At 36.8% G+C, this 141,789-nt stretch overlaps 14 protein-coding genes and 2 non-coding genes across 22 annotated transcripts in view; 8 read left to right on the forward strand and 8 right to left on the reverse strand.

Moving 5' to 3' along the window:
- Window positions 1-6,265: 6,265 nt before the first annotated feature.
- Window positions 6,266-7,859, forward strand: LOC125210843 (uncharacterized). Its single transcript, XM_048110446.2, has one exon. The coding sequence runs from the start codon at window positions 6,400-6,402 to the stop codon at window positions 7,741-7,743; it is 1,344 nt and encodes a 447-aa protein (XP_047966403.2). The 5' UTR covers window positions 6,266-6,399; the 3' UTR covers window positions 7,744-7,859.
- Window positions 7,860-24,951: 17,092 nt separating this feature from the next.
- LOC125208901 (uncharacterized) lies at window positions 24,952-27,013 on the forward strand. Its single transcript, XM_048108421.2, has 5 exons — window positions 24,952-25,112; window positions 25,192-25,265; window positions 25,900-26,035; window positions 26,141-26,449; window positions 26,543-27,013. Exons 1-5 carry the CDS (start codon window positions 24,996-24,998, stop codon window positions 26,813-26,815), a joined length of 909 nt encoding a protein of 302 aa, XP_047964378.2. The 5' UTR covers window positions 24,952-24,995; the 3' UTR covers window positions 26,816-27,013.
- A 316-nt stretch (window positions 27,014-27,329) lies between these two features.
- Window positions 27,330-27,402, reverse strand: TRNAR-ACG (transfer RNA arginine (anticodon ACG)). Its single transcript has one exon. It is a non-coding gene; the product is annotated as a tRNA-Arg (tRNA).
- Window positions 27,403-29,681: 2,279 nt separating this feature from the next.
- On the forward strand, window positions 29,682-33,938 carry LOC125215469 (TLD-domain containing nucleolar protein). 2 transcript variants are annotated; one of them, XM_048116892.2, is made up of 8 exons: window positions 29,682-30,049; window positions 30,586-31,103; window positions 31,194-31,266; window positions 32,847-32,924; window positions 33,007-33,070; window positions 33,147-33,234; window positions 33,333-33,417; window positions 33,665-33,938. In XM_048116892.2, the coding sequence occupies exons 1-8, from the start codon at window positions 29,897-29,899 to the stop codon at window positions 33,746-33,748; spliced, it is 1,143 nt and encodes a 380-aa protein (XP_047972849.2). In that variant the 5' UTR covers window positions 29,682-29,896; the 3' UTR covers window positions 33,749-33,938. The 2 variants fall into 2 exon arrangements, with proteins under 2 accessions (XP_047972849.2, XP_047972850.2); XM_048116893.2 differs by lacking the exon at window positions 29,682-30,049 and adding an exon at window positions 30,064-30,192.
- A 1,461-nt stretch (window positions 33,939-35,399) lies between these two features.
- Window positions 35,400-36,892, forward strand: LOC125215472 (ras-related protein RABH1e-like). The gene is made up of 6 exons (XM_089068490.1): window positions 35,400-35,630; window positions 35,835-35,905; window positions 36,030-36,118; window positions 36,188-36,299; window positions 36,360-36,450; window positions 36,539-36,892. Exons 1-6 carry the CDS (start codon window positions 35,511-35,513, stop codon window positions 36,680-36,682), a joined length of 627 nt encoding a protein of 208 aa, XP_088924616.1. The 5' UTR covers window positions 35,400-35,510; the 3' UTR covers window positions 36,683-36,892.
- On the reverse strand, window positions 36,866-41,741 carry LOC125215322 (cyclin-dependent kinase C-1-like). The gene is made up of 12 exons (XM_089068489.1): window positions 41,495-41,741; window positions 40,259-40,340; window positions 40,033-40,123; window positions 39,921-39,950; window positions 39,722-39,837; window positions 39,556-39,628; window positions 39,358-39,478; window positions 39,144-39,261; window positions 38,407-38,546; window positions 38,255-38,312; window positions 37,897-37,967; window positions 36,866-37,689 (listed from the first exon to the last, which is right to left on the reverse strand). The coding sequence occupies exons 1-12, from the start codon at window positions 41,596-41,598 to the stop codon at window positions 37,146-37,148; spliced, it is 1,548 nt and encodes a 515-aa protein (XP_088924615.1). The 5' UTR covers window positions 41,599-41,741; the 3' UTR covers window positions 36,866-37,145.
- Window positions 41,742-52,207: 10,466 nt separating this feature from the next.
- Window positions 52,208-54,373, forward strand: LOC125212108 (Haloacid dehalogenase-like hydrolase (HAD) superfamily protein). Of its 2 annotated transcripts, none has more exons than XM_048112163.2 (10): window positions 52,208-52,565; window positions 52,628-52,721; window positions 53,012-53,056; window positions 53,143-53,193; window positions 53,302-53,376; window positions 53,448-53,511; window positions 53,609-53,664; window positions 53,740-53,799; window positions 53,883-53,942; window positions 54,035-54,373. In XM_048112163.2, exons 1-10 carry the CDS (start codon window positions 52,234-52,236, stop codon window positions 54,128-54,130), a joined length of 933 nt encoding a protein of 310 aa, XP_047968120.2. In that variant the 5' UTR covers window positions 52,208-52,233; the 3' UTR covers window positions 54,131-54,373. The 2 variants fall into 2 exon arrangements, with proteins under 2 accessions (XP_047968120.2, XP_047968121.2); XM_048112164.2 differs by having other exon boundaries at window positions 53,478-53,511.
- Window positions 54,374-55,288: 915 nt separating this feature from the next.
- Window positions 55,289-55,373, forward strand: TRNAM-CAU (transfer RNA methionine (anticodon CAU)). The gene is given in 2 exon segments: window positions 55,289-55,326; window positions 55,338-55,373. It is a non-coding gene; the product is annotated as a tRNA-Met (tRNA).
- A 169-nt stretch (window positions 55,374-55,542) lies between these two features.
- On the reverse strand, window positions 55,543-57,535 carry LOC125212605 (alpha/beta-Hydrolases superfamily protein). Its single transcript, XM_089067588.1, has 4 exons — window positions 56,735-57,535; window positions 56,040-56,132; window positions 55,891-55,958; window positions 55,543-55,795 (listed from the first exon to the last, which is right to left on the reverse strand). The coding sequence occupies exons 1-4, from the start codon at window positions 57,359-57,361 to the stop codon at window positions 55,648-55,650; spliced, it is 936 nt and encodes a 311-aa protein (XP_088923714.1). The 5' UTR covers window positions 57,362-57,535; the 3' UTR covers window positions 55,543-55,647.
- Window positions 57,536-68,580: 11,045 nt separating this feature from the next.
- Window positions 68,581-70,719, forward strand: LOC125214140 (F-box protein FBW2-like). Of its 2 annotated transcripts, none has more exons than XM_048115039.2 (3): window positions 68,581-68,735; window positions 69,523-69,849; window positions 69,923-70,719. In XM_048115039.2, exons 2-3 carry the CDS (start codon window positions 69,542-69,544, stop codon window positions 70,587-70,589), a joined length of 975 nt encoding a protein of 324 aa, XP_047970996.1. In that variant the 5' UTR covers window positions 68,581-68,735; window positions 69,523-69,541; the 3' UTR covers window positions 70,590-70,719. The 2 variants fall into 2 exon arrangements, with proteins under 2 accessions (XP_047970996.1, XP_047970998.1); XM_048115041.2 differs by lacking the exon at window positions 68,581-68,735 and adding an exon at window positions 68,750-68,944.
- A 40-nt stretch (window positions 70,720-70,759) lies between these two features.
- LOC125214139 (ATP synthase subunit B) lies at window positions 70,760-74,595 on the reverse strand. Of its 3 annotated transcripts, none has more exons than XM_048115037.2 (14): window positions 74,433-74,595; window positions 74,221-74,286; window positions 74,091-74,136; window positions 73,756-73,871; window positions 73,484-73,585; window positions 73,204-73,272; window positions 73,016-73,119; window positions 72,815-72,896; window positions 72,491-72,583; window positions 72,065-72,129; window positions 71,899-71,911; window positions 71,698-71,778; window positions 71,444-71,552; window positions 70,760-71,230 (listed from the first exon to the last, which is right to left on the reverse strand). In XM_048115037.2, exons 1-14 carry the CDS (start codon window positions 74,550-74,552, stop codon window positions 71,127-71,129), a joined length of 1,170 nt encoding a protein of 389 aa, XP_047970994.1. In that variant the 5' UTR covers window positions 74,553-74,595; the 3' UTR covers window positions 70,760-71,126. The 3 variants fall into 3 exon arrangements, with proteins under 3 accessions (XP_047970994.1, XP_047970995.1, XP_088924795.1); XM_048115038.2 differs by having other exon boundaries at window positions 74,221-74,353; window positions 74,433-74,550; XM_089068669.1 differs by lacking the exon at window positions 74,433-74,595 and having other exon boundaries at window positions 74,091-74,161; window positions 74,221-74,328.
- Window positions 74,596-83,125: 8,530 nt separating this feature from the next.
- On the reverse strand, window positions 83,126-86,019 carry LOC125211294 (uncharacterized). The gene is made up of 3 exons (XM_048111025.2): window positions 85,291-86,019; window positions 84,337-84,447; window positions 83,126-83,684 (listed from the first exon to the last, which is right to left on the reverse strand). The coding sequence occupies exons 1-3, from the start codon at window positions 85,873-85,875 to the stop codon at window positions 83,517-83,519; spliced, it is 864 nt and encodes a 287-aa protein (XP_047966982.1). The 5' UTR covers window positions 85,876-86,019; the 3' UTR covers window positions 83,126-83,516.
- A 16,627-nt stretch (window positions 86,020-102,646) lies between these two features.
- LOC125216693 (ras-related protein Rab11D) lies at window positions 102,647-104,735 on the forward strand. The gene is made up of 2 exons (XM_048118452.2): window positions 102,647-102,956; window positions 104,102-104,735. The coding sequence occupies exons 1-2, from the start codon at window positions 102,730-102,732 to the stop codon at window positions 104,538-104,540; spliced, it is 666 nt and encodes a 221-aa protein (XP_047974409.1). The 5' UTR covers window positions 102,647-102,729; the 3' UTR covers window positions 104,541-104,735.
- Window positions 104,736-107,246: 2,511 nt separating this feature from the next.
- Window positions 107,247-113,135, reverse strand: LOC125214806 (uncharacterized). The gene is made up of 15 exons (XM_048115970.1): window positions 112,867-113,135; window positions 112,646-112,734; window positions 112,011-112,077; window positions 111,807-111,922; window positions 111,005-111,071; window positions 110,843-110,891; window positions 110,606-110,691; window positions 110,183-110,430; window positions 110,022-110,077; window positions 109,623-109,708; window positions 109,283-109,375; window positions 108,828-109,158; window positions 108,052-108,641; window positions 107,731-107,965; window positions 107,247-107,639 (listed from the first exon to the last, which is right to left on the reverse strand). The coding sequence occupies exons 1-15, from the start codon at window positions 113,053-113,055 to the stop codon at window positions 107,383-107,385; spliced, it is 2,559 nt and encodes an 852-aa protein (XP_047971927.1). The 5' UTR covers window positions 113,056-113,135; the 3' UTR covers window positions 107,247-107,382.
- Window positions 113,136-114,807: 1,672 nt separating this feature from the next.
- Window positions 114,808-116,943, reverse strand: SNRK2.7 (SNF1-related protein kinase 2.7). Its single transcript, XM_048111282.2, has 9 exons — window positions 116,695-116,943; window positions 116,522-116,596; window positions 116,303-116,404; window positions 116,135-116,188; window positions 115,959-116,051; window positions 115,777-115,869; window positions 115,576-115,680; window positions 115,408-115,506; window positions 114,808-115,208 (listed from the first exon to the last, which is right to left on the reverse strand). Exons 1-9 carry the CDS (start codon window positions 116,818-116,820, stop codon window positions 114,924-114,926), a joined length of 1,032 nt encoding a protein of 343 aa, XP_047967239.1. The 5' UTR covers window positions 116,821-116,943; the 3' UTR covers window positions 114,808-114,923.
- A 23,364-nt stretch (window positions 116,944-140,307) lies between these two features.
- The window catches only part of GCL1 (GCR2-like 1), a 2,204-nt gene continuing 722 nt past the window's right edge, over window positions 140,308-141,789 (reverse strand). The window contains exons 3-5 of one of the 2 annotated variants that reach the window (XM_048117499.2): window positions 141,497-141,608; window positions 140,906-141,415; window positions 140,308-140,786 (exon numbers count right to left, since the gene is read on the reverse strand). In XM_048117499.2, the coding sequence (XP_047973456.1) occupies window positions 140,457-140,786; window positions 140,906-141,415; window positions 141,497-141,608 (952 nt within the window). In that variant the 3' untranslated portion in view covers window positions 140,308-140,456. The remainder of the gene's footprint in view (window positions 140,787-140,905; window positions 141,416-141,496; window positions 141,609-141,789) is intronic. The other variant, XM_048117500.2, reaches the window with a different exon arrangement.

Below are 141,789 nucleotides of genomic sequence, written 5' to 3' on the forward strand. Positions count from 1 at the left end.
AAAGATGAAAAATTTGGCTAAATCAAAAGCACGTACTCCCTCCTCCATTTGACTATAAGTGAACAGATTCTATTTTTGCTGTTGTGTTTGCGAAAATGATAATAAATGGTCGACGTTGAATAAAAATAAAGTAAGATAGAGAATAATTTAGAAGAGACTATAATTTATATTAGAGTGAACTAAAAAAATAGTCCCTGGAGTATGAGTTTATCTCGCCAATAGTCCCTAGACTTTAAAAATATCTTTAGTAGTCCCTGGACTAAGGATTTATTTCAAAATTAGTCCTTTTGCACTCTTTTCTTCGAAAATGCCCTTTTGGGCTGCTGGGCAATTTCGTCATTTCACATTTTTACTGTTTCAATATGATGTACTAAATCTGATATTATTTAAAAATTATCTTCTTCTTTCCTTTGTCATCCTTTATTTTGTTATTTTTTATTTCAGTATTAAATTTAATTTTATAAAATTAAATTTAAAATTTAAATTTTTAAATATTAATAAATTATTTTAATTATAACTATTAATTTATGTATTCTTTCTAGTCTCACAGCTATACATATAGAAATAAAACTATGCAGCCAACTCACACAAAACTCTTTTACATAAATACATAAATTAATAATTTTAATTAAAAATAATTTATTAGAATTTAAAAATCCAAATTTAAATTTAATTTTATAAAATTAAATTTAATATTAAAATAAAAAAATAAAGTGAAGGATGGTAAAGGGAAGAAGAAGATAATTTTAAAATAATATTAGATTCAGTACATCATTGAAATAATAACATATTGAAACAGTTAAAATGTGAAAGACGAAATTGCCCAACAGCCCAAAAGAGCATTTTCAGAAGAAAACAGTGCAACAGAACCAATTTTGAAATATACCCCTAGTCTAGGGACTACTAGAGATATTTTTATAGTCCAGGGACTATTGGCGAGATAAACCCATAGTTCACGGACTATTTTTGTAGTTCACTCTTTATACTATTCTCCCTCTTACTTTACATTCCCTTCATTTTAACTATTTATGGAGTAGTATTTTTTGAGTATATTAATTCTATTTTTAATACACATTTAATTATTTAGAATTACTCCCATTTTTCCTTGTTAAATTGTGTGAAAAATGTAAGGGCATCATCCACAGTAGTGGACAAAATATCCACAACCCCATCAGCATTTAACATTTCAGCCTCAACGCCTGTCACAATTTTTTTCACCATTTTTCAAAGTTTTTTTAATATTTAAAGTTAGTGAAAATAATAGAATAGTAAAATAACATAGATTTGAACCTACATGATATTAAATGCATAAAAAAGTATAACGAAAAAAATAGAAAAAAATGGAGAAACAAACATCAACAGGAGACAAAATTTCTTCAATCATATCTTGTTAGAGCTGAGTATGAGCTTATTCCTCGCGTATTTTAGCATGTTGATGAATAAACTCTTAAATTGGGCTAAGGCACCCTGATGTTGGGGCTTGTGTGCTGCACCGAAGCTAGGTCCAACGCCCTCATCACCCCAATTGGTTAGTCCTTCACCTTCATCAGCGACTATCATGTTAAGCACGATGATGCATGAATACATGATATCAGAGATAAATAATTTGTACCAAAAACACGTCGGACCTTTCGCTATTACCCAATGCGATTATAGCACACTAAATGTCAGCTCACATCCTTCCATGCATCCTCTTGCTTTGGGCAAATAAAAATGTCTTCTTATTAGTTGGGCATGTAATCGACTTCACAACTATAGGTCACCTTGAGTATGTGACATCTGCTAAGTAATACCCCTATATGATACTGTCGGTCGTTGGTTGGGGCTCTGCCGCGACATTGTTCGTTGAAAAGAAGCGATTGGTTCAAGAAATTGATCACGTTGTTAGACCCAGTCACTCCAATATAAGCAAGCCATATCCAAAGCTGCTTGTCAGGAACGAGAATCATCGTCGGGTGCATTTTTTTGTACCCACTCGTCAATTGGCTTCTCCATAGGCAGACAGTTTTTCCAAGCCCAATGAATGCGATCAATGCTTCCCAATATGCGATCACGTTTTCACATATTTTGTTTTAGAATTTCTTCAAATTCTACCTTGGGCAAATTGCTAATATACATAGTAATAAAATATAATAATATATCCTTCGTCCTAATCAAGATGTCCACATTCTTGAATGACACGAAATTTCAGGAGGACTTGTTAGGTGGAGTAAGTGGGAAGAAAAATGTAATTTAATATTTTAACGAGGAGAGAGGAGAGTGAGATTTATTTTTAAATATAGAAAGTGGACATTTTGAGTGAAACAAACTAAAAAGAAAAGACGAACATCTTAAGTGGGATGTAGTGAGTTGAGTACTAGTATTTTTTTAATACGCAAAATGCTCGAGCCAAGAGAAGTGATCTATGGAGTACAAACATAAACAAGAAAACACCGAAACAACAAGAAAGGGAGCATCAAACTCCACCCCAATCAAAGCTAGAAAAGAAAACCATGACAAGCGAAAGGAGCCATAAAACCACAATCAAGAAGGCCACGAAAAGCTTACCACCTAGCCTCAAGTTGACAAAAACCTGCCCACTTTCTGACTTCCTCCAAATTATCAAGAATTTGTCCGGGCGAGAAGAGAAAATCGTGTCACCAACCCCGAGTCCACATGCCGAGGCGCCAAAACAACATTTTTTTCTCAAACTCCCATATCGGGTTGAGGCCTTGGAAAACAACCTTATTCTTAATATCCCAAACAGTCCAAGTAATAATGTAAAACATTGACAACCAAAATTTCATATCAAACTTTGTGAACGGCGTACCACGCCATGAGAGTAGATTTGTCATTTCATGGTTTGGAATGCAGTGAGAGATACTCCATTGAGATCAACAAAAATACCATAAGCTGGAGGAGAACTTGCAGCTAAAAAAGAGACGCTCAATGGTCTCTTGTTTCTCCTTGCAAAGGGCACACCTATCATCATCAACTCCTTGGATTCCATGTCTAAAAAGACAATCTTTGGGATGACTTTGAAATTATTGCACAATTGGTATAATAAGAGAAAGCATAAAAAAACAAAAATTGGATATTGTTAGTGGATAATTGCATTCATTTCATTAATTAGAGAGAAAGAAGTTAAAAAAAATAAAAAGAGATACTTTTATAGGGTGGGCTAAAATGGAACGTGTTCATATATTTGTGAAACGGTTATGAAACGGGGGAGTATAAATATTCTCAGTTTCTGTATATACCAATAATATGGGATAACTAAATATAGAGAGGCTTTGGGTGAGTCAATTTTTAGGTTTTAATTAACCAGTACAACTACTTTTTCAATAAAAAAGATTTTGTGCCTGCTTCATTTTGTGAGCTGGTCCATTATTATATTATAACATCATAAAAATAGCTTCTTCATCAAATTTGAAAACGTCAGATTTAAATTACACTAACTAACACGTACTATTAATAATGATACTATAATTTTAAAATGACAAAGCCCATAATTAAAGCTTCACTTTGATTGGGCCGATTCAAACGACTGATAAAAATTTGCCCACATATATTTCGATGCCGGCTAATCTTAGTTAGACTATTGATAGTAATGCACTGTTTACGCTGAATGGATTCATCGTGAGATAATTCTTCTTGCAAATTATTAGTAGTATAATATACTCTAAATCTCAGTGATTATTATTTTCTTTATGCTTTTGTATACATGTGATATTGACGTACGATATTAATTATACACTACTTTAAATTATTAAAAACATAAATATATCATCATCTAAGAAAATTCTAATAGCATAGAATAGTATTTTTTGACAGACAAATTAATTTGATTGTAATAAAAATGAATACTCTATTGAACTTATAGTAAATTAGAGCTCACTTTGAATAAGTATAAGCCCAACACGAAGGCCCGATGGAAATTTCCTTGAACCTCACCTTCCAATTTTTATTTCTTCATAAGACATGCTATTTAATTAGTTGCATGAATTAATACAAATGTTGATCGGGTTTTAATTTTTTCGGGCTAGAAATTTTTAGCCCCTAACCCTATAAATTTGGCGGACTATTTGGGTCAGTTCACGGGTTGTGGACTATACTGGCATCCCTACATGTGACACATTTTTTTGAGCACAGATTTTTAAATAGTGAGTGATATTTATTGAATAAATGAAGAAAGGATAAAGTAGGACTGAGAAAAAAATAGAGAGAAAAAATAGAAGAGAAGATAAAGTAAGAGAGAGACAAGGTTTTTTTTTTTTTGTGCTATTCTTTTACTGTACTCTTCTTTACTTTATTCTCCTCGTCTTTCTATCTTTTTCATTTCCTAATTATTATTCATTTACTTAACTCACTTAACACAACTTTTTTTAAATTATGTGTCGAAAAAAATCGCTTATACTATAAAGGTACATACGGAGTATATCAGAACTTTGAGACCTAAAATAATTATTACAATTGTTTAGGAGAAAAATAAATTATGGATACATATATGACGGGACATACTTTCGACGCATAAATGTTGGAGAAAACATAGCATGTGGCGCACAAATGACTTGACTTGAGCCCACCTACCACACAAAAATAGACTACTGTCTAAAGAAAACATGAATAATTTAGAAAAATTTAAATGTTGAAGAGGGTATTCTATGCAATGTGAAATGTAATCAATCTTATACTGGGGACATCAACAATATGGATCTGTGTGAAGCAACTATGTTAACTATTTTTGTTAGAGCACATTAACTACTAAATAGATCTACCATTTACAAATTTCATAGTGACATTGATTAATAGATAAGTCTTATATTTAGTTTAGTTTAGTAGAAATTAAATTTGATAGTTGTGTACATTGATTAATTATACTTGATTTGTTGATCCAAATTATAAAGCTCTTCTTGGTACATGCATATAATAATATAAGGAAAACCAAAGTGATTCCAATTATAATTAATGAAAAAGGCATTGTTTTACCAAACTGTCTGTTTGTAAGATCCAAAATCATAAATTAATTGAAATTAAATGTCTTTAATATTTGAGTGGGGTCTTAGGGAACAAACTATACTATATATGTTTGTCATAAAAATTACAGTACAAAACTTACTCGAAGCATAATTTCGTGTGACACTATCTCAACATATATCTAGATCTAAATCTGAATTCATATTTAATAACATAATTATGAATATCAAAATATGGTTAATAATTGTGAATTAAGATTCAAATTTTGACACTAGCCTCTCTTAGTTCAAATTGACTCATATTTCTCTTGCTGATCCAAATAAGTGAAATAGCTGATGTTACCCCATCTTTAATACTCTCCATGTGCATTCTAAAGTCTTTTTCTCTTTGTTCTTAAAAGTCATTGAAATTCTCAAGCATTTTGAAACATTAAAGTAGATCTATCTTTCCTTGGGGCAAAAAAGATATTTTTGTGTATAATATTGATATCATTAACATAAAGCTTATTTTATGTAACTAAATAAATCGGATCATCAATGTGTTCATTATTATAATTCAATGTGAGAGTATGATATTGATATGGATTGACAAAGATGTAAAGAAGAATCTTGAAGAGGAAAATAATTTAAAACAAGAAAAAGAATAGGGTATCACAAGTGGGACAGAGATCCCATACATTATTAAATTTAAGATCATATTAATTTTATTAATATAAAATGACAATTTGAGAATTTGAGAATAATTATGAAATGGATTTGCTTTTGTCTAAATGTTATGTTTAAACTTAATTATCTCTTATTCAATTAATGTTTTATTTTGAAAGCTCAATTTATGGCAATATATCTTGAACTATCTTTAAATATCACGAATTAATGTTTCACTTTTTTTTCTTATTTTCGGTAGTGAGTCCCACTTTCCGAACTAATTACAGTATTCATATTCCATTATAAAAATTGAATTGAGTCAAAATGCGATTTTAAATTGTTGACAGATGGAATATAATAATAATTCCTCAAAAATAAATAATGCAAAATAAATCCTTACTTACCAATGAAAAGCAAGATTCCTATGTGATTTGACAATCCATGTTATCCAATGTTGATTTTATGAGAGGCCAAAGAGAGATTGTACAAATAGTATATGACTAATAATAGTAGTATCTAATTTATTGAATAATAATCCTCCTTTCTTATTATTGAGATCACTTATCATGTCATTTAGAGGTAGAGCCTAAATAAGTGTGGTTACAGTACTGTTGCACCATGTGAGGTGATCTCAACTGCTCTCTTCTTGCCATTAAAGTTGCTTTCTTTCCCACCACATTTATTTCACATACCATACCACTTCCCATATATCATTACTCTCTCTCTTTTTGATCTGCCCATTTATTCTCTCTCCTCGTTGTTAGATCTCACTCCCTAGTGGGAGAGAGAAAGAGAGAGTATGGCTCCAGTTCAAGAGAATTTCTGCCAAATGAAGAAGCTGCTAAATGCATGTCTATTCCTAGTTTTCATCACTTCAACATTGATTTCCACAGCTCAATCTCAAAATCACCACCTTTTTAGCAGATCAAGATTGCTCCTTGAGTTAGACGATGACAGCAGCAGCAATGATCAGCCAATCATCACCAAGAAAACCACCACCACCACCACCACCAAAAACCACTCAAAACTCATCAAACCATCTTCCTCAAATTCATCCAAGAACCAAACCAAACTCACCAAAACCTCAAACCTCTCTCCCAAAAACCAAACCAAACTCCCCAAAACCCCAAACCCTTCTCCCAAAAACCAAACCAAACTCTCCAAAAACCAAACCAAAGACTCAGCCTTTGAGGTGATCACCAAGAACCAAACAAAACTCATCAAATTACTCCCAAATCCCCCCAAAAACAAGACCACCAAACCCATCAAAACCACCCCTTCATCATCAATAACAACCCCCAAATCCCAGATCAAGAAACCCTCAGACCAATCCAAGATCAAAACTTTAACCAAAACCCAGATCAAGAAACCCTCAGACCAATCCAAGATCAAAACTTTATTTAAAACCCATCACCAGAAGCCTCTAGAAGAGCCAGAAGAAGAAGACCTAGTCTCAGAATTCACAGACCTTCCATCAAAATTCCAAGAAACATTCCTCCCAGACATGGAGAGAATCTCCAAGACCTCCAAAACCTACCTCAACAAATACAACTCCCAATTCACAACCAACTTCAAACCCTACGTCGGAAGCCGCTACGCCTCCACCGCCGCCTCCGCCATCTCCTTCGCATTCATCACAATCCCACTAATCCTAGTCTCCCTCCTCTTCACCAAGATCACAGCCTACTTCTCCCTCCAAAAACTCATCCTCTTTATCCAAATCTACCTCTCCATCTACTTCTCAATCCTCTCCATAGCCGCCCTGGCCACCAATTTGGAGCCCTTAAAACTATTCTACGCGGCAGCGCAGTCGGCCTACGTGGCGGTGCAGGTGCTGCAAACCCTAGGGTACGTGTTGTACCTGCTGCTGCTGATCATGTACCTCGTGCTGGTGTTCTCGACGGAGAGCGGAGCGGCGGCGAGGGCGCTGGGGCTGGGGCAGACGGCGGTGGGGTTCGCGGTGGGGCTGCATTACTACACCGCAGTGTTCCATCGGGCCGTGCTGCACCAGCCGCCGAGGGCCAGCTGGAAGGTGCATGCGGTGTACGCCACGTGTTTCGTTGTGATTTGTTTGCTGGGGAGGCTTGATAGGAGGAAGAAGGCTTATCTGGAAGAGGGTGGTGAGGAGGGGAAGAAGAGTTAAGGTTTTTTTTTTTTAATTGAGAATTTATAATTATATGAATCATATGCAAACAAGTGTAATTTATTTTTATTGTGGTTAATTGAAATATTTATATGAAAGAATTTCATTCTAGTTAATCTTTGTTTGTTGGTTTAAGAATTGGTTTGATCTTTGATGAGAGTTTTTGTGAACAATATTACTGAGGAATTTAATTATTGTATGATTTTCAAGTGGGAAGGATTCTCTTTGTCTAGATGTCTCTACTTAGGTGCGAAGTCACATTCAAAATTATGGACTATTGGAGTATAATGTTTTTCTACTAAAATTCAACAATCTATTCGTACTCCCCACTAATTTATACTCCTCCGTCCGCGAATAAGAGTCTCATTTCTTTTCGGCATGGGTTTTAAATGATATGTGAGTGGAATAAGTTGTAGAATATGAGACCTTGTACCACTTATAAAAATAATAAACCAGGATTTCTATTCGTGGATGAATCAAAATGGCAAAACCTAAATCCTATTCGGATGGAGGGAGTATATGCTCACTTTTTCGAAGCAACATCGACTAATTATAAATGTGTGAGGGCGTGTAGTTTTATTTGATTTTTCTAGTGAAAATATTAAGTATATCTAGCAAAATAAGTACTACTTCTTTCGCTTTCTATTATGTGTCTCCATTTATCCATTTAATTTGATTAATTCCCCAATAGTTGTTTCACATTATTTTTATTTTTTTTGGATTCTACATTGCACTAATTTATTTTATTGATATTTTATTACGATATTAATATATAAAAGTGAGATCGAGATTTTACTAATTCTTTTAAAAAAACTCACATCTTTTAATATTTTTTAAATTTGTGTTCGATAAAAGTTGGACAGATATTGAAGAACGCAAGGAGTATATAGTGAGCCAGATGATAAATTTTTATTTAAATTCTTGAAACGAAGACCTAAATTTAGGGATAAAAACTTATACTGCTGTACAGGTGCGTCGGTGCCGACAGCATTGGATCCATTTTTGTGTAACATTTAATAGTACTAATTTTAAAAATTAATGTACTGCTGCTTCACACTCCTCACACCTATTTTTGGTCTATCTATCATTATTTTAAGACTATTCTAACTTTCTTATTCAATTTTCTATCTTTGAGTTCACATTACACATCAAACACTACTTAATGCGTATGATGATTCACTAATATAATGGAAAATGTTATTTTACCATAATTTGTTCAATCATAACAAAGATTTGTTTGTACATAGTTTTAAAAAATAAGATAATAAAAATGTGATAAATCCACTAGATTGAAGATATGAAATTTTGCACTTAATTCTTTTTTTTTCGTCGACAAGATTGTGTATGTTTCCCTATTCCAAAATACTAGTATATGGCAAATGTTGATGTCGATCCCACGAGAAACGATAGTAATATTCCTTATGCATTGTTACACTTAAAAGGGGCGATGCCGCCACATTCTCAATCAGAGGTGAAGAAACTAAAATACGAGCATAAACAACACTAAGAACTAATGTGAGAGCTTAAAATGCAAATAAAAAAAAAATTATTATAAGCAAGTATGTGAAATAGACTATAGAATCAGCAACTTATTAGATTGGGCAGTTGGACTAAAACCATATCGGTGGCGAGAAAAATAGGACACTTGTGAATTAAAATAAGTAATTTCGAAAATAAAATAAATAAAAGAGAATGATACTATCTTTCCACAAAATTAAGCTGCAAATCTGAACTCATATGGAAATGCAAATAAGCTGAAGAACATATATCCAACAAGCTTAAAATAAAATTTAAACTGAAAAACTAAGTAATAACAAGCCAAAAAAAAAGCACGAAAATTTAAATTCTATTATTAAACTTTATTGTATGGAAAAAGAGTTTCATACAAATGGGCCGATAGCCCATGCATGAGATCTTAACCAAATTTAGACTTTACATTATGGCCTAATATATGAGTATGGTCTATGAGGAACAAAAAACACTAGAAAAAGAGTTACATACAAAATGGGCCGATAGCTCATGTATGAGATATTAAACACTAACTTTTTTATTATGGTTATGGAACGATGGAATGATTTAACTCTCCACATTGTTTTTGGGCCTGCAAGCTGCTGATTCTTTAAGGTCACCTTTAAAGGCTATTGGGCCTCTTTGTCCGGTTAGTTTCAAAATTTATCAATATCAGATTAGATTGAGTTTGAAAGTGACAAGTCTGAGAAGATAAAACGGTGGATGGACAAAATTGGTCATCTCAGTTTTGGGGTATTTTGATAGGGATGTCAATCGGATCAGCCCAGCGAGTTTCGGGCTAACCATTGTGAATTAATCGTGTTGAAATTTTATCCGATTTTAAATATTCAGCCCTAACCCTAAATGTTCAGATTTCGGGCTAGCCCATCGTACTAATCGGGTTGCTACGATAAATTTAACATATGGTCAATTCAATACATAATGATGAAAAGTAGTCATTTTTATAACATGTAAATAGTTTAATTATGATAATTTTAATATATATATTTAAAGTCAAACATAATTAAATATTAATTTAAAATTTATATAAAAAAACAAAAATTAAATATATTTTATAAAATTTTAAAGCATATTTAGAAATAGAATATTTTATATTGTTAATTTGATTTTTTAAATTTATATATATTATTATATTAATAAAAATCTACTATATATGTATATTAAATATAAAATTGAATGTTTTTTTTATAGTTATTTATAAAAATAATTAATGAAATATCGAATTATGTGTCAAACATGAAGAAATAATGGAGAATAGTAGTACCTAGGTCCAACCCAGCGGGCCAGCACATCGGGTTTCGAGTTTGACCCTATCGAGCTACGGGCTAATCGCGTTGCACTTTTATCGCGTTGAAGATTCCCAACCTAGCGTTCTAAATTTAGCAGGCTATTCGGACCAGTCCACGGGTTGCGGGCTGCATTGACTTTCCTAATTTTCGGACGAAATTGTCCTTGAAAAGTGCTAAAGGACCGCCGATGAAATAAATCCTTAATGCAAAGAATACTGGGGATATTTTAAAGTTCATGGACTACTAAGTTAAAAATACTCTTATTTCAGAAATTGTTTTTTTGGTTCACTCGAAACTTTATTGTATAGAAAAAGAGTTTCATACAAAATGGGCCGATAGCCCAGGTATGAGATCTTAACCAAATTTATATTTTAGATTATTTTGCCTAATATTTTAGTAGTATTCCCTCCCTTTTGTTTCTGCCATAACAATATGTGATTCTGGTAAGTATTAAATGAAGGGTTTTCAAAACACTACTCTCCATCGCGGAGAATTCTGAGAGTTAATCATTCCATCACTCCGTAACCATAATAAAAAGCTCCAACCAATGCATTTTATATTTTAGTTCATGTTTCTTTCCCATATCAACATTTCATCAAATCCATAACTATCCTGTGAAGTTTGCTTCAACATGGTCAATGTATCCATATATTTATAATGCCTACTTATTTAGAAAATATAATCATAATTCATAAATCTGCTAAACTACACAAAAGAGATCTTATTAATTTAAATGCTGAAAATGTACTCCAATACTATGTATAATAGATCCTATTATATCATATTTTTTTTAGAAACCAAATATTAGAATCTACTACTAATTAATGAAAAATTAATTCTGTTGCAAATAAAACCAACTTTTATCTATATCACGTATTCACATATATCCCCATCTAAGGTTGCAGGACACTTTATATAAAAGGGGGGAGGTTAAAAGGCTGGTAGAAGTGGGAATTTTACTCAATTGAGCCTACAAGCTTTAGATTCTTTAATGTCACCTTGAAAGGCTATATATTGGGCCTTTTCCTTAATTTAGTTAGTTTCAAATTTTATTTCGTAATTTTCGGATAACTGATTAACCGGCCCATTATAACTGGCCGGTTAATTGAAAATTCATTTTTTAAATCAGTTTGGTTCTGGTTATTAATTTTGGCTAAATTTATTTTTTATTAACCGGGTGTTTCGGTTTGGTTATAACGAACCAATTGAATAAGCAACCCTAGCTTCAGTCACCCCCACAAGGAGCATCTGCAGTGCAGGAAACAAGACGTTAGGTGCCTGACCAACTAGCATAAGATCATAGTAAGTCACAATTGTTGCTACATTTCACACTTAGTATCATCTTAATGAACAAAACAAAGAAAAATCAAGTATTCGAAAGTGCATGTAGTTTCTCTATGGTACTAAAATTAAACTCGGTTATAGTACTCGCTTCATTCCACAAAAATATGTACACTTCCAATTTCGTCTATCCTATAAAAATATGAACATTTTCATTTATAAGAAGTTGTCCCAACTCATTACCCATAGATTGTATCAACCTATTAGTACAACTTATACCATTATGGTCCACCCTTACAACTAGGCCAGTCAAATCGGGTACCCGCGGATATCCGATCTGAACTTTTCGGGTACTCGATCCCGAAATTCTAAAAATCCAATACCCGATATCCGACCCGAATTTTATTTCGAATACCCGGATACCCGACTCGGGTATCTAGTCCCGAAAAATCGGGTATCCAGTCCCAATTGTAATTTTGATTTTTTTTTTCAAAAATTAACTACAAACTTTTAGAATTTATTTCAATAGTACGTAGCCAACTCTCCATACAAGTGTACTGCCGTATATGAAAAGTATGTCACTACTTTATTTTAATATATGCTCGGCAGCTTTCAACAAAAAACAAATACAGTATATTTCAATGAACCATGCAACCAATTCTATATAGTGCATAAGTTAACAAATATTTTTTAATATTTCAATTCACTAAACAAAACATACACATATTTTATAATATTTCAAACGTACACATATTTTATAATATTTCAATTTAGTAAACAATAAAGTAATAACTTAAGATGGAGAGCGGCGGTAGATGGAATTGCAGCAAGGGAGCAGGAGAGGCGCTGTGAATTTTAGAAATTAAATTACATTTAATTATAATAAAAATATAATTTATTAATTTTAAAAAATAAATCAGGTATTCGGTTATACCCGATCGGGTATCAGGATACCCGATCATCCAAAATTCTTACTACCTGATCACGATCCGATACCCGAAAAATCGAATTTCGGGTATCAAATTATCCGACATTTTCGGGTTTAGATATCGGGTATTGGATACCCGATATCCATTTTGACACCCCTACTTACAACTCATTAAGCATTATAATAATGTTGGTCCCATTATCCACAAACATCACCTTAACTATTCTTTTTCTTCTCTCTTTTTACTTTACCAATTGTACCTTAGTTACCATGTCATTTCAAATATACATATTTTTATGGAATGGAGAAAGTAATAAACATATTACATCATTCTCATCAGAACCTTTCCACTATAGAGTAATAACAAAGATAAACCAGAAAGAAAGAGCTCTCAGTAGTAGTAGTAGTAGTAGTAGTGAATTTTCTCTCTCAAGGAAATTCTCTCTGCCTTCTCTCTAGGAAGTGGGGTTTGAGATTTCTCTCAGTAGGATTTTCTTTCAAAGAAACTCCTAGCACCTCATTCCTCTGTTCTTAACAATATTGCTGCTCTTCTATCCTCCCCCACCTAACTCCAGCGACCGGACGACTTTCCAAGCTGAAGGTTAGTTGGAGTGCGAGGCTTAGGGAGTCAGGGTTCTCGCATCAGGTCTGTCCAGCAAGAGCCAACTTCTACCGGTGCTACTCAACGACCAAGGAGTGAAGCTAGTTGAGTTCTGAGTCTCGCGTCAGGTCTGTCCGACGAGTTTCATACTCAAAATTGGGGTGGTTGAGCGTGACTGGTCTCTCCGGTGTTCAGTAACACCTTTGACAACTCGTGCCAGGTCTGTCTGGTGAGTTTAGCTTTTGTTTGGAGTGGTTACCGAACTCACAATAATCTCAACGTTACCCACCCTAGCACCTCCGGCAAACGGTACAGCTTTTCCTTTTGAATGTCGTTTTACCATTTGTGTTATGGTTGATTCGACTTTTATTAAGTTTGCTGCCTAATGATTGGAATTTACTACTAGCACCATTAATGCTCACCTACTGCACCCATTAATGCCTTTAAGTTGAATCGTTTGTGCTCCTTTACATGTCATATGAGTCTTTCTTTGCATTAAGGAGCATTTATTGATTCTACCAGTTCAAGGATCTCTTTTATTAGTGAGCATTTAATCTCTGTCATAGTAGTTCTGGTCGTTTAATGGTGAAGACAGGCCATCCAAACGGAGTGTATTAGTATCAAAATCCAGCTCTTGATTTGAGGAGCCTGAGCTCACGTGCAGCTCCGGCGAATCAGAGGACCTTGGCCAGAAACGGCTACTTCGAGGACTAAGCTTCCCACAGACGCATCCTTGTTTGAACGTGTGAAAGAGTTGCTGGCTCATACCACTTTGGGATAGGTAGTCAGCAATCTCTTGACCAACCCCTCATTTTGTCTTTTGCCTTATCTGGGTAAAAGCCAGAACTGAAACGGCTATCCTTGAGGGTCAGGCCTCGGTCAGGTGCAATCCTTGTTTGCATACCAATTTTGGGAAACGTTCCCTAAGTACTACTAAAAGGAGCTCTCGTGCAGTCAGAATATCCTTGACCAACCTACCCACCTACAGAGTTGGAAAGCAAACCTGTCTTTTACTATTTTGAAAAGAGCCAAGTCAACTCACGTGACTATAGTTGGCACCTTGGACGACACCATATTGGGCCAAGGATTACTGGATCCTTCCACACTAACTTTAAAGTGAGTTCCAATTGGGTCGATCCTTCACTGGACCTTATTTTTTAATGAAGAAGCAAAAGGCCAAAGCCACGGGGACCCAGCCCAGGGCAACCGGTAACAGACAACAACTCGATCTTCAAGAACCAGAGCAAAATCAAGTCCAGAGTGCTAGGCCCATCCAACAGAAAGAAGGGGAGACAAGCAATGTTGATGAACTTGGGGTCATTCTAGAGACTCTATAGCATGCCCCCGGACCAGAGATTGTAGCTCGGTATAAAGAGGTCAACTGATGGCTGAGAAGAACGGTAACAACTAACGGCGACCTGGAGTTCTCCGATGAGGACCTTATCTTGAAACACATTCCCAATCTTAACTCGGACACACCGATCTTATCCCTCGATTAAGCCGACCATGTGCCTATTCGGAAAACTTGGGGGATATGCTTACTTGGAATCTTTGAAGGGAGGTTCCCCGGAAAGAATGTGGTGTTCAACTTGATCCAAAGATGGTCACACAAGGCTAGAGTCTCATTCCATAGAAAAGGATGGATGGTATTTTAATTTCGTAACGAGGAGGAGATGGAACTGGCAAGAAAACAAGGACCACATGCAATCTTTGGCATTCCTTTGGTCCTGAAACCAATGTCTTCTCACTTCAATCCAAACATGGATACAAAGATCAACATTCCAGTGTGGATTCGACTTGTCGATCATAGACCAACTTTGTGGAATGGATCTTCCATCAGCAAAATCGCCTCGTGCATTGGAGAGCCGTTGGCCACTGATCTTCAGACTCTCAACAGGGAGAACATTAATGGACTACGACTACAAGTGATTGTCAGCACTGCAAAAAAGCTAAGGGAATCAGTGCAGATCAGGCTCCACACGGGCGAGCATTTCAACCAAAAATCGAGTATGAATTCATGCCCAAATTCCGTACAAAGTGTCGATTGTATGGCCATCTGGACACGGGGTGTATAGGGCCAAAAGACACAATCCGTCAGCCAAACAGATAAAGGTTCTCCCCATCAAAGAATCATTCCAACCAAGAAGCTACAAGACACAACATGGGTGGGAACCGAGCAAGACATGCCCAAGCTGTTCAACCGAAGGAAGTTGAAAAAGCCAACCACAAGAATCTCAACCAACAAGGACTGAGTATCAATACATTTACTTCTCCCAATAGATTTGCAGCCCTTGAGGATGAGGTGGAACCCGATGAACAAAACAAAGGATCTTCAACACACAAGACAGGGCCAAGTATGGAAGCAGGTCCATCGACAAAAGGATATCCACATAGGCATGGTAAACAACAGAACCAAGCTTGTGCGAACAGGGACGCCGAGGTGGATGCTATTGTGGACAAGGCTTGACAGACGGGACACCATATGTCAAATGAAGAACAAGGAGCACTAGCCGAGGTACAGAGGCTACACAAGCGGTAAACGGGGCATCAGAACCAAAGGAAGTAAACATTAATCCTAATGTAATCAAGTGGGAGTAACCGAGGCCCCTAAGCAAGGAACTATTTGGAAGGTAAAAGATCCTGAGACACAGCCAGACCGTGGCCGTACACTTGTGCCCTGTTAGGTCTCGAGGATGTTCCATACACAGGTTGCAAGCTAACATGGACCATCGTGACAAGGTTCAGCAAAATTGATCGAGTCCTTGTCAATGAAGCATGGCACAATAGTAACTACGTCGCTGCCACAATGTTCAAGTGAGCATGCTACCACTCGGATCACTCCCCAGCAGTCACCATTCTCTTTGGAGAACGGGTATCATTTCCGAAGCCATTTAAGTTCATCAACTTTTGGACTAATCATGTAGCCTATGATGCAATATGTCTTAGCCGAACGGGAAAGGAGTTGAATAAACATCTAAAGGAATTCAACTTCAAAGAAACAAGCCTTATCTCCCAAAGGGCCACCGAGGAAACAACCATGCTGGAAAGGCTTCAACTTCAAGTAGATGCTGACACGAGCAACGAACAACTTAAAGCTGATACGCTCGGATTTTGCACTGTTTTAAGGCCACTATTTGGTCCGTTTTTTATGTCAAAGTCACTCTACACGTCCATTATTTGCATATTTTTGTCTATTTTGGTATTTTGACGTGTTTTGTGAGAAATGTGCATAATTAAGCCGAAAAAGGGAGCCAAAACGCAAAGTCTGGAAATCTGGAGTCAGACGGCGACTGCCGCGAAGTTGTGCGGCGACCGCCGGCACCTGGCGGGCAGAGCAGTGCAGCGGTCCGCCTCGGAAAATTACACTTGGAAGAGAAGTCTCGCCCGGCGACCGCCGGAAGTCATGCGGCGGTCCGCCGCCGGAGAAACAGACTCTCTGGACTCCAGTGCGGCGGCCCGCCGGAGAAAGACGGTGAATCCGAGATGCCCTAGATTTGCTCCAAGATTTACCATATTTTGAAGATCTTTTCCTTCTACAACAAGGATTGGATTTCCCCTATAAATAAGACCTCAAGCTTCATCAAATTAGAGAGCTTCTACTTGCAAAATAATTCACAGAGATCAAAAGCTAGAGTACTTCACTTGTGCAAGGAGTTGGAGAAGGATTTCAAGAACATCAAGAACGACAAGGATTCAACCTACACGTTTTATTTGCTTTAGTTTTATGTTCAAATTGTTTTTCCTTCAATCTATGTGTTTAGCTTATTTCATTATGTGTAACTAAACTCATAGGATTCTAGGGATGTGTTAGTAACGACTTTGGTTATACAATTCCTTTTTTCTATTTAATATCCGTTTTGTTTTTACTTTGTTTCTTCCCTATGTAGTTTTGATGCTACATGATTGAGTGACACAATCTTGTATGATTTAATATAACTTGCTTCATAACTGTGAGAGAGTTCTAGCGAGTTAGATTCACTTAATAGACGCTACAGTTAGCTTCCCGTAAAACGGCACTGTTAATTGAGAGTGAGGACTTTTCAAGGGTCTTAGGAGCTTTATGGAGTTACGTGTTAGGAATGACAACCCTAATTTTGTAATCAACGTTTGCATCGCATGAGCATAAGGTAGGTAACTCGTCCTATCAAAGTAATAACTGTGCTAGGGTATTGTAGTTTGGAATTTGTACAACCATAACTGTGAACGCACATCCCTGGAATTCCCTTATCTCTATATTTTATCTCGTGATTTATTTGCATCTAGTTGTTATTTGCTTTCATTGTTTTCTGTTTTCAAAAAGTTTTCAAAACCTTGTGTTCTTCCAGATAGTAATTGAGTCTTAGTAGAAGATAGACAGTCCGTGTTTGTCTTCCCCGTATTCGATATCCCGGTACTGACCTTTAGCTATACTATATATACTCTGTATACTTGCAGGTTTATTTAGTGCTAATAAAATGTGCATCAAAAGCACAAGTCTAAGCTCTTAGGGTGGAGGCAGAAACTTTTTGCCGCTGGGAAACTCAATTCAATAGTCAGAAAGCAAAGAACAAGCATCTCATCTTTAGTGACCATAACACCTCCTTCTTCCATGGACTGGTCAAGAGGAACAACGCGAGGAATTATATTGTCTTCCTATGTAGCGAAGACGGATCAGTTATTAGAGACCAGATGGAGATCAACCGCGGGCTTGTGGACTATTACTCCAACCTTTTTGGTACCAGAATGGATGCTCAACCATCTGATGTGGACATCGTGCAAAATAGGTACACACTGAATACTGAGGAGAGTTGGGACATGATCAAGACTGTTACGGATGAAGGATTTAAGGAGGCCATGTTTAATATTGGCGGTGACAAGGCACCAGGTCCAAATGGGTACACGTCAACCTTCTATAAGAAATCTTGGGACATAGTGGGCGACGACCTTACAAAGGCAGTTAAAGAATTCTTCAGGACTCGTAAACTTTTGAGGCGTATCAATACCACAATAGTGTTCCTCATCCCTAAAACTTCGTCCAATCCGAAAGTGGGAGACTACAAGCCAACTTCTTGCTGCAATGTGGTATATAAAGTTATCACTAAGATCATATCTAAGAGGATTATGCCCTTGCTTCCGAAGTTGGTGAACCAAGCTCAATCGGCATTCATCCCCAGGTGCAACATTATGGATAATGTCTACCTTGCACAAGAACTTTTGAAGGGCTACATGGTTAAAAGATCAACTCCACGGTGTGCAGTGAAGATCGACCTTAGGAAAGCATACGACACAATCAATTGGGATTTTCTACGCTCGGTCATGATTGGGCTCAATTTCCACCCTATCTTTGTGGACTAGACAATGGAATGTGTCTCAACACCATCCTTTTCTATTGCTATTAATGGAAGTCCTCATGGTTTCTTCCAAGGCAAACGAGGACTTCTCCAAGGAGACTCCATGTCGCCATACCTTTTTATCTTGTGCATGGAATACCTCTCAAGGCTACTATCCACTCGCATTGCCGAGAGTGTAACTTCCATGCCAAGTGTGCTGAGTTACGCATAACGCACCTTGAATTCGCAGACGATTTGATGCTCTTTTGCATGGGCAACGAGGGATCTATGAGAATTCTAGCTGACACGATGGATGAATTCTCTGAATGCTCGGACCTCCAAATAAATGGTTAGAAATCTCAACTCTTTGATGGAGGAGTACACGGTCCTGAGCTTAACGAGACTGCGAGTATTTTTGGGTTTCCTTTGGGGGAACTGCCACCAAAATATCTAGGGGTGCCTCTCAACTCAACGAGACTAAAGGCTACTTACTACTCACCCCTAGTTGACAAGATTACGACCTTCACGAAGAAATGGACTGGCAAGAATCTTTCTTATGCGGGTCGTACTGAGCTGATTAAATTCATCCTTCAAGGAGTTGAATGCTACTGGCTCCAAGTATTTCCTATCCCTGGAACAGTCATTGACCGTATTGTCAGAGTGGCTCGTCAGTTCTTGTGGGGCCCCAAGCAGTCTCAGGTGGCATGGAAGATGCTTTGCCTCCCAAAAATGGAAGGTGGTCTAGGTCTGCGGAGCCTTAAATCATGGGACAAAGCTTTGCTATCAAGGGTCTTTTGGGACATCTTCTCAAAGAAGGACTCCTTGTGGATCAAATGGTTCCATAACATTTATATTGGATAACGTTCATTTTGGGACTGGAACGCCCGAGCTAGAGACCCACAACTCATCAAGAGTTTACTTGGCACCCACGATGAAATGTTGCAACACCATTCAAGGGACGAAGTGGAGAGACTATGAGGAACTTGGTTCTAAGCCCTAGGCTTTCTAGGGACAATTTCCTTGTTTGGTCTGTGATGTACACCGGCTTGATATAAGCCCTTAGGTATGCCCAAGTTCAGTTGTATTTTCTCCCCTTCCCAGCTCGCTAGCTTAGGCTAGTTGGATGTATCCCTCAGGCATCCCTGAGTAATGCTTGTAGTTTTCGTTATTTTAATTGATTCATTTAAACATAAAAAAAATCAAAGATAAACCAGATTCGCCATTCAAACTTGGGAGAACTATCGATTGACGTATACAAAATGAAAATTGTGAATTCACAATGGCACAAATATCAATTTATCGCTTTATTCATAATGACTAGCTAAATTTAGTTAATCTAATTCATAATCAAATAAAGCATATTCATTTTATGCTAAAGTTTGTAATAAATTACTTATTTAATTTGGTAGGTATTGTCTCATAAATGTATGTACAATATAAAAGTTAAGTACAATATAAAAGTTAATAACTTGAAATTTAAGATTGATTTATTATAAATTTTAAATTATGTTTTGAAGTTAATATTGTATCATCATAAAATAAATACGTATAATGGTTCTTTTATGCAATTTTGTAGGTGAGATGAGAGCCAAATAATGGATTTTTGTCCATAAAACTATGAACTTTGGCATTTACAAATTTTAAAATTGGTAAAAAAATATAACAAATTTTACCTTTCATGTGTTATCTTCTACGACGGGTCAATCAACATATCCAACTAATAAACGTGACTTTTTATCCAATTTGGCACAACAAAATCAACGTGTTACAACACCAGTGTCTTTTATTTCCTTAAAACTAGGAAGTATACAGACTGACACTAACCTTTTGTGATTAGGTAGTGACTCGCCTAAATTTGTGCAAGCAATATTCCGCAAGTGTGCGGACCTATTATAGTACTCCCTCCGTCCGCAAATAGAAGTCTCGTTTTTCCATTTTAGTCTGTCCGCGAATATGAGTGTCAGTTCATATATACCATAAATGGTAATAAGTTCTACATTCCACTGACTCATTCCACTCATATTTCATTTAAAATTAATAAATACAAGTGAGACTCATATACTACTAACTTTTTTTAACTCATTTTTCTTAGCATTTCTTAAAACCCGTACCGCAAAGAAATAGACTCCTAATCACGGACGGAGGACGGGAGGAGTATTAAGCAAGCTAGGATATCATATCCACATGGACTGGTAAGAACTTGAGTACCTCGAATTATAATTGTTCTCTATCTAGACGACAGAATAGGGTTTGTTTTCTAATTCTAAAACTGCTAATTAAGCAATAAAAGTAAATAAAGCAAAAGACAGTTTGGGTTTGGTTTGGTAAAATATGAAGAAAAAAAAAAAGCAAAATTTTTGGATCCAACATACAAGTCTCTGTCTTGATTCAATTAACTAAACCTATACCTATTTTGCATCTCCAGGGTTGATAGAAAAGTTGCGACCCTAGGGTAAGTCCTTTCTCTACGTACTTACCCAATACATTAGATTCTAACTATCAAAGTCTCTTTCTAATATGTTAGACTCTAAACCCCTTTAGCTCATAAGACCCATGCCCTCACAAAGGGTCCCCTCTCTCTAGTGCAGGTAAACCTTCGTGCGGTAGTCGTTCTCTTAACCACGTAAAACTAGCTATCTCTCGATTAATCTAGTGAAACGGACATAGTTCTCATGTTAATCAGACAAAAGAATAGTAAAAGTACTAGAACAAGAGCTAGGTAAAACGGTTTAATTGCATAAATCAAAACATAACCTCCTAATCTTTACCAAAAATCCTACTAAGATTTTTAGCTACTCATGTTCATAAGAATTCTAGCAAAATATTTTGTAGAAATCAATATAAGCATGAATAAGGAAAATGGATGTCATGCAGAAGATCTGGATGGGTGGAAGTCTTCAAACTGTTGATTAAAGTCTTTCGAATGTCTTCCTCTTTCCTCTTACTCTAGTACGAAGTTATGATGCTTGGGGCGTGAATGTGTGTGTTTGGAGTCATGTTTGAGGCCCTTAAATAGGTAGGAATCCGAAATCAACTCGAACTTGTCCGTTGCGAGTCAACGAGTTGCAACTCAACAACTCACTGGAACATTCCGATTTCTTGCATCATCCCAGCAAGTGGCTGACTTACGAGTCAACAAGTCAGAAAAAGTGTCGGTTTCGGCGAGTCGCTGACTTGCCAGCTAGTGAGTCGCCGAAACGTACATAGTCCCGATTAGATCTGTGCGCCCATTTTCACTTTGTGTTCTATTTTCAACTCTTTTTCTACACAACTTCACAAAACGGTAACATACCAAAATATAGAGAATAAGATATATTAATGTCCGTTTAACAGCAAACTGTATATAAATACCGATCAATTCTTATCACTAAACATAGACTCCGCATTACAAACTAAATGATATATATTGAATCCTATCGATATAGTTTTAGTCGATATATTTATCGCACGTGGATGCTTCGTCTTTGTTGGGAGGAAGTGGAACTCTAAGCACATGGATAAACAAACCTCCCATTTTGCAAGAATATGTTAAGAGCACAATATACTTGCACAATAATAGATGAATCAATAATATGATAATGAGAAGCTATCACAAAATATATCAAGACCAAGATTTTATGTGGAAAACTCTTTTCAACGTGAATAGATAAAAATAACGAATCCATCGATATACCAAATCCACTATTACCAAAGAGAGAATACAACAAAAAAATTTACAATGATATCTAGTTCTTAACTAGATAATCAACATAACTTCAAAACAGATGAAATAAACATCTCAATAAACTGCGATCACGTTTAAAAACTAATAACTGAAGATCTAACCTTTCAGATTAAATTTTCTTTAACTATAATTAAACTTAACGGGTCTTCTACCACTAGTTAAAATTCAAAACGATCTTACAAGCGTTTGAACTTCCTATCAAAATGAATGCGCAATGCAACTCTTTTTTCTCTTCTTTTCTTCTACTCATTTTTCTCTCTCTTTTTCTTAATATGGATGACTCTTAAAATGCTAAGGTAGTTATTTATATATTTTCTCTGGTTTGTGTTAAAATGACAACACCTCTTAAAGTGACATTGTTACACTACATATCCAGCAATATTATAAACGCTACACAACAATATTATAAACGCTGTATAGCGTGTTCGATATTGCTGGCCAAGAAAAAATTGTTGTATACAGTGTTGTATATTGCTGGCCGAGATTTTTACACTTGAGCATTTTTTTTTATTGCCACATGGCAGCTTATTATTCGTCCACGTGTACAAATGATTGGCTAGGAATAATGGTATAGTATTATTTTAAGGGGTGTTGTCATTTTAACGCAACCCTATTTTCCCTTGATCTATTTAAATGGTTAAATAAATCAATTCTATTTGGACTTTTTTTCAGAAGTTGGGAGCCTACCTCAATAGTCTAGATCATATAAATGTGGGTGGTGGAAACTTTAATTTCTATATGCGTAAAATAAATTCAATGGTCCCCAAAACCACAATGTTTAGATACAATCAAATGAAATAATTTAAGTCGATCAATTTCCATCAAACCAATTCATCATTTCAGCTATTTGATCAAATACAATCACATAATAATTATGTCACCTCATTTAAGGAAATGAGAAAATAACAGCACTCAAACTGTGGGGGTGCCTTGAACATTTATAATTATCTAAATACATATCATAATAATTTGTTTGTTTATAATTGATTTCTATTGAGTATTGACTCTTGCAATAACTCTATTTTTGAATTAAATGCACAAAGGGGAAACTTCCGACCAAGGATCATACACTGCTTCATGTTAATAAATTGATCCAAATGCCTGTAAAAATATTTTAGTTGGTGGAGGAGTAAATTATTTTTTTGAAGTTCTTCATGGAATTTAAAATTCGTAATAATATAACATAGTTACTGTTAAAATCACTTTAACACTTAAGCAAAAAGTCAACCTTAAAATAGTCAAACCGCAGTTTATGCTTTGCCCCATGATTAAATATCTTGCTAGAATCTATTTAGATATTTGGTACCTGCCACGTAGCGTTACATTATAAAAAACAAAAATAGTCGTTTTTCAAAATTTTCGATGAAGACAACATCTATATTCAAATTAGAGCTCACTGATAAATGAAGAAAGTCATAAAGATTGAAACAATTATAATGAGGAAATGTACATCTTAATTATGCAGCAAATACTTATTAGGTAACCTATATATAGCTAGTATATTGCAATAAAATATAGAGATGGCATTATTCGTATTTACAATTATTAATTTTTTTATTTAAAACGATCTTGAAATCGAAATCATGCTATATTTATTTGAATAATTTATGCTTGCATTTTAATTTTTATGTTGTGGACCACAAGAAATCCCAATCTACTTTATTATAAAAAGTAAGACATGGGGTGAAAAGTTGTGGTTGTCCACAAGGAATGTGCTGATGAAATTAATTGAGATTGGGATCATGTATTGAAAAAATATACTCCTGAAATTAATTGAGATTAGGATCATATATTGAAAAAAGATACTCCTGCGTAATATCTTATGAAATGAAGCTACTAAGATTATAGATGTTCTGCTTTAATATAAATATTGTATTTCATGCATGTATGTTGGCATTTGAAACTAAAAAATACTACTTATATCAATGTCAAAATAAAATTGAAATTGGTATATAAATTTCTTGGGTCACTCTATCTATCACAAATTAATTTTAGGATGGAACTCATAAATTTCTATTAATGTGATATATAAACATTTTATTCAAAAATGTTACCCGACCACCAAAATAGTTTGATTTTTGTATTGTGTCCCTTGAATTGTACTAGTATATCAAAAAAAAATCATGAGGGCATGGGAAAATTTCAAATTTCATGAGTGGGACGGAGGGAGTAATGTTTAGTGCTTTAAAGTGACTTCCAAGTGAACGTTAATGTTAGATAATATAAAATCGAATCTGAAAATTGTCTTAAGGTTATAGGTGCATAAGTTTATAATCAAATATAACAATTTCTTAATGATATTTTATAAAGCATATTTCCTGTAAGCAAATGCATCAATAATCAAGATTCAAACTCATACTCAATGACGTACACGTATTTATAGATTTATCATTTATGGCTATTTAAATCCAACATAATTCAATATCCATAAATGATAAATCTATCCATATTTTCCTTTCCTATTCAAGCGTCAGGGGTAAATATGTAAAGTCCGTTACCAACCAGAAATTACAAAACAGTACTCACTCTTTAGAGTTTCATCTTCAAAAACGAGAAAAGCTCTAGAGAGAGAGAGAGAGGAGAGAGAGAAATGTCGAGAGCTACACCTGTTCGGAAGCCTCACACTTCCACTTCAGATCTGCTCACTTGGTCAGAATCTCCGTCGCCCGCTGTTTCCTCCTCCGCCACCGCCGCTCGTGTTAACCAGGTACCACCCTAATTTACTTCATTTCCCCCCCAATCCCACTCCTCATTCATTTTCCTCTTCTTTTCAAATTTCACCCTAGCCTGCCGATGGAGTTGGTAAGGTGCTGTTTGGCGGCCAGATTACTGACGAGGAAGCTGAAAATCTTAACAAAAGGTAATTTCCCTACTTTTTTCTCTTTGTTTAAAAGAAGTAATTACTTAATTAGTTACTGGGATTCGATCTGCTGCCTTTCTGTTTTTGGCAATTTCTCCACTAAAGCTTTAATGTTTCCTTTTGAGTTGAAGAAGATGCATTGGTTGATTGAATTTAAAAGTTAATTATTGGTTGTTTGAATTTTATTAGATTGATGCTTGCATTGCAATCAAGCAGATTCTGACTCTGTTGAAAAAAAAGGATTGATCTTTTTCAAATTTTTTGGAAATGTTTGGGTAGGTTTGAGAAATGAGCATTTCAATTGTTTTTGTGCAAAAAGATTTTGTTAACCAGCTGCATCTAGTGAACACAATGAAATTCTGAGCTTCAACTATCTAGAACATCCATCATTTATGTATAATCTTGTCATCGTTTAATCGAGTTATCCATGTTGTGGTGTCTCGGATGCCTGGATGGGTTTGCAGAATAGCGATTCAAAGTCTTCTCGTCCAAGGATATTTTACTTATCGAGTTATCGTTTACATCTAGTCAACATAATTATCATCGAGTAGTTGTTCAGTTAGCATGTGCTTTTCCTTATTTCATTGTTGATGAGCTAACCTTACTTAGCTTACTATGATATTGTTGCTTTTAGGAAGCCTTGCTCGGGCTATAAACTGAAGGAGATGAATGGCAGCAAAATATTTGCAGGTGACAGTGAACATGGTTCAACAGAATCCGGAGCGTCTGATGGTAATTTCAATAACCGGACATCAGTCCGCATTGTTCAGGTATTCGAACTTTAAAGGCTCTTATGTTACCATTTTTTCCGGAGCATGCATCAGTAGTCTGACTTGGCTTGTTGTTCGTGATATGTTTTCTTGCTTAAATACTAGCAAGCTGCGATAGGTGTCAGTCAGATTTCCTTCAGCACAGAAGAGAGGATTTCACCTAAAAAGCCGACCACTGTTCCTGAGGTGGCAAAGCAACGTGAACTGAGTGGAACGATAGAAAGTGATTCAGAGAGCCGGATTAGGAAGCATCTCTCGAATGCTAAATCCAAGGAACTGAGTGGTACTGACATCTTTGGCCCCCCTTCCGAAGCTCCTGCTCGATCTTCTGCACGAGCTAGTGGAATAAAGGGGAACAATGATATGGGAGAACCTGCACCACGAGCTCTACGCACTTCTGTCAAAGTTTCTAATGTGAGTGTTCCTTCTTTAGCTTTAACATACTAACATCCCATCATCAAAATCTTCATATCTGCCCAAAAATCTCACTTCACTGCGTACTTGCAGCCTGCAGGAGGTCAGAGCAACATACTATTTGGAGATGAGCCAGTGGTGAAGACGTCCAAGAAAATTCACGACCAGAAGTTTGCAGAGCTGACGGGCAACAACATTTTCAAGGGAGACGTTCCTCCGGGATCAGCTGAAAAGCCGTTGAGCGTGGCCAAGTTGAAGGAAATGAGCGGGAATGATATCTTTTCAGACGGCAAGGCTGAGTCCAGAGACTACTTTGGTGGTGTCAGGAAACCACCTGGTGGTGAGAGCAGCATCGCGTTGGTTTGATATAACTCCTTGGTTTAGTTATCGTTTCTGGTGCCCTCCGCCTCCTTCGTCTGGGAGAGCTGATCTGATCTCAGTGTCAGGTAACTTGATGTTGTAGCAAGTGTTGTTGTCTTAGACTTAGAATTATGGTTGTTGTGGGATGATGTTGATGATCCGTGTACGTTGAAGCCGAATAGACTACTTTACTTTATTTCGTTATCGTCTGTCGAAATTTGTCGATTATTTGTTAAATAAACTGTGGCGACGGATTCTGACTTATACTAATCTTAGTGGTGCATACAAATGCCTTCACCAGAATAGTCGACGATACAATGATGTCTCACGACCATCGTCTGAACAACTCTCCTACGCCTCATAAAACTCATGAACCTTGAACAATCCTTCCAAAACCAAATTCTTAGAAACATCATCTTTCTAAGGCATTGCATTAAACAGAAGAAAAGATACTGAGTTTCAACAATTGATAGTAGTAGCAAAATACATGAAAACTTACTTGTGAAAACAAAGCTTAAATCGACTCTGCTGGGGATCGAACCCAGAATCTCTGGTTCCGTAGACCAGCGCCTTATCCATTGGGCCACAGAGTCTTGGTATTGTTGTTTTTTGAACTATATTAATACATATATCTAATGAAATAGTCATTATACCCTTTTGGATGTTCTATATTATAGACCATTTTCTACATTTAAATGATGTTAAAACCTTATTTTACTAATATTATATCATTGTTTAATGTTTGTAAACATAATATGTGAAGCAAAACAGAACAATTGCATATGCATTACAATTTCAAAATAACACTAAATCTAATTTAAATCATGAAGTTTGGTCAAATTTTGGTCTATCTATTAACTTTGAAATTGAAATGTTAGATCACGAAGTTTCAATTTTTTCCAATCATCTCATCCATGCACAAGATGCCGTCTTTTAACGATATTCAAAACGACGTGTTCATTTAAATAAGTATTTGTTTTTTTTATATTTCTTTAATTTTATCATTTTTTATTGAAACATTGTCATTTTAACATTATAAAAAGACGTTGATATGTACATGATTAAGATAATTGCAAAAAAAAAAATATTAAAACTTCATGAATTAATATTTCAAACTTTCATGTTTTAAATGGCGATTAACCTACTTTATGGAGGGTGTAACGAATAAGACCGAAGTTTCTAACAACCATGAAAATTGTTTCATTTAATCTTTTACTCCCTCCGTTCCTTCATAGTTGAGTCATATTTCCATTTTAGGAAGTTTCCTCATAGTTGAGTCATTTCTATATATAGTAACTTTTTCCTCTTTTTTTACTTTACTCTCTCTTACTTTATTCTATCTACTTTATTCACTTTTTACTTTATTCTCTCTACCTTTTTCTCTTTCTTACTTTTTTATCTATTTATTTAACACACTCAACATTCATTTCTTAAACTTCGTGCCGAAATGTTCCGCCTCAACTATGAGGGAACGGAGGGAGTAATTTAAATTATACGCATAGTTTATCTCACGCTAGACACTAGAAAATGACTTCATTACTATGATCGCTACAAAATTATATTACAACGTCCATTAATAATGTCATGAAATTATTTCATACTTTATTCGTCTCATTGAAGATGACTCACTTCTCTTTTTGGTTTGTCCCAACTAAGATAACTCATTATTATAAATAGAAACACATTTCTCTCTACTTTATTATCTCTCTCTCTTACTTTACTCTTTCCACTTACGCACAAAATAAAGTTGCATAAATTCCCGTAACACCCAAGAAATTTCATATTAGGGGTACGATAAATAATTACATTTACTTAAAATTTTTAAGTTTAATCAAGCTTTTTTCTTTGGTTATCTCCATTAATTTTTCTTTTGCAAAAGAGATTTTTTAGGCGTTATTAACAAAAAATATTTAAATATAAAAATAGAGATTCTTAAATATTTATATAACAAAGAGTTTATTTTAGTTTGGAGAAAGTTTTAATATTTAAACTAAAATAAAATACATCATATTTCTATATAATCTCAAATACTAGTATTATGAGTATAATTAGAAATCATAAATAATAAAAGTTATATTCAATAATACATGCTTTATTGTAGAGTATAAATCAAAATAATACTCCTCCAAAGGAGTAAATAGCCAAAAACGTTCATGCTGGGGTCGAACTGGGTAGCTGCTATGAAAGATGAGCACAATACCATTAGGTTACTTGCAGCTTTTGGGGGTATACTTGTACCCCCTGTTCTTACCTGTGTCCATCAATGGACGGAGGGAGTAGTTATCTATTTATAAACTAGTGTCTAAAGTTATTGGAATATTGATTCTTAAAATTTTCCATAAATTTTAAAATTGATCTAAAATATCATAAACTTTATTTTATTCGTTACTCCCTTTATTCGTCTATGGTGCAGTTTTAAAATTTGTAGGCAAATACTCCCTCCGTTCCATAGTAATGGAGGCAAAACTTTTCGGCACGGAGATTAAGAAAAATTGTATTAGGTGAAATAAGTAAAGAGAAAATAAAATGGAAAATGAAAAAGGTAGAGAGATGAAGATAGAAAAAAGTAAGAGAGAGTAAAGTAGATGTGGAAAAATATGTTGACTTTTACTAAAAAGAAAAATGACTCTATTACTATGGAACGGACGAAAATGGAAAAACGCCCCTATTAACAGAGGGAGTACTCTAGCAAAAACCAAATTCATGACGGGGGTAGCCAACAACTACTTTATTATCATGATAATCAAACAACTCGCATATTCAATTCGAAGTCCATTTTCTATATTCTTATTTCTTATCCATGAGGATTAGATTATTTCATATTACCAATTATAAATACCAAAAAATGAAAAAGAAAATTACGTTTTCCCTTTTCTTTTCAACAAGATGAAGATTAATTTACAAGATATGAATGTTATTCCCCAATTTCCAATTCCTGACCCACCTCTCCTCTCCAACACAGACAAACAGCATATTCTCTGAATTCTCCAAATTTCTAAGCCTGTTGATTCGATTTGATTGCATGCAGCTGAGGCTGAGCAGCATATGCCGCAGCGATAGTGGAATTCTGAAAATTTTATAAATTAAATGGGGAGAAAGCAGAAGCAAGACGACCTGCAAAAGCAGCCATCAAAGTCGTTGAGGACTAAAGCAGCGCACTTCGTATCTGATCTAACCACCGGTTTGCTCAACCCTCTCTCCGATAAACCATCCACGCCTCCTCCGCCACCATCTTCTTCTGTAAATTTCTTATCTCAATTCCTATTTTTTGGATAGGATTTTGGTGATCGGTTGTTTAGGTTCCTTTTTCGACCTAATCCGAGCTGAAGTAGTAGCTGCTTTATCAGAATTTGTTGATTCCGTTGTGGTTATTGTAACTCATGGTTAGGTTTTTCAACTGTTTTTTATTTGCCAATTCGTTGTTTATTAGGGGAACTAATTTATTGTGCATTTGAATTGGAACTAATTGGTTGCGCTACTTGTACAATTGGATTGGAATAGGTATTTGTGTGTATTAACGTGTTAGGAGTATTCAAAATTGCCTAAAGCTGCTTCACGACGCAGGATATAGAATTTCGAAGTCATTTTCTTGTGTGATTCCTAACAATGGAATGATCAACCTGTGTTGTGATTGAGGTTTAAACGAGTTACAGAAAGTAATGTACAAGTTAATAGGGGGTGATGAGGGAAAAGGAGTGGTGTCTCTTGAAGCAGCACCTTTCTTTCGGTTTTTATTTATTTGTTACGTTGCTTAGTCTTCGTCTGTTTTTTTATAGGATGATTTGAATAACTCTGAGAACAAACAGTCTGAGACGGAGGGTTTGAAGGACTCTGCTGATGGTCCCGACACGTCTTCATTTACTGCATTTCTGTATTCGTTTATAGCACCCCCGGAATCTCAAGTTCGGGATGAAAAAAGTAGTTCTCCTGAGGATGACTTTGCACCGTCATCTGAACCAATGACTACCAGAGAGAATGCTAAGAAGAAGAGTTTGTTTTCAAGGGGTAAACAATCTCTTGGAAAAGCTTTCTATCAAGCTGCTAGAATTGGTGGTTTTAGAAGTCAATCCATGAAGGGGAATCCGGATATGGCAGTTGGCGATGAAGGTGGTTCCAAGGGCTCTAGGGATGATGGAATAGCCCTGAAAATCTTGAATGAATCACAACCTTCAGTGGATCTAAATCTTCCTGAGATATCTGAACCATCTTTGCTTCTGTCTGAAAAGACTCGCAGTCTTCTTTATGGTGCTCTCCCAGTGATTATCCAGGGACGAAAATGGATGCTATTATACAGGTTGAGACTTGTGAATATACATTGAACTTATTATGTTACAGTTATGAGTGTGTGTGTATTAGTTTCACTAAAAGGTCTGTTATATTTCAGCACTTGGAGGCATGGAATTTCACTTTCAACATTATACAGAAGAAGTATGATCTGGCCTGGCCTCAGTCTGCTGGTAGTCATTTTACCTATGATGGTGCTTTATTGTTATTGACATTGTTATTTGTATTTGTTGTTTTTGTGTTTCTTGTACTTAATACCCTTTGGCCATGAAGACTCTAGGCTTGCTTGAGTTAGAATTCTAATTTTCCATGAATTAACATTACACAGCTTCTTATTTTATTTATTACCAATAATCTTGACATAGCCTAACTTGATTAGAAATAGCTTCTTCATTTTTCAACGGGGAGTAATATAGACTCATCCAGTAAGCTTAAGAGAATTCATAATGAACCACAGAGAGTTTGATTACACGGGATAGGGTGATGGAAGAAGACAAAGCAATTTTCACAAGGAAACACAAATCCTCCAGAGCTTAAGAGAATTCATTGATAACTCTAAGATGGTCAACAAGCATGATATGAAGAAACAAAGTACTATATTCTGTAGGGAGTGGTTCAGTTGAGAACTCTCTTAAAATGAGAACTTTGAGAACTAACAGTTGGAAGCACAAAACATATCATTTGTTTTGTGCTGCCAACTGATATATTTTGTCTACAAACTGATAGTTCTCAAAGTTCTCATTTTAAGATAGTTCTTAATCGATCCATCTCCCTATTCTATATATATAGGAAATAAATGTCTATAACAATCCTAATCATGTCTTAAGCTACTGAGGGAAAAAAAAATTGTTGGCTGATTAGGACTATCTCCCCTTTTTCTTACCATTTTTAATGCGGTCCAACATTCATCTGCATTCTGCAATATGTCCCACATCACAGAGAGTCCATTAAACTATATATTCTGAGATAGAGAACCTCTAGGGCTATCTGACAGTCCAGGTAACTGCTTTGGTAATGTGACATAATGCGAATTTAACTATTTATAGAAATTTACCAGATTCATATCCTCTTGAATTCACAAATTTAAGGAGGTCTGCTTCCTGAACTTGATTCAAGAAACCGAATGGGTTATATCTATTTAAAATTTCCAGTTTGTAGTCATGCCCTTTAATTGATTCTGAATTAAGAGTCTTTCTCAAACTATCTTATTTATACAGAAATGTGGGTCAATCATCATATATAATTTAACCCTGTAATTTTTTCGAATGAATTCTGTTTAAAACAGTTCAGAATTTTCTGCCTTAACACTAGTACTCATTGCTTCAAGTCATTCCACATAGACATAGCTCAAAAACACTACTGGACGATAATTCAGAACTCACATTTTCTTAATATCTCATGGACTGTCTAAACTCTTTACGAATGACTTGCCGTATTGTTGAAATTTATTAATGCTTTAGATATGACTTGTTTGGGCCTTAATTATTTGCACCTTTTGTTGGCATTTGTGCATGAACGAGTGCCCAATCGAAACTTTTGTTATAATGACGTAAAGAACAACCCTGTTGACTGTTAAGGTATTACTTGATCTTTGAATATCTTACCTAATCTCTTTCGGCTGTGTGCCCATCTCAACTACTTACTTCCGGCTATTCGTTACCAAGCAACCTGTTGCAGTTTCGTCTGCATTTGATGGCATTTGCTACTGTATGGAGTGTATGTACTTCTTATACTTAATATTCTGTACTTTTAGGTTGTCGGGGATCGCAAAGGTGCAACCTTTGGTGGTTTGGTTGAGGCACCTTTGAGACCAACAAATAAGAGGTACCAGGTAATGTTGGGTCCATACCTTTCTTCTTCAAGCTGGAGTATTGATCTTTCACTTGACTCGAATAAATGCGAGTTTGTTACAGGGGACCATAGACTCATTTGTGTTCTCAAATATCTCCGGAAATCCTCTAATTTTTCGCCCTACAGGTATCTACACTTGCTCTGTTTTCTTGCTAACATCAGTTTTTTCGTGTTGACTAAAATCTTAAAAATTGTATAACAGGAAAGAATCGCTATTTTACTTTGTGTTCTACTAATTATTTGGCCATGGGTGGAGGTGGCCATTTTGCACTTTATTTGGATGGAGATCTGTAAGCTTTTCCATTTGCTCAACTATTTTGTTACGCAATATAATGATATACACACACTCTGGCTCTTATAAGATGATTTTACGTTCCCCTCTGTTTAGATTAAGTGGATCAAGTTCGTCATCAGAAACCTACGACAATCCTTGTTTGGCACTCTCAGAAGAGTTCGATATCAAGGAAGTCGAGGTATGTATCAAGAAATTTATTCTGCCACCCGCGGGGGGAAAAAAAATTCTAAAGCATGCTCACTTTTTTAGAAATGTTTCACACTTCCGTTAACAATAGATTCACGGCCAATAAGTAGACTTTGTTTTGAAATTCAATTAGTTAGGTAGTAGTCTATCAACATTATCAGGTGTAAGATATTAATGAAAGAAAAGAGAGAAAAATGAGTAACTGAATGCCTAATCATCCATTTCTGGTGTTTTTGTAGCTATGGGGTTTTGTGTATGCTTCGAAATATGAAGAAATGGTCGCTTTATCGCGAATAGAGACGCCTGGGATTTGCCACTGGTAGGACAAGGATGAGGATTTCTCTGTTTTCTTTAGCTAACAAATTACAAACACACACAATGCTCTCTATATATCCATCGGCTGTTCTCTTCTTGCAACTTTTTTTGTTGTACAATGTTGCAAGCAAATTTGGCTGTGTATATAAAACATGTTTGTTTCTTCTAATTATAGAAAACATGTGTGGTTCTTACAAACTACATCTAATGCGAAAATTTGTGTATAAACTGCTATTTTCTTTGAAGAAATATGAATCAAAAGAAGCATGTATTACTACATATTAATGGTGAGAACCCCAGCTTCCTTTGAGTTTAGGATGAAGAAGTGCTATCTCAGAGAAACTATTGCTTCTGGCTACAAAGAAATTCTCTCAACTGCGTGAAGATTTCTGCCTTGACGACGAGGCGCATCTTCTTCGAGTTCTCCCACAGCAAACTCCCATACTCTTGTGCAACGTCACAGGCGGCTTCAAAGACGTCCTGGAAGACCTAGGAAGGTCGGTGTAATAATAAGGGTAGGATCGATATATGAGAATGTGTGTGTTTGTGTTCACGTTCAGGTTCATGTTAGCGTTCAGCAGAAAACTACTACCTTTGATCCCTCATAGCTGAGGCCTGAGTGACTTTTTTTTGCACTCGTTTTGACAAAATCATGGAGTAATAAATAGTTAATGTGTAGAAAAAGTAAAATAAGAAAGAGAACAATGAGTACAAAAAAGGACTAGGCTATGAGGGAACGGAGGGATTACTACATACCCTTGATGGGAATTCATCATAAAGATGTGCAGGCACAAGTGAATGACTAATACGAGTTACATTCAAGAAGAAATATGTTGATTTTCCAGCTTCAATTTCTTCAATACTACTTGTTGACGATACATACACGGCCTATCATCTTTCCTATAGTGTATGCGTAAACAAATTATTGAAGAATTTCTCGGATTCAACGTTTACTAAGCGGGAAGGATAGATCAACATATCTAAACATGACTAGATATCCTAGTAGAAGGTGAGGATGCTTGCCTGCTTGCTGTAATTCCACATGAGCTATTGCTATTAAGCTCGTGCCAGAAACTGGAAGCCACCCTCGTCAATCTTGAAGAATGTTTCACACTCTTTCTGTCCCAAATTACTCGAGTCATTTCTCTTTTTGGCTAAAAACAATTAAAACATCTAATCACATCTAATTTATTCTTTCGTTTACTTTAATCTATCTCTATCTCACTTTCATCTTTCTTCTATTTTCTTTAACTCACTAAACACAACTTTCTTAAATCTCACTTTCATCATCGACCTTTCCACCTCAGTAGAGTTTATTAGGTGCAGCAGCAGGTTTTCCACAATTTTGGAAGTTATCAGATGAATGGCCCAAAGATTTTTTCATAAGGAAACCCCACTGTCCCCCTTCCCCCAAAATTGTAGGAGTAGTAAAGAAAAAGAATTCCCAAAAATATTTGCATCCAAATTTGATTATTTTATCTATAATAATAATAATAATAATCTTATAAAATTTAATACTATTGAATAAAATTGAATGAAAAATGAAATATCGTTTATAAAAAGATAAATTTGGATTGTCAAGCCCAATATAATTTGACCACCAATACATATAATGTGTAAAACTCGTTTTACAAAGCTAAGACCATTCATCCAACGTTGTATCATTGTGATATTTCCATAAATTTCTCCACCTTGATCCAGATCTTGTATTCATCATCGTTCTCATCAAATAATACATGCATATTGGTAAATTGTGTAGAGAGAGAGAGAATGGCGGCGGTGGTGTCACCATTAGCAAAATACAAGCTGGTGTTTCTCGGCGATCAGTCGGTCGGAAAAACCAGCATCATCACCCGTTTCATGTACGATAAATTCGATACAACCTATCAGGTATACATACGTATATACAAAAAAATTTAATCTAATCTCATTCTTGGATTGAGATTTTATATTTTCAAAAATTTAAGGAATCATCATAAACTTTTTTATGGAAAAGGAAGCAAGAAACCATGCACTTAGATTTTAACATGATGGAGGAATAATAAAGTTTGCAATTTTTTTTATATTTTTTGTGTAATTTTTGTTTATATGCAGGCTACAATTGGAATAGATTTCTTGTCCAAAACAATGTACCTAGAAGATCGAACGGTTCGCTTGCAGCTTTGGTAACAATTTGTTTAATCTCTACAAATTTAGTGCCAAAAAAAATTTCATTCAACTAACAAACAAACAATATGTGAATATGATGATGGAGTGTGAAATTACTAAAACAACCCTTTGAAATCACAGGGATACTGCTGGGCAAGAAAGATTTAGAAGTCTCATTCCAAGCTACATTAGAGATTCTTCAGTGGCAGTGATTGCCTATGATGTTGCTAGTAAGCAACTTTTAATTTAAATTCCTGTGTGTTTTTGCACCAAAACATACTAAAAAAATTGATATGCAGATAGGCAGTCATTTTTGAACACTTCCAAGTGGATTGAGGAAGTAAGAACGGAACGTGGTGGTGATGTGATCATCGTCCTTGTCGGAAATAAAACCGATCTTGTCGAAAAACGGTAAGGAAACGAACATGATAAGTCATCCGAGACATAAAATGACTGATATGGTATATGCAGCCAAGTTTCGATTGAAGAAGGCGATATCAAGGCTCGTGAATACGAAGTGATGTTCGTAGAGACTAGTGCTAAAGCCGGTTTCAATATAAAGGTAAAGAGCATGTATATGTTATGTAGTTTGAATCTTTTAGTAGTTCATTTCATATTTGATGCTATAACAAACAACGTTGCGATGGCAGCCACTGTTTCGTAAGATAGCTGCTGCGCTTCCGGGCATGGAGGCCCTTTCCTCTGCAAAGCGCGATGATATGGTCGATGTGAACTTGAAGCCGACCGGAAACGGGGGCCAGAACGAGCAGCAAGGCGGAGGCTGCGCGTGCTAGAAAATGGACAAAGTTAGGAGTCTAAATATATATATATATATGGACTTGTGCAGATTTTTGGCACACAGATTGGCTTACAATGATGAAATATATATACATATATTGCTCATACATTTAAATGCATTGGAACTCTTCAATGTTTTGCCAACAGCAGCAGGAGCAATTCCTATTTAGGCCAACGAATAGATAAAGCTGTTCTTAATCTTAGAAGATTATAACAGATAACAGAATACCAATAAGGGTCATGAAAAGGTAGAAAAGCCTACATGGTTAAATATGTCAACTCAGTGACAATCAATCCACTCATTCTTGACAAAACTCTATACCAATTAATCAAGAAAAACAACTAGATATACAAAGCCTAGTAACAATTTGCAAAACTGCAACCCCTTGAAACAAATGGAGGCAACGGATCCTCCCCCTCGTATGTGACGCGTTTATGAAGTAACAGCTACTTGTCTTGCTATTGCTGCCAACCATACTGCTGGTTTCTGTTGCCACCCATCGGATTTGGACCCCTTCCGTTGTATTGGCCGCTTTGTGAGTAGTTAGGAGGAGCCCCGTATCCACCAGCTGCTCCTCGGGGGCCGTTTGAGGGGGCTGTGTTTCCAGGATATGGTGGGGGTCCTCGCCCCTGTGAGGGGAACGGGGCACTACTATAGCCTCCACTCTGGCCTCCGCGATCTTGATAGTAGCCACCACCACCACCACCACCTCCAGCCCCGCCTGGGGGATACCTACTGGGCCCTGCTGGTGGGCCACGTGGCTTTCCATATTGCTGATGACTGGGTGCACCAGACATGGCCATCTGAGAGTTGTTGTTCATCTGATGACCGGGGCCATTCCAGTGCTGTTGATGAGACTGTCCGGATTGTTGGATGGGGGGCAAGCGAGCATGTTGCTGTGGATGCTGCAACTTCTGCCGTTTTGCGATTTCTTCATTCTGACGTTGTTGCTGTCTCTTCTTCTTTGTCTGGAACTCGTGTGATGATTCGTATTTTGGCAAACTGTACAATCAAGAAATATACGCAGGGATCACTAGCCAGAGAACAACATTAGGAGTGTGGGAAAGCAATCAAGAAAAGTTTAATTGAGGTGTGCGTGTTTGGCCTAGTGGTAGTGTGGTTAATGCCCGAGGCAGTCCACCGTGACGCGACCTTTAAATTTATGTTCATTTATCAATAAAAAAAAAAAAAAAGTTTAACTGAGCACACCTTTTTGGATCACAAGGTAAGGGATCATTCCAGAAATATTCTGCATCTAAAGCGTCCTTTGCTGAGATTCTCTAGAGATATAAACAGAGGCAGAAAAAAAGAGAGGATAAGAAAAAGGAAATACTAAATGAAGAGTTTTTTTCAGGCAAAGAAATTTACATGTATGTAAGTAGTTATTTAAGAACTAGGGTAACGAATGACATGTAACAGTCGCAAAATTTTATTTTGGGTGAGCTTCGTTATTTCAATTACTTTTTCTTTCATATTACTTTTGGATGTGCTTTGAATCCTTCTCCTCTTATCACACAACGAGTTGTTAGTAGCAGAGGAAAACACCTCTACTAGATGAGAAAGATACCTGTGCAGGATCAAGAACTAGCATTTTCTCCAGTAAATCCAAAGCATGTCTGTCGAAACTGCATAGAAAATGATCGTTCAGCACACATAAAACAATAATAGAGCATTTGGAAATTACAGAACATATAAATAAAACTTGGATTCAGTACTTACTGTCTAAAGAGCTCCCGGATCCGCTTTTTCATTGGACGAGTTGGCTTAAATTTGTTATACCAAGGGATCTTGGAAACTCCGGGCCATATCAACTCATCAGGGGTTCCACAAAGCTCAAATATTTTATTCAACTGTTCAGGCTGCATTAGGAGTGGTTATAAGAAAGATAATAAGTTCAAAAACACATGTTCACTAAACCAATCAGCAAAACTATGATGAAACAACACCAAAGAATGTCGGTAAGCCATACTCAAGTCTTAACTCAACTCTATTCTGAACAGCAACGCCGATACATATTAGTTGACTTTTGATGATCACTCAAAGGTATGAATCACTTCCGAAAGAGAGATGGCATCTAAAGGTTGACACGCCCCTTCATATTTTCTTCCTCATGTTTCTTCTCCTATTTATCAACTTTCTTGGGAAAGGTGGACAGTGTCTCCAAATAACTTGGAAACGAGGTAGAAAATAACTGTCATACTATTCTTTTTCCATCCACACTAAAACAAAATATTCCTACGACGGGCTTCGACATTGCCATACTAGTTAATTAAGAAGCCTAGTTCAAATGGAAGCCGGGTTTATTACAGTTTTATAAATATATACGTATATTACGTGGGTATTGTGTACAACTGTGCAAGGTCATATACAAACAATCAACACAAAACAATTTCAAGGTCACAAAAAGTATAATGAGCATAAGAAACTTTGCCACAAGGTTCACAGATAACCCTAACCTCATTCTTTCCTGGTAAGATTGGTTTTCCGTACAATAGTTCAGCAAAGATACAACCCACAGACCACATGTCAACAGCTGGACCATACTTTGTAGCTCCAAGAAGTAACTCTGGAGGTCTACATATTAACAGCATAAAATTGAGGTCAAACAGAGTCATCAGTACAACCAGAATCTTAAACGGACTTATGCTTGACAAAGAAGAGAGGCTATACCTGTACCACAATGTTATAACCCGATTTGTAAGATTAGCATTAATGTCATTGGAAAAGGAACGTGCAAGTCCAAAATCTGCAAGTTTCAGGTTTCCCTCGTTGTCAATGAGAAGATTGGAGCCTGCAATGAGGTTGAATCAAATTTTGACCACTTACACAATTTTAGTTTTTTATAATACCAATAACACACATTCACACCTTTTATATCCCTATGAAGCACTTGATTAACATGACAGTAATGAAGACCTGTGAGCAGTTGCTTCATGTAACACTGCAAACACAATATACATTAGATTCTCCACTGGAAAAATTTTACTGAACATGGAAGAGCTAATAATATAAATCTCAGGAAAGCTTGCAGTACTTTTATTTGGGGAACAGTAAATCTAAGTCCAGGACGATCTGCTAGGCCAGTTAAGTCGTGATCCATGTATTCAAACACCATATAAATGCTTCCCTTGTACTTATTGTTCTCTGCGTCTGCAATTATTAAAAAAAGGTGCCATATTGGTGTTCAGTAAGAGGAGCTCTCATCATCGAAGAGCAGAGAGTTAGGTTATTACCTGGCTGCACCTGCTCGTTGGTTTCCCGACCTATATAAAGAAACCACAACAAGTTGGAAATGAGGATTGGTATATCAGGAGAAGTAAGAACTTAATTTTAAGAAAAAAGTACCAGGAGATGTCACTATCTCTTTCAACTGAATAACATTTTCATGTTGTAGCTTCTTTAGAATTTTTATTTCTCGGATAGCAGTGATGGGAAACTGCAATGGATTGCAAATATGTCACATATTTCATGAAAGAAAATGTTGAGAACCAGCCAGAAGCACCATTGGCATTTCTAATGTCAAGTTTAGAATAATTTAAACATAGGCAATGACTGAGGTCAAGAGCTATACCCCCTCTTTTTCATTATCCATCCGTATCTTTTTCAAAGCAACAATCTCTCCAGTTCTCTTTTCTCTTGCCATATATACTTGACTGGGGAAGGAAAAAAGAAACAGAACATACACAAACAAACACATTAGAAGATCACATTTGAGTTTATCTGAGTACTAAAATATTAAAAAAGATTATTTCCATTACTTGAACAATTTATAATGCTCCAGTCTATTCTAGGGACAATAACGTTAAACTATTAACTAACCATTATGTATTCACAATATTGTTCTGTGTGATGTGCATGTAATGTGTTATGGTTTCAGACCATCGAAGAACCAAAGGCTTTCATGAATGTGTGTATATACTCTTTTTAAATGCCGATAAAAGAGCAGGATAAGACCATAACCCATCTTAATAATACTCAAACCATATATAATTCTCCAAATAAAATGAGACAAGAAATCAAATTCTTGAGGCATGTAAATATACTTGCAAGAAGCCCTTTTTCATATCATGCAAATGAAAGCATGAGTGTAAAAAAATCCCTGATAGATCAATTCAAGGTTGTATTAAACGCATCAAATTCAACTAGGATGTACACCTATCCAATAGTATAACCTTTTCCAACCTTGCTTCAAAATCTAGAGGAAAATCCAATTCAATTAGGCTTCCCACAAGTACCAACAAGACCAAGAATACACAGCACCGAAACATTTATTCGTTGGACGACTACCTATTCTAACAACTTAGGCTTCTAAATAGAAGCTCTTACAGGTAGGTTTACTTTCTACCGAAGATTTATGTACGGAAATACAATAACCTAGAGGACACAAGATCAAAGAAAACACCATTTGTTTCTAAATCATCCTAATACCGCGATAAATGTCGTATTATAAGGAGGAGAAAATATCACCTTCACATCCAAAATAATTCCTTTGCAACAGCAAAAAACAAGTAGCAGTGATTCTACAACTCCCTATGGCCATACCAATATAGGGGAGAAAAAAAAAATTAAAAATCTTGAAATTGCTGTAGCTAATTGAGGGATAACAAAATTCTATAAATTGCTCTCCATCACAATTAAGGAGAGATGATAAATTGAATACCTAAACACAATTATACCAACCCTACAAAGAATCACGTATATTTCAAATAGCCGATGAATTAATTGATCACCGCAACTTTCAAAATCGAAAATTCATTCAATTAAACGAAAAAAGAAAGAGACAAAAAGGGAGAAGCTTTGGAATCACCCGTATGTGCCTTCCCCGATTTGCTCGAGTTTTTCGAAGCACTCGACGCTCCTCGACCCCCACGACGGCCGCTCCTCGACATTGAGCTGATTAGTAGCCGCCATAATCTCGACCGCCGAAGTTGGGGTCGCGGGATCAGCGAGGATTCCGGCGATGAAAATCTGAGAATTGGGGTTTAATACGGCGATGGCCACGCGGCGGCGTTAATTTAAACGCGATTAACAAGAACTACTTTTGCTTTATTTTTAACGCTTTATGCTAAAATTCACAATTTATTCTTGATTTAATCATATACAGTAGGTATTTTAAGTAATTTTAAATCCAGCGAAATTTTTAATTTAGGATTAAGTTTTTGCAATATGGTAATGGACTTTACAGTAATTGTAGATATGCTCCTTAGTTTTTGAGAAATTAAAATACATTTCATTTTCCAGTTGTACTTTTCAAAGGAATAATTGCTGAATATTCATGAAATATTGCCAAATTATAGTTTGTCTCGGAACTTACAAAATTCAAGATTTAGTTATTGTTATTGGCTTATTGTTGTTTTTCTTTCTAGCTTTAGAGGTTATTAGCTCATTCTGCTCTTATTTGAGGAGATTGAGTAGTTTGGTGCATTGACGTTGTTTGAAACTTTGAATACCCCCTCTGTCCATGAATAGGAGTCCCGTTTTTTCATTTTAGTTCGTCCATGAATAAGAGTCCCGATTCATAATTACCATAAATAGTAAAGAGACTCCACATCCCACCAACTCATTCCACTCACATATTATTTAAAACTAATATATACAAGTGGGACCCCTATTCCACTAACTTTCTTCCACCCACTTTTCTTATCATTTCTTAAAACCCGTGCCAGATAAAAATGGGACTCCTATTCGTAGACGGAGGGAGTATGTTGCAATTGCATGTTGCAAGATCGATATAGTATTTATTGCTAAAGGAGATAGATATGTCAAACTTGTTTTGTGCTTTTGTTTAAAGTTTGTTTTTTGTTAGCTTCTATATTACTGTGATTATTCTTATGTAAGTTGTACTATCTTTGATATTAAAAATAACAAGTCTTGAAATTATATGAATTTGTAATTTGCAATTAATAAAATAAGAGAGATTAAGAGAAAAGGTAAAAAAAATGGTGTTAGTTGATTTTTGAGGTCACATTATTAGTATAAGGTTTATTTATGTAGTATTGTTGGAATAATATTATTGAATAGTGAGATCCAAGAAATATGAAATTGTTAATTCTAATGGTATAACCTGCAAATCGTTTAAAACGATGTGGACGATTAGTAAATTATCTCCATCTCAGTGCTTATTTGGCGAATTTTTCCCTATTCTTTTACCTCATTTAAATTGATTCGTCTAGCAGCCAAGCCATTATATAAGTATCATAGTAGTGCTATGAAAGATGTAATTTGTCCCTAAAGAGTTCATTAACTAATCCACCATTTCGGGGGATGCTACTTAAAAATTCTATAACAATTGTAACATCAATTTCTTTCCTTTCTCATTTTTCTTCTTTTCCTTTTTGTATAAACAATGAAGAAATTGAAATTGCTTTTCCTCGGTCACTTTCCTAAGTTTCTTCCTTTCTCTTTGCTACCATCTATTTCATCTAACCACTTATGCAGTTTCTACTTACTAAATTTTCATTACTATTTTTTCATTTCTTTTTCTCAATCGCAAATATTTATTCACATCCACCTAAAATTTTCTAAACCTGCATAACTTTAAAACCAAAACCGTCGATTTTTTAACCGTGGTTCAGTTCAAGTTAAAAAATTATCGAACCGAAACCGTCCGGAACCGCCGGTTTCCGAGTGGTTCCAAACCGGCACCTCAAAAAATCACCGGAAAACTGTGAAACCAAGCCGGAACAGTGAAGAACCGTAAAAAATGCCGGAAAACTTCCGATTCGGAACCGAAACCGACGGTTTTGGAACCGGAACCGGAACCGCGAAACACCCTCGCTGTTCGGTTCCGGTTTGAAAAACCGGAACCGGACGGTTCTGAACCATAACCGGCGGTTTCGGAACTATGGGCACCTCTCCTACCGATCCCCAACAAAAGCCAAATAATATTAAAATTTAATAAATACACAATTAGCATGTGTCAAATGTATGTTACTATTTGAGAATTCAAGTACGTCCACCTTGCACTAGTTCAAGTTTAAATAAGTCGACCATTTAAATAGTAGTAGTAATTTATTTCGTATATTAGGTTTATAATGTTGATTATATTATTTTCAATTTCGAGTCAGTCATAATAAACCCCTCATTAAATCAAATTTTGGACCCATCGTTATTAAAATTGCTTAGCAATAATCACATGGGTGTCTATTGGGCACAACAATTTAAACTTTTTCTGCAAATATTATATAGTCTGTTAATTTTAGCCTATGAATATGTATTATCATTGATTGATACTCCACTTAAATAAGGATTCACGTAGTCTAATTCATTTCACAATTATTGAGTATTTGGGAAAAAAATGCATAATTAATCGTACCTAGTGGACTTTGGTACTGTTAAATATGTAAATAGGGACATGTTAGGGTGCCACTACCCCTTAAAATAACACCATACCACCATTTCTAGCCAATTATTTGTACATGTGGACGAATAATAAGCTGCCACGTGGCAAAAAAAATCTGAAAAAGACGACCAGCAATTTGTTGTACAGCAATCTGAAAAAATCTGAAAAAGACTGTCACTATACAACAATTTTTCTTGTCCAGCAATATCCAACACGCTATACAGCAAGCTATAGATTGTTGTGTAGCGTTTATAATATTGTTGTGTAGCGTTTATTATATTGCTGTATAAGTGGTGTCACGGTGTCACTTTAAGAGGTGTTGTCCTTTTAACACAAACCTGTAAATTTATTATCTAAATCAGTGGAATTAATTTTAAAATTCTGTCTCTTCATTTATTTGTAATGTATATTGAATTTCATCATCGTGCTATCTGATTAAAAAGCTCAAAAAAAATATGATAAGATTTCAAATTATGAATATTAGTTATGGATAGTTAGAAAAAGAAATATAGTAGTACTATACGAGGTGCGTTATATTGCTAACTATTTAAGTTGCCAACTCATCAATACAATGTATTAAAAATGTCAACACGGTGACATCAAAATGTCAACACATAATATCAGCATATTTTATTGAAGTTCAACAAAATTATGTGTTGACATTTTAATGTCATCGTGTTGACATTTTTAATACACTGCGTTGAATAGTTAGCAAGTTAGCAACTTAAGAAAGTTAGCAATTGATCACACTCCTACCCCTGAACTATATACTCCAGTTTATTTGGTGTTACGGTGTTTGATCATCAATAAAAAATGTTTTTCATAGTTATGACAGTGATACTACTGCTTCATAACATTGTTGGCTCTTTCAACGTCAACGTTTCTTTTAACAATAGTCATTCTATTGGACATCCCTTAATTATTTCTCTCTCATCATGCATCTTTCTCATAGCCCTCTACTACCCATGTCACAGATATTTCTAGTGACACTGATATCAAAAAATACCCGAAAATGGTTAAAAGAGGTTTGAGTCCCCGCGTCACTAACAAATGTTCATATATGTTTCAGTAAGGTTTTTAAATGACTAAGTCTATCTAACTTAATCTAGAAAAAGTAGTTCACATGAAGATTAAGGTAGGAAAAGGAAATTTGATGGCTTCATGTGATCACATTGAATTCATATCTGATATATTGAGCATGAGTTTATTTATTTATTATACTATGAAGTTTATAGTGTGTTTTAATCACAATGCAAATGCATTGCAGGTTGTTCTCGTGTGTTTTGCATATATTGCAGGCAAGTTTAGGGCTTTGGTCATAAAAAATTGATGTACACAAATCATGCACGTGCAATGCCTTGTACCTTTAATAGAAATATATATCTCCCTCAAATTAGGAGAGAAAAATCACGAGTTTATGCACTCATGCACGTGCAAAACAATGCTTTTATCTTTGGAAACCTAACCCAAATTAATGAAGGTAGGAATCTTCAATACTAGTACTACTATAAATAAGCCTCTTCTCTCACAATTATTAATAAATACATAATTGTTAGTATTTCTTCCAAAACAAACTATTTGAATTGATGTCTGTGGAAGCTTTGGCAATGGCTGGAGTTAGTTACATGGAAAGTGGCATCATTTTTGAGAAATTGGAGGTATGTTACACTACACCTCCATATCTTGTGGTAGTAGCTGAAGAAATACAGAGTTGCAGACTCAAAATTGGTGCTCATAGAAAACAAAATGAAGAGATGATGAAAGCGAACATCAAGGAATGGGCGAAAGCTGTCGCCTCCGCCCAGGGTTCCATTGGTGTTAGGGTTGGAAATTTGTAACCTACGTAGATAGTTTTTTTTATTTCATATTTTGTTTTACAGATGTACATCTCCTAATTACAAAAGAAATAAACCTGAAAGGGGAATTTCTATAGTAAGAATTGAAAGTTTGGAGTTTCCACCATTTAACAAGTATAAAAGTGCTAGTACATCTTATATCAAACATATTGACAACTTACATGGTCGAGCAGTACGCCATCGTCTTCTTCTTCCAAACTCGAGAAATCTGTAGCTCGTTGCCCCATGACGATCTCTAGAAGCACGATGCCATGTCCAAACACGTCACTCTTCTCCGATGATTTTCCGGTGGATAGATATTCGAGAGCTATATGGCCCATCGTCCCATGAACCCGTGTTGTCACATTAGTTTTCCTCACATCCACGAGCTTTGTCAGCCTGAAATCACCAACAACGGCTTCAAAATGTTTGTCGGGGCTTTGACATCTCGGTGGATAATTTTCGATTGCAATGCTCGTGCAAGTACTCTAGGCCCTGCATTTTTCCCAACGCCACCCTCTTTCTGCTTGGCCGGTCCAAGCGAGATCCTTGGGTTTAGAGATCTGAACCACCTAAATCAATGACATTGGTATCCGGAGAATTAGGGGGTTGCTGAACAATTCTGTGTCCATGATATATAGTCTTTCATTGTCCTGTTCTGTAAAAATGTTTTTGGATGCACCATCTGGCCATTTAGATATAATGGCTGGAATTATCAGAAAATGCATGCTCCCTCTGTCCCATAAAAATATGGGCAATGAGTATGGCACGGGAATTAAGACAAAATTGGTAAAGTAAAAGAGAGGAGGAGGATGATATGATAAAGTAAAAGAGAGACGGAGAATGATAGATAAAGTAGTGTTAGTAGATAGTTGAACCTACATTATTAAATTGATATGGAGTATAACTTTTCAAAAATATGATGCACATATTTTTATAGGACGGACGAAAATGGAAAGTGCACATGGGACGGAGGGAGTATATTCAAATAATCAAGCATACATAAGTACCATCCCCCATTTAATTACCTTATTAATCGTGAAGTCATTGATCACCCTTTTATTGATGCTTTGAATAGCTTTAGTTTCTACTGTCTCTGCATCTCTATTCTTGCTCTTTCTTTGTGCTGGTACTTGAGCAGCGAAAATATTCCAATTTTCCCATCAAACAATATATCACCATAATCTGCAAATAAGGGCCTTGCCAGGACAAACATAAACATAATTTTTTAAATGAAATTCTTATGTTGACAAGTCCTATGTTATTCCTATTCCTAAACTTGATTTGGTTGCATACCTAAGGCATCTAATGTGAATCTTAACCTTTGAAGATTATTCAGGACGGTTAAATCTGGCCTAATTGCTGATGTGTGTGCTCTGATCAGTCCGACATTAACCCATCTCCCTACAGTTGTCATGCTACACTGCAAACCCACTGCCAATGATCTGATTGTCCCTCTTTTTGTGTAGTGTACAGTAGAAAGCAAAGCTAAATCAAGAGTAACACGTTTGCACCTCGAACATTTTGTTATTTTGACGTTGTCTGAGTTAATTGTTTCCCCTTGTTCTTGTTGCTTCTTCACAGCTAGCCAATGCCGATATATGGATGTTCGAGACATGCTGAATTTCTCTTAAGCGGCCTTGAACATGCCCCTCGTTGGTTTGCCGTTGACGGATGCTCGAAGTAGGAACTGAACAACTGTAGTGGTGTTGATAAACTTTTTTTTCGCATAAACATTTACCGACCGTATGAAATGATTAAGTTCGCAATTTCTGTACGACAAATTTAACAACCAATATCAAATTAGATCAAGTCAACAAAATAAAGGATTAAATAATTCAAGTCAAAATATTTACTTATTCTCTCTCCTATATAATATCCACTAACATTTGCTCTCTCATACTTTTCTTTATTCCTTTAAAATATCCAACTACTTTTTCTCTCTTCTTTAATTATTCACCAAATGTATTCTCTATTTACTGAAATTCACTAAACCAGATTGCATAAAATCTTGTGTCCAGAAAGAAACGTTTTGCATATTTATCAGGATGGAAAGAGTAATTTATTGTGATTTAAAAAAATATATTTTCTCTGTCTCAGGGAAGATGACATCTTCCTTGAACGATACGAAATTTTATGCAGTTTTATTTTTTGTTAGGTGAAAAAAATAGGGAAAATTACACCAAACATATAAAAGATTTCATCAATATTTTAAATTAATACAAAAGGTTTTGAATTTGCATAAATCATATAAAAAGTTTTATTAGTATTTTATACATTCTGTTATATTTCTTTAACACCGTTTAAAAAACTCCAATTATGGTTTGTATTTTTATTTAAAAACCAAGTTTGATGCTCTTCTTTAAAAACAAAAAGTTCTAAATAAAGGTTTAGTTTTTTGCTACAGCGAAGACATTGTTTAAAAGTTCCCCATTGCATATAGTGATATAGTATTAGCAAAGATTTACTATTTAAAAATTTCCCAAATGACACAGAGAGTAAATACTATAGCAAAACACCTTTAAAAATCAATATTTTGAAGCCCCTTCTTTAGAAACAAATAGCATAAAAAGTCAAACTTTTAGCTATTCGAAAGGCATGTAGAGGTTCATCTTCCTAAATTTCCATTAAGAAATAAAAAAACCATCTTCCTAAATTTCCATCAAGAACTATAAATATCCTAAGTGAGTTAATTTTTCTAAATTTTCATATAACTAAAATAATTTGATTGAAAATACATGCAAAAGTGTCATAGATGGGAATTTTAAACAAAAATTCCTAAGATTCAACAGAGGTTTTCGATCTTTTTTCTCAAAGCCCATAAAAATTAGACAAAAATCTGAGTTTACCTGTTATTAGACCTGCCCAAGGTTTACCGAACCGGCGGTTAAAACCGAAATCGTAACTGCCGGTTACGGTTCCGAACCGAAAACCGTGAGAATTTACCCGAACCGAAACCGTCGATTTAGGTTCAAAAATTTTCGAACCGAAACCGTGCTGGAACCGCCGGTTCCAAATCGGAACCGTGAAAAATCGCCGAAAAATCGTGAAACCAAGCCGGAACCGCAAAAACCGGCGGTTCAGAACCGTGAAAAACCGTAAAAAAGAGTCGGAAAACCGCCGGTTCAGAACAGAAACCGAAATCGGTAGTTTTGGAACCGGAACCGGAACAGTAACCGAAGTTCAGTATCAACAAACTAGTCCAAGAAAACAAGCAACAAATAAACCTCAAAGCCAGAAAAAGCAAGCTAAGCAAATGAAATGCACCCCTGAAGCAGAACAAAAAGAACAAAACCTAAACAGACATCAACCAACTAACTAGGAGGCAGAGCGAGCTATAATGCACCTTTATGTTTATCAGAGTTGCTTCTGTGATTATGCTCCGTCCATCTTCTAGCTTTAAGTAAGTCCTCACACATTTGGCTCGGTGAGAAAGGAAATTCGGGGCACCATCCTTCCATCCTTTATTCCATGCTCAAAGCCTCCAAATAATGAGTCTCTTCTCAGTTTCCCAGTTCGGTTCCAGTTTTTGAAATATAACTTTATTTCTGAGCCACCAAATAGACCATGAGATCACATAGAATAAGGAGCTCCAAATTTCAAATCTCGTAAAAGGTGCATCCATCCATGTAAGGAAGCAAGCCATCGGATCTTTGGGGAGACAAAAAGCAAGGTTCCAGCATTTGCATCCGAAATACCACAAGCTACTAGACAACTTGCAACCAAAAATAATATGATAAACTGTTTTAGGTTCCTCCCCACAAAATACACAAAGCTCATCCTCAACTCCGGGGAATCGGAATCTGAAAAGTCTCTCCTTTGTATTTAGTCTGCCATGTAGGACAAACCAAACGAGGAGTTGTGCACGCGGCGGAGCCACATTCTTCCATGCGAGTTTCCCATGACAAAAGCGGTTGCTTCCTTGTCCTACAATGCGACAGACCTGCTGGTAAAAATTAGAAACAGAAAAAGAGCCAGACTTGTCAAAAGCCCATAGTCTGACATCCCTCGCACTCTTACTCATGGAGTCATGACCCACAGCTAGGTAGAGATCTTTCACCAAATCCTCCTCCCATACAAATAGTCTTCTTCTCCATTTAAGCTTCCACACCCATCTATTTTTTTCCCATTTGCCCATGCTCTCAATCAAGTTGTATTGTTGGGTAGAAATCATGAAAAGTGTAGGGAAGAGTGACTTTAGAGTAGCATTTCCAGTCCATTTATCAAGCCAGAATCTTGTGCTCGCTCCATTGCCCACTTTTATTTTTATTCCTTTCTCTGCCACTTCTTGCACTTCTTTGCTGAATTGTGAAAAGTTCAGAATTTGACACCACGTGCTTGATGAATTTCTGTTCTCCATCTTTTGGAACTCCCCGGTGTATCTAGTGTTATGCATAGAACTCACAACTTTCTTCCATGAGGGCATTGGTTTGCTGCAAATTTCCACCACCATTTAAATAACAGCGCTGCATTCCTTATGTGAATGTCTCCGACTCCTAGCCCCCCTTGATCAACAGGCTTCTGAATTAAATCCCAGGCAATCAAGTTTCCTCCCTTCGAGCCATTCTCTTTACCCAGAAGAATCGTCTTTGTAATTGGATAATGCGCTTGGCAACATTCTTCGGTATTCTAAAGAGACTGAGGTAGTACATTGGGAGGTTGTTGAGAACCGCTTTAATAAGAGTCAGCCTACCCACTTTGGAAAGAGTTGTCGTCTTCCACATTGCGAGTCTCTTCTCAACCTTTTCAATGATAGGCTTCCATGTAGAAGATTTTTTTGGATTAGCTCCTAGCGGAATGCCGAGGTAAGAAATTGGTAGCTTAGCCACTCCACACTTTAATGTTACCAAAATATCCTCAATCCATTCTTCCCCACAACCCATAGGAATGAGAACTGATTTCCCATAGTTAATTCTTAGCCCCGTCTTCAACGCAAAGCAATTTAGTAGCTTTTTGTAGTTCTTCAATATGGTTTTGTCTGCAGGGGCAAAGATAAGTGTGTCATCCGCGAGCGAACTGGAGGTGTGTGACTGGAACTCTGTCTCTTCCAATGTATATTCCATCAATTACTCCAATTTCTCGTCCTTTGATCACCAGCCCGTTAAACGTTTCTATCACCAGAAGAAAGAGAAAAGGTGAAAGTGGATCCCCTTGTCTCAATCCTCTTTGAAGCTTGAAAGGTGAGGTTGGTGAGCCATTGACAAGTATTGACATAGAGGCTGAGCTCACACACTCCATCACCCAATCTGTCCACTTGTCACCAAAACCCATTCCAAAAAGAATTTCTTTCAGGACATCCCATCTAATTGTATCATAAGCCTTTTGGAAAGTCAATCTTTAGAATGGCCATATTTTGCTTGTTTTTCTTCCCCCACCAGCCTACCTCGTTTGCTATGAGAGCCCCATCTAAGATTTGCCTATGTTTGACAAAGGCTGATTGTGAGTCCCCCACTAAGTCCGGCAACACAGTGGACAATCTTCTAGCCAAAATTTTTGAGATACTTATACATGCTCCCAATCATATACTAATCGATCTAAGCCTTTTCTTTCGTATAAAAAAAATCGTAACGTAACCGCGAAACACCCTTGCGGTTCGGTTCCGGTTCAACAATTTCCAAAATCGGAACCGCCGATTCCTGAACCGTGGGCACCTCTACCTGTTATTGAGAGAGATAGAAAAATACTCCAAATTTTTCGGGAGAGGTCGGTTATCGGAAAGTATTGCTAAGTTCATCTTCTTGAGTAAAATTCTATTTCCTCTAATATTCTACTACTGTCTCAATCCTTGAAAATTTGTCCCATTTTTTCATTTCCGCCCGTCCCTCAAAATTTGTCTTATTTGACTTTTACCAAAAATGGACCTCATATTCCACTAACCTATTCCTACTCACATTTTATTATAAAATTAATATATAAAAGTGGGACCCACAATCCACAACTTTTTTAACTTACTTTCCATTACATTTCTTAAAACTCATGCCGAGTTAAAGTGGGATAAATTTGGGGGGACGGAGATAGTAATATATTATAAAAAAAGTTAAAATACTAACGATGTTAAAGAATTTTAACAGACTGTATTAGTTTAAAACACAAATGTACTATTCAAGTTAACTAAAAACTTTTTATACCAATTTAAAATATTAATAAAATATTTTATATGTATAGTGCAATTTCTAAAAAAAAAAATACAAATAAATGAGTTTCTATTTCTTTTTTTAAAACGTCATCTTGGACAGGAGGAACTAAAAAATGGTTCATCGACACTGGGAGCAGTAACTAAATTTACATTAATTTGAGAAAACGCCAAACAAAACGGTAGTTATATTAGTTACCAACTGAAAATTCCCACAGCCACAAACCACACTATCCATGGCTTCTTTCCTCTCCGCCCCTCCCTCTCTCTCCTCCCGCACTCCTCTTTTCTCTCTCTTCAAACCTATCCCCTCCTTCTCCGTCGCAACTTCACGAAGCAGGCGCCTGGTCCTCACAGCCTCAGCCAGAGCTCTCCAAGCTCTGATTTTCGATTGCGACGGCGTCATTCTCGAGTCCGAGCATCTCCACCGCCAAGCCTACAACGACGCCTTCGCCCATTTCAACGTCCGCTGCCCGTCTTCTCCCTCACCCGCCCCCCTCGATTGGACCCCCGAATTTTACGACGAGTTGCAAAACCTCATCGGCGGCGGGAAACCCAAAATGAGATGGTGAAATTCTACTAATTCTTTTTTTTTTTAATTTTTTTTTTTTGAGAAATTTGTTGTTGAAGGTATTTCAAGAAGCACGGTTGGCCGACTTCCACAATTTCGGATTCGGTGCCAGAGAGTGATGAAGATAGAGCAAACTTGGTTGACATTCTTCAGGTCATGCTTCTCTTTTTTTTTTCTTTTTTTTTTATTTGGATACAATGTTTAATTTTGATCCAATATGATGTTTTAGGAATACTAGTGTTTAGTCACATGAGATTTTATTAATGATGAGCAACTCATTCAATTTCATAATGCATCTAAGTTGTTGAAAAATTGGCTAGTTTCAATTTGAGAAATGGAGAAAAGGCCTAATTAAATCACGGGTGCTTTTCTTATGTACGTGCACGACACATGAAGCGTTGTATCGATATATTTTAGTTGATTGTTTCGTGATGCTGCTGCAGGACTGGAAGACAGAGAGGTACAAAGAAATAATTAAATCTGGAACTGTAAGAACATCAATTTTTATACTATAAAGTGTTTTGCTTTTCCTAATTCTCCATGTCTAATGAGACTCCGCCAATTTTTCGAGTAGGTTGAGCCCAGACCAGGAGTTTTGAGATTGATGGATGAGGCAAAAGCTTCTGTAAGATAAATCATCATCTACATTATGTTGTAGGATGCCACAGTTGTCTGTTTTTACGTATCACTAATCGTTACTCTTATTTTTTCCCATTTCTCTTCTCCATTTTAGGGAAGAAAGCTAGCCGTCTGCTCTGCTGCAACTAAGAGTTCAGTAGTCTTGTGTTTAGAAAATCTAATTGGATTGGTAAATTTCTAACAAAATCACGATCCGTGTGAAGTTGATGTTTGCCTCGTCTAATCCATCTTCTGAATTAGAGAAGTCTTGTTTTTCTTGTATTGTTACAGGAGCGCTTCCAAGGCCTCGATTGCTTCCTAGCAGGTACTCTTGAAAAATGAGCGAAGTTCCTTGTTTTTCTCATCAAAAAAAGATTTGGATACAAACTCTTTTGCTTTTGTGTTGTTGCTTCGTTCGATAGGTGATGATGTGAAGGAAAAGAAGCCCGATCCGATGATCTATGTCACAGCCGCCAAGGTAAATAAGCTGTGCACTAACTGCAATGGCTAGTCTTATTCTTCCCATCAACTCAACTTTGTGTTGCTTTGATAGAAACTGGGCGTGTCGGAGAAGGATTGCTTGGTGGTAGAAGACAGTGTTATCGGATTACAGGTTCACAACCGTTAATAAACAATTTTATATTCTTGAATCAGTCTATGATAGAAAAGAAAACACCTCCAATTGTGTTGATGCAGGCTGCAACGGGAGCAGGAATGTCGTGTGTGATCTCATACACGTCGTCCACTGCTAACCAGGTGAGCGAGCACGTTGCTTATGTTATTCGACAAAGAAGTTATTTCAAGAAGTAAACATATTGAGAGTGGTGATTTGATGCATTTTATAATAGGATTTCACAGCAGCAGCAGCAATCTACCCTGACTTGAGTAATGTCAGATTGGCGGACTTGGAGGCGTTACTTGGAGACGTCGTGGCTGCAAAGTAAATCTCGAAGGTTTACGATTTCCGGACCGAATCTTGCCTTATGGTAGCATTTATACATCAATGAAAATATAGTTGGTTTAAGTGAGTTGATAAGAAGGTATTGAAAGCTTCAGCTTTGCATTCTTGCTATAATTCAATCTTTTTGCTGCAAATGGCTATGGTTGTAATTGTATTGAATGTATTAAGACTTTGCTCAAGTGGCTTGATAAGCTTTAACAAACTCATGAAGCAATACTTATTTTCATTATGGGTTCATGGAGTGGTATTTAAAATACATATAAATAAGCTAGAAAGGACTAAAAAGACTCGTAATAAGGGTAATATAATACTCCTAAACACTTGGAATAACTCTAGAACTCCGAAAATCCAATGAGTAAATAAAAAGTGACTGGTATTTATTTTGGGTTGCTCGTTTTCAAAAAATATAGCCTTTTATTCTTAATCTTAGGACTAATGTGATATGTAATCAGTCTATATTATAAGTCTAACTTGATTAAAATATACTCCCATCATTTCAAGGTAGTTGAGTCGTTTCTTTTCTTATTTGTAAAATTGAAATAAATAGTTAAATTGAAGAGAGTGTATGTAATTATATAAGAGAGAATATTATAGAGAAGAGTATTCTCTATATTATTTTCTCTCTTGCTTTACTCTCACCCCGCTATAACCATTTATTATTCTCTCCATCTCACAACAATATGCACGTTTTCCTTTTTAGTCCATCCCACAAGAATATGCACTTTCTAAATATGGAAAAAAAAAATTTCTTTAATGAGGTGGGACCAATTCTCTACTAACAATTCTTTAAATTACTGTTCTTTTTACTTCTCTCTTACTTTAGCAATTGTGCATTAAAACTTGTATCTAACCAAAAGTGCACATTCTTGTAGAACAGAGAGAGTATCATTTTGGAAAATGAGTGTTTAAAAGAAACGACCTAACTATATTACAACGGAGGGAGTATAATCTAATTAAAATTAAGCAATAATATATAGAATGAATTTGACATACTACTATCACAAGGTTTCCTACTAATCAAAATGAATCTGCTTTCATTTTTATGGACAAAAAAGCTGTCGGTGACAATATTTCACAGCAGAAACATGAAATCGATCTCTTCAATCAATCATATATCATCATCTATCAAAAATCAACAAAAGGGGTGGTGGCGCAGTTGGCTAGCGCGTAGGTCTCATAGCTACTGAGTGATCCTGAGGTCGAGAGTTCGAGCCTCTCTCACCCCATTACATTTTTTTTTGTTGTTCCCCTATTTGTTTTTGTGTTTGTATAGCTTTTTTCCTTCTTTTTTTTTTGTTTTCAGATCAATTCTTTATCTTATAGGACATAAATTTATGGGCTGCGTCACAATAGATTCGTGCCCAAGACTTGCGTTTGGCCCAATAACACACGAAAAAACAAAAATATGCTAATTTCATACCACATATTCTGCCTCTATACTCCTTAAATATGGATTTACCACAATGTAAAAAATGTTACAAATACACTTGCTCTCTCTTATTAGTCAACCTTGCTTCTCTTCCCATTGTTCTCATGCTTCGGGACGAGGAACGACTTTAAGTGCTTGTATAGCTCCTTTGTCTTCTCCATATTGATCGCATGTCCTGCATTTTTTAGTATCACGAGCTCTGCGTTGTTTCCCAAGTGCCTGTCATCAATCCCCATATACCATATTCAGACTTCAGACAGAGGATGAATTACTATTACATTTACCATTGATATAGTTGAGAGTTGAGACCTAACCTTACTAATCTATGAGCCAATTCTACCGGGAAAACCTGGTCGTGTTCTCCCCATATTATCAATGTAGGCTGCAAAAAGGTGGCATCTAATCTTAGCAACGTTCGCTAGGAATGATCATTTGGAAAAGCATGAATCGATGGAAGAAAAACCTGAGTGATTTTAGGCAGATTGGAGAGCTTTCTATCCTTATGCAACGCGTAGATCAACTCTTTTCGTTCTTGAAGATTCTCTGTACACATTACCTACAACCATAGGGACAAAAACAACATTATAATAGCACAGAATTTGGATGGGCTTGGAAACATACATATCCACGAGTTGAGTGAGAGATATTATATCAAAGCAATCAAAAACCAATCCCAAATCCAGCAACAAAACACCAAGAAAATTAACACTGCAATTAACACTGCCAAATATCCAAATCCAACAAGAAACACATGAATCAAAATGCAATCTTTACATGAATAAAATCAGCAAGAAAGCAACAGGGCACATTCTTTGTAACATCACCCCTATTTCTCATCAAAATTAGCATTCAATCTCTACCAAAATCCATCACAACATCATACATTGATCAAACCACACCCCACCACCAAATCAAACAACGCAATCAACACTGCTAAAACATCCGAATCCAACATCAAAATGCAATCTTTACATGAATAAAATCAGCAAGAAAGCAACAAAGCAAATTCTTTGTAACATCATCCCTATTTCTCATCAAAATTAGCACTCAATCTCTACCAAAATCCAACACAACATCACACATTGATCAAACCACACCCCTCCACCAAATCAAACAATGCAATCAACTTCCAAATCCAACATCAAAATGCAATCTTACATGAATAAAATCAGCAAGAAAGCAAGAAGGCACATTCTTCGCCGGCTTATAAAACGACAGCCGCATCAACTCCCTCAGCTTCTCCGGCGTCTGCGCCAGCAAAATCTCAATAGCCTCATCCACAGTCCTCACCTTAAACATCCCCTCCTCCATATCCCTCTCCTCCAAGCAAACACCAGCACACCCAATCACCACCCTCTCCACCGCCTCCGGGAACCGCGCCGCCATGCTGTAGGCCACAAACCCGCCGTAGCTGAGGCCCACCACGCTCATCCGCCCCCTCACCCCCGCCGCCACCAAAGCCCGGTACACGCACTCCGCCTGAAACCCCTCACCCCTCTCCGGCCTCGAAGTGTAGGAGTCGCCGAAGAACAACAAATCGGGAACGTAGACGTTGAATTTCGCCGAGAGGGGAGAGACGAAGTCGCCCCACTGCCACATTGCGTTGGCGCCGATTCCGTGGAGGAGGACGAGGGTCGGCTTGTTGGGCTTATGGGCCTTGGGCCCCCAGCTGTGGATGAAGGTGCCGTCGCCGAGGTTGGCCGTGAGGGAGCGGAGCCCGGCGGAGGAGAAGGACCACCGGTAGCACTTGTCCCTTGATGATGTGAAGCTGAAACACTTCCCCATTGATGATTTCCCCTCCAAAATTCAAACTTTTGGAGTCCCAGCAACGATTCTTTCAAATTTCTACTGGAAATTTGGGGCTGTTTCAGACTCGCCGTTGAGTTTCTTTTCTGTTGTTGAGAGTGTTAAGAGTTAAGAGAGTCTCCAATTAATCATGTACGGTCATATTTTTATTAATTGGATTTGGATTGGGGTTGGGTGGATTTTTTAATAAAAAACAATTAATTTTTGTTTTCCAATAATAGATAGGGAATCCCCACTTGCTATTTGACGATTGTCGCATGAGATTAATGAACGCCTGATTTAAAAGGCGCCACGTTAAATGCTTGATTTGATTTAGGTAGTTTGGAATACGTCAGAGTCAATTATTTTCAAAAAATTTAAGAGACATTATTGTATTATTTCTATCTTTAATAGGACATGGTAGCTCAACGACATAACATCTTGAATACTAGTCTCTCTGTATTTAAAAATTACTCCTTATTTTATGATTTTAGCCCGTTCATCCTAAATTAATTTATTTATAAAGTAAAATTTACCTATTGAGTATTGACAGATGTAATAAATCCCACTAGTAATTACACCACTAAAGTAGTACTTGGACCACGAGATATTGTACTAATTCGAGTAATTATAACACAACTGTTCAAAAGATATTTAAAATGTAGCAATATAATTATCAATATCCTTCTCAAGAAATTAGTAGAGAGTTAGTACATATCATCGCATTAATACGAGTAAAGTACTATTTGGTCCTAAACATAAGGCTGAAATACGAAGTTAGTTCAGAATATTCAATTTTAAAAAAATCAATTTCTAAACAAATGAAAACATCGCCGAATTGATCACGGTTCCGTCAAAAATTGACGGTCAACCGTAGATTGTTGGAATTTTGACCGAATTAGGCGATTTTGATTACTATAACTAATATTTCAAAAAAAATATTCCAAATTATGACTTTCTATCTCTTCTTCCTCCAAACTTCATTCTTCTGGCGACAGGTGGAAGACCAATTCCAAGTCGTTTATTGTTATTGAAGACATCCATTGCTCGATTAATCTCACTAATAGGAACAAGGGCGGCAGTCATATGTTCAGGAACAAAATAGTACTTTACTCTATTAATATAATGATAATTATTAGGATAAAATATACTCCTGTGTTCTCAAGGATCGGAGAACATCCGAACACTGAAATGGCAGCAATAATAATCTGGTGGTGTGTGCAGCAATAGGACACTATCAATTTTCATTTCGACCATTAAGGAAATAAAATTAAAAGTAACAATAATAAAATTTACTAAAAATATAACAATTTTTTAAATTTTGGTTACCAAAACTTGAGAAGAAATTAATCTCCACCACGTGACGATGGCGATAGTGTAATGAGATGATGAAAAATCAACAGATGATAGGATAGGACAGAAAAATCAAGAGAAGATGAGGGTAGGACACTAAATTTTTAATGAGGAGTAATTAAAATGGAAAAAGACAAGAATAAAAATATGTATAAAAATAATAATGTAATTAAGGGTTGTAAAAATGAGCATGTAATTGGACTAGCTGTTTCCGGCGTAGTCGAGGTGGGTGGGCACTCGTTGCATTTGTTGTGTCAGCTCGGCGGCCGTGACCGTGACCCCGCCCGCGTTTTCTCCCAATCGTGCAACTAATTAAACTTAAGAGTATCCGCATCGCGTTTCAATGCGGGCTCTATCTCGTCTCGGAGAGATGAGACCGCATCGAGACAGCTCGCCACGCACGTTGGCCACGTGGCGAGCTCCCGTTCGTCCGTGACGCCTACTCGCCGACCCGCGAGTGGGCGTCGTTTATATCCGCTGAAAAATAATTTTTTTTAATTTTTTTAATTCCAAGAAAAATTCACAAAAAATTACTAGCCTCTTATAGCCATTTTTTTCAGTTTTTTAATTTTTTTCTATTCTTTTAAGCCCTCAATCACTTCTATAAATATCAAATTATTCACCATAATATAACTCTCTATTCTCACCAATCATTCCAACAAATGATTATGCGGATTTCAATAAATTGTAATATTAGGATTTCAATTATATATTTTTCGTATTTTCGGATGTTGTAATTTTTGTGGTTTTTACTGATTTTATGAATTATTAGTATTAATTTAATATTACAATGAAATATTAATTGAATTTGTTGGAAATAAAAATAAAAAATGAAATTGAATGAATAGTTAATGGATGAGATGGTTAAGAAATGAAGAGATGCAAATGTTGTCTCTTAGTTAAGAGATGAGGTGGAAAGTACAGTTGATCCATAAATAGTGAAGAAATGAGACGGTTAAGAGACGAATAAAAGATAGGATTGTGGATGGCCTAAACCCTCCAAATTAATTAATTAATGTTTACAAACTCTAGACTAGAAGCATGCATTTGGGTGATTGTACCTTGGGTTGAGGAATCAGTAGTGAACGGGAAAACGATGCGAGGTGGAAAATGGATAGGAGTAGGATTAAGGGAGAATAATAAGTGATGGCACATGATTGCACTTTATTACTGCTCCATTTCATTGAGAGAGAAAGTAGCTAGAGGCACACAAATTACCGGCTGAAGTGATGCTGGTGTGGGGCTGACAACAACTTCACAAACAAAACAATAAATTGCTACGTAATAGAAATACTCCTACTATTATCATCACTCCCTTCGTCCCTTTATTCTACCCTGTAATTCGAATCACATTTCACTTTTATTATCAAATGGTAACTAGGTCTCACATTTCACTAGCTCATTTTACTCACATTCTGTTATAAAAAAATAGACTTCATATTTCATTAACTTTTTTAACTCATTATTCTTTACATTTTTTAAAATTCGTGCACACACTGAATGTGACTCCTTTGGTGAGATGAGGAAGTTTATTGGGGGGGGGGGGGGCGGGCAATGTTGTTGGTTCTTTTACGCTATTGTGGCTATGGCCATAAGTAGGTGTGTGGAAAGTGAAAGGTGTGGGTCACAAGGAGAAATTGTAAAATTTTGAATCCAATTATTTAGGTAGAGCTTTCTTGGAATTCGGAAAGATGGCCGCGCCAAGTTGCGACCTGGTCTGACGTTGCGGGGTACTCCTCTCGACCTTCTCAATGTCATGGCCCATGAAACTGAGACGCGCGAAAAGCAAGCCCACATTCGCCTCCAAGCGGATCTATGTGATGAAATTTGGATACGCACCAACATTTTTCCAGTATTGATGTTATATTTCATGTACTAATTTTAATCTCTATGTTTGTAATTTTCAATTTCTGAATGAAGAATGAATTTTCCGTGTTTTAATTGCTCAACGTTTTCAATTTACAAGTAAAATTGATTGAAGTTGGGAATAATGCAATTTAATAGTTGGGACTTGGATTGAGCCTATGGGGTTGTGGCTTTATGACATGAATGAGACTTGGGACTTGGATCCGGGACGGGGTTATGGTGCTCTAAGGCAACCTCAACAGAATCCGGTTCACTAGGGAGAAGAATAGCACATTGTACCAGGCATTACGCAAATCCCGTGGTCAAGCCCAGGTGAGGTCAAGTTGAATTAGCAATTTTCAATTTATTCATTTTTCAACAATAACCACATTCTAATAACTCATTCCACTCACATTTTATTAGGTTCCACACTCCACTAATTTTTTTCTCCATTATCTTTCATAAAGTCAAACATTTGCTTAAAACCTACGTCAATTAAAAGCGAAATATTTATTGGCGGACGAAGGAAATATACGTTTAATTTTTTTAGAAATTTGTAATGTCATTTTCAAGACTACTTTATGTTTATAATTAATGGGTATAATAGAAATCATAGAAATTATGTAAACAAAAATCCAATAATTGGGCCTACTTTATCCAGCCCAATTATTCCTATTAAATGAAGTCATTTGTCAAGCCCACAACTAATTCTTCCTTATTTTAATTCGCAGTTTCACCTCCCAACTTCACAACTTCAATTACTTTCCATGCGCAATCATTCCACAAATTTCACACGTTCAAAATTTGAGAGATAAACCATTTTCCAACGCAGTTTTATTCTTTTAAACAAAGGTAATTTCTTCTCAATTCACACCGCCGCTGCCCTTCTCGGCGGCGACGGAGAGACAGGCAGGGCAGCGGCGGTGGTGTGATGGGGATGCCGTGAACTCGGCGTAGATGGGCATCGGAGTATAGGAAGAATTTAGGAGAGAAGGAGAGTAAGAGAATGCGTTTCCTGATTTGATAAAGAGAGAAGGAGGGTACAGTGGGAATGCATTTTGGGGATGATGACTTGGGGCCGTGAGTATTACTTAGTTAAGAGTGAACTACAAAAATGGTATCCATAAAATACCACTTGCACCTTCTAAGAAACCCAACATTTCAAAAGTTACACTTTAGGTCACAAATTCAACCACGCTTTTAACCATCTTGCCATTGAGGCTACTAAGGGTGTAAATTTGGTATAGTGATAGTGGATGTGGATGGAAAATGGTTGCGCAACCAAACTTTATGATGAAATGTTTTTAATGTACAGTACTTGTTAAAATCCCAAGGTCACTCTATGATGGCCTAACAAACTTTTTATTTATGAAAATATATTTGGCATGTGTTCATTGAGTGCATTAAGTATTCAACCATGCATATTGTTTTAAAAATGTGCAGGTTGGTGGCGACGGACGTGGTGGGTGTTGAGTAGAGTCAATGAAGAAAATAAGTCTTGTTTAGTATATTCTGAACATGTCGTATCTTCATACTCGGCATCATTCCTTGTCTTGAACGATTTCGTTAAGAGTCTCTTTCTTTTAGATTGTTTCATTGTTGAGAGTCTAACTCTAAATTGTTTACCGTCGAGTATTTATTTCCTTGGAGTTTGTATTTTGTTAAGTTGTTATCAAGTTATTTCAGTTATTCATATATTTTTGGTCAAATATATATTGATATCCCCCTTTCTTTCCCGCTACTTTAACCCTTCCCTAGTTGCAATCAACCGTCTCTCCTTAGAAAGTGCGGTTGTGACATTTAGGATTTATAATTATGATAGATTTATTTATTTTGATGAGTATTTTGAATTTAAGTAAAAATTAATACTCCATTTATTTATTAATCTTTTATTATATTTAATTGTAAATATTAACTCAGTTTACAATGGGTTGTGCAGCACGCGAGGTTGATAGTAGTAATCTTAAACATCAAGTTTAAAGTTTGCGAAAAATACGAAATTTACCATAAATTTGTACTCCCTCTGTCTCATTCAAGATGACCACTTTTCCTTTTTTTATTTGTTCCATTCAAGATGACCATTTTTCAATTTTAGAAATAGCCTCTTGTATGCTCCTATCTCCTCATTAAAATATTCAACTATTTTTTTCCTCTCTACTTTATTATACTTAACAACACTTTCATAAAATATCATGCTACTCAAGAATATGGATTCTTGGAACGGAGGGAGTACTCTGTATTTCTAACCAAATGAATATGAGTTAAAAGTTGCAGGCATCCAAACTCAAAATCAAATTTGCTTACATGGTTGAATGTCGGCGCAATACACGTTATCGCTTTTACTTATTTGCTTCATCCTATACGTTTGCTTTGCTTTTTACATTGCTAGTTTTCCTAATCTACCTCTGCATTTCACTGGCACTAGCTTTAATTTTACTTTTACGGTTAAAAAATGAAAAATAAATGTCAACTCTTCCTTTGTCATTTTATGGGCCTATAAACATATTATCATATATACTGTATAAAATGATTATATATACCCTATTTTATTTGTATTAATTTGAATACATGTCTACAGTCATTTTATACACATAAATTCGTATAACTGAAATAAAGCTCCGTTACTTCACATCACTCTTACGTAAAATCGTGTCAGCTTGTGTTAGCTTCCTGGCTACTACATGTCTTGCTTAAATATATGGCGTAATAAAGATTGATTTGATATTTCCAAACTCAAATAGGAATTTGTCCATTTATCCCAATTCTGTGTAAGACACGTTTTAATTCGGTTCGAGCGAATTATTTGAAGAAACTGTTTTAACTTTATAAAGAAATTAATTAAAAAATTAGTGGAACTCAAGTCACATTTTTATATACTTCTTCCGTTCTATTTTAAGAGTCTTAGTTAGAATATTTCATAAATAATAATAGATCTCATACTTCGCTAACTTTTTTTTCGCTCATATTTTATTATAAATCTAGTACTCCTAATATATAAAACTATGACTCACGTTTCCACTATCTCTTTTCACCAAATTTTTTTATACAGTATTTCTTAAACACCGTGCCAAACTAAAAATGAGACTCTAAAGTGGGACGGAGGAAGTATTTATTTTATATTAGTAGAATATAAGTGTAATGTGTTTGTAGAGTGTTAAAGAGCATCCACAGTGGCTTTAGGCCAGCCATAGGTCAGCCACTCTCCCTCACTGCCACGTCAGCAGCACTAAAAATCCACCTGCCACATCAGATTTAGGCCAGCCCTAAGAGCATCCGCAATGGTACATAGGCCAGCAATAGGCTAGCCATTCTCTCCCCTGCCACGTCAGCAACACTAAAAAATCCACCTGCCACATCAGATTTAGGCCAGCCATAGGCCAGTCGCAATAAAAATAATTCAAAATATACTACATTTACGGAATTAAAATTACGATTAAAATACAGAATTAAATTTACGACACATATACGGGAAAATTAATCCATTCCATTAAAAAAAAGTACATGATTTTTTTTAAAAAAAAAAGGGCTTCAACACACGAGCCCCGCCACTCTCTACTCCTCATCGCCGTCGCCGTCGTCCTCGCTGTCGCCGTCGCCGCCGCCGCTGCCGCCGCCGCCCGTGGTATCTGAGCCCACGTCGGAACCCGCTAGCCGTGCCCTCGCGATTTCCAAATCAACCCGCATGCTCTCGAGCATCTCGTGAAGAAACATCTTCTCCGTGGGGTCAGTGGCGGCCCTCCACTCTTGGAAGACCTTGTACATCTGATCCCGCATATGGTTGCGCGAATGGAGAGTGTACTCGAGTGGGGCGGGTGGGAGGGCGGAGGACTGGACCTCGCGGGGCGATAGGTGGGATCCGCCCCTCGCAGCCCGCTGCGCCCGCTTCTGTCCAACCGGGCGGGGGCGACCAGTAAATGAAGGAGGGGATGGAAACTCCTCAGCATCCGGGGGGAGGTCATGGGATCCGCCGCTGCTGCCGCTGTAGTCGCCGCTATAGTTCAGTCGCTGCTTCTTCGGCCACCCAGCGTCGCACCCCGCGCGGAACTTCTCGGAGTCCTTCAGCAACAAGAAGTACTCCCAGAAGGTGAACTCCTTATACTTCCCCGCCAAGGGGAACTGACTCGCGGCGATCCTCCGGGCGTCGTCCTCATTCTGCCCACTACTGAGCTGACGGAGGGCGTTGGCGTACAAATTCGCAAAACGGCCCACCGCAGCCCTGGTGCGCTCCAACCCCTTCCGGACCTCCTCCGGGCTGAAGTCCTTCCCGTGCGGGCAGTGCCTCCTATAGGCAGCTCTGTTCTTCGCCCACATGTTGACGATCCGCTGGTTGTTCGCAACCAGCGGATCGTCGCACACCTCCAACCACCCCCTGGCCACCCCGGCGTACTCATCCTCCGTCCACTTCCTCCGGCCAGGGGTGTCGTCAACAGCGGGCTGCGATGACTCGCCGACCGCCTTGGCCTTCCCCCTCGTCTTCTTCTTCGGCGCGGCCCGCCTCGCTGGAACGGGAGTATCCGGATCCTCGAGATCAATCCCCATATCATGCAATGACAGAAGGTCATCGCCAGTGAACTGCGTCTCCACTGGGGTCGACGTGTGAGACGAAGCCGTCAAAAAATCAAGCGAGGGCCGATATACCGTGTCCCCTCCCGGTGACCCCTGCACCCCCCCTGCATCCCGCCCTGCCACATCATCCCCATCATCTGCTGCAGCATCATCTGCTGCTGCATCTGGGGCATACCCCCCCACCCGGGCGCTGACTGCCCGCCGCCCGGCATCCCCCACGGCATACCCCCCCCCCCCCCCCCGGCGCACCAGCCATCATCCCCATCATCTGATTCCAAGGGATGTTAAACCCCGGGCCCATCTGCCCCCTTCCAGATCCCACAGGTACCGTGGGAGTCTGAGATCCACTCGTCGCTGGACTGGACTCGTTGTTGTGATCCATCGCTCGATGATGCTCTTGTACAGAAAGTTAGAGAGAGAGAAAAAAACTCGTTAAAACAAGTGGTGCAAATGAAAATGAAACGAAAATCGCGTTTACATAGGTTTTTTTAAAATTAAAAAAAAAAAAAAATCGGCGCTGGCCGATCAGGCCGCCACAATGGCGGCTAGCCGATCGGCCAGCCCACGCCGAAGCGCTCGCCGATTTCACTCTCGCCGACTCCAATGGATCGGCCAGCGCGACGAATCGGCTAGCCGGTCGCTAGCCGACCATTGGAGATGCTCTAAGCCAGCCGCAGTAAAAATAATTCAAAAACAACTACATTTACGGAATAAAATTTACGATTAAATTACGAAATTAAATTTACGACACATATACGGGAAAAATTCGTTAATTTTATTTAATTAAAAAAGTACATTAACTAAAAATAAAAAAAATTACATAATAAAAAAAATCCGGACTTCCAAACACGAGCCACCGCCCCACTCTACTCCTCACTAATATTAAAAAAATACATTAAAAAATGTTAGTATGCCTTGAATCCGTTATAGTTTGCCGCTAGCCGAACGGGCCTAACCCGTTGTCTGTGTGCCTATTTAAAAAAAATGCAACCGGATAAAATGAAACTAAAATCGCATTTATATAGTTTTTCAAAAATAAAAAAAAATAAAAAAATAGCGCTGGACGATCGGCATGCCACAATGGCGGTCATCGCATCGGCCAACGCCCTCAAATCGGCTAGCCCACGCCGATTTCTTCGCCGATTTTGCGCTGGCCGATTCCAATAGTTCGGCTAGCCGACCGGCTCGGCTAGCCGGTGGGCTAGCCGCTATTGTGGATGCTCTAAGGCTAATTACTAAAGTGTAATCAATGAATGTAATTCTTATTTATAGACATTCCAAATAGAAAAATGTATTACAATATGTTTATTCGCGAACAGATGGAGTATTTATTTGCAAATATACTAATTATTTCTCTTAATTTAGTTGAGTCCTTTTGTTATCCCACTGTTATTTTCCTTTATGATAATTTAATCTTGTTTATTTTATGCTATTTTTCTCTCATTTTACTTATTTAATTTATGATTTTATGCTTTATTTTTTATTTATTTAATTTTCACTTAATTATTAAACACTCATTTTCTAAATTTCGCGTTCATAACAAACACCTTAACTATGTATTCTAAAGTGAAATGGAGGTAGTTCATTGATAAATGGATATTGAGTACTCTCATCGACTCAAACAATGTTCTTTTACCTATTTTTTTTAGAGAACGTGAGTCTTATCTTTTGAACTTTCACCAGAAAATTCAAATGATATTGGGTACAAAATTCAGACTCACCCTGGGTGACAATTATTATTTTCACCAAACTCTTCGACCTAATTTATTAGTCTCTCCGTCCCTGATTAAAAGTTACACTTTTCCATTTCAGTTCGTCCCCAACTAAAAGTCACGCTTCATTTTTATCATAAATAGTAAGTAGGTCTACATTCCACTAACTCAATTCACTCACATTTTATTATAAAATCAATATATAAAAATGGGTCTCACATTCCACTAACTTTTTCAACAACTTTTATTTACATTTCTAAAACTCGTGCCCGGTCAAAGTGTGACTGTTAATCGGAGACGGAGGGAATATTTTCAGTCTCCCATTTTTAGGACAATTGCTTATTACACAATGAAACGCAGTATAAAACACTCGGATACAAATTATTTTCACACTCTCATTTTCAGGAGAAATTATTATTGTAGGAGTATATCTGTTTTACAATATAATATATGATGTAACTATATCGTCTTTAATATTTTATTATATCTAAAAGTAATTAAATAGTAATTTAAATTTAACTGATGGGTACAAATTACTAGTTGAAGCACGTTTGAGAGCGTTGCTCAGCCATAAACTAAGATAAAAAAAGTACTTATGACATACTATTTCACTATATAGTATGAAAGTGTAGCTAAATATAATACTTGATTCATTCAATAATTATTGTTCATTTGAAAATTTATTTCTTTCAAGTGTCACTATTTGCATTTAAAAAGTGAGGGTAAAAAAGTTGTCAAATTTTCACTAATGATGTGAAATGTGAGTCGTGGTGGTGACTTTTGATCTGCTGGGCTACATTATTTTCCCAATGGGCCTACTTTTTATGTCTGTTTTTTTCAACTTAGAATCTTCTAAAGTTTATATTTTTGAAATTTACAAGCATACATAAAATTATTTTAATTTCTAATTTACTCCTTCCGTCCTAAAGAAATAGATCATATTTTCTTTTTCGTTTATTCTATAAAAATATTCCATATCTTATTAATGACAACTTTTTTCTCTTTTATTTTTACTTGATCATTTATGGATCTCGCCATCTATTATACAATTTTTACTATTTTTTCTCATATGTCTTACTTTACCAATTGCACATTAAAACTCGTGTCCATCTCAGATAACCTATTTAGCTATTTTTATAGGACAGGGGAGTAATTTAGAGAGTAGAGTCCGTGTTAATTTATTAGCAATAAAATTAAGTTTCTAAAATAAAAAAAAAATCATATTTTCTGGAAATAAACTCAAATGAAATAGTTTATATTTTCTAGAACAAGAGTGAATATTTATTAGTCGAATCAATTGAATTGGGTTTCAGCGTCCAATCTTGTTATGCAAGTCACATCTCAAATTTCAAGATTTTCGTGGCTTATATTCATTAAATAATTATTTAAAATCGAGCATTAAGAATTGGTTGAATGGATATACCTAAAGAATAGTACTCCTCCTTTCTTGTCACAATTTTAGGGATTACACAAATTTTAATAGTACATCATTTGTCACAATTTAGGTTAAAACGTATTTTTTTTTTTGGTACATTCTAACCTATTTTTTTTATGAGAAAAATAATTAAAACAAAGAGACTAAATTTATAATCAAGAAAAGTAATACTAAAATTATTTGAAGAAGATTATATATGAACAAAAGTTGCCGCAGCTCGAAAATAGTACTCCTATTTGACTGAACACTTTTGTTAAGAAAAATGGAAGAATCTTGATGTATATTTAGATGAATAAATACACAACACAAAGATACAAGAGTACGATATTGCTTTTGGTTCTCTTCTTGTTGTACACACTCACTTTCTCTCTCTGTCTCAGCAAGCTTATTGCTTTAGGTCCCTTCATTTCAGGCGGATAGCCGCTGTGTGTTTACAGATCCAAGACTACTACAAAAAGCTTTGGTAATTTTTTGCACCTCCTTTTCCCTCTCCTCTTTTTCCTTTCCTCTTTTTCTTTTTCTTTTGGGAGATGAGACACTCTCTAAAGTGTAAAGATCACATTTTTATCACTGCATTTCCATCTGTCGCCTTCTTTTTTTGCTCTTACAAGTTTCTTCTCTTCTCATGACCAACATTTCTCTCTCTCCCCCAAATTTTGGGTGGTCTTCTTGGTATTACATCTTTGCTTCTATTTTTTTGTGTGATAAGGTTGCCATGGTTTGTGGATTCTAGCTGTCTATTTTTCTTTCTACATGCTTTTTCTTGGGAATTTTTAGATGTATGAAGATGTGGGCTATTACATTCTGGTGCTTTTTTGTGTTGGGATTTTGCCATGAAGTAAAAAGTTTGTTTCTTTACATTTTTCTTTGTTTATGGGGGGAGGGATTACCCAAATATGAATTTTTGATGCTTAATTTTATGAAATTGAGTGTGGGGGAGAGTAGTCCAGATTGAATTGATTTGATTCTTGAAGGGTGAAAGAAATTTAGGCTTCCGAGTCTTGAATTGGATCCAAAGATAACTACTTTACACCTTATTTGAGTTGGGTTTCTTGGTTGAAGGAAACTTCCAAGTCCTGTAATTCACAACCAGCTTATAGCTTGATTTTAAAACACAATACAAAAATGGTGTCTTGATTCTAAAACCCAAGACAAAATGGAGACCAAATTCAAAAAAAAAATGGGGTCTTGATTCTGTAGTATTAGTTGTTTTGTACAACCTACCTTATATTTTATCCCCCAAATCACAGGAAAAGAATCTATATATAGATGGAGGAAGGTGAGGATTCAAGAAAATGGGATGAATTACTACCTGATGCATTAGGCCTAATATTCAAGAATCTTTCACTATATGAGGTTCTAACCGTTGTTCCAAGAGTTTGCAAATCGTGGGGACGAGCAGCCACGGGGCCTTACTGTTGGCAAGAGATCGACATTGAGGAATGGAGTCGAAACAGGAAGCCGGAGGTCGTGGATGGAATGCTCCGATTGCTGATAGCAAGAAGCTGTGGCTCTCTCCGAAAGCTCACCGTCTCTGGCCTCTCCTTGGACAAAACCCTCTTGTTCATAGCAGATCAGTGAGTGTTTTAAGTGTATTTCGTTTAGTTTTTCGACTCTTCATTGCTTAATTCGTGCGATTTTGGTTCCTAGTGGTCAATCTCTGCGGAGTTTGAGACTGCCGAGAAGCGAAATACACGACGCAGTAGTGGGGAAGGCTGCTGCAATGATGTGTGGTCTCACATTTGTGGATTTGAGCTACTGCATTAGTGTTGGAGCTGAAGGTCTTGAGGCATTAGGGAAGAACTGCAAGTCTCTGAGCAGCTTGAGGCGGATAATGCACCCATTGGAGGTGATCGAGAAGCTCTCCCAAGACGATGAGGCCCTGGCTATTGCTTCCACGATGCCCAAGCTCAAGAATCTCGAGATTGCATACTTGCTCGTGGACACAGCCAGTATCGTCGAAATTCTCAGCAACTGCAAGCACCTCGAGCTGCTGGACGTGCGCGGATGCTGGAACGTGAAGCTGGACGAGAAGTTTGTGAAGATGTTCCCCAAGTTGAAGGTGGTTGGGCCCCTCGTGGTAGACTGCTACGACATGAACGGATGGGACAACTGCTCGGACTACTCGGGCTCGTCCGGGTACCTGGCGTGGGACTTTGTGGCCGGCGATGACGACATTGATGACGATGACGAGGAGTATGGTGACATGCTTGATGACCTGTGGGGGGATGAGAACCTGATGGACGATGTCGAGATGTGGTTCTACGACGACGTGCACGCGGTGGATGCTGGCTACGATTGGCCACAGTCGCCTTGAGTGAGGTGTGTATGTGAATGTGATGGAGGTGTTTGTTGTGTGTGTGTGTGGTTGTGATAATACAAGTGAGGTTATAAATGTGTAATGAATTTGGGTTGTGTATGAATGGATGGTAATTGCAAGTTTCTAATGCCTACAGCATGAATCATTTGCAAAATGGTGTATATATATGATTGACTTGCTCAAAATGGTATTATAGGCAAATTCAATGCATATAATAATACTAATATATTACACTACACTAATATTTGTAATGAACAACTAATAAGAACAAATAAGCATATACCAAAATTTGGCAAAACCATGCTTCCAAATTCTTTTTCAAACAGAATCTGAAAGCCAATATATTTTGACACCAAAAATATGTGAAATCCAACATATTCGAACTATCTTCGTCTTAATCTCTCAACATTATCTTCGTCTTCCACAACATCACTAGCAAAGATAAATGTCTGTCTGCTGTGGCTAACGAACTTCGAATCCAGAGAGATGAAAGAAACCTGTTGTGCCACCATTTAGGAAAATCGAATCCACCATTTATGGAGCTTTAGATGAAACCACCCGTCTCCGGTATTCTGCTTCATTTCCAATAACTGGTGGAATGTGCCATGTTCCAAGAGAAGGGCCACATGTCTTCCCACCTGAACAATTTCAATTAACAATACATCTTTTGTATATATCCCAGAAAATAATGCACACTGTCATTTTGAAATGTCACACAAAATAATGCACACTTCTTCACTTTCAATTTTTTGGACAACTTTCCTTTATACTAACTTTCATTTAAACTTGTGTTGACCAAGGTGTGCACTATTTTGTGGGATGGAGAGTGTATATGTATCTCTGGACCTAACCTTCTCTTGTAGCTTCTTCACATCTTTCACGGTACTTCACTGACAGTTCTTCATCTAATGCTTTAAATAAGCGATCATACTTTTCTTCTGCTACAGATATGAATTTTGCCTGCACCAGCACATAAAAACAGGGAAATCAACATAACATTATGTTGATTTTCCTCTCTCTTCCTTTTTTGTGGGGGGGATGGGGGAGCGCAAGTGAAACTTAGTAAAAAAGGCTCTCAGTCGAAGAAATGTCAATATCGACTAACCAGCATGATTGGCGCTGCAGAAGCCCCGTAACAGTTTACAAACATGCGCAAAATGTTGAAACTATTCTCTGCAACGTCGTCCTACCAAATACAAAAAAAATTAAATGATAATATAACTAGTAGGGGAATACAATTTGTAGAAACTTATTTCCAAACACATAACCACCTAGCAAAAGTAAATAACAGCTAAAAGAGACTGACCTCATAATCAAACCTGTTGCAACATTTGGTTAACTCATGATGAGGTTTTATTGTTCCAACATGCACAAGAAATGGAAAAACTTTCATTAATCAATATATGGAACAGGCCATTTCTCCCACCGAGAGACGGACAAAACATAAGCATTTACAAAGAGATTTCACTTACAGATCATCAGCTATTTCAACAAGCAACTCTGAGATTGAGAGAAATTCCATATGCAGTTCGTTTACCTTCAAAACAGCTTTGAAGAAATTATGTCACTGAACTATAGCACACCTAGAGAACTCATTTTCTTTCTAATCAGAGAGAACGTATTTCTTCAATACATCGGACAAATAAAGAATCACTCAGTGATAAATACACAGCAAAGAGTATGATTGTTCGATAGCTCCTTAACAATCTGGTAACAGATGTCTAGGCTCATATAGCTTGCTTTGCTTCACTTTGATTCATGATGGATGACCAAAAATCAAAATGTGAGCCATGTGATTAATATGGAGTTTATATTAAAAGCCAATTGAAAAGACATTCCTACAAAAAAATGATAACAAAATATACCAAAGAAATGAGTGATGGCATCTAAGGGGATACCTTTTCTCCTCTTAGTTGATATAACAGAAGGTTCAGCACCCGATAATCGAAGGATTTCAGATGAATGGCCCTCGTCACATCCTCAATTGATATCTGTAAGTGCCGCATATCAGAAAAACCAATGTAAGGCAATGATCTCATATTGATAAACGAAAGATAAGCCATTATTGTTTTCTCAACTTGTTAAATACTAATAGTGAGCTGGACCACAATTTTCTCCAATAAGAAACAAAAGCATGGTGAGTGACGGTCATAAGAATCATTAGTGCTTCAAGTGCATTACGTAAGAAACCATTCGAATTCTCAATGATAGGATCAGTATACCTCCTTGTTTCTCGCCACTGCACAGCAAAGTTTTCTTTCCAGATGCCAATATTCTTCACCATATCTCAACTCTTCTTGAATCCTTATGTATATTGCAAATAAAAGTAATATTTCAACGACTTTCTCAACAGTCACATTTCCTGTAATAGAGAAGGAGAACTGAATATTTCATGAATTTGAGTGCCAACGGAAATGCTGAACCTTTCTGTCAGAAGCCCATGGCGTTCTAGTACACTAAAGAGTGGTTGAAATGGATTCCTTTTGAACGCATGTCCAGATTTTGCACATGGGTTTGGCTCATCGTCCTGAACTTCAGTCCAAAATTAAAACAGTCAAATAGATATTAATTTTGAAGTGATTAATCTTGGTAAGGATTTCTATTCTATCACCTCAAAGCCTGTAGGAGTTGGATCTTCACCCATTGGGATCTGTACGAGTTTCTCATTTAAGTCGTCCAACTAGACAAGAAACAAGTGAAATAGGAACAAAGGGATGAATTAGAATTAAGATTTGCATAGTTAAATTATTCATCTAAGCCCAAGCATGCATTTTAATAAAAAGAACGAGTTGAATAATAACTAGTAATGAAATAGTACATGTAAAAGCATTATGAAACTATTTACTTTTCACAGATTTAAAACTACAAAAGTTATAATATTCAACACTTACCTGATAAATATAACTTTCTGTGAACGAAAGCATAGGTAGATTCTTGAAAATAGATTGTGGCTGGTTTGCGTCCATTTTGTGAAACACAAAATATGATCGGCACTGTAGATTTCAATCAGAAATATATTGGCATTACTGATGATAAGATTCATATAAAAGTTGAAACAGAAATCTTGTGCAATGTCAGCTTTTAAGTGCCTGGCCGAAATTAAACAGCTTGATATAAAAAACTGGCTTCCATAATAATTTCAGTGAAGCAGAAGAATTCTTACAAAATCCTCAAGAGTTGAATTAGAACGTATCATTGCATCTACCCCAATTACAGGAACACCATAAGGGAGGCTCGGCACAGGATCCATATTTCTTTTATCATCATCACAATGAAGATCTGCAAAACCTCAGGCTCAGAATAACTATTTATACTGTAGAATTTATGTTCTGATACATATTACAAAAGCAAACCTCAGCATCAAATATTATACTAATCCTGATATATATTAATCCAATCAGCCAATAAGGCATAAGAGAGTAACATATGTTCTAATACATATTACATAATCAAACCTCAGCATCACATATTAGACAGCAACAGATGTTCTACAAGTACCTTTTTCATAGCGTTGCATTGCATCAGGGACGAGTAAATCCGTTATCTGGAGAGAGAGACGAGATGCATTTCTAGCATAATAGAGTTTAAAAAAAAAACAGAAAGCACAGTGAATAAACAATGTACAAACCTTTGAAATGTGATTAGAAATCAATTGGCACTTCAATGAGAGCTCAAGCTGACCACTTTGTTGCATCTTCAGCGCAATAGGAAATCAAATGACAGATGGAAACAATTACGAGAAAAATCGAAATCGAAACATGCTGTAAGCAATTGAAAAGACAAAATTAAGAAATTGAATAGCATCTGTAGACTGCAAATGAAATTGTGGAATTGGATTACGAGAAAAGAGGTGAAATCGGCGAGGAAGCGTTCAGCGTCGGGATTGGGATCGGAAACTCCAACAGAATGAAGCAAATGAATATTCGACTGAAGTTGTTCCAGCTTCTCTAACCCTTCCATTTTTACACTCTACACCACTCTCAACCACCTCAGCTCTCCTTCCTTTTTTATTCGCTCCTTTTTCATATTTTTAGAAATAGTAATCATTTTCCGAAAATTCCCAAAGCCTATGGCGTTTCCAATAATCCCTATATTGATTAGAGTTTTATAAGCTTAAATCAATTTTTTCAATTCTAGAGAAATTATATTGGAGTTATTTAAATAGTATCTTGGGTCTTTGAATCTTCCATTAGTCACTACTCACTAAAATCAGCTTAGAATAGTGCTAAGAGTGTCCATAATAGTTTGGCAAACTCCAAGGTAAGGCCACAATTTTTTGTCCACATGCATTAGAAAAACTTGTGCACCCCAAATCACATTATTTTATCATTGGTATATTTTAATTTAATTAAAATAAAAATTATTAGACTATAATAATTAGAAAAAAACACATATTTTAAAAAAATAAATTAAAACTAAATCGTCATTGCATTATAGATATGGGAAAATTATACAACGAAAATTATCGACATGCACACAAACAACACCGCGAGCGCGTATCACGATCTGCCCCCTCCCCTACGTGCCCAAATCTCTTCAACCAAATCGGTCTGGAGTGCCGTATGAGCTATTTCCCTCCGCATATTAGTGAACCGTTGAATCAAGTATTGCCTCCTGCTCCGCTTCCTCCTCAGCTTCCCGTTGCACCTCTTCAACCAGTGCATTAAACGCCCCATCAATCAATTGTTGATACTCCTCGTCGCTATCCATTTTTTGAAAGTGAAATAGAGAAAAATTTAGAAGAGTGGAGATTGGAATAGTGTGAAAATAATGAGATGAAGGGGTATATTTATAGAAAAAAATTTAAAATAAAATTGATTTCCGGCGCCGCAGGCAGCGCTACGACCCCACCCTCCACGCCGACTAGTCGGCCCACGCCCGTCCACACCCTAACATTTATGTTTCTTTTGGCCATGGAACACTATTTTGGATTCATAAGTATTCTTGCATTGAACTTGTCGTCACTTCTTTTTTTTTTGGATAATTAAATCAATTGTATTTCAAAACTAAGTATGTACAGAAACACACCTTGGGCATACCCAAGTGAGAAAGGGCCCCGAACAAGCCTCGGGAAACCCAACAAAGAAAACAAACGGGCAAGGCCCTTGATCCAAACTACAAAGAATCAACCATGGTACTATCTAAAGCAGTGGGCCTCGTTAAAACCTTTCGGGGCCAACAACCCCTAATGGGAAAAAAGACCTCGATAAGGAAAAAAGAGTACCCGTGATAGTACCATGTGGATCAAATCAAAATACCCTAGAGGGCAGGTGACATCTTGGCAACGGCTGGACGACAAGTCAAGTAAGATCAGGAACATGTTGGATAACTTGATCGTGAGGGAATTTAGCATAGAGGATGCTATAAACCGCTTTCTTGATCTGGAATAAAACTCGGACGCTATCAAACCTCTTTCCTATGATTGTGGCATTACATGCAAGCCAAATGATGTAAATAGTGGCCGCAAGCGCAATTCTCCCGGCCATGTGCACTATCCGTGATGGCCGTCTGTCCCTCATAAGCCATTTGATTGCGCTCTTGATAGTAGTGGGGCGTCTCCTAAGTCCAATCCATTCCCGAATATTGTCCCACACTTTCCAGCTTTCTCGGCATTTAAAGAACAAGTGGTTTGCACTTTCATCTTCCCTGGAGCAAAGACCACATGTAGCGTCAACATCTTCCCAAGTGATTCGGTCTCGGGTTGTCAGCCTGCCGCGCAAGGCAAGCCATCCAATGAACGAGTATTTAGGCGGTATGCTATCATGCCAGATATATTTTTCCCAGAAATGTTGTTCCTCCTTCGGCCGGAACCACTCATAAGCGGCCTTGGTGTCTGCCGTGGCACCCCATTGATTCAAGAGGGATTGCACCTCTTCTCTTGAGCTCCTCGCGATCATAGAATCTCTAATGGAAAAGACATGTTTGATAAGGGTTGAGTCTTCTTTAATTCTCGGTTGCCAATCCCAGAAATCCGCATCCTTGATTATTTCACTATGGATCCATTTGATCCATAGAGTATTCGCCTTGGCATGGATGTTCCATAAGATTTTCGCATGGAGGGTTGTATTCCAAGTACTAAGATCTCTGATTCCCAGGCCACCCTCATTCTTAGGTAAGCAGATGTCTTTCCAAGCGACCTTCGCATGCTTGGATCCCCACAAGAATTGTCGTGCGATCGTGACAATCCGTGATGTAACGTTATCAAGAATCGGGAACGCTTGGAGCCAGTAAGACTCGACCCCCTGCAAGCAAGATTTGATTAGTTCCAACCTACCCGCATAAGTGAGGGACTTACCATTCCACTTTTTCACTGTGGACGACATCTTCTCAATTAGGCTGGAATAATCCGCCGTTTTGAGCATTCGCGACGCCAGTGGGATACCAAGGTATTTGACTGGAAGATGCACGACCGTGTAGCCAAAGATGTTGATGATATGTGCCTTAGTTGCTTCCATCATCGTCCCTGCAAGGAAAAGATTAGATTTGCCCTGGTTGACCTCAAGCCCCGAGCACGCCGAGAACTCCCCAGGTGAGTCGGCCAACACCTGCATTGAGTAGTTATCCCCTCTTCCAAAAAGCATAAGGTCATTTGCAAAAGCGAGGTGAGTAATGCGAAGCCTAGCACAGCCCGGGTGGAAGTTAAACCCCACCCCCCTTGAGTGCGAAAGGAAAGTAAGCGGGAAAAGTATTCCATGCAGAGAATAAAGAGAGACGGGGACATAGGGTCACCTTGCCTTAGCCCCCGTTTACCTGGAATAAACCCATGCGGACTGCCATTGATCATTATCGAATAGGTTGGTGAAGTCACACATTCCATGACCCGTTCCACAAAAATGGGGTGGAAATTTGGGCCTAGAAGGACATCCTCTAGGAAGTCCCAGCAGATGGTGTCGTAGGCCTTCCTTAAGTCGATCTTCACTATGCATCGCGGGACAGTCCTAGCTCTATCATATCTCCTCATAAGTTCCGTGACTAGGTGGATGTTATCTATGATGTTGCGTCCCGGGACAAAAGCAGATTGTGCCTGATTCACAAGCTTAGGCAGCAAGGTTTCCATTCTCCTCGAAAGGATTTTGGTTATGATTTTATAAAACACATTACAACAGGCAATAGGACGGAAATCACTTACCTGAGGGTTACTTACCGTCTTCGGGATGAGGGCTATCGCCGTGGTGTTGAAGCTCTTTAGTAGGTGTCCAGATTCGAAGAATTCCGAGACAGCCTCAATGATATCCAAACCTAGCGTTGCCCAATTCTTTTTGAAGAAGGCAGAGGAGTAGCCATCCGACCCAGGCGCCTTATCATCCTTGATAGCAAAAAGAACACTCTTGATTTCCTCATTAGTGATCGGCAAGATTAGTCTGTTTGACTCTTCTTCATCAAGCACATAGCCGTTTCGGATTACATCCGGCAACAGTGGGGATGCGTGCTTAGGGACTCCAAAGAGGCCCTTGTAAAAGTGCACAAAACTACCGGCAATCTCGGCTTGGTCCTCCATAAGCGATCCATCCGGTTTACACAAAAACGAGATTGTGTTTCTAGTGTTGTTTGTGCGGACCATGGCATGGAAGAAGGCTGTGTTTCGGTCACATAAGAGTCGATGCTTTAGGCCCGCCTTTTGGCTGAAGAAGCTTTTCTCCGAGATGACTAAGAATTCGACCTTCTTCTTGAGAATCTTAATCTGGTCTTGGAGCACCAAATTTGTCGTCTCTGTGTCAGCTCGGATTTGAAGATCTTCAAGCTGTTTAGTAGCCTCTTGTGCTCTACTTGAGATGTTGCTGAACTCCCGAAAATTGAAGGCCTTTAGAACATGTTTAAACGCCTTACCCCTTTGAAAAAGGGCAAATTGTCTAGAGCCAACAACTTGGATCCTCCAATTCTCCTTAAGGGTCCTCTCAAATTCATCATGATCCATCCAATAATTGAAGAACTTGAAGGGTTTTGGTGAAGCCCGGATATCCGCATAGATTTTTGTTACAACAGGAGAATGGTCCGTCTGGAAGCCTGACGGAAGGAACTTTGTGTTCGCAATGTATCCCGCGTCAAGCCACTCCTGGTTCACCATAGCGCGGTCAATCTTGCTAAAGACATGACCATTCTTCCACGTGAAGGCGCAGCCCGTAGAGGCCACATCTTGCAAACCCAAAATGGCACAGGCTTGTATCGGCCCATCCATCTTGCGGTTTTCTGGTTTCTGAATTCCACGTCGCTCATCTACGTGTATCACTGCATTAAAGTCCCCACTCACCAGATATGGCAATCCCTGCAAAGCAAAATCTACTATCGAGTCCCAAAGGGATTGTCGTGTTTCGGGTGAGTGTAAACTATAAACAAGAGAAAAAAGAAAAGAGTTTCTAGAGCGAACACACCTGATTCGGGTATGAATGGCCTGTTGCTCCAGTGTGTTTACATCTAGAACCGTCGTTTGAGGATTCCAAAGTAGTAATAACCTGCAAGTTCCATTTCTATCCGCAAGAACAAAAGTGAACTTCCAAGAAGGAAAATACCTGGCCATGAAAGCTTCCACGTTGGGCCTTTGCATCTTTGTCTCAACAAGACCCATGACATCCACACGATTCCTCCTAATCTGCTCTGCAACAACTGGTTGGCGTTCCGGTGGCTGCATTCCCCTGACATTCCAGGTTGTGATGATCATTAAGGAGGCGGGATGAAGTCGGACACACTCAGCGGGCGGTTGTTACAAGAAAGGTTTCGCTTGTTTTTCCCAATCTTTTTCTTGACTGTGGATCCACTTGCTTCCTCCCTCCTCCGGCCTCGACTTTTCGACCGGTGCCGAACACTAGGCGGGCTGGGTGCATTCCCTCGGCTCCCTGCGTGGTCCCCTGGTTCGGTCACCGGCATATCAGCCTCCTGCTGCAACTCCGCATCCAGACTCTTAGCCACAACTTCGCCTTGGGGCTCGGTAGCAGTAACAGTTCCCCCCCATGTCTCGGCATCGATAGGGTCCTGTTTTTGACCCTGGACTCCACCTGATTTGTTCTTCTTTTTTCCAGAGCTAGCAGCTACGGCATCAGCAAGGAGAGGGTATTCAATGGGGTCGACCCCGGATCATGTTTCCCCTCTCACTGTAACATTCATCTCTGGGCCGTTTAGGCCTATAATGTGGTTAATTTCATCTATGCCTTCACATTCCGAATCTTCCACTCGTACATCATCCATGTTTTCATCAATAGCAGCAGGGCCCTTGTCCTTTTGCACTGCGTCCAACGTGGAAGCATTCTCTATCATGTTGTTGCTCGGCTCCGGGTTAGTGTCTTGAAGGGCCTGGAATCTATTTCCCAACAGAGGCTCTGTACTTGTTGAAGGGACATCTCCCTTGTAACCATTGGTTTAGTTCTTTCCTGATGGTTTCCATACGACATGGGTGGCTATCATGTTGTTCTGGGTGATTAGTCTGCTATTTGCTGATCCACACACCGTTGTATCTCTTCCGCGGCTTGGGTCCCTACTTTTCCCACTGGTGCGGGGTTTGGAGATCTCGCGCTTTCTGTTCTCCATTCTAAGTCTTTCTCTTTCTGCTGGGCTGGGACATCCCAATGTTGCGTGTCCGAACACATGGCACGTGTGGCATATCTTCGGCAGATGCTCGAATATTATCCTTTGGTGTAGAGAGGAACCGTCGGGTAGAACCAACTCGATGCTATCTCTGGGATCCTTCTGCATATCAAGGATGATTTGTACCCGAGGTCCGTCTAGAGATTGTCTTCGGATGGTGGTTTGGTCTACCGCCACAGGCATGCCGATGGAAGAAGCGATCTTCTCCACAACTGGTCTCAGCCATAGCGTTAGTGGTAGGTCTAGGATGCGGATCCAGACCGGTACTTGAAGCTTGACATTATCCTGGAGATTGAAATTTGCAGGTGTCGGTTCAAGGATAAGTGGCACTCCAAAGACAGCGTAAGGGCCCTTGTTTCGAACTTTTTCCAGATCCGCATACGTCTTGAAACCGAACAAAATCCATCCTTTGTTGTGATAGGCAACGTTAGTTGGTATCCCCCAACGTTGCACCAAATTATAAACCGCAGGCTTCCCGGGAATCTTTCTGCAAATTTTCCACACAACGACGGACCCCACCCTACCCGAATGGGTAGAATATCATTTTGAGTTAGTGAAATAGAAGAGGTGTCGGTGGATATACCTTCGACCGGGATCAGAGTGCATGCTGCAAGGCTTGAGTCCGGCTTCGTTGATTGAGTTTCAGCTAACCACGCACAATTACTCTTTAGTTGAAGCTGATCATCAACTTCACTCATTAGTTCCTCTTCCGTCTTGGGCCGGGCGACACCATTCTCCGTGGATTGAAGGGAGATCTTGAATAGCTCAACTAGAGAGGCTAAGTTGTATTGCGCTCCACCCACTTTGCAGAGATGGGTGAAGTATTTATGCTTCCTCGTCGAGGACGAAGGATCCATAATCAGAGAACACAAATCTGCTCAACTAAAACCAATATCCTATGTCCAATCTTTGATAAACAAAGTTGAAGGATACTAGGGAACAAATTAAAGAGCAGAAGAACAAAAAACACTACAAAAATAAAAGAAAGCAAAAAATGGGAAAGCTAGGGTTACCGTCCGTGTTGCCCTAGATAAACCGACCTCTCTTGATCTGGAAACGTCACCACCACCGGCGGCATACCTCTGAAGAGAGCGCTGAACTTAGGGTGTGAGGGGTTACCTTAGTTCTAACATACACAGGTCATCTCTTATTCGGTTATCCTGTCATTACTCTACCTCTTAGATATCTTTTCAAGAATGCTTAAGATTTAAATACTCAACGTCTTATCACTTTCATATAATAACCCTCAATTTCTCTATGCATAACATGCGAATAATAGAAATCTTTTGAATGTTGCAACTACATTCGTATAGCTTTGTTGTTTAATTGAACCTAAATTATGAGATTTACAATCATATGATGTGGGATATCACTATAATCCTCTTTAAATAACGGCTTTTCTTCATTCTTTGTACTAGTAGTACATTATGTATATATATGAAAGGATTATTTGCCTACAAATATATGAACTTTCAATTTTTCCTATTATTCATCTAAGATTTTTATTTTGAATTTAAATATATGAACTTTGGACTTTTCTGATTTTTTCCTAAAATATACCTTCTCCGTCCACCATTAAAAGTCCCCTTTTTTGGCGGCACAGATTTTAAGAAATGTTAAGAAAAGTGAGAGCAAAAATGTTAGTTGAATATAGGTTCCACTTGTATATAATAGTTTTAAATGAAATGTGAGTGGAATGAGTTAGTAGAATATGAGACCCTATTGCCATTTATAGTAAAGTGAATCGGGACTCTTATTCACAGACGGACTAAAATAGAAAAACGAGACTCCTATTCACGGACGGAGAGTGTAACTTTTCCCCAAATTAAAACTGATGTTTTCACCGAAAAGTGCTAAAATGGCAGAAACGCCGATAATCAAAACAACGTCGTTTATAGTGAAATGAGGTAATTTGCTTGTAAATACGCCCATTTGAGATATTCTACATTTTCTCCTTGAACTTTTGAAACTTTTTGATATTTCCCTAAATCGAATGAAACTTTCTAGTATTTCCCAAAACTTTTTAGCTAAATTCAATGTCTCTACGTTCCTTGCAATATATCATAAATTTTTTTTAAACATATTGATACCCAAAAGGATTGGCATGACAAATCATGCAAGTCGGTTTGTTGTCATGTCCATACAACCCGATAAGCCCAAACTCACACACAAACCAACCCACTTCATTCTAACACAAATACTGACAAATAAATTAGCAACACGATAACAATATGATAACAACCCCATACGATAGCCATAGAAAGTCTATATAATTTTTATGATAATAGACTACATAACCCAAAACGACACAATAAACAAACAAATGAGACTTAATACCACCCAGTGGCGGACCTGTGGGGGACCCATGGAACCACCCAGTATGCTTCTTTCTTAGCCTTTAGAGCAGAGAGTGGTGAGAGTTCGATTCCCAACTGGGGCAGTTTATTTGTTTTCCATTGAACTTTTTGATTAAGAATTTATTCACTCCTGTTTACTGATTCTTCTTATATCTATAAATGCCCTTATTTGACTTGAGTTTGATTCTTACAACAATTTTATTTTTTAATTAAAGATTTGAGAGTTCGATTATCACTATAAGAATAATTACTATATTTTCTTTCATTTTACAATAATTTATCTATTTTATATTTTGTCTTTCTATTTATATCACTTTTTCATTTTAATTGTTATATTGCTAATATTAAGAATTCAGTTTAAATCTTTCTCTTCTTCAATAATTTATGTTTTATTTTATGTATATTTTAAAAACTCTCTTTTCCAACATATGAAGTTGGGTTTTTTTTTACGTTGACGTTGCATTTATCAACAATCACTTTACATTGGTTTGCTTAGTCATCGGCGCTAATAAATAACACCGTACTAAGAACATTGGTTTGGAACCCCCATCGTAAAAATCCTGCGTCCGCCACTGATACCACCTATTAATTTTATGCTAATTTCGTATTCAGAGTCCAAAATTATCACCCCTTAAAAGATCTACCAAAATTTCAATTTTTCCAAGAAAATGCTTACAAATATGTTATCTTAAAAATGCTAAGTGAAACTCATTCGTGCTCGCTCTCAAGTCACAACTTCTATCTCGTAGTCACAATTATTACGGCTAAAATTGCCACAAAAATGATTTCCAAAATCTACAAACAAAACTAACATAACTCATGTTTTTGGAACAATTTGGTGGCAAAGGCGACGTATTTCTGCTCAGCCACCAAACTCGAACGCGGCTGGAGTCCTGGTTCACCTGCAGCTGAACCAAGGTGCTCGTCGTCTCTGCAGCTCTCCGCATCAAAAAGAGGTTGAGGATGAAGTCGCAAGTGTTTCTGTCAGAATCTACGGGATGTCGTTGTTGCTTTCTTTCTGCCACACCATTGTTTCGATCTGGTTGATTGGAGCCTCGGGTGCTTTCGGATCTTGGGTTTTTACGCGTTTGGCGCTGTCCCACAATTTCCCGGCTTTCCCAATTGCAAGAATGAGCTCGAGCTGTTTTTGCTGCTGCTCCTACATGAAACTCAGACGAAGAATCGGAGTAAGATTCAGATATCTATGAATTAGTAAACCATCTAAATGAATAACTATTCAAATCATTACATTTCTTCCAAATATGCAAAGGAAATTAGATGAGGCATCTACTACATTAAACAGTTTATCATTAATTGGAAATCTATGCTAGAATGCATACTTTACATACAAAAAAGTACTCAGAAAATTTAGGCTGAAATTCCAACACGGCTAAAAAGTATCCAAGACCGATGCAAAGACAGCACAAACACAACCGTGAAGTGGTAAAGCAAACCAAAAGGCATATTATAGTCTTATGATGCTCTCTCTTCCAAGATTGCAACAGGGGGCGAGGAGGGTTTTGATTTTCAACAACGTTACACGTACTTTGTGCAGAAATTACCAGCGTAGCCCTTTTAAAAGATTAAATATAACCAATCCAAGTGAAATTGCAGAGAACGAAGAGGAGACGGGAGCATTTTCTTCTGCCTTTATCATTTCCATTGATAATGAGAGCTAAACGGAGACCAAAAAAAAAAGAGTTCTTTTTTCTTGCATTTTGCTGCTTGGCCGGTGATGATAATGGTAGTATAAGGCTTTAGTTTAATGATCAACATATCTAAGGTTAAAATTCAATAAAAAATATAGATACCTGCATAGAAAGTAGAACCTTCTGGATTTCACCTAGCTCCTTCTCCAAAACGTCACTTTCTGCAGCCAATGCTTGGGTGGCCTGGGAGTTTTTCTGGACCAACAATGCTGTCTGATACAAAATGCAACAAGTTTTTGAATCAAAACCGAAAAAAAAACTTCATTTGATTTAATAACCAATTTAGAAAACACGCAAACACACAATAACAACACTCTCCAAAAGTGAGAGCAGCACCTTCATAAATACACATAAACGAACCAATGCAGGAACGAACTTTTGGGCAAGTTTTTGACAGCACAATCATCAATCAAGAATCGACCACTGGTATGAAGTCAATATTGTCGGACAAGAATGCACATTGTACATCATACTCGAACAACCATTCCCAATCAATCTAAACGCATCAAGAGTGCCCAAGTAAAAGCAACAAAGATTATATATACAACTAATATCTTAAGCACTAACCTTCATATCACTCAAACAAAAAGGGCATTCTAACAGTATATGCAGCTTTCTAGTTACTAAGCTTCATCTACTAGCATTCACCTATCAAGAATCACTCCAACCCATTCAAATTTACTTATTCGTAAGCACATTATCTAAGATGGTAGCCAATCAATCTGACAACTTTTTCGCCCTCCTTACAATGGATGCACAAACAGCTAGAAAGCCTCATTCAGTCAAGAGTCGAAAACATGACTTATCATCCTAAGTGCTACAAATTTGTCTACTTTCCAAATGCTACCAAGGAAGAAATACTTCAATTGAAAAATTTTGAGTTATGGAGTGGGTCATTCTGTATGGTTTCGACAGAAATTGGTTTATCGAACCAATTTTCGTGCGTTTTTTTGCTCTTCGCACTCAATTCGTGCTTTAATTTGCAACGAAAATCGAGCAAATACACTATGCTATCAACAATTCAACATCATGATCCAAGCAATAACAAGAAATCACCTCAGCAATGGGCTCCTTGAGAGCTTTCCGATTGAGCCGGAAGCGAATCCCGAGCTTCTCGAGCCGCCTCGCCAGAGCCTGAACGATTGTGGCGACGGCGCGCGAATCCTCTTCCAATTTCTCCACCCTCTCCAGCAAATTAGCCGGCCCTGCGGAGACCCCAACGCCGCAAGTCCTCCTCCACTGGCGGCGCCGTATCGCCGCCCCGGCAGCCAATCCAGTCACGAGAACCACACACTGCCACGCCAAAACCCTGGTCCCCAAACCGGGGCCCATCTGCAGCCCGCATCTGACTGCGGCATAAACGCAAACAGCTGCGGAGGATGAGAGGCTGACGAACTCTACGAGGGAGAGAAGGGCGTCGAGGCCGTCGGCGTTGGGTTGCTGCTGCTGTGAGGGTTCTTGGAATGAATCGGTGATTCTTGCGGCGGCGAAAAGGCGGGTGGAGATGTTTTGATTGGGGAAATGGGACCTCGAATTTGGGGGCGGAAATGTGAATTTGGGGAAATTGGAGAAATGGGTTTGGGGGGATTGGAATTGGGTGGGATTATTGCTTGTGAAGATGGTGTGAAGTGTGAGCGCCATTGGTGTCACTCAAGTGGAGAATTGCATTACTTTGAAAGAGGGAGTGGACTTCAGCTCGATGATTTCTACCAACTCAACCGCGAATATATACTGCATTTTTCTACTATTTCTTTCTTCATTGCTATCCTCGCTGCAGATTGCCAGACAATTGTAAAGTTGGGGAAGTGTTAGGGTGTCACTGCCTTTTAAAATAATATCATACTAATCATTTCTAGCCAATAATTTATATACGTGGACGAATAATAAGCTGTCACGTAGCAAAAATAAAAATAAAAATCTGAAAAAGACGGCCAACAATATTATGTACACTATACATCAATTTTTCTTGGCCAACAATATCCAACACGCTATACAACAATCTATAGATTGTTGTGTAGCGTTTATAATATTGTTGTATAAGTGGTGTCAAGGTGTCACTTTAAGAGGGTTGTCATTTTAACACAAACCTATAAAGTAATTTAATAATAAAATGTGAGTGAGATAAAGTTAGTAGAATGTATGGCCAATGACCAAAAATAGTAAAAAACAAATACTCCATCCGTTCCATAGTAATAGAGTCATTTTACCATTTTGGTACGTTTCATAGTAATAGAGTCATTTCCATTTTTAGTAAAAGTCAACACATTTTTTCCATATATTTACTTTACTCTCTCTTACTTTTTCTCATTTCATCTCTCTACCTTTTTCATTTTCCACTTTACTCTCCTTTTACTTAACTCACCTAACACAATTTTTCTTAATTTCCGTGCCGAAAAGAAACGCCTCCATTACTATGGAACGGAGGGAGTACAAAATAGGAAGTTTATTGGTGGATGGAGGGAGTACTATGTTGTAGATGCCCTAAATTGCATCGGTGCTACGGCAAGAGCATGTCCGTGCTCGCCGCTGCGCTCTTGCCGACAGCACGGACGTGCTCTTGCTGAAGAGCACCACCGTGCTAATGGCAAAAGCACGAGCAACAGACGTGGCATGCTCTGGTTGGCCAACGACAATGCTGTTGGTTTATCATTTTTTTAAAATTAAAAAAAACTGAAAAATTCAAATTTAATAAAAAAAATATTTTTCCATTTCCCAATAAAATATATCCATTCTTTTCCACTTTTAATTTATTTTTTCATTATTTTTACCCCAAAATTCACACTTTTATGTATAAATACCCTCATTTCAACACAAAAAATCAAACTACATCAAACAACTCTCTCAATCTCAATTTTTAGGATTTTAATTATGTACTAATTTTTAATTTTTTGGTAATTTGTAATAGTATTTCGGGTATTTTGAATGCATTTTAATATGTGGAAATGTTTTTAGTAATTGAAGTATTTAAAGTGAATACTAGAATGATAGCCCCTTAATGGTATAAGAGCATGCTCTTGCGGAAGAGCATGAATGTGAGGGTTGTGCTTTTGCGGAAGAGTAAGGAATTAAAAATGAATAAACGTGGCCCGGGCCCACATCCATGCTCTTTGGCAAGAGCATGGATGGGGATGCTCTAACTCTCGAGTCTATTTTCTTTCGAGAAAAATAATTACTCCCTCTGTCCTATTAAAAGTGAGACGTATTCATTTTTAGAACGTCTCACTATAGGTGAGATATTTCATTTTATGGTAAAAAGCAACACTCTATTTCTCTCTTACTTTCTCATCTCTCATACTTATTCTCCCAACTTTTTTTACACTTCTAAAAGTATGTGCCCAAAAGAAATGTCTCACATGTAATGGGACGGAGGGAGTATTTATATCATAATATTTGATTGAATTCATCAGTCTTATATGAGTAGCTTTCATGACACTTATTTTTCATTGAAATTGGCGATAGAGTAGAAGTGAATTTTCCCCCGTAGACAAATCAAGAGTACTTCAAACGTAGTTGTCTAAGTAGACTTGAAATAACTACATTTCTATCTTTTCAATCAACTTTAGAGGTTTTATTCTTATGAGTCGTTTAGTTTCACATAGATAAGGATTCATAACCATGTTAAATCCTTTGTTTGTTTGCCATTTTGGTCTAGTTCAAAGCCCGTGTTTTCCAACTGAGGCCTGAACTGTTGACCCAGTTCCATCAAGTTTCGTATCTAACTCCATATCCAATTGAGTTAACTGTCCTCGATTTCTGTGACCAATAATTCAATTTTTCCGTTTTGCCCCTCTCTCATTTTCTAATTTCAAATTGAATCAAATTCAATTTGACTTCAATGAAGAAAACCATACTCCACAAGCTTCCCATAAACAATAGTTAGAACACTTTGTATCTGCCGTAACACCCTTTTTCTCACATATTTGTTGAAGTTGTGTTATCTCACTTGTAAATGTCACGGTAGTGTACATACATGCTTGTTGTAGAGGTAGTTTGTGAGATTCGTTTTGTTGATAACAACAGTTTTTTCCCTTTGTTTTATGTGCGGAAAATTTAACGCGTCATTTCTGAAATTTTTTCATTTATGGCACCTTCATTATCTACCTCCACAGTGATACAACCCCACGTGGAGGCCTCATGACGAGATCCATGGCGAGGCGGCTGCGGGAGGATCTCTCTACTTTTGTGCAAAAGGCCATGCTGGAGGAGTCCATGAAGAACGAGGAGCTCGCGATGAGGAACGTGTTGAAAAATGAAGGAGGAGGGGTTCCAACCGACCGGGTGGGATTTGACACACCAAACCACCCGGCTGGGTACAACTCTCTGGAAGAGTCGCGTTCAAGTTCCACCCGGCCGGGTAGCCTCATCTCCACCCGCCCGAGTGCTTCGTCGAAGGCATGAAGAAACCAGGGGCTTTCACCCGGCCGGGTGATTTAGCACCCTAATATTCACCCGGCCGGGTAGAGTGATGCAGGATATATTGTGTGGGCCTTTTTCTTGGGATTTGGGCCTAAACTATAAATACCCCCTTTTCCATTTTATTCCTCAGTTTTTGCTGAAATCATATGCTTGAAAGATTTGTTCCTCTTGAAGAGGTTTTTCATCTAATTCATAGATTTAGGTTGCTTGGTTCATCAATTCCTAGTGAAGTATGGATCAAGTTAAAGTATGCTTTGAGGATTGTGGTTTCCTTGAAGATCTAGCCATGAACGCATGTTAGTTATGTTGTAAGTGCCTTAGCATACCTCAACAATGACTTTGTATTCCAATTTTCACTCTATCCAATGTTAATCCTTCTTGTTCATCTAAGATTCATTAATTCTTGTTAGGTCTATGTTTTTGCCTTTATTTATCTTGATAAATTGAAAACCTATTTCACCAAAAAAATAGTTGATCAAGCATCTATCATTGGGTTTTTCCTTGGGTTATTGGATCATGAATTGCATAGATCTATATCACACAACCATTTACGTTTTGTTAGAAGATATAATGAACATTTTCCATTACAAAGTAGCATACTTTTGCATTTCTATTTGAAGCACAATACGCATATGGGTAGACGTCATAGGAGGCAGTTTATTGGGCATTATTCACTTATAAATCGAATTCCACCACATGTCCAACATATGAACCGCCTTGTATCCATGAGCGACATTGATTGCTTAGTGAACCTCCGTTTCGATAGGAATACATTTGAGTGATTGTGTGTTCTTCTAAAGGAAGTGGGGGAGGGGAGTTGAGAAATAGTAGGTATGTATACGTTGAGGAGCAAGTTGCAATGTTTTAGGGGGATACTCTTCCACCACAAAAAAAGCGGATAATAAGTTTCACCTTCAAGCGGTCGGGTGAAACTATTTCACATTACGTGCATCTTGTTCTATTAGTTGTTATCAAACTACACACCAATTTTTTCCTAAACCAGAACCTGTCACGGATGATAATGATGACCCAAGGTGGAAATATTTTAAGGTACTATGTTCACTACAAGGATAATATAGTTTAATAATGCACGAAGAACAATGCTAAATGTATCCACTTCTATCGTACAATCATCTTTTTGTTTTTACTAGTAATGATGCGTAGGGGGTGTATTGGAGCCTTAGACGAGACGTATATCAACGCCCTTGTCGGCAACATGGACAAGCCACGTTACTGCAATCGAAAAGGACAAATTGCAACTAACACCCTTGTTGTTTGTGACCGCATAATTAGATTCACGTTTTTTTACCTGGGTGGGAAGGCTCAGCCGGTTATGCTCGAGTGCTTCGAGATGCGGTCACCAGAGAAGATGGTCTGAAGGTTCGTAAAGGTTGTCATGTGTCTCGAAGTACTCGAGTGTTCCAAGTGGACTCTAGTATGTCACACATCGACTAAGTGGAGCCAACATTTGATTGGATTATAGTATGTTTCCTAATGTTATGGTGACATAATTTTAAATGTGTATTTCCTCGTGTTATGGACAATAATCTTCTGCTCCATTGCATTAGTCTAGGAGTTTGTTTTTTTAGCATAATTTCGATTCTTGTTAAACAAATTTTAGTTCGTTTATTATATGTTGTGTGTGGACTGGGCCTCGTTTTATTTGTTATGCAGCGTGGGAATGTAGAAATCAACTGAAGACGGTGAGCTCTTACCAAACTGCATTTTTGGTTGGGGGAAGATGAGGTTATTTTGTGCAGGGAATGAAGCCAAACACAATGGTCTTTTTTACAAATGTCCAACAAATATCAAACATTCTAGATCGTGGTGTGACGATTTTCATAGTAGACTTGACGATGATCGTATCCGGAATTTTGTCTTAAATCAAGAATACTGGCCGGATAAAATTGCTGGCGTCATGGTGACTTCCAAGGAAAAAAGGGTGTTCTCTAGTGAAGTAGGTAGTGGATCATGCTATCGATGTCGGACAGAGGCAAAGATGAACATCGTTTTGGCTTTTCATTGGGATAATGCTATTTATTTTGAGTGTTGTAGTTGAGATCATGTTCTAGCTTCTAGGGTCCTCTGGATCAATTGAAAAAAAACTTATGGACATATGAACTAGATGTCAAGTATGTAAATTTTGTTAACACTTGGTTGTATTTGTACTTCTTTTGTCCGTGTGCCTAGGTTAAATGCTTGATTTTTAGCAAAGGTTATGAAGTTTAACATGTTGTTGAAATTGATGTATTTGAGAGAGTTCAGTTCATATATTTCAATCACTTACCGGTTATGCTCTACAATTTGGATATATTAGTCTTGCTATTTTTTTCCCATTTCAGATATTTGTTATTGCTACAAAATTTAGTCGAGATTTCACTAGAAATGTTTTTTTTGTATGAGATTTATGTATTATATGGTTGCAATTACGGCGTTGTTACATTTTCTTTTGCTACGGGTAGTACAATTGAAGGTTGTGGGAGAGTTGTGGAAGGATATGGGTGAAATCAGCAACTGAGTTGGAGCTTTGAGAGAGTCTTTTAGCTCTTAGATTAATGTTGATTCAAAGTAAATAAGACTCATCTTTGTGTGCTACATGGTGAAAAAGAAACAGGCTACCCAACTTTTTATTTTTGTTTGGATTTTGAAATCTATTAATTATACTAAAATGAAACATATTCTATATTAAAAAAATTTCAAATTGCGTATCAATATTTTCTGATATGCTTCAGTAATATGGGTAAATGATGGAGTTTTTAAGTTTGGAATATTTCACTGTCTTGTTTATACAATTTGTACACATTTTTTTATAATATGAGAAATTAGTGAATATTGTTGTACTTATATTTGCCAAAAATAAACATCATATTCTAACTAATATAGCGATAATTCGAGTTCTGTATTATTATGTTTTTTAAATAGTTAATAAAAATATGACTAATATAGCGATAATCTTGTACTAATATAGTGATTATCTTCTACACAATAATTTATATGCGGTATTTATATTTACCAAAGAAAGAATAAATTTGCCTATTTTTTTATAGACAAAAAATTGTTAGTAGTGTTTCATGAATATGACTAAAAATATGGAGAATATATGCTTTTGTAGTATGTAACAAAGTATGGGATTGGTGTAGCATTTATTCATCTACCCACATCAGTATTGAATTGGATGTAAAAATGGGGTCAGTTGCTTAAAAAAGAGTGATCAAATTAGACAGAAAACCACTATGTTCAATGCGGCAATGAAACCAAATTCCACTTATGTATTATTCTATTCCAATTTTGAAGGAAGCAACAAGAAGCCTACATATCCAAATTCGGCTATATACACACACATTTCTTTCAACAGCTCACACACCTTTGTTCTATTGCATAATCATACGAAAGAAACCTATGGCCCGCAAACTTCCCCCGCAAAGCTCGTTCTTGTATGCGTCCAACTGAACACCCGCGCTAGATTCACTGCTGTTGGGCACCATGATGAGCGACAACAATTAGGATGGCACAGTAGTGTTTCCGAGTTGCTTCATCCTTGAAGCCAAGTCGGTAATTGAACACGAACTAGGCTATGCTTTTGATTGGGTTGCTCTATATGACTGGTTGCATTTTCTGGAGAAACGTTACAAGATGTTCAAGGAGATGCTACAAGTGGGCAGCAGTACTGGGACGTGCAAATGAACCTTGTCATAGCTGGAGAAGGTGTTTAGACTGAGATACTACCTGTAAGAGAAGCTTTCTATCATTGTTTTTGCTTTACGTCTCTTCATAACGGTGTTGACCCTCGTTTGGCGTACCTTTACAACGGACCCATTTGTTGGTGCATACTTCAGCCATGGAGACCCTGCATATCACACGTTGGTCGATCTATTCGCACACAGTGATGTCAAGGTTGAGTGGGAGAAAACCGTTATTGTGCTCTCAGACACTTAGGAGTCAGTCGATAATGACTTTGTTTTCCGCAAGTAAAACTGCTACGGACACGGCAACAACAACGACGAAGCAACCGACTCAGAGCCAGGTGATCACGTTCGCTGCAAGCTTGTGTTTGAGGAGGACTACCCACCTTATATGCTATCAACAAACAACAAGGGTCCGATATACTATAGGGTTGGTGAAGATGGGAAATTATCTAAGAAAGTGGAAAATGAACATAGCAATGGGTCAGGCTTTCGTCAGATGAAGCCTCGCATCCCACCTAAGGTTTCAATGCATTCTTGTGACTCCAATAGCCCCATCATGTGGTGGAGAATGCCCCGTAAGCTGTCGATGTGAGATTTGTTGTACTTGGTCCACATCTATTTTGTTAGACTCACAAAGTGCTATTGTGTGCCTTGTAGAAGCTGAAATATGCGTACTTATCTTTTTTTTTTTTTTTGGTAATGTGCGTACTTATCATTTTGATACTTGAATGTGTTCAAGTATGTAACAGATTATGTAGCCTAATTGTCCTTAGTGGGAATGATATCAATGTATTTTCTAAGTTGTTATTAAGTAATGAAGAAATGAATGTTTAGTAGCTTATTTTTGTTAAAAAAAATTTTGTATATTTTTATGATTAATTTTTTGTTCAGATTATTTTTAGTATTTATTTTTCATAAATATTATTGTTATTACTTGTAATTTAATCATAATAAAAATTAATCAGTGAACAATAGTACTTATTAGTTAGTACTCCTTAGTAATTATTTATGTTTTATACATTGATTGAATTAATTTAATCAAAATCAATAGAAAACTTTAACAACTAATCAAGCATATTAAATATACTAATTAAATTTAAAATACTGTATAAAATATATTTATAACATAGGACTAAAAAAATAATCAAAAGCATTAAGAATTCTTATATCTACTTTAACAGAGCCCTATCTTCTTTTCTTTTTAATCGCGTAATTTGTTTATCTTCGTCTCTATATCCATGATTTCTAATTTTAATTAACGAACAAATAAATCAAATTTTCCGACCTCATCAATAGCCGTCCTTCGAGTTGTTCCTTTGAGGAATACTCAAGAAGGTCCTGTTAGTTGAACCAGGTATGAGCAAACGGTATTCTCTCAGTAGCTCCATAGCTTTGTGAATATGAAACTTATGTTGACCTGATATGCCTTGCACTACCTTAGTGCCTTCCAAATGAACCTTCAACTAATATCTAATATTGGGTATCATAATAATTTGTAAACTATACATGCATCAAAAGAGTAGTGTGACAATACATAAACAGAAATAACATTCATAAACACACCAAGTCTTAATCCTCTAAGCAACAAGATGCAACAAAGCATAACTTAAAAGTTTTTAAAGTCCAGACTTATCTTCCGAGATATACACAAAAAGATATAAAGCAAAAAGATGTTCAAAGACAAAAGAAGCATGAATGACTTCTTCAAATAAGGAAAGCATCGCCAAGCTCACCATATCACCTGAGGTGTTCTTTCTCCATGGCTTCAAGAACATAGACATGTTTCTTCACATCAGGCAGCCCCATAAAGATCTCAAGCATGGAGTTCTCTTTCCCAATGATATCTCATACATCGTACCTTTGAGCATCAGACAGACCTGATATGTTGTCATGGTGACAGAAGATTTAATGTCTAGCTTTGTCGAGGTCCATGTCATATCCAATGCGGGTGGACAGAGTATCCAAACGAGCATTTATCTCGGCGTGTAACTTACGAAGAAGTTTGAGCAACCCTTCACCCTCATTTGTCCCTTTGCACTTACGACTAGCTTTCTTACTTGAACATGGCTCTTTTGAGGTGCTAGAAGTACTGTTCTCTAGCCTCGGATCCTCCAGTAAAGTTGACATGTTCGTCGGCTTATATGTCCCAAGAAGACATGATAATCACCCAAACTGTCATTGTCAACGGTTAGGGACTAACATTGTCTCTACGAAAGTGTGTAACATGTAAATTACCAAAGCAAATCAGTAACATATATACACAGTAAAACACGAGCAGTATTTGGTAGTAAAATACAATCCTTGGAAATAAATTTTTGGTGCAGTAACATTACAAGCAAATTCATACTGTCAAAGTACATCACTAAAATATGTAGACAATATGTTTTTATATTATGTAACAAAGCTTTCAAATGTATATAGTAATATACGAACCGTGCAATTTCACTGACCCGTAATATTGATAGTAACATAAGAGCATTTCATTCATGTTATGAATAGAATAATAGATCCTATTTTCGGTTTCCCATTATGCAAAAATAACATACAACGCGAACAAATCTGACTTCAGCAACGAAATATTGATAACATCTTGCAACACGAGATACATAGACGATGATTCGCAAAAAATCTAAAGCCTCTATCATTTGTATAATTGAACGAGATGACCATATTCAAAATCTCAAATCTACCACATATCTCCTCTATATGTAATACATGATCGATAATACCTGCAATGAAGTGTGGATGGCCAATCGCGTGCGAACGGTGAAGTCTCCAACGGCGCCAAAGTGTTAGAGTACTCCCACCGAAATTTCAGTATGTAAAAGGAACAAATTGAAAATAATTTGGATTAGGTCTATAAAGACTGCAATTGAGGGGCGTATGCGTCATTTAGGCTGTGTAAATCAATTTACAACATGCCTACTAAGCATCATATGGGCTTATTATTTAGTACAATTTAGGAGTCGTTCGCTAAGTCTGTTTTGGCTTGGGCAGAATAAAAACAGTTTTGGCTTGGGCAGAATAAAAACAGAGGCAGAATTAATTAGGACTGGCCCACTTGCATCAGATAATATACTAGTGTTCACCTTTTCAGATATGGGCTCTATTCTAGTGTAAAATGAATTCCAAATTATTTAAAAAGGCGGTCCATTAACACCGATTTGCCCATATTAACCCTAAACGCATTCAAAATTTTCAAGTCCCCGCGCATTATCAACAAACCGCGGCTTTTTTGTTCAAATATTTCATTTTTTGCAGGTTTAAGTATACGTCCTCATTTGAATTCACACATCGAATACGCACGACTGGAGCTTCAACTCGGATAATCTCTCCCCATCCCCTTCGAATTTCAAAAGTATAGTGTTTGATTGTTGAAATTATGAAAGTGCTACTTCAGTGTTATTTGGTATGCGATGACTTACCGCGATAGAGTTTTTTACAACTTCTAGAGTTTCGTTAGATGCCTTTTTGATTATTATGAAATTTTGATTCACTGGTAGGAGTCAATTTCTGTTTTCCAATAAATTTAGCAGCTGCTATAATTGTGTTTGTTTGGGTAGAATCGCTACCAAAGTGAAATTATGTGCTTCGGCGTTGAATGATTATATCGAACACGTTCTCAAATTTGATGGGGTTCAATACATGGAATTTTTTGGCAGGTGTAATGGTTGAGTCACAACACGGTACCAGAGTTCGTATGAAAGGCATTCAGGCATCTGAAGGATTGTGTGTCGTTTGGCTCTCTGTTTTATGCAAAATGGTGTTGTCTAAATCAGTTATATAACTTTTGGTTTACGATTGTGCCATTACGGGCAGGAATCCCGAGCTCTGCTCGTCGGAAATTCCGCAAGGGTGATTGAACTCGGAGGACGTGGACCGTTCGGGAAGAGGAAATCTTGGTTGTATCAATGCTCAAACTCCTTGCTAGGGGATGGAAATCCGACAATGGATTTCGCACAGGGTATTTGGGAAGGATTGAAGATAACCTGCGTGTGGAATTCCCAAATACCGACCTCAAAGGAAATCCCCATATCACATCCAAGATAACAGCATGGAAGAAGAACTACATCAGTTTGACAAAAATTTGGGAGTTGAGCACAAAAAGATGGAAAATTTTAGGGCTCGTCGTTTTACCTGCGAAATTACCGTTGTAGAATGAGACCTTTTCTCGGCAGAAGTCTGGATTTTGATGATGCGAACTAAGAGCTATGTGTGTGCCATCTTCCTCGCTGTATAGGGTTTGTGGAGCTTCAGTTGTGGTGGGAGAAAAATGATTGCTGAATGAAGGTGTATTCAAAAACGAGAAGGATAATTTGGGAAAGACATACCTCATCTCTTGATGACGTACCCGGTGTGGAATTAAAAAATATGTGGTTCCCAATTAATTAAAAATTGACATTTATGATTGTAACAGTGCAAGCTTTGGCATTTTTTCGGGTAATTAAGACACACCGAACACACGAAATTGACCAGAATATAATATGTTTCTGCCTATATCGGACACACCGAACCAGTCGTTAGTGTAATAACCAAACATAAGTTTTGTAACCCATCTAGGCTCAAATTCTCATCTAGAATGGCAACATTAATGTTAAATGCCCCAAGCTCAAGCTCATCTATCGAACCAAACGACTCCTTAATTACATTGTCTAAATCTAAGGAATGTCACTATTTTGTGTATATTTAAATTTGACATTTATCATATTCAATAAAAGGATAGTGATAAAATGCAAACTCTAAATATCGTATAAACTCCAAACAACGATCTGGACTGTTAGAAAATAACAACAGATGACAAAATAATAGCAACAGAAAATGTCAACACAATATCAACTATTAACATTGTATTGACATTTTTTGTTACTAATATTTTGTCATATGTTGACATTTTCTAATAGTGCAGATCATAGTTTGGAGTTTGTACAATATTAAGAGTTTACATTTGATCACATCCATTTAATATAATAACATTTCTAGTCATTAGATGTTTTTAATCAATATGTGGAAATTTTGAGTTGTGAAAATCTACACTTGTTAAGTTAAAGCAATGTATAATTATTAAGACTCCCTTCATTCCTCGCTAAGTGAGACTGTAACAGCCCGACATTTCAGGGTATAATAAATACGGCGACTGCTACCTAGGCGGACTTAAATGCAACAAGAACGTAGGCTAGGGTTTCATTTAAAGAGATTTAACCAAGGTATTTAATGAACTATTAAAGCAATAAGTCCACGGCTTAATCAAGAAAATCAATGACGGATAGAATACCACAATTAATGCTCAAAATGACAAAGATTTGATAAATTCCAAAATGCATCATGTCTCGATATTCTAAATAATAATGAAATAGTTTAATTCAAATAAACGGAAAGAGTTCATGTTTTCAATGGAAGCAACCAAGAGAAAAGTAGAGTCATGTATGAAGACACAACCCCACTCAATGTTTCAAAACGATCATATTATCATTCAATTTATTTGCTCAACACCGCCAACCGCTCGTCGCTGCTCAACCTGCATATAGGGAAAACACATGCAGGGCTGAGTATTTTAAACATACTCAGTGAACTCATGCCAAAACATTTTAATAGATATGTCATCCTTACCATAGTGAATTCGAGTTTGCATTTATAAAAGAATATCATCGAGTATCACAAAATAATTTCATAGACTGGCCAGTCAAACAATACCTCCCATTTTCTCATCAATCAATAATTCCATAGTGCGACGAAAGTGTGGCCACACTATTCGCCCACGAGACCGGCTGACTAGCAAGGACGGCTCCCGATCCCAACTGTGTACACTAGCCTGATAGGGTTTGCGGCCCTACTCAGACCCGAATTCGTTTTTATAGCCCTATAGCCTAATGGAGCGGACTCACAAACTAGGCATCAGGCACATAACATAATCAAAACAATCACAGGCATGGCATAACATTTTAATCCACCCTTATAACACCATAATCAATATTTTGGTAATAAAAGAGTTTAGTGAATAAAGCCCACCTCGATTCCTTAGATCACAAGTACGTTCTTCCTCTTGCTATCACACCGAGAGCGCGAGTTACCACCTTTAGTTTATGTGTATCACAAGTAAGTCTCAATCATCTACTCAAATTCATGCATGTTCCTAACGTTTCCCTTTTTCCCCTCGATTCGTTTTATATTACCACTCAAAAATCAAGGGATGATTATCATATCACTCTCTATTCACACCACAACACCCAATCCATCATCAAAACATGTCACGCATGAGTGTTTTACAACACACATCACACGCACACACACAACACACATGCACGCACACCGAGGCATGCACACACACACACACGATCCATACACACACACATGCATCCCATATTCATCAATTGTTTCCCCTTTCACTCAATCTATATGCATGAAGGTTCAAGAACACCGATTAATCGGTTAGATGAACAAAGATTAATATAAAAATACCTTTTCTTGATAGAATGAACGGTAGAAACAAAGTAATAGCCTTGATTCTTCAAAGATTCTTGAGTTTCAACTTCAATTCTTCTCAAAAGATGAAGAAATATTGGAGAAAAGTAGAAGAAAAATTGAGAGAGAGTGGGAGAGAGGGGAGGCGTGAGTTGGGGGAGTGGGGGCGGTTTTTCTTTGATTTAGGTATAGGGTTTCACTCTTATTTATAGAGTTCAAGAATATAATCCCACAATTAAACAAAGATTTGGAAAGATATGGGGGAGGGATTGGCGTTAATACTGGTGAGAAATAAGGGGATTTCGAATTCTTAGGCTATTTAATTAGCCTATGATTTAATTTAGATATTTCACGGAGTAGAATAAAATATCACGGAGCAGAATAAAAGTAATAATCCCTTCCCAATTAAATAGGGAGTAGGCGTGTAGTTTAGCTCCTTCCAAAAGGGATTTAATTGAATTCCTAATTAAATTAGGATATGGTAAGATCTTATTAGATATAGTAAGATATGCTAGGATATTTGAATTTATTCATGGAAGAGAATAAATAAGGGATCAAATAATATAATAAAATAATCTCTTCTCCCATAAATAGGAGATTTTCGAAAATCTCCTTGGAATAAGCATAGGGGTCGAAAATTCTATGGAGAAAATAAGGAATAATCGGACTTTGGATTTAATTTGAATAATTATCCCAAGCAATAATTAAATCCAAGAAAAATAGAATTCCTCTCCGATAAATCATGAGGGTCGAAAATTCCAAATAAATAATGATGCTCCTATTTAATCTCACTCATCCCTTAGGAATAATTCACCACAATTTCATTTCACCCCGCATCAAAATATCCACATAATTACGTCACAAAATCAACCATTTTTAATTCCACTCCATCTTCACAACACATTGACCTTTCAACGGCCACGTCATATTTTTCACAATATTGACTATTCAATAGCCACGTCATATAATCAACAAGTTTGACTATTCAACTCAAACTCAACCCCATATCGCAATTAGGTCACAAAGAATCATGTAATAAATCACTCATCATTTAATCCACATACTTCATAGCATTAAAATCATTTAATGCAAAAATTTTATGTCTCGAAAATTAGGGTTCGAAAAAGTGGTGTGTTATAGAGACACTCATTTTTGCACTTATTTTGATAAATTAGTATTTAATAGTTAAAGTGGAGAGAAAATAAAGTAAGAGATAATAATAATAATGATAATAATAATAATAATAATAATAATAATAATAATAATAAAAATAAAAATAAAAAAGTCTTCACTACATTATTCCATCTCTTACTTTACTTTCTCTCCACTTTAAAAATTAATTTTTTTTCAAAACGATTGCTAAAAAAGAACGTCTCACTTAACGAGGGGCTGAAAAAGTAGCTAATTAAACTAGAACTTTTGTACTCCTTTCGCAATTATCTCATATCATTAAAATTTCGATGACATTTGTTATTTAAATCATAACTTTGTGTTGACTTCTTGACAAGTTTGACATTGTTCTGTACTGTGGTACTCCTTCCGTCCATGAAATATTGTCCAAGTTTGATACGGCGCGGGTTTTAAGAAATGTGAAGAAAAATGAGTTAAAAAAGTTAGTGGAATGAGGGTCCCCCATATATATATTAGTTTTATAATAGAATGAGAGTGTAAAAGGTTAGTGAGAAGTGAGGTCCATTTGCCAAAACTAGGAAAAAGGAAAGTGGACAACTTTTCACGGACAGACCAAAATGACAAAACTGGAAAATATTTCACGGACGGAGGGAGTAATTTATATCTAAATGATTACTACCACCATCTTTGAAAAATGAAAAACTTTTAAACGTTACGGATTTTAATGCACACTGGTAATGTAAGAGACATGAATTGGTGTGAATTAAGAGAGAAGAAGAGAAAAATGGATAAAGTAAGAGATATGAGGAGATAAATAGTAGAAGTAATGTTAGTAGGTTACGGAGTCCACTTCCTAAAATATAAACTTTAGAAAGTTTCCTTTTTTAAGGGACAAACTAAAATGAAAATAGTTTCTATTTTTAAGGGACACTGGCGGTATTATGTACACCCTCTGTCTCATAGAAATAGAGTGAATTTCCATTTTCGTCCGTCTTATAGAAATAGTCAATATTCATTTATGATACCCTTTTCTACTTCTCTACCTTTATTATTCATGGAGTCCACCATATACTATATTATTTCAACTATTTTTTCTACTTCTTTGTTACTTGTCATTATTCATTAAAACTTGTGTTATCCTTAATTAACTTATTTTCATGAGACGGAAGAAGTATATGATGAAAATATAATGACAAAAATTACAATAAATTTAATTGGAATTTTAGTAGTAGGAAACAATCACGAAATACAAAAGATCCAAGTTTAATTTGCTATTTTTGAAAAATAGTAAGATTATTTTAAGTTAAAGTAAAAGTTGATGACAAATTTTCCTTTTTCTGGTTTTTTAGAGACTGGAATGGAAAAACAAACTTTAACAAAACTAGGTAGCTTGTTACAAGATAATTACATCTTACATGCAAAATATGTTTCATTAATGTTTTAAATAAACACAAAATATTTTAAGTTTATCTAAATCATATAAAAAGATTCATCAATGTTTTAAGTTAATACATTCTTTTAAAATGTTAAAAACACTGTTAGTTTTGTTAACAACCCAACTTTTCAACAAAATCATAACAAAATTAGGAGATAAAAGCAATTTAGCATTATGAAGAAGATGAACATCAATTCTTTCCAGCCGTATCCACTCCAAAATAATTTAGCGAACATATCATTTTCTAGACAAATACTGTATGTTCATCTTAATTTGCAACTTTGGTCACATTTGTGTATGAAGTGAAGTATTAAACCAGTGCAATTAGTTGTTAGAATTTTATTCATTGCTTGCTTTTTATTTATTAAATCCTATTAATAGATAATGAGAGTTTAATAAATAATGAGTTTGTAGTATGTCTGTTAATATATACTTGGTTGCATTGTTAAGGTATATATTGAATAAATCAAAATCAGTATTTCATCTTTCAAAGATATCTATGTGAATTCAAATGTTCTTATAATGTTATACAGTATGTTTGTTTATTAAAAATAAAATATACGCACTCACTATATCTCATTGTTTTATAAATTAAAGGAGCTTTGAACAGTTAAATGCGTTTGATAAACAATGGTGAATACTGATTTTTTGTCCTTTTATGCTACTCCCTCCGTCCTATAATTAGAGTCATATTTTCACATTTCGGTCCATTCTATAATAAGAGTTTTATTTCACTTTTACCATAATTGGTAAGTAGACCTCACATTCTACCAACTTATTCAACTCAATTTTCTTTACGATTCTTAAAACTAGTGCCATAACTAAATAGGACTCCTATTGCGGAGCGGATGGAGTATTGTTAACAAAACTAATGGGTTGTTATCGGGTTTGAAGGTAACTGGTCGAATTTGTGTGGAGTTAGAGAATTTTCTTTAACAATTCAATTCAGATTAGATTTAATTGAATTAGATTTATTATCAAATTAATCTAATAATGACGTATCTCAATCCGCACAATTTATCACCTTCATGCGAGCAGCTATATAAAATTGTAAAACATTTATTTGTGCTTAGTTGGTTTCTCCAAGTGAATTATTAATTACTGATGTCTACCAAAATACACAATCTCTATCTAAATAAAATAATACTCTTCATAGTTGAGCTGTAGTACTGTTTCAGCAAAAAAAAAAAAAATCCTTTTTTCTCACGTACAAGTGGTTTACAGTTTGTAAAATGAGGATTAAAATAACAATAAATTGATATGAGTGATATGCTAATAGATTAAGCTCCATTGATTTCGCTGTGCATCTCTCTCTCTCTCTCTCTCTCTCTCTCTCTCTCACTTTACAGTGACAGTAGAGAGAGTGAGATGGCAAATGGATACGCCAGCTCTTCCCAGAAAACAGACTACGTCTTCAAGGTCGTGTTGATCGGCGACTCTGCCGTCGGGAAATCCCAAATTCTCTCGCGCTTCTCACGCAATGAGTTCAGCTTGGATTCTAAGGCAACTATCGGCGTTGAGTTCCAAACTCGCACCATGCTTATCCACCACAAGTCCGTCAAAGCTCAGATCTGGGATACCGCCGGCCAGGAGAGGTACTGCTACATTTCTCGATCCATTTCATTTTCTCACTCTTCCTCAATTTCGATTTTATTTTCTCTGCCTATATGCATCAAATTGAGCTCTTAGATTAGGTTTTTAACTTCGATGTTTTAGTATTTACGATTTCGACTTCGTTTCGTAGCCTTGAATTGATTGTTAGTTGTGGAGCGGTTTGATGTGTTTGATTGGGAATGCAATCCAATAGTGTTTTTGTTATAAACATTCTTTTGATATAGATTTTTGCATTAAATGTATGATAAATCTATAGGAATCACAAATTTCCAATAAAGGAAATAAAAGGATGGGGAAAATCATTGAGATGGATGTTACAATAGCGGTTTACGGAAATATTCTACCAAGGTTAATTTCTGTATTATTGCAAATTGTTGTATAAAATGAAACTAAGATATTCTATGTATTAGATGATGAAGAACAACTTGATTGGTAAGACGTTTCCGTGAACCATTATTAGCCCTTTTTTGGAAGAATAAAAGATACTAATGGTGTGTTGATCAAATTATTTTTGGGGTAGTGATAAAATGCAAACTCTATATATTGTACTAACTCCAAACTCTTCAACACAATATCAATACGTAAAATTTCAAGATTTTGATGTCAACACAACGTCAACCGTTGACACTGGGTTGACATTTTCTGATGATGTTATTTTGTCACCTATTGACATTTTCTAATGGTTTAGATCATAGTTTGGAGTCAACCGGGGGTGTTATAGTGTTTTTTTTTGTCTTAGTTGGGCTTATATATAGACAATAGGTTAGGTTGAGTTGGTAAAAATTGAGCACCATAATTGAACCAAAGTTACAGACTGTTATCCCTCATATGTTTCATAACTTACCATGAAAAGTATTTGGTGGAAATAGGGATTGAACTATGAATCCTAGGGCGCTCTCACGTGAAGCCTCGATAACCTTGTTCCTTATAGAATGTATGGTAATTGAGATTTTACATTTTCTTTTGCCTTCCTCTCTTGTGTCGTTAGACGATGCGTGTGTGTAAATGATAGTATTTGGGTTTTGATATCAATGTCATTCCAATATCTCGTGTCACGAACTGGACGTTTTGATTCTGATCTTGTGTCAATGTGATCCTAATAAGTAGTAATATCCATTATCCACAGATACAGAGCTGTCACAAGTGCTTATTACAGGGGTGCGGTGGGGGCTATGCTGGTTTACGACATAACTAAGCGGCAGACCTTTGACCACATTCCCCGTTGGCTAGAAGAGCTGCGTGCTCATGCTGACAAAAACATTGTGATAATGCTAATTGGGAACAAGACTGATCTTGAAGACCAGAGAGCAGTGCCGACAGAGGATGCTAGGGAATTTGCTGAAAAAGAAGGCTTATTTTTCTTAGAAACCTCGGCAATGGAAGCAACCAACGTGGAGGAGGCTTTCGTGACAGTGTTGACAGAGATTTTCAACATTGTTAACAAGAAGAGTCTCGTTGCCGATGAAGTGAACAGCAATCCGGCGTCGTTAGCCGGTAAGAATATCCTCATTCCTGGGCCAGCTCAAGTAATCCCAGAAAGTAACAGGATGTGTTGTAGATCATGATTTTTTCAGTTTGGTATGTCTTTTTTTTTTCTGGAATTAATTATTTTTTTGAATGAGCTGGGAATCGTTTTTGTGTGTTACATTTACAATGATCTTTGGTTATTTGCAGGGAAGATTTGAACTCTGTTTTGTATACATTATTTTTTCTCTCTATTAATTCAATTTACTTCTGTCTCAAACAAGACAGATTGTGTATATTTGGAGTATTTGTTCAAACATTTGGAAAAAGCACCCACCCACACTACAAATACTACAACTATAATAGTTATAATAAGCAAAATTAATTTTATAAAAGAAGGGTGATCATATTTACCGAGAGATATATAGTGAGGTGCTTATAAAAGAACGCGATGATTAATAGATAAAAAATTAAATAAAATGACAAACGTATGAATTCGTACTAATTCTATAATTGTGTTATGAAATGCTTAGTTGGATATTGTACTTCAATCTCATTTTAGAACTACTCCGTCCCCGTTCCAGTTTAAGACTCACATTTTGTCATTTAAGTTCGTCCCAATTTAAGAGTCACATTTAGAATCTATCATATTTGGACATAAAACAAAATCCTAAACATACAAAAAGTCAAAAGGGTCTCACTTTTCATTGCCCCCACTTCAATTATTATTCACTTCAATAACCACTACCTCACTTCAATATTTACACATCAACAAAACCCGTGCCATAACTTAATCAAACTCTTAAACTGGGACGGAGTGAGTCATTTTAAATCATGTTGATAGTTTAAATGAATAAAAAAAATCACAATAGTGATAAATAAGATAAGTTATTTAGTTTTGCGTGAACAAATAAATATGAGTTCATGTTTGGCATATTAGATATCTAAACAAATATTTTAAGACTATTTTGGTATAAATTGGAATTGTACAAAACATTCATAATAAATCTCAATCAAAATAAGAGATGTGAAAATTTGAGAGTCATAATTAAAATTTTAATGTAGATTAATTAATCCACCTATTTGGTGGGTTTTTTTTAACATGTCAAAACAAAGAATATGAGACAGATTGAACGAATAGCACGAGTCAAGTAATAGTTAAACTTATACACCAAACAAAGTAGAGCTAGGATAATTAAACATAGCTATGAACCCTATAAATAAAAATAATGTTAACTGATCTTACTAAAACAAAAATGACAATAATCCAAACTTCTTCACCTTGAAATAAACAGATTGAAAAAGGTACACCATCTTCAATAAAACACATTACAAAATACGAAGTGTGTTTCATTTCATTTTGTTCCTATTAGTTACCATAATTCGAAAGACGACACTAATTCAAACACCATCATGCCTCACATGGCCAAGCCCCACTTCCTATATACTCCCTCCGTCCCATTAAATATGCAACATTTAGTTTTCAGCACGAGATTTTATATAGTATTATTTTGTGAATTAATGAAGAGAGAGTAAAGTAAGAGAGAACAAAAAGTATAGAGAGTATTGTTTCTATTTTTAGAAACGTTTCATTTTTAATGGGACAGACAAAAAAAAAACGTTTCATTTCTAGTGGGACAGAGGGAGTATTACTTATATATTCTCATTTCCATTTCAGTCCATACACAAATAGAAGTCCTGATTCATTTTTATTATATATAACAATAGACCTCACATTTCACTAATTTATTTTACTCATATTTTATTTAAAATTGATATTATTAAATACTACTTCACCCATCTCACTCTAAGTGACACATTTTTAAATATAGAAAAATAACTCTTTCTATATTTTTTCTCTCTTTTACTTTTTATTCTCTTCACTTACTTACAAAACAACATTATATAAAATCTCTTGCCAAATTAGAAATGATTTACTTAAAATGGGATGAAGGGAGTATATACAAGTAAGACTCATATACCACTAACGTTTTCCACTCACTTTTATTTGATTTCTTAAAATTCATGTCAAAAAGAAATGATACTCCTATTAAGGAAGAGTACTAGTACATAAATATACTTATAAAAGCTGGTTTTAATTATTTGTCACTAATTACCAATAATATTAATTTGCATTATTTATGGCAATTTACAATAATTATTCTTTCATGACAATATACAATAGCACTTAATTTTATAAGAATTCTACATTTTCCACGAATAATTATACAAAGAAAAGTTAGCTTGAATTATATGCGGTCAAGGTGGTGGTATTTGTATTAAAACAAGGGATATTGACACCTAATAATATGGAACTTTCAGAAAGTCAGATTTTTTTTTTATGAATTTTGAAATTGACAAATAATATCATGAGCTTTGCCCCGAGTTTGTTATTTCCCACCAAAAAAAAAATTCCGTCAAATAATGTCATGATACGGATTTTTTTTGGTAATTTCTCGACAACAACTTCGAGAGCTTCAAGTTTTTCAATCTTTGAGGATAGTTAGCTTCAAGTTTTTCAATCTTTGAGGATAGTTTTTCTTGAAACACGCCCTCCAAAAATTTTCTTCAATCTATTAATATATGCAGAATTTTTTCTTTGTTGGGAAATATGGATAAAGTTCATGATTTTATTTGTCAATTTCAAAGTTCGATGAATTTTTTTTTAACTTTTTGAATATTCCATAATATTAGATGTCAATATCCCTTCAAACAATTATATTCTAAAATCTATCCCGTTTTGGATTTGAGTAAAATATACCCATATGTAAGTTTACACTAAAAATAAACTAAACCACTTATTCAAATTGTGAGTGAAAAAAATACGTTGATAGGCGGAGAAATTTTAATCCACAACTTTGTTTTAGTTATAATATTTAGATTACAATCTCCAAAATCTTGACTAAATATTAATCACCACATCTCCAAAAATGGTTGGCTTAATCATGAAGTTTCCGGTGCCATCACTGAGCTATCAGAACCGTTGGCTTCTGGGATAGTAACATCATCAGTCGATTCTTTGATAGGAACTGCATCAGCGACTGGCTCCGAAGCCTCGTCTGAGCGGAGCGCTGAGACCCGTTCAAGCAGTTCCTGGCAGTCATTTGCATTCACCATTACAGACACATTAGTTCTACCTCTCCAACACCCAATCGCGATAGGCATAGCATCTTCCCCTGAACCTGATTGGACCCACCCTTCTACACAAGATGAAAATTAGACAAATTAGTATCTTCACCCAAAATGCACGTCACCGCATTTTTCTAAGACTACTAAGGCATGCGAACGAACCTGCACGCAGAATAACCACACAACAACCCAGAATTAGCTCTGAGGCCTTCTCTCTTAATGAAGGTTCAACAAAGTCTGGAAATTTAATGCTTTTGTACTGCAAGAGGTGCTTGAAATCTATCGGAGAAGCATATAGTATTTGCTTTGTTATGTGTGGAAGAATCAGCGGCAATCCTTCAGATGAGATACGGAATAAACAGGGTGCAGATGTTCCCTCCTTTGAAGTTTGGCGTTCCTGCACAATTAGTTTTGCATATTTCTAGGTTAGAATCAATAAGACAAATGTTAAATAACAAAAGATTCAAGCAAATGATAACTTACAAACATCTTAAGTCCCACTGCAGCTATCTTAAGCTGCTGGCCGCCGAGAAGGTTCAACTCAAGAGCTTCCTTCACAGAATTTGATACGTAATAAATTCTCTTCACATGACTCGTGTCTTCGTTTCTTGAAATAAGATGGCCTTTGATTGGGAAGGATTCCTTTATTCCATAAAAGTCCATTATTTTGCTCACAACAGTTTCATCCTTGTAGAAAATAACAGGGTCTACTCCTCTCCATCTCCCCTGCATTTGAAGCTTCCTTTTTTTGTCTGGAACAGTTTTGGCATCCGCCTTGTCATCAGAAGAAGCCTTGTTCTCCTCTTTCTCTTCTTGCTCATTTATCTTTTTCTGGTCAGCATCCGAAGGGATTTCAAGAGTTCCAGTTTCAACCAAATTCTTATTCTGGTCAGCATCTGAAGGGATTTCACAAATTCCAGTATCAACTAAACTGGCAGCAGGAGCTGCTTCAGACATTTTAACATCCATCTCACTACTTGCATCAATATCATCCCCATTTTTGTCCTCTTTCACCTCATTCAGTTGCTTCTGAGTTTCACCTTTTGTACCCTTCCTCTGAACAGGCGTAGGGGCTGCACAACATGCATATTTATTAGGTAACTTGCAATTAAACGAGCAAGTTACAGAAATGTAGGGGGAAAAGTCACATGCCTAGTGAAGATAGAAGTGAGTTGATGTACGGGGTAAGAATTAACAAGATCCTATTTATTGAAAAGAAAGAACAAAGTGCCCACTGGACCAGAAACAAACATGCTTACCAGGCAGGGGCAAAAGCTTTTGGAAAACAGCAATAAAGAAAGCCCCGGAATTTTGATCATGTGGTACTATCCTCATACAGCGTTCTAAAGGTAAATCTGAAACTTCTGCCTCCACATTGCTTGTAGGAGCCACTGAATTATCAATCAACTCTCCACCATTTTCATCAGTACCATTACTATTCTCACAAGTTTGTCCGTTGGCTGTCTCCTGATCTGGTTCTGATATCTCATCATACAGCTTTCCAGAAGGAAACATGCCCGGAGTTGCAGCAGCTTGGCGATTTCTACGAACATCTTTATATGATGTTAACCATAGTCCTTTATCACGAACCTGCACAAAAAATAGGAGCGGTGAGTTAAAAGCTAGAAAATTAACTAAAATGGTTATTGGAAGACTCTGCTTTAGGGGCCACAGATTTCTGTTGTATGACGGCAACAGGCCCCAAAGTACTAACCTTCCATGTCTTAATACCAGGCCTTCGAGCAAGCTGGGGAAGCTCAGTGGATACATCTAGAAGCTCGACTGTTCCTTTACATCGCCGCAAAAGCTGAGGTGAACAGGACAGAATTATTAGATCCTAAGAAAACATAAAACAGTTTCGAGTGGAAGAGGTGGAAAAAGTTCCAAGAATAAAAATTGCAAAATGAAATTATATAAATTAATAATTTTCCCAAAGTCTCTCCTGACTACTCTAACTCTTACTATTTGGCAAAAAGTCATTCTAAGCTGTAGCTTAATATTGGGAATTTCCCATCTGAACAAATGAACTAATTCCTACAAAAATTCGTAATTACCTCAGCAACTACAGCCTCATTCTCCACTGGGTTCATTGAGCAGGTGGAATACACCATCCGTCCACCAACTTTGAGCAGTGCTAGACCTGAAATAATCACACATCCGAAAATTGTGAACCTCCACTATTACACAAAACATAAAAAATAACTGCCAGGAACATTGTAACTAAAGTGCATTCATATGCACATGCAAAAAGTGCAAGCTACAATAATAACACTTCTTTAGTTCATTTTCAGTACTCATCATACAAGTAACTAAAAGCTAAATGGCAAAATTAATATGTTGGTCACCAACTAGCTAGCTTCTACTGATTTAAGGAAAAAATGAATGAGCTACTGCTTTCTCATTTGGAATATTGCAAGTTACTGAGAAAGAGACCTCAAGTAAGAAAAAGGTACCTCGCATTGCAATCTGAACTTGTAGGCCAAAGAGACCATTACCCATCCCTGCATTCCTGAAATGCAGAAGTGCACAGGAAGGAGTACGGTTAATAATAGGACATTGGAAGATGGAAAAGGTGAGTTAAATAATAGTATTGTGAAACAATAGAAACAATTACCACTTCTTCCACATATCAGGAGCCTTGCGTAAAGTTCCATCACCGCTACAAGGGACATCACACAAGACACGATCAAACTGAAGCTGACGAAGAGCAGGTCCATTAATGTTTTCACCATTCTTGTGCAAATGGCAGCTTGGGAAGTTTTGTGCTTCATGATTTGTGACAATCAAGTTTGCAGTACACATTCTTTTTGTTTGGTGAATAAGAAGATTACATCTTTGAACATCCAAATCATTTGCTATGATCTATAACAGAAGCATAAGATAGGACATAATCAGAAAGAAGTAACAAAAAATGACGACGACAATAACATTGTTCGATAATGAGTTCTAAACATCCGTAGAGGTGCATGGGTATTGGGTACCCCCATCCGTATTAAGAGATCATGCCACTACAAGAATGAAGAAAAAGGAATAATACCATTCCAGTGGGGAGAGTTCCAGGTTCAGTCAACTTGTATATCATCTCAAGCAACTGAAATGTTTTTGACCCTGGTGCCGCACACACTGCATATCACATATAACAAATTGACAGTGTTATAGACTCAGGAGATTCAACCGAGATATATAACTGGTTTAGGCTAATGGTAGAATAGTGGCACCCTTTCGACAAAAGAAAGGATCCATAGATAGTTATGAAGTCATTGATGAAGCTTACTGTCAAGAACAAAATGATCTGGACGTACATCAAGGAACAGAGGAGGAACCTGTTATGATGTAAAATAATAGAATGGATGAGACAAATGTGATTCAAATATATCTATTACAAACTTCAACTGAAATTGCAACAGAAGAAATGAATATCATGAGGAGTGCCCACCATGCTCACAGCCTCCTGTCTCGTTATATTTCCAATCTCATTTTCTAGCTTCAGAAACTCATGAAACCTGGCAAAGTTTGTGTATAGAATACAGAAAAAGTCATAAAATGATAATGCACAAAAGAGCATTTAAGAATCCTTAAAAAGTGAATCTTCTCAGAATTTAGTAATCACAGAAATTATAATTCGAAGAAGCAATAGAGGCTGGAAAGAAAATAATAAAATAAATGACCTTCAGAAACTAACTGTGCTCCCGCCATAGGCAGCGCAATTTGAGCACAATGTTAAATAGGTATAGGACGACCAAGATGTGAGAAGAAACATGATGTATATTGTTCATGAAAGGCTTCTATTTGTTAATTCAGTAAGCAGTTTTACAATAGATCCCATAACATTATTTACAATAAATAGGAATGCAAAATCAGTCCATCAATCAAGCATGCCATCAATCATGCATTCATCTTTAGATCCCCTATAATCTCAATCTCTTGAATCTTGACATACAACGGAAGTACATCTCAAAGAACATATGCAGAACTCATACAATTTACTAAGAAGCAAAGTAATTTTTTCCTTCTCATGTTCATATCAATGTTTCTGCTGAAGCCATAGTTATCAATAATGTACACTGTATTCCAACTTATATTTAAACAAAACATATTCAGAGTGCTGGAACCAAGGTCAACTAAGTTAGCTTGAGAAGAGGTAAATATTTGGACTCACAGCAAAGTAAACTGCATTCTCAGTTTTGTGTTTAGAGTCTGGTATGAAACAGAGTGTAAATATTAAATAAAGAACTCACTGCTCAAGGGCTTGATTTTTTCGCAACTGGTTTCGAGAATAATATGACTGCCAAGCAAGATGATCAGGGTACCATGGCAATACCTCTATTGCATTCACTGCATTTCCATCAGTATCCTGCATTGATAAAAAAACACATGAGTATTTTCAGTTCGTGACTATCCCTCTCCATTGGCAACTAAAAACCATGAACATATAAATCTACCTCTGCCGGAAGGGATTTCATGAAGTCATTCTCCAACCGGAACAGAATATCCTTATAAAACTGGCAACTGCATAAATATATCAAGAGTAAGCAACTAAGCATATAACCTGAAAACAGTTCCACATTAAGAGATATGACTTGAAGATCAATGTCTTCAGATGCGACCAAACAGAGATAGCTCAAGATTGTTAATGAAAGCCAGACAAATATAAGAGCCAGACGACCGATAAGTGCTCCATAAGACTTGCTTTGGTCATTACACAGTAGTACTACAAAACTACGCAGAAGAATGGACAAATAGCTCAACTTATTATCCTTCTCAAACTTTGTGGCATGTACTGTAACAACCACATCTAGATTTGGCAATCCATCTGTTGAAACACTTCAATTCAACACTATTTGTTTAGCCAATTAAATCTATCAACCAAATGTATCATCAATCAAGAGCTTGGCAGCCAGGGAAAAGAATTGATACTTAAACCTAGATTAACACTCAACACAAATTATTGTGCCAAAAGCATTGCATACTATAAAAAAAAAAATCATATGAAACCTAACACCAATACCCACTCAAATTTAGCTGCTTCGACTTCAAGCTACTCGATTTCCGCTAACGCATTAAAACAACGAATAACCTGGAATTAATTCTGAAAGCAGCAGGCAGCGGCGTCCTAAGAAATTTATTGAAGGTATCCCACTCTTCAGATGACACAATTCCTTGCTCCTACACATATTCACACACAAGCATAACAAATTAAACACACACCTAAATTCATCCGATTTTCAGCAATCCGAAAGAGGGAAAACAAAGCTAGAACAACACTAATTCATTCTGCCACAAAAATGTAATTATTACTTTGTAATACTCGTCGAAAGCGGGGTTCTGCGTCTTGAAGGGCTCCCAGTGTGATTTGCCGGCATTGTTGTTGTTGTTGTCAGCGGGTGTATCAGTAGCAGAAGCGTCGGATTTGGAGCGCTTCCAGACGTTCTCTCTGTTCTGGCTGAAGTGCTTTCGCTGAGTGCGAGATCTTCCCCTTCCTCCCATAATATTGAATTGGATTGCTTGAATTCTGTGTTCAGTTTCAGTAGTTGGAAATGTGGCGCAGCTGCTGCTGCTTTTGAATGGAGAAACTACGCTCATTTCAGCGTTAGGGGAAGGAGACGCGGGTTAACTATTGGGCTTTTTTACTGGATTGGGCTCTGGCCCAAAACGCAATTTGTAACGTGATATTTTGTGTGACTGTCGTCGGGTGAGAACATAAAATCCAAAGCATTTTATTTCATTTTAAATATGTAAGAAATATACTAAGGACAAAGGAGTTATAAAATCATCAACTTTTCCCAAAATTTTGATATTTGTTTCTTATTAATATGATATTTTGTCCGTGAAATGTGTATGATATTTTAGATCACTTTTTAAGTTTGTGACAAGTGAAATAAAAGTTCACGCAGAAAATTATGTTGATTTAGTAGTGCAAAGTAGGATAAAAAAAATGTACGTAAGTTAGTCGGATGATTGACTTACGATGGAAATAACAAGCAAAATATAAAATTTGTGATTTTTAGACAAATTTTAAAGTTTGTGGGAAATACCAAATTTTAGCCAAAGTTGATGATTCCTTTTACTCCCTCCGTCCACGAAAAATAGTCTCATTTTGTCATTTTGTGATTTCCACAAAAAAAGTCTCATTTCTAAAGATGGAAAATTTCTCTCTCTTACCTTATCCACTTTTTCTCTCTATATTTCTTAGGGTGTCCACTATAGTTGACCGGGTCAAGCCACAAAGTGTGGTCAGGCCACAAAATCGTGGCCGGGCCACCAATGCCTATGTTTCCCACTATAACGATTGATAATAATATTATATTTTAGCATGAATTAATTGGTGCTCAATTTAATTATTTTGACCTTTTATCAAAAAACTGAATTTCTTGACCCAGAAAAGTGGATCAAAACTTCCAACCTGAACTCACTAGTTAATTTTCATTTCTGCGGGCCACATCAAAACAATTAAGTTCTTATTTCATTTCATCACAACAATTAAGTTCTTATTTCATTTCTCAAGTTTTCTCAAATGGAAAAGTGAACTTGTCATAAGTAAAACATGAAGAGAAAAACGATGTAAGGCTCAACTAAGAAACAAAGCATTGCAGATGCTTTTATTGTTGTATGACATGAATTTGCATGCCATACTAATATATTATATACTATAGTTACCAACGTCATAATTGAATGGTAGTATAATGAGAATCGATAATGTTGAATATGGAATGCAGAAAATAAAACTGAATAAAATGCGGCGTGTAGAAGATAATTGACAGAAATAAACTTTAAAAGTAGTCGAAGATGTCACTATTCTTGCCAAATCAATGAGGGAAAGGTGTCTAACAAAGATTAGTTCCAATTTAAACGGCTATTTAACGATTAATAAAGAATAAAAAGGAAACGACTTTAATGATTAATTGTAACAGATAAAATTAGTTTACAGTGTTACTTCACCTTTGAATAATGACTTGTCCACATCAACTGCCAATTCTCTTATATTTAACTTTGTAGCATCCTTGTTTTATTTAAACCACCAATTGATGAACAATATATCACATTTCCTTCCACTTTCTTAGCCAATAACAAGATTTGTTACACTTATTACTAAAAAGGTATTGATGGACAAGTTTGTGGATTCCATGGTGTCATACATTGAGGGGTATTTGAAGACCTTTTCCATTGGCAACACCAAATCCATTATAAAATGTTACCAATCTTGATCATATAGAAATTAAATAAACGAGTGATGGCAACTTGAAATGAACTTATACATTTATTATTTGAAGATGGCAACCTCTCTTTTTGTTTGTACAATAAACTAGTGGCTCATAACCTTAACCACAAAGTGGTAGTATTATCTAAGTTGAAGATCAAAGTGCACACACAAAATCCCCACTTGTCTCTACCTCATCTATATCTTCATCGGTGTCGATGTCATCGAGATCCATGCTCCCTTCGAGCACCAGACCGCCCGTTTTAGGGGAGTCGGATGTTCTCGTAGCTTCTTGTATGGCTGCCAATGCCTCTTCAATACTTTGAGTAGAGTAGTTGTCTGAATTTATCATCTCCAAACTAGCTTCCTCTCCTTCCATGAATTCTATTGGAAGGTTCTTTAGAAACCAAGGGTGTTTCTTAATTTCAGGAATGGTTATTCTCTGTTTCAAAACATCATTAACAATATTAGCCAAATGGTTACCTTATATTTAAAAGATATGTTACGGACTTAATGTCCCACATCGGTTGTGAGAACAACTTATGGAGTATATACACTAAATGGCTCTCTCTTCTAATAGGTTAGTCTTTTGGACTACGTTCTCCTGTTTGGTATGTATCAAGATAGGTGGATGACATTACCTTTTCAGGATCAGAAACAAATATCCGAGACAAAAGATGTTTGCATTCGTTGGAGATTCTAACGTAGTCGGGGATGGAATAATGGACGCTGAGTATACGCTGTCGAGAAAGAATCGAACATGTCAATGGTGGGATTTAGATCCAATAAAAATGAGAGTGTAGACTCACATTGATTGTCTTCTTGAAATTCCTTGGATCATCAGGATCTTCAAATGGATATGCACCAACTAGCATCACATATAGTGTAACACCACATGACCAAACATCTGCAATCTAATAGGACCAAAGTAGGTAAAACAACACAATTACAACTTACAAGAGACAAAGATACTAGGGAAAAAAAACAAGTGTTGAGACATGAATGCAAACCTTGCCGTCGTATTCTTTCCTCGACAACACCTCTGGCGCGATATAAGCTGGCGTTCCGACCGTCGACTTAGGTTGAGAATGCAACACAGCTGACTACAAATATGGGGAGGAAAACACTCATTACATTACAATCAAGAAAACTACATTCATCGAAATATGTAACTAGGTAAAAACTAAACTACCTTAGAATAACCGAAGTCACATATCTTGAGGCGGGGCGCAGGGCTCCCATCCAACAATGTGTTTTCAAGCTTGAGATCTCTATGGCAAATTTGCTGCATTTTTGTAGTAAAAAATGATGAAAATATCATACTATATCCAAAAAGCACAAAAGTTATGGATAAACTCTGTTTTTTACCATGGAATGGCAATAACTGACTCCAGATATCAGCTGTTGGAAGAAAAATCTTGCCTAAATACACCCAAAATTGTTAGTCAAGAAAGCTATTTACAACACACAAATTGGTTGGTTCATAAAATCAAGAGTTATGTAGATAAAGAAAGCGCGAAGCTAGACTATTCATACCTCGTCTTCGCTGAATCTCCCGGCATTGCATATTCGCTCGAAGAGCTCTCCTCCCGCTGCGTATTCCATTACTATGGCTAGATGAGTTGGAGTCAGCAATACCTGAAAATTGAGCAACTTGAAACTCTTTCTACTCTGTTTTCCTCTGTTTTTCTCTGTTTCTAGATTGTGTGTGTGTGTGTGTGTTTTCAGACAAAAAAGATTTTGAGTTTAAACTACCTCTTTAAATCTGATAATATTGGGGTGTCTGAGTGACCTATGGTTCATGATTTCCCTCTGAACATGCTCATCAATCTACAGAATAAAATAGTCACAACTTGAAATAAACATCAAATTTAAAGAGCTAAACAAGAAAAAACTTGAATATTTTTTTATAAAACACACACACTCACCTTTTTGCCCCTCTCAATGTACTTAACAGCAAAGAGCTCACCACTCCATTTATCCTTCACAAGCTTAGCCACACCAAAATTCCCAGATCCCAAATCCTTCAAAATTTCGTATCTTTCCATTTCCATTTATTGCATGAAAAACACTGATTTCAATCGATCAACTGTTTCCGATAATTCACAATATATATCTTGTTTGTCTAAACCATCTTTGTGGAATGATCAAAGAGTCCCAATTCTTGCAAACTGGAAATTCCTAAGTTAGGTTCAATGATGCTTCATTTATATATTGGGAGAGGGAAACACGTGGCGGGATTCTAGTGGCTGTAATTTAATTACAATTTGACTTGGCCTAATTATTATTATTCATTTTTTTTATTAAAAAGGTCTTAACTCTTACGCTTAGCTGACGTGGATTTCTTCTCTATTTTGCTATCCATGGAAATAAGTTAGTTAACAATTTATTTTATTGATTACGTTATTTCCCAAATAGTACACCTAAATATTAAAGAAAATTGATGACAATTATTGTAGTTCTGATGTGTCACCATTATTGTTATTTGAAAATAATTTTGGACAAGGTCTAGTTGACCAACTAAATTTCGTGATTAAAGGTAGTTATATTTTGCCTTAGTGGCATTTTTCGTTGCCTTTATGCACACATTTTAGTGGCGAGAGAATATTTTGGATATGATTCTATACGTTTTAACTACTTTATTATTATTAATATTATTTTAATTGGTATCTCATATTCTATTTTTTTTACACGAATGATCATATGTGTTGGGCAAGTGGTCGTGTGTGTGTACGCATGAAAAATTGGGCTACGATTCCGAGGTATCATCGACTCACTATCATACGGAATGCTCCACCAACTCTCCATCATATATCCACCAAAAAGATTAATTCATCATGATAAATAAGTATTACTTATTTGTATGAAGTATAGTAGTAGGATTTAAATTCGAGAAGGTTCCAACTTAATACCCTCCCTTAATCAAGTGGTATGTATTTTGTTAGTACAAAAAAATGTGAATTTTTTTTTAAAAATGTCCAATTTTCAATCATTAATTTCAATCATTACTACTCCCCCGTCTAAAAACAATAGACTTATTTATCAATAACACGAATTTTATTGAGAAATTGATAAAGTAAGAGAGAATGATAAAAAAGTGAGTAAGGTAAGATAGATGAGAGAAAAAATGGATAAAGTATGAGAAAAAAACTTTCCAATTTTAGAAGTAGGACTATTTTTTGTAAATTTTTAAAAAATGATAAAATGAGATTATTTTTCGTGGACGGAGGAGGGAATACATAACTTTGTATATTGCCCGCAATAACAAGATAAAAGAAGTAATTTTGTCAACTTTCTTTATATGATTCTTTTTAAACTTTTTTCAAAAAATAGATGGAGTATTCTAAAATTGTAAACTAGTAAAAAACAAAAAAGTATGAATGAGATAAAAACTCTTCCAACTTCCAAATACAAATGAGGAAATGAAGGTGATATTGGCAAGCATATGTCCCTTTCTCTTGGGGCGATCATTTAAAGCTATTGCCATTGAAATTTGATATGCATTCACCCAAAAAGATGCACTAATGCTTTAAGTTTATAACCTACTACATTATGGGACTCCACTCCTTAATGACAGATAAAGTTGTGGTGGTGACTGATTGGTATCGATCAAAATAGTAATACTTGATAGTTGATATCTATAACCTTTTATGATTTTGAGATTTGTAATTTTTCATGAATTTTCGATTCGATCATGATGAAGAAAGTTCATGTTGATTACACGAGTCAAAATTTGGTATTTTGGAAAATTTGTATTTGTATGTAAATTTCAAAACTTTCGTTAAATTCTGGTTACGTGAACCAACTTTAAAACATGCTTTTAAAGTATCAAATTATTGATTTATACAAAGTTGCAAGTGATCAAGGTTTTAATGTTAAGATAATTTAATATAAACCCTAATTATTATTTTTTTCATTTCGTATAATTCGATATTATTTCGTTGTATAGCTTATGATGTAGTTTTGATTGACGTTCGATAACATGTTACATAAGTACATCATCGATAGTATAATACCAAAAATTAGAACAAACAATAATTTAACAGTTTACATGTACATTTTAAAGCTGGCATGAAGATTAGAGTTGTATAAAAATTAGCATTTGGAAAATAAAAAAGGCAAAGAAAAGGTAAAAGAAGAAAGTGATAGGAGTGGAAATTTCATTGGAGAAAATGACGTGGACGAACGAGCTCTAGGATAGAAGGATGGCAGGCTTTCTTTCTTGCAAGTTGGATGGAGGTGAGCCCCCACTTGCCTGCATTTATTCCTCCACTTTTTTGCTTTTGATTCTTTGTTTTATAGTATAGTACATTGATTTTGGTTTTAAATGAGATTCACGAGATCGGAACATTTGTCATATGAATCATCGTGCATCCATCCCTATACTATTTGATTTATACATGTAGTTCGATTATGAATCATCATCCGTCTATCCCCATACTATTTGATTGTATTTATGTGTAGTTCGATTATGAATCATCATCCGTCCATTCCATACTATTTGATTGGATTTAGGTGTACACAGTAACTTATTATCATATGATTATATATGGATATCTAGGATTAAGTTGTTAGATTCGAACTAAACATAATGCATATTCAATCACGAGATATAATCTTTTAAACCGAACTGTTTGATTTATTAGATTTAATCTCAGAACATAATCTTAGATAGATAATTACTCTCTTCATCCCACTTTAGTAGTCCCAATTTTCAATTTTAGTCTGTCCCACATTAGGAGTCTTAGTTATAATCTTTTACAAATAGTAATACACTCCACATTTCACTAACTTCGTTCCATTTATATTTTATTATAAAATTAATGTATAAAAATGAGACTCACGTTTCACTAATGTATAAAAATGAGACTCACGTTTCACTATCTTTCTACATAAATTTTTCCTTTACATTTCTTAAAATTCATACACAACTCAACTGAGATTCTTAAAGTTGAGACGAATGGAGTATAGGATAATAGCTTATATTTATCCCATTCAATTAAAATAATTTTGACTTCAATGTAAAGGAAAAGAAAGAAATAAGTTGTAAGTATTTAAGTAAATTAGTATATGATATTTTTCCATGTTCAATATTACTTGTCATGTACTGTTATATATTGCTATAACATTATCAAAGCAATGAAATGACACCTAAGCATCAATAACTCATACCTTTCCTCACACCTTTACTTAAAACTATTTTAATATTTATTTTTATTTTTAAGTACTAGTGAGTTTATAAAATTAAATAATAATAGTACTCCCTTTAAGACAACCCATTTCTTTCTCTCACTTATTATAAAAAATAACAACAAATAGTTAAAGTAAAAAGAAATTAAAGTAAGATAAAGAATAATATAGAAGAGACTCTCCTCCATATTATTATATCTCTTATTTTACTATCTCTCCACATTAACTATTTATTATTATTTTCTCAAAATACGTGAAAAAAGAAATGTATCATCTTAACTAGGAGAGAATATATTATAAAAAACAATATTACTTTATTAAATATCTTAAAATTATAAAGTAAAATATGTTTTTATTTATAGAGTTTGAAAATTACAAATACCAAAAATAATATAGTTAAATTTCTTTTTCATTTATTAAAAAAAATAAATTTCATGAATAATGTTAATAAAGTAAATATTAAATTTTAAACTTATAAATTAAAAATAATAAAATACCTTTCGGTCAAGCACAGAGGTGCAACACATACCTTATTCGTGCCACACCCTTTCCCACGGGTCCACACCACACCTCTCCTCATATATTTGGAGTGGTGCGACCCCAAATCCGTTGCTACATTGCTGAGAGCTGTGGCGGACGTTGAAATAAATTTTAGTAGGGGCTTTACTAAAAATTTTTATTGTTAACAAAATATACATATTTCCTCCGTTCGTGAAATATTGTTCATTTTTGCCATTTTGGTCCGTCTTTGTCGTCCACTTTGTTTTGTTTTTTTTTTCTATTTTTATGGAGTCCACTTTCAACTAAATCATTCTATCGTAAAACTAATATATAAATGTGGGATCCACATTCCATTAACTTTTTCCATTCACTTTTCTTCGCATTTCATAAAATCCGCACTGAGATGTGGACAACATTTACAAACGGATGAAGTATATATAGTATATAAAATATACTTCATCCATCCTAAAAAAAAGATTAGTTTTACTATTTTGGATCATCCCGAAAGTTAGAGTATAAATATGAAAGTTTTTATATTACTATGACTAATAATGTGGATTGTTAATGATGGACTCCACAATCCACTAATATTATTTCTATAGTCTTTTTCCTCTCTCTTGCTTTTTTTCATCTCTCTTATTTTACTAATTGCATATTAAATTTCTTGTCATTTACAAATTTATATATTTTTTTAGAACAAAAGAATAATTATTATAAAAATGCATACATATATTTTACATAAAACTAATCCAACACAAATTTAACTATTTTGAGAAACCCTTTTCAGTTCTCAATAGTCATTTGAATAAAAAACGATAGTGTCAGTTTAGGATACAATTTTTACTAGCTAGTGTTTCTACTGGATGGATGATAACTTTAAATGTAGTGGCACTTTTGAAATTACTCCTATTTTAAATCTAAAAACATGCCACAGCCACGTATTTAATGAATAAGTAGGCAATTAACATTTTCAACTCTATTATTATTATATTCATTTTAAGTTAACAGTTTATCTTCTCCTTCTTCCCAATTACACAGAGCGGCCACTGATGAAATGTAGGTAGTTTTCTCTGTAAATTTAAATTTCAGCCCCTCCTTTCCATTAAATCTGCAATAATTAGACTTCAAAGACATCAATTTGGTGAGGGCTGAAGATACTTCTAAAAAAAAATTGAAATTTTTTACAATAGAAATATATTAAAAGGAAAAGTTTGGGAAGGGCTTAAGCCCCTCCCCTCTTGAACGTGTGTCCGCCAGTGGCTGAGAGCATTAGCAATGGTTGGCCGACGGAGAGGCCTTCCCCATCGGCCCCATCGGCCAACCATTGCAAGAAGAAGGCCTATCAAAGGCCCTTCCCATATGGTCGTTGGAACGGCCTAGGCCGATCCCATTTTTTTTATTTTATTAATTCCATATTTTCTAATATAAATATCCCACCTCCTTCATTCTATTTCTCACACCATCATCTTTTTCTTCTTTCATTTTTTAAATAATTTCTCTCTCTTTCGTTTTATTTAAATTTGCATCTCGTTGTATTTTTTTTTCAATATTGTAATATAATGAATATTTTTGTGTATTAATAATTTTACAGTTAAATTTATTTAATTTGATAACATATTAAATATAAAGTACTAAAAAATTAAATAAAATAGTAATAATGTGGAAATGAAATGGAATGGAAGACCTTTCACTGTGATCGCTTTGATAGCCTAAGTTAGAGCGTATTCTCCAAAGTTGTTATTCATCTATCATATTAAGTTTAGTTGAATAAAGTAACAAGTTTGTTTTAAGTAAAAATAACGATTTGATCACATTTGAATGAATGAACAGATGCAATTGAACATTGGATCTATTTTTTAAAGACAGGAAATTATGTATGATTGTATCAAAATATGTATGACATAGGATGGTTATATTGACATGATGTATCAAAATATGTATGACATGATGCAATTCAAAGGAAAAAAGTAAAAATGATACTATAGTCGATACCGACACCAAAAAAGCTCAAAAGAAGCTATCGATAAACCATTTACTGAACTTTTTCTTTGTTTTAGTTACATGGTTGTTTCTTTTGTAACTAGTTATCTGAGTAGCTATCTTTGGTATCTAGTGATAACTTACTCATCGGCCATTGCCTTTTGTCTCTTCATTGGTGCAGAAACTCAGGTCAAATTCAAGATGAGAACGAACTAGAGATAGAATTGTTAGAAATAAAGAAATAAAATTCCCATGCAGTTAAAGGCGGTACTCTAACTATTACAATCGAAGGATGATAATAACAATAAGTGTAATGAAAATTACAACGGAAATAATAAAACAAACTGAACTATAAGTCGAGTCGAGGGAAGCCCTCTTTCCGCAAGACAAATTACTCTCCGGCTAGTGCTCACGGAATGGCGTATTGTTCCCAAAGATAAAACGACTTCCTCCTAGCGTGTAGAAGCACCTCAAATCCGCTAGGCACCGGCGAACTTGATGAAGTTCCGAAAATCGAGCTATGCAATGTTGGAAATAGTGTAGCCTTTACACGGGCAACTCTTGCTATTACAAAAGAACCAAAAAACTAGAAGGTAAATAAAACAAAAGAAATACAATAAGAGAACAAGATGCAAACTATTGTCTTCTTCAAGTCGAGTCGAGGTAACCCTCTCTCCGCAAGACGAGATACGCCCCGGCTAGTGCTCACGGATTGGCGCAACGTCCCCAAAGATGAAACGACTTTCCTCCTACCGAGTAGAAGCACCTCAAACTCGTAGGCTCCGGCGAACTTGAATTGGAGGCGAGAACCGAGCAATGTAGTGCTCCTAAGATGCTAACTAGAATGCTTGAGCTTAGAGAGAAGAGAGAATGATTGTTGGTGTGTTCTCATCTCTCAAATCCACACCTATTTATAGGATAGGAGTGGCCACACGAGAGGTCTCGGCATTAAGGCACCTCATAACCATATTGGAGGTTACATCATATGAAAGGCCAAGAGACTTGGAAAATGAAAAGCTTAAAGCTTCCAAATTTCCTCACGTTTTTCTTACAATCCCCCACATTGGTTAGAGCGTTGCAAGGTCAAACCAACACCAGACACAAATGCATGTATGCAGACTCTTTGCTCAGTTCTCGAGAAACGATACTGTCTTTGGAAAGGTAACTTTTGGTTTTGAACCTTCCATAGCCAACACTATCGGACATACCGGCGGGCTAGTGGACGCGATGCCTTGAACTATTCCTCCTTGGTGTATGCCTAGTCAATAACATCAACACAATATTGTCTCAACTCCATCAGTTCTCACGTTTGTGTCCGTTTCGGCCGTGGAACACCTCTTTGGAATTCGTAAGTGACTCACACACACGAAGCGGCCCCACTTCTCACTTACATAGGTGATTCTTTCATGAGTATCCTGCCATACTGCATCTCCTTGAGATTTCAAGAATCATTAAAAGTCAAAAGACTTAGCCTCTTACCACGTGCAGGTTACAACACTCAATGCTTTCTAAAGAATGGGCGAAGATAAATATCTTCTGAGTGTTACAACTAGATTTGTATAGCTTTGTTTCCCATTGAACCAATCCCATGGGATCTCCAATCGTATGGTTGGGTTACCACTATACTCATCTTTTAAGATGTGGTTTTCAGTCCCATTCCTTTTAGCAATTTATGCATTTGATCACGGTTTAAACCTTTTGTTAATGGATCCGCTATGTTATCCACCGACTTAACATAGTCAACTGCGATAACACCACTTGTGATCAACTGCCTTACGGTATTATGTCATCGACGAATGTGTCGAGACTTACCATTATAGAAGCCACTGTGTGCTCTACCTATAGCTGATTTGCTATCACAGTGTATCACTACTGTTTTGCTATCACAGTGTATCACTACTGTGGGCACTGGCTTCTTCCAACATGGAATACATTCTAGGAAATTTCTGAGCCACTCGGCTTCTTCCCCTGCTTTATCCAAAGCGATAAACTCAGATTCCATGGTAGAACGAGCAATACACGTCTGTTTCGTTGACTTCCATGAAACAGCACCACCCCCCACAGTGAATACATACCCACTCGTTGAAAATGAGTCTTTTGAATCAGAGATCCAATTTGCGTCACAGTACCCTTCAAGTACTTGGGGATATCTTGTGTAGTGCAATCCAAAGTCAATAGTATACTTCAAGTATCTCAAAATTCTGCACAGAGCTTTCCAATGTTCCTTGCTTGGATTGCTCATGAATCGGCTCAACTTGTTCACCGTACAAGCAAGATCTGGTCTAGTACAGTTTGTGATAAACATCAAACTTCCTATAACCTTTGCATACTCTTCTTGAGCAACAGGCTCACCCATATTCTTGCTTAGATGGACATTGAGCTCCAAAGGAGTCTTTGCTGGCTTACAATCAAACGAGTTGAATTTCTTAAGCATTTTCTCAACATAATGAGATTGTGTTAAGGCAATTCCCTCATTAGTCCTCAAAATTTTGATTCCGAGAATCACATCAGCTAGACCCATATCTTTCATATCGAAATTTCTTTTCAACATGTTTTTTGTCTCGTTAATAATGGCACTATTGCTGCCCATTATCAACATATCATCAACATAAAGACACACAATAACAAACCCGTTATCTGTGTTCTTAATGTAAACACACTTATCACACTCGTTGATAGTGAATCCATTTGTCAACATCACATTGTCGAACTTCAAGTGCCATTGCAACGGCGCTTGCTTCAATCCATAAAGAGACTTTACCAATTTGCATACCTTGCGTTCTTTCCCGGGCACAACAAACCCTTCAGGTTGCTCCATGTATATCTCTTCTTCCAAATCACCATTCAGAAACGCAGTTTTCACATCCATTTGGTGAATCTCAAGATTGTGCAACGCAGCAATCGCAAGAAGCACCCGGATGGAAGCTATTCTCGTAACAGGTGAGTAAGTATCAAAGAAGTCATGCCCTTCTTTCTGCTTGAAGCCTTTCACCACTAGGCGAGCTTTGTACTTATCTACAGTACCATCGGGTTTATATTTCTTTTTCAGAATCCACTTGCATCCTAAGGCCTTGCAGCCTTCCGGCAAGTCTACTAACACCCATGTGTTATTTAGCATAATGGATTCCATTTCACTGTTGATAGCTTCTAGCCACCACACTGCGTCTGGGCCAGACAATGCTTCTGATAGTGACTTTGGTTCACCATCCAACATAAAAGTTATGAAGTCTTGACCAAAAGTCTTAGCAACTCTAACTCTTTTACCACGTCTTGGTTCTACATCCTCGGGACTTGTCCTCGTCACTTTTGGAGAATTAGAACTAGTGGTTTCATCCATCGTTCTTTCACTAGAATGATCATCTTGCTTCTTGCAAGGAAACACATTCTCAAAGAATACAACATTCCTTGACTCAATTACTGTTCCTTCAGCTACATCAGGTATAGCTGACTTATGAACTAAGAAGCGACATGCGCTACTGTTCAATGCATATCCAATAAAGATACAATCGACTGTTTTAGGGCCAATTGCAACTTGTTTTGGAGGCGGCACTTGTACCTTTGCTAAACACCCCCACACTTTGAGGTATGTATATGAAGGTTTCTTTCCCTTCCACAATTCATAAGGAGTCACATCCCTATTTTTGAGTGGAATCTTATTCAAGATGTAATTTGCGGTTAGCAAAGCTTCCCCCCACATGTTCTGGGGTAATCCTGAATTAATCAACAGAGCATTCATCATCTCTTTCAGTGTTCGATTTTTGCGTTCAGCAACACCATTCGACTGAGGAGAATATGGAGCCGTGGTTTGGTGAATTATACCACTTGCATGACATAATTCTGCAAATGGCGCCACATATTCACCACCTCTATCACTTCGAATACACTTAATTCGACAATTAAGTTGATTTTCGGCTTCATTTTTGAAGTCTTTAAACGCTTCAATTGCCTCATCTTTACTTCTTAATAAGTAAATATAACAATACCTTGTGCAATCATCAACGAATGTGATGAAATACTTTTTACCACCTCTAGTTTGCACAAATTTTAAATCACATACATCTGTATGGATCAACTCTAGAGGTTTGGTGCTCCGTTCTACCAAGTGGAACGACAGTTTGGTCATTTTTGCTTCAACACAAACTTCACATTTCTTTTGTGAATTAAACTTATCAACTTTTAGTAAATCAAGATTTACTAGTCTTTTTATAGCATTTAGATTTACATGTCCCAATCTTTTATGCCATAAATCAGAGCACTCAAGCAAATAAGAAGATGTGTCATCTTCCTTATTGCGTATTGCTTTTCCACGGTGAAAAACCGTAACATTCAGCTCAAAAAGCCCATTCACTAGGTGACCTTCACCTATGAACTTTCCATACTTGGTCAATATAACCTTTTCGCACTCAAATTCTAGTGAAAATCCATGATTTACTAGAAGTGAGCCTGACACCAAATTATTTCGGATGTCTGGGACATGCAGCACATCCTTAAGGGTAAGAACCTTTCCAGATCCTAATTTTAGGCACACGTTACCCACACCAACCACCTCAGAAGAGGCTTGGTTTCCCATGCGTACTTTTCTACCCCCAACAGATTTGTAAGTAGAAAAAATGCTTCTCTCGGAGCACACATGACATGTGGCACCCGTATCAACAAACCATTCATTTGGATTATTACAATGGTTCACGTCGGAGACCATTGCGACCACCTCGTGATCTTTGTTGTTTATAACAACACGTTCAAATAATTTGCACAATATTGTCTCCATCAATAAGTACACAATTATCTTGAACCATATGTGCATTGGTATATTCAACACCACATGCATTATTACTACCAAGTCAAAATTGGTCTTGCTTGTCAAATGACAAACGATAAACACAATTATCAAGAGAATGGATCTCAAGAAATTAACCACTTCAGTGCGCATCGACATTGCGCCTGTTTGTTGCTTCATTCCAGCTTTGAATTTTATGTTTCCTCCAGCTTCGGTCGACATGATGATGGCAAGAGTACACTATCTCATCTTGCGATTGTTGGAAATAGTGTAGCCTTTACACGGGCAATTCTTGCCTCTCTCCGCAAGACGAGATACGCCCCGGCTAGTGCTCACGGATTGGCGCAACGTCCCCAAAGATGAAACAACTTTCCTCCTACCGAGTTGAAGCACCTCAAACTCGTAGGCTCCGGCGAACTTGAATTGGAGGCGAGAACTGAGCTATGCAATGCTTCTAAGATAGAACTAGAATGCTTGAGAGATTAGAGAGAAGAGAGAATGATTGTTGGTGTTTTCTCATCTCTCAAATCCACACCTATTTATAGGATAGGAGTGGCCACACGAGAGGTCTCGGCATTAAGGCACCTCATAACCATATTGGAGGTTACATCATATGAAAGGCCAAGAGACTTGGAAAATGAAAAGCTTAAAGCTTTCCAAATTTCCTCACGTTTTTCCTACATGCAATGCTACTATGATGTAGAGAACTAGAGAGAAGAGAGAATGTTTTTTTTGTTGGTGTTTTCTCCACTCCAAGATCAAGCCTATTTATAGGCTAGAGAAAGCACTTGAAAGGTCTTGCAATCAAGATTATCTCTTAATGCATTTGGGGGTTACCTAAGATGAAAGGCCATAGGTCTTGGCCACCTCAAAGGTCTCCCACATTTTTCACATGTTTTTTCCACAATCCCCCACATTGGTTAGAGCACTGCAAGCTCAAACCAACACAAGACGTGTATGCATGCATGCAGACTCTTCGCTCAATTCTCGAGAAACAATATTGCATTTGGAATAGTAGCTTGGGGCTTTGAACTTTCCATAGTCAACACTATCGGGCATACCGACGGCCTGGTGGAATATTGACACAATACTATTTACAAACTCATCAGTTCTCATGTTTGTGTCTTTTACTGGCCATGGAACACCACTTTAGGGTTCATAAGTGATTCACATGTTGAAGCGGCCCACACTTCTTCACTTACATATGTGATTCTTTTCCAGGTATCCTGCAATACTCACCTCCTCGAGGCTTCTAAGAATCATTAAAAGTCAAAACTTAGCCTCTTATCACATGCAGGTTACAACACTCAATGCTTTCAAAAGAATGAGCGAAGATAAAATATCTTCCGAGTGTTACAACTAGAGTCATATAGCTTTGTTTTCCCATTGAACCAAGCCCATGAGATCTCCAATCGTATGGTTGGGTTGCCACTATAATCATCTTTTAAAATGTGGTTTTCAGTCCATTCCTTTTAGCAATTTATGCATTTGATCATGGGTTAAACTTTTCGTTAACGAATCCGCTAAGTTATCCACTGACCTTACATAGTCAACTGCGATAACACCACTTGCGATCAATTGCCTCATGGTATTATGTCGTCGACGAATATGTTGAGACTTACCATTGTATAAGCCACTATGTGCTCTCTCTATAGCCGCTTGGCTATCACAGTGTATCACTACTGTCGGCACTGGCTTCTTCCAACATGGAATATCTTCTAGGAAGTTTCTAAGCCACTCGGCTTCTTCCCCTACTTTTTCTAAAGCGATAAACTCAGATTCCATGGTGGATCGAGCTATACACGTCTGTTTCATTGACTTCCACGAAACAGCTCCACCCCCCACAGTGAACACATACCCACTCGTCGAAAACGAGTCTTTTGAATCAAAGATCCAATTTGCATCACAGTACCCTTCATGTACTTGGGGATAGTTTGTGTACCGCAGCTCAAAGTTAAGAGTATACTTCAAGTATCTCAAAACCCTACGCAGGGCTTTCCAATGTTCCTTGTTTGGGTTGCTCGTAAATCGGCTCAACTTATTCACCGTACACGCAAGATCTGGTCGAGTGCAGTTTGTGATAAACATCAAACTCCCTATGATCTTTGCATATTCTTCTTGAGCTACAGGCTCACCCGTGTGCTTACTCAAATGCACGTTTGGTTTCATTGGAGTCTTAGCTGGCTCACAGTCAAAGGAGTGAAACTTTTTAAGCACTTTCTCAATGTAATGAGATTGTGTCATAGCAATTTCCTCATGATTCCTTTTAATCTTGATTCCAAGAATCACATCAGCTAGACTCATATCTTTCATGTCGAAATTTCTCTTCAACATATTTTTGGTCTCGTTGATAATGGCACTATTGCTGCCCATAATCAACATATCATCCACATAATGACACACAATAACGAACCCATTATTTGTGTTCTTAATGTATACACAATAACGATCACATCAGCTAGACCCATATCTTTCATGTCGAAATTTCTCTTCAACATATTTTTGGTCTCGTTGATAATGTCACTATTGCTGCTCATAATCAACATATTATCCACATAAAGACACACAATAACGAACCCATTATTTGTGTTCTTAATATATACACACTTATCACACTCGTTGATAGTGAACTCATTTAACAACATCACATTGTCAAACTTCAAGTGCCATTGCAAAGGCGCTTGTTTTAATCCATATAGAGACCTCACTAGCTTGCATACCTTCCTTTCTTCGCCAGGTACAACAAACCCTTCAGGTTGCTCCATATAAATTTCTTCATCTAATTCACCATTCAAAAAGGTAGTTTTCACATCCATTTGGTGAATCTCAAGATTATGCAAAGCAGCAATTGCAAGAAGCACCCGGATAGAAGTGATTCTCGTAACGGGTGAATACGTGTCGAAGAAGTCATATCCTTCTTGCTGCTTAAAGCCTTTCACAACTAGGCGAGCTTTGTATTTCAATAGTACCATCAGTTTTATATTTCCTTCTCATGATCCACTTGCCCTAAGGTCTTACAGCCTTCTGCCAAGTCTACTAACACCCATGTGTTATTTCTCATAATTGATTCAATTTCACTATTGATCGCTTCTTGCCAGAATGGTGCAACGCTTCTGCCAACGACTTTGGTTCGTCATCCAACATAAAAGTTATGAAGTCGGGACCCAAGGTCTTAGCAATTTTAACTCTTTTACCACGTTTTGGTTCTACATCCTCAGGAACCTCGTCCTTTTAGGAGGATTAGAACTAGTGGATTCATCCATCATTCCACTAGAACGATCTTCCTGCCTCTTTCAAGGGTATATACATTCTCAAAGAATATAGCATTCATTGACTCAATCGTTGTTCCTTCAACCACGCCAGACACATCTGACTTATGGACTAGGAAACGATAGGCACTACTATTAAGTGCATGGCCAATAAAAATACAATCGACTGTTTTAGGGCCTATTGCAACTTGCTTCGGAGGCGACACTTCTACCTTCGCTAAGCACCCCCACACTTTGAGGTATGAATACGAAGGTTTCTTGCCTTTCCACAACTCATAGGGAGTCACATCCCTATTTTTCAATGGAATCTTATTCAGAATATAATTTGCCGTTAACACAGCCTCCCCCCACATGTTCTGGGGTAAACCTGAACTGATCAACAGAGCATTCATCATCTCTTTTAGTGTTCGATTTTTACGTTCAGCAACACCATTTGACTGAGGAGAATATGGAGCCGTGGTTTGGTGAATTATACCACTAGCATGGCATAATTCTGCAAACAGCGCTACATACTCACCACCTCTATCACTTCGAACACACTTAATTCGAATTGATTTTCGGCTTCATTTTTGAAGTCTTTAAATGCTTCAATTGCCTCATCTTTACTTCTTAATAAGTAAAGGTAACAATACCTTGTGCAACCATCTATAAATGTGATGAAATACTTTTTACCACCTCTTGTTTGCACAAATTTCAAATCACACACGTTTGTATGATCAACTCAAGAGGTTTTGTGCTTCGCTCTACCTAATGGAACGACAGCTTAGCCATTTTGGCTTCATCACACACTTCACATCTTTCTTGTGAGTTAAACTTATTAACTTTTAGTAAATTAAGATTTACTAACCTTTTTATAGCATTTAGATATACATGTCCCAATCTATTATGCCATAAATCAGAGCTCTCAAGCAAATAAGAGGATGTGTCATCTTCCTTATTGCATATTCCTTTTCCACGGTGAATGACCGTAACATTCAGTTCAAAAAGCCCATTCACTATGTGACCTTCACCTATGAACTTTCCATACTTGGTCAATATAACCTTTTCACACTCAAATTCTAGTGAAAATCCATGATTTACTAGAAATGAGTCTGACACCAAATTATTTCGGAAGTCTGGGACATGCAGCAAATCCTTAAGGGTAGGAACTTTTCCGGATCCTAATTTTAGGAACACATTTCCCACACTAACCACCTCAGAAGAGGCTTGGTTTCCCATTCGTACTTTTCTACCTCCAACAGATTTGTAAGTAGAAAAAACGCCTCTCTCGGAGCACACATGACATGTGGCACCCGTATCAATAAACCATTCATTTGGATTATTACCATGGCCCACGTCGGAGACCATTGCGACCACCTCGTGATCTTCGTTCTCTCGGAGCACACATGACATGTGGCACCCGTATCAATAAACCATTCATTTGGATTATTACCATGGCCTACGTCGGAGACCATTGCGACCACCTCGTGATCTTCGTAGTTTATAAAAACACGTTCAAATAATTTGCACAATATTGTCTCCAACAATAAGTACACAATTATATTGAACCATATGTGCATTGGTATATTCAACACCACATGCATCCCAATTATTACTACCAAGTCTAAATTGGTCTTGCTTGTCAAATGACAAACGATAAACACAATTCTCAAGAGAATAGATCTCAAGAAATTAACCACTTCATTGCACATCAACATTGCGATTGTTCGTTGCTTCATTCCAGCTTTGAATTTCATGTTTCCTCCAACTTCGATGGGCATAATCCTGTCTTAGAAGAATACACTAATTTGTCTTGCGATTGTTAGAAATAAAGGGATAAAATTCCCAAGCCGTTAAAGGCGGTACTCTAACTATTACAATTGAAGGATGATAATAACAATAAGTGGAATGAAAATTACAACGGAAATAATAAAACAAACCGAACTATAAGTCGAGTCGAGGGAAGCCCTCTTTCCGCAACTCAAATTACGTCCCGGCTAGTGCTCACGGAATGGCGTATTGTCCCCAAAGATAAAACGACTTCCTCCTAGCGTGTAGAAGCACCTCAAACCCGCTAGGCACCGGCGAACTTGATGAAGTTCCGAAAATCGAGCTATGCAATGCTACTATGATGTAGAGAACTAGAGAGAAGAGAAAATGCTTTTTGTTAGTGTTTTATCCACTCCAAGATCAAGCCTATTTATAGGCTAGAGAAAGCACTTGAAAGGCCTTTCAATCAAGATTATCTCTTAATGCATTTGGGGGTTACCTAAGATGAAAGGTCATAGGTCTTGGCCACCTCAAAGGTCTCCCACATTTTTCACATGTTTTTTCCATATAGAATCATAATGTCAATCACAACAAAACGACATTCAAACCACATGGTCAAATAAATCGAGCAAAAATTCTAAATAAAAGAGACCGAGTTTCTAAAATTTTCACAACTTTAACCGGATCGAAATCAATTTCAGCAAAAATAGAACTATAGTACAAAAATCCCAATCAAATTCGAACCTAGTACAAACCAGAACTCAAATAAAAATGGAAGCTACAACGCATGTGATACGCTCGGATTTTGCACTGTTTTAAGGCCATTATTTGGTCCGTTTTTAATGTCAAATGTGCATATTTGAGCCTAAAAAGGGAGTCAAAACGCGAAAGTTGGAAATCTGGAGTTTCAGGTAGCGTCCTGCGACCGCCGCAACACTTCCGGCGACCGCCGGCGCTCAACGGTGACAAAGACACGCCTTGCGACCTCCGGGAAGTTCGTGGAGACCGCCACAAGGAGTCAGAAGCTTCTGATCAATATCCGGCGACCGCCGGCCAAGGTGTGGCGGTCCGCCACAGAAACGTGACGCACGACAGTTGTGTTCAAACTCGATTTGCCGGCGATCCTGAAGTCCGATCATGGCGTTCTACATGTTATTCTCTTCTTCTTCGAAAGAGCTTTGCTTTGGTACTAAGATCACCTCATTAGGAGTTCTGAGGAGAGAGTTATGGCCGTTATACCAAAGTCGCGCAAAAAGAAGGAAAGAAGATAATACCTTTTGAAGCCAAATCTTTTCCTTTTACTATGGAGAACGAAAATTCCATCTTTCCTATTGCTTGGACGAGACTTTTTACCAAATTTAAATCCCTCTCAAGCCTATGTATACCCCATAACCTAATTAATAGAATTCACCCTTCCTTAGCCCCCAAAAAGGGGAGCTTTCATAGCTCCTTCTCCAACCCTAATTCTTCATCATCTTTTTGCCAATTACTTCCATAGCATAAATTTGAGAGTTCTTCATTGTACAAGGGTTTGGAGAAAGAAGCAAGAACATCAAGAACGACAAGGATTCAACCTACGGGTTTTATTTGCTTTAGTTTTATGTTCCAATTGTTTTCCCAATCTATGTGTTTAGCTTATTCCATTATGTGTAACTAAACTCATAGATTCTAGGGATGTGTTAGTAACGACTTTGGTTATACAATTCCAGTTTTCTATTTAATATCCGTTTTGTTTTTACTTTGTTTCTTCCCTAAGTAATCTTGATGCTACATGATTGAGTGACACAGTTATGTATGATTTAATATAACTTGTTTCATAATTATGAGAGAGTTCTAGCGAGTTAGGTCCACTTAGTAGACGCTACAGTTAGCTTCCCTTAGCACAACACTGTTAATTGAGAGTGAGGACTTTTCAAGGGTCTTAGGAACTTTTCGGAGTTACGTGTTAGGATTGACAACCCTAATGTTAGTAATCAACGTTTGCATCGCATGAGCATAAGCTAGGTGACTCGTCCTTTCAAAGTATAAATTGTGCTAGGGTATTGTAGTTGGAATTTGTAAAACCATAACTGTGAACGCACATCCATGGAATTCTCTTATCTCTCATATTTGATCTTTGTGATTTAATTGTATTTAGTTGTTTGATTGCATTTAATTGTTTTAACTTTCAAAACTCCAAAATTCTCTTATTTCTCTAGATAGTATTTGACGCTTAATACATAATAGCCAGTTGCAATTATAATCCTCGTGTTCGATATCCGGTACTGACCTTTAGCTATACTATTCCTACTTTGTATACTTGCAGGTATTTATAGTGTTAAAAAATAGTGCATCAGCATGCAAACTGCACCACATGCTCAAAGAATATAGGAAAAAATATTATACTCCCTCTGTCCCACTTTAGGAGTCCCGGTTGATCAATTTTGGGCGTCCCGCTTTAGGAGTCCCGGTTGAGATAAATTAATAAAAAATACCTACAAAGTGTTAAAAGTGTTAAAAGTGGGTCTCAATATCCACTACAATATTTATTTATTGGACACTCAATTAAAAGTAGGTCCCAACATCCACTACAATAGTTATTCATTACACACTCAAACACTTTTTTCTTGAAACATGTGTCCGACTCAACCGGGACTCCTAAAGCGGGACGGAGGGAATAACAAAAGACACTCATGTTTGAAATCATCATTGCCTCACCTGAACCAAACGAACAACAATGAAGAAACCCAAAACAAATCTAAACTCAACATTGCCTCACCCGAACCAAAAACCGGTGACTAGAGAGTTGTGACACACATTATACGATCAGTGGCAGAGCAGCCACGATAGGAACTGGGGCCCTTGGGCCCTCAACCATTTCAGATGTAAATATATTCAATCAAGCCTAACAAAATGAAAGAGTTTAGTAGCGCAGTTGGTCTGGAAACTTGTCCTACCATCATGAAATCTTTGGCCCAAATCTTTCTAACACTTTGTTAGCATTGAATTCATTTATTTTCATCTATTTTTGTCTCACACTATTTTGTGAATTTTGTCAAAGCTAAATCATTAGTTAGTAATTAATTCATTCATTTCTGCTTTCTCATACTTCCTTCGTCCTATTTAAGATGACACACTATTTTTTTTTAGTTTGTCCCAAATAAGATGACTAATTTCTATTGTTGAAAACTTTATCTCTCTAATTAATACATTCAACCATTTTTTCTCTCTCCAATTAAATATTCAACTCTCTTCTCTCCATTTAATTCCTACACCCACCATTTCTCTACAATTAAAAACATTAACCAACAACTCCTAAAATCTCATGTCGACTAAGAAATGTCTATAATTAAAAGATTTTTATTTCATTTGTGTTTTTATTGGATTTTTCTCACACTATAAAATTTATGTAATTCTTTTATTTTTTCATAAATAGTACTCCTTCTGTCCGCGAATAGGAGTCTCATGTCGTCCGCAAATAGGAGTCTCGGTTCATAATTACCATCAATGGTAAAAAAGCCCCACATTCCACCAACTTATTCTACTCACATATCATTTAAAACTAATACTACATTTGTCCCATAAAAATAGGCCGAATTTCCTTTTTCGTCCGACCCATACAAATAGTCTATATCCATTTATGTCAACCTTTTCTCCTCTTTTATTTTATCATTTATAGGTTCCACCATCCACTACATTATTTCAACTACGTTTTCTCCTTCTCTTTCTTTACCAATTATGCAATAAAACTCGTGCAATCCCCAATTAGTATATTTCTATGGAACGAAGGGAGTATACACAAGGTGGTACTCAATATTCAACTAAATTTTTTTCCACTAACTTTTTTTAATATTTCTTAAAACCCGCACCGGAAATAAAAAGGACTCCTATTCGCGGATAGATGGAGTAATTTATACTCCCTCCGTCCCACTCTAAGTGGAGCATTTCTATTTAGGCACAAGATTTTGTGTATTGTTCTTTTCTGAGTTAAGTGGTGAGAATAAAGTAAGAGAGAGGGAAAATGTAGAGAGAGTGATGTTTCTAATTTTAGAAATATGTCATTTAAAGTGGGACATCCCAAAAAGGAAAACTGTCCACTTAGAATGAGATGGATGGAGTATAAATACTACTCTCTCTATCTAATGCTACTCGCATTTTTCTATTTCGGTCTGCCCTAAACTACTTGCGTTATTCTACTTTAAATAAGAATTAAAGTATTTTATTAAATACTAGAGCTAGTTAAGTGTTCTTTTATTAAATGTTTCCTTATTACACAGTAAATACTAATTATATTACACTAATTAGTTAATCCTTAATTTACGGAATAAAATGAAAAGTGCGAGTAGCATATGACAGAGGGAGTGTGAATTTAAGATCATGAAATAATGATGTTTATAATTTAAGAGTAAAAATTTATTCAGCCTCATAAATGTGTAAATTTATCGTATAATATTTATAAGTTTTTTTAAAATTTGTGTTGTTTATTTATTATTTTTAATCTTTTGACGTCTACATTGTCACCGTATGCGTCATGTCGAAGGTTTTTTATGGCGTCGATGACATCGAAAATATTCAACAACTGTTAAATATAATTTACACCCCGCAATATCAAATTACTTGCTTTGCTAATGGATATGATGATGGCTTTTGAGAGGTGCGGTAACGACTGACGTGCCACACCAAATCGATTGGACTACCGTGGTGTCATGCATGCTGGCACGGTGGTGTTAGCGTTGATATACTGAAAAGCATGTTTTGAGCAGTTTGCACGATTAGAGCTGCTTGTATACAATAAACTCTACATCCACTTTTATCCAAGGCGAGAAGAAATAATTTTATCACATTTTGTTTATTTATTCATTCATGTGGTCAAGCCTTTTAATGTCTAATACTCCCTCCATCCCGCTTTAGCAGTCCCATTGACTTTTCTGTCCTCTTTTTGTAAAAATGATAAAAAATAGTTAAAGTGGAGAAATGGTAAAGTAAGAGAGACAATAATGTAGATAAGACTCTTCTCTATATTATTCTCTCTCTTAATTTACCATTTCTCATCTTTAACTATTTTTTATCATTTTTACAAAAAGTGGACAGAAAAGTCAATGGGACTGCTAAAGCGGGACGGAGGGAGTAGCAAATAAGTCTAAATCTTCTGCATTGTAGATTGGTCGTGACACAAGTGTAGGTGACATAGTTTATTCCTTGCGAAAGTAAAACAATATTCACAACCTAGATAGAGTTTGACACCCTATCGTGAAAGGTTGTAATATTAGTCCGCAAATAGCTATCATTCGGTGTGGTATATTGATAAACACAAAGTAATTCTTTTAAGACCTATATGCAAAATATGTTATGCAATTAATATTCGTACAATTTGATATTTTGACATGTATTGTGAGATATGTACAAAATGGACTTAGAAAAGGACAGAAAGAGGTCAGAATTGAAATTCATAAAAATCACACCAAGTCAATGGTCCTCTGACCCAAAGTTACTAGTTGATGGGGGTCCAACGGTTCGTTGCGGAAGCACACCAGAGCTGACATCCCGCTCTTTGGTCCGCTGAGACGAAGTCAACGGTCCATTGGATGCCGAGAGTTCAGAATCAAGTCAGCAGTCCACTAAGTTCAGGAGCCGAGTGCGAAGGTGTGCAAAGAATGTCGTGTGCACGCGTCTTCCCCAACAGAGATATTTATAAGTTCTCGAACTTCCAAAAATACTACTCCCTGTGTCCCATAAAATTAGGGACATTTGGGATGACACGAAAATTAATGCATAATCTATAAAGTAAGAGAGAAAATGAGAAGGTAGTTAAAATAGTATTAGTAGAATTAGGACACACACATTATTAGTGTATTATAATAGGCATCAGTGGTACAAAAAGCAAATAAATTGATGTATATGAAAAAAGTACAATTAAAATCTTGAGTTTTTTAAACACATAAAAGTGAAATAAAGTTCGTATGAATCATATTCCTAGGATTTAATTTCATATAAACTTTTTTCCTATTAACTTTATTTTCCCGTCAAATAAATATAGCCTAGATGTATACTTCCTAGGTCCACCAATAAGTGTCTCATTTTGTCATTTTCGCCTGTCCATCAATACAAGTTAGACCTGCTCAAGGTTTACGGAACCGGCGGTTAACTGCGAAACCGTAACCGCTGGACCGAAACCGCGAGAAATATCCCGAACTGAAACCGTGAATTTTAGAACCGTGGTTCGGTTCAGGTTCTGAATTTTTCAAACCGAAACCACGACCGAACCGTCGGTTCCGGACAGTTCCGAATCATCGGTTAACCGCGATTTCACGATTCTAACACGAAACACGAGGAATCGCTGCACCATGTGATGTTTCAGCTTTTTGAAGACGGTTTGTTGACCAAAATCGGGGTTTAGTGATAAAACCGACGGTTCCATAGTTTTGCACAAGGAGATTTTCGTCGTTCCCGCTTCCACCGTCGTCGTTGAGCAAGCTTTTAGTTTCGGTGGTTGTGTCCTAGATGACAAAAGGAGTAGCCTCTCCGCCAAAAACATGGAGAAGCCACTGTGTTACTTGATGATTGGGCAAAGGCGGACATGAGGACACAATAGCTAGATTTCGACTTCCGTGTAGAAAGTGATGGTGCAGATTTTACCACAGATAAAGAGGTCGGAAGCGATACCGCACAACAATATCATTGACGGGGAAGCGGCAAGCACGGCCGACCAAAAAGGTAAGCGAGGTAAGAGAACTACGAGGGCTTTGATTTCTCAATAAAATTGTGGATAGATAGACAACCCAACTTAAATTTGAAAAATCTAACTTTGAAAGTTTAAGTTGAGCTCAAGCCCTTTTCAATTTTTTCCTTTTCCCCCCATTTCATGTTTTTTTAGTTTACGTTTAGACGAGTACAACACTTGTAAATTATATCACATTGTATTTTGATTGCCGATTTTATCACATTGTAATTTGTATATGTAAAGTTTAAATTTGTAATGTATTGTTGTCCGTTTCAACTCTACTTCAATGAAATTGATATCATTTTCACCTTACTCGTCTTACTTTAATTTAAACTATCCATTTTCTTGTTCCAATTTATTTTATAATTTCAAACTACATGGCAATAAAAAAAAGGAAAAAACCCGCGAAACCGAACCTAAACCGCTACGAACCATCCGAAAACCGAGTTCAGAACCGAAACCAAAACCGAAATCACCGGTTCTCGAACCGAAACTGAGACCGTGAAACAGCCTCACGGTTCGGTTCCGGTTCCATATTTCCCAAAACCGGAACAGGCGGTTCCGAACGAAAAACCTCTGGTTTGTGAACCGTGGGCAGGTCTAATACAAGTCCCATTTATCTTTACCATTTTTTTTAATGGACCACATTCCACTAATTTTATCCCGCTCACGTTTCATTATAAAAGCTAATATATAAAAGTAGGACCCACTTCCTGCCAACCTTTTGTCACCCACTTTTTATTAATATATTTTTTAATACTCATGCCTAGTCAAATATGACTTTATATGATGGACGGGGTGGGAGTACATTACAATTAAGAAACCTCCCATAGTACTATATTTTTTTTATTCAGAGTTCTCCCATGATTGATGTATACCAAAAACCTCTCACAATATATTTCTTCCGTCTCTAAAAAATATGAACTATTTCCTTTTTTAGTCTGTCCTTGAAAATTATGAACTTCCTAATTTTGGAAACTCATTTTTCTCTAATAAGATGAGACTCATTCTAGCAATACTAAAAACTTTCTCTCTCTTTCTTACTACCTTTCTAATATGCATTAAAGCTCGTATCGAACTAAATGTTTACTCTTTAAAGATGGAAAAAGTACTTATTTTTATTCAAAGTTCTCCCTTGATATATCAATATAGAATATTGTTTTATTAAGACAAAACTCAAAGTTGAGAGAGAATCTATATCGTCCACTCCTTTAAAGATAAATTTAGAGAAAAACGGGAAATCTAACAAAATTTAAACTAAGTATTTTAATTTTCAATTTCTGTCAACACGTGTAACCTGCTTGATTACACATGTTTAAACCAAGTGTTCTATAGTCACCTTCTGTTTTTCAGTTAATAGGCAGTGTAAAAATGATTTAGTTCGGCAAAAATGACAACGTTGCTTCTTTTGGTTATAATATTTGATTGGTTTGATTAGATTAGATAACTATACAAGTCACGTTTGCAGCCAAACACCATAAACTAGATTCATTAAGTTTCACAAATTTGCGTCCAACCAGCATCTTAGATCTCATATCCCGGGAATCGGGACCTCTCCGGCGCGAGCAAATCGAACCACACGCAAGCCGCCCCGGCCACCCCTTGAAAGAGGGAGTAGGTATGCTCGCCTCCACCACAACCACCACCAGCAATGTGATGATACAAATAGCTTGCGAATGCCTTGGCTCGTTCCTCGTATATGGTCTCCCCTGTCAGCCGGGCTAGGGACAGGAACGCATAAGCATTCCCAGCAACACCGTCTCCCAGCCCCGCCTTCTTCACCAAGCCGCTCTTCCACACAACTTCTCCAGCTTCAATGGCTGCATCACGAAACTCCCTGTCGCTCGGGAACACCTGTGATATAGGTACTGCACTAGGTCAAAATCTGTACTCTGTATGGTTCTCGGTCTTATACGATAATTCGACCACAAATAAACACTGAATCACACATGGATCAAGAACCATGAAACAACCTTACACATGTTTTTTGCAAAAAAACTAATTTTGCTGACCTCTGATGCTTTGCACAAGGTTATAGCAATCCCACCAGCTCCGTGAGACCACTGGACGAGCTTATCCCTCGGGTTTCCCTCGCTCACAGGATAGTTCCCACTGTGCAGGAACCGGTTGCTCATCATGTATCTCAGAGTCGCCTTGACGTCCTTCATATCATCTTCGGACAAGGGGAAGTGCAACAGCACGTGTAAAATACCAGCAAGGCCGTGAGCTGCACCCCAGTACCTGGTTCCGTGCCACCTGTACATGAGCGGGCAAGCTAGGTTATCAGAAGCACCGGCCCGGCCACCAGCTAGCACTGCTGCAACAACGCCCATGAGAAGATCACTAGGGACTGTTTGATCTCCCAAGTATTTGTTTACTAGCAGAGCAGCCCACAGGAATCCAGCCCGGCCATAAAGAAGGTCGTACGACATCCCAAATCCACCTTCTTCGGGTCCAACAGGAAGGGCTTTCTCTTGTGCCATCTGATATGTATATTAGTCAATTCAATACTATCTCATTACGTACAAATGTTTCATGACAATCAACTAATAACCAAATGGTACCTCTAGGAAACAGTTCAAGTAGAAGTTACGCTTCTCTTCGTCGCCAGAGTAATTCGCACAAATGGCCCCGAGTGCATAAACCCCTCCTCTACCACAGAGGAAGGTAACATGTCTGGAAAACAGGTAAAAAGATCGAATTGAATGTCACAAAATTGAGGCAAATGGATTGATGAAAACGGTAAACGGATCAGTTCTTAAATAGAATTACCAAGACAGATGAACTGATCAAGTTTCTAGGTCCAATTTTCTGTGTTTTAAGGGTTAAAGGCACCTCAAATTCAAAATAGCACCAA

Source organism: Salvia hispanica, chromosome 3, assembly GCF_029641045.1.
Source record: "Salvia hispanica isolate PSC_SH4W2 chromosome 3, Shi_PSC_v1, whole genome shotgun sequence".
Lineage (NCBI taxonomy): Eukaryota > Viridiplantae > Streptophyta > Magnoliopsida > Lamiales > Lamiaceae > Salvia > Salvia hispanica.

Excerpts from the sequence above, each read along its gene's own strand:
- LOC125210843 (XM_048110446.2), top strand. The coding sequence starts at position 6,400 with ATGGCTCCAGTTCAAGAGAATTTCTGCCAAATGAAGAAGCTGCTAAAT.
- LOC125208901 (XM_048108421.2), top strand. The coding sequence starts at position 24,996 with ATGTCGAGAGCTACACCTGTTCGGAAGCCTCACACTTCCACTTCAGAT. Across the intron at positions 25,266-25,899 it reads GCTGAAAATCTTAACAAAAG|GAAGCCTTGCTCGGGCTATA; the intron begins GTAATTTCCCTA and ends TGTTGCTTTTAG. Across the intron at positions 26,450-26,542 it reads CTTCTGTCAAAGTTTCTAAT|CCTGCAGGAGGTCAGAGCAA; the intron begins GTGAGTGTTCCT and ends GCGTACTTGCAG.
- LOC125215469 (XM_048116892.2), top strand. The coding sequence starts at position 29,897 with ATGGGGAGAAAGCAGAAGCAAGACGACCTGCAAAAGCAGCCATCAAAG. Across the intron at positions 30,050-30,585 it reads CTCCGCCACCATCTTCTTCT|GATGATTTGAATAACTCTGA; the intron begins GTAAATTTCTTA and ends GTTTTTTTATAG. Across the intron at positions 31,267-32,846 it reads GGCCTGGCCTCAGTCTGCTG|GTTGTCGGGGATCGCAAAGG; the intron begins GTAGTCATTTTA and ends CTGTACTTTTAG.
- LOC125215472 (XM_089068490.1), top strand. The coding sequence starts at position 35,511 with ATGGCGGCGGTGGTGTCACCATTAGCAAAATACAAGCTGGTGTTTCTC. Across the intron at positions 35,906-36,029 it reads ACGGTTCGCTTGCAGCTTTG|GGATACTGCTGGGCAAGAAA; the intron begins GTAACAATTTGT and ends TTGAAATCACAG. Across the intron at positions 36,119-36,187 it reads GATTGCCTATGATGTTGCTA|ATAGGCAGTCATTTTTGAAC; the intron begins GTAAGCAACTTT and ends ATTGATATGCAG.
- LOC125215322 (XM_089068489.1), bottom strand. The coding sequence starts at position 41,598 with ATGGCGGCTACTAATCAGCTCAATGTCGAGGAGCGGCCGTCGTGGGGG. Across the intron at positions 40,341-41,494 it reads ATCGGGGAAGGCACATACGG|TCAAGTATATATGGCAAGAG; the intron begins GTGATTCCAAAG and ends TTCCTTCCCCAG. Across the intron at positions 39,262-39,357 it reads GTTATAACATTGTGGTACAG|ACCTCCAGAGTTACTTCTTG; the intron begins GTATAGCCTCTC and ends GTTAATATGTAG.
- LOC125212108 (XM_048112163.2), top strand. The coding sequence starts at position 52,234 with ATGGCTTCTTTCCTCTCCGCCCCTCCCTCTCTCTCCTCCCGCACTCCT. Across the intron at positions 53,377-53,447 it reads TAGAAAATCTAATTGGATTG|AGAAGTCTTGTTTTTCTTGT; the intron begins GTAAATTTCTAA and ends CTTCTGAATTAG. Across the intron at positions 53,665-53,739 it reads TCTATGTCACAGCCGCCAAG|AAACTGGGCGTGTCGGAGAA; the intron begins GTAAATAAGCTG and ends TTGCTTTGATAG.
- LOC125212605 (XM_089067588.1), bottom strand. The coding sequence starts at position 57,361 with ATGGGGAAGTGTTTCAGCTTCACATCATCAAGGGACAAGTGCTACCGG. Across the intron at positions 56,133-56,734 it reads TTCTTGCTGATTTTATTCAT|GTAATGTGTACAGAGAATCT; the intron begins GTAAGATTGCAT and ends CTATGGTTGTAG. Across the intron at positions 55,959-56,039 it reads ATCTGCCTAAAATCACTCAG|CCTACATTGATAATATGGGG; the intron begins GTTTTTCTTCCA and ends ACCTTTTTGCAG.
- LOC125214140 (XM_048115039.2), top strand. The coding sequence starts at position 69,542 with ATGGAGGAAGGTGAGGATTCAAGAAAATGGGATGAATTACTACCTGAT. Across the intron at positions 69,850-69,922 it reads CTCTTGTTCATAGCAGATCA|TGGTCAATCTCTGCGGAGTT; the intron begins GTGAGTGTTTTA and ends TTTGGTTCCTAG.
- LOC125214139 (XM_048115037.2), bottom strand. The coding sequence starts at position 74,552 with ATGGAAGGGTTAGAGAAGCTGGAACAACTTCAGTCGAATATTCATTTG. Across the intron at positions 74,137-74,220 it reads TTTCTAATCACATTTCAAAG|ATAACGGATTTACTCGTCCC; the intron begins GTTTGTACATTG and ends CTCTCTCTCCAG. Across the intron at positions 73,273-73,483 it reads CAGAAAGTTATATTTATCAG|TTGGACGACTTAAATGAGAA; the intron begins GTAAGTGTTGAA and ends TTTCTTGTCTAG.
- LOC125211294 (XM_048111025.2), bottom strand. The coding sequence starts at position 85,875 with ATGGCGCTCACACTTCACACCATCTTCACAAGCAATAATCCCACCCAA. Across the intron at positions 84,448-85,290 it reads TCAAGGAGCCCATTGCTGAG|ACAGCATTGTTGGTCCAGAA; the intron begins GTGATTTCTTGT and ends ATTTTGTATCAG. Across the intron at positions 83,685-84,336 it reads AGGTTCTACTTTCTATGCAG|GAGCAGCAGCAAAAACAGCT; the intron begins GTATCTATATTT and ends AGTTTCATGTAG.
- LOC125216693 (XM_048118452.2), top strand. The coding sequence starts at position 102,730 with ATGGCAAATGGATACGCCAGCTCTTCCCAGAAAACAGACTACGTCTTC. Across the intron at positions 102,957-104,101 it reads GATACCGCCGGCCAGGAGAG|ATACAGAGCTGTCACAAGTG; the intron begins GTACTGCTACAT and ends CATTATCCACAG.
- LOC125214806 (XM_048115970.1), bottom strand. The coding sequence starts at position 113,055 with ATGGGAGGAAGGGGAAGATCTCGCACTCAGCGAAAGCACTTCAGCCAG. Across the intron at positions 109,709-110,021 it reads AGTTCAGATTGCAATGCGAG|GTCTAGCACTGCTCAAAGTT; the intron begins GTACCTTTTTCT and ends TGATTATTTCAG. Across the intron at positions 109,159-109,282 it reads CTGGTATTAAGACATGGAAG|GTTCGTGATAAAGGACTATG; the intron begins GTTAGTACTTTG and ends TTTTTTGTGCAG.
- SNRK2.7 (XM_048111282.2), bottom strand. The coding sequence starts at position 116,820 with ATGGAAATGGAAAGATACGAAATTTTGAAGGATTTGGGATCTGGGAAT. Across the intron at positions 116,405-116,521 it reads ATATTATCAGATTTAAAGAG|GTATTGCTGACTCCAACTCA; the intron begins GTAGTTTAAACT and ends CTCAATTTTCAG. Across the intron at positions 116,189-116,302 it reads GGAGATTCAGCGAAGACGAG|GCAAGATTTTTCTTCCAACA; the intron begins GTATGAATAGTC and ends GGGTGTATTTAG.